This window comes from Podarcis raffonei, chromosome 8, assembly GCF_027172205.1.
Source record: "Podarcis raffonei isolate rPodRaf1 chromosome 8, rPodRaf1.pri, whole genome shotgun sequence".
NCBI lineage: Eukaryota > Metazoa > Chordata > Lepidosauria > Squamata > Lacertidae > Podarcis > Podarcis raffonei.
In genome coordinates this window covers 87,724,016-87,866,015 of record NC_070609.1, presented here as the reverse complement: position 1 = coordinate 87,866,015, position 142,000 = coordinate 87,724,016, and the positions used below count along the sequence as shown (strand labels likewise).

The following is a 142,000-nucleotide window of genomic DNA, read 5'->3' as shown; positions in this document are numbered from 1 at the left end:
TTCTCCATCTTTGGCTGCAGAGAATATAATCAATCTGATTTCGATACTGCCCATCTGGTGATGTCCATGTGTAGAGTCGTCTCTTGTGTTGTTGGAAAAGCGTGTTTGTGATGACCAGCTTGTTCTCTTGACAGAACTCTATTAGCCTTTGCCCTGCTTCGTTTTGATCTCCAAGGCCAAACTTGCCAGTTGTTCCTTTTATCTCTTGATTCCCTACTTTAGCATTCCAATCCCCTATAATGAGAAAAACATCCTTCTTTGGTGTCACTTCTATAAGGTCTTGTAAGTCTTCATAGAATTGGTCTATTTCAGTTTCTTCAGCACCAGTGGTTGGTGCATAAACTTGGATTACTGTGATGTTAAAAGGTCTGCCTTGGATTCGTATTGAGATCATTCTATCATTTTTGAGATTGCATCCCAGTACAGCTTTCGCCACTCTTTTGTTGACTATGAGGGCTACTCCATTTCTTTTACGGGTTTCTTGCCCACAGTAGTAGATGTGATGGTCATCCGAACTGAATTCGCCCATTCCCGTCCATTTTAGTTCACTGATGCCCAGGATGTCAATATTTATTCTTGCCATCTCATTTTTGACTACCTCCAACTTACCTAGGTTCATGGTTCTTACATTCCAGGTTCCTATGCAATATTTTTCTTTACAGCATTGGACTTTCCTTTCGCTTCCAGGCATATCCGCAACTGAGCGTCCTTTCGGCTTTGGCCCAGCCGCTTCATCAGCTCTGGATCTACTTGTACTTGCCCTCCGCTCTTCCCCAGTAGCATGTTGGACGCCTTCTGACCTGAGGGGCTCATCTTCCAGCGTCATAACTTTTATATGCCTGTTGTCTTTGTCCATGGAGTTTTCTTGGCAAGGATACTGGAGTGGCTTGCCGGTTCCTCCTCCAGGTGGATCACGTTTGGTCAAAACTCTCCACTATGACCTGTTCATCTTGTGTGCCCTGCTCGGCGTAGTTCATAGCTTCTCTGAGTTCTTCAAGCCCCTTCGCCACGGCAAGGCAGTGATCCATGAAGGGGGTTTATTACATAGTTATATATAAATATTTTGAAAGGGAAATAAACGATATGGGAAATATGGGGCATTCAGCAGTGCTTTTTAATTGAGAGAACATTCCTCCTGGATATAGCTGAAACGTTGATGCAAGAATCACATAATAATCAGAGTGAACTGTGGCCGTGGCCAAGCTAAATGGCCACCAGGGGGCAAGGGATTACAACAGTCAGAAAGCATTTCTTTCAGGACTTCCCAGGTCTTTCTTGGCCAAGATACATTTTGCCACTGGAAGCAAAGGACAAGATGGTGCCTCCCCATCTCCCCTTTCTGACTGGACTGGCAACCAATTCTCCCTTCAGAGCAGGCAGTGGAGCAGCCTCCTTCTCCTCCACCACTACACCTGAGGTCAGCAGGAGAGGCTGGGAGGCAAGCAGGGAGCAGGGTCAAGGACAGCACTTGGGACATTTCTAATCCAGGTTTTCCCTACTGCAGTCCAGGCCTGTGGTCAGTGGCAAATCTACATTTGGGGGGCCCTGAAGCTTGAACTGTTACGGGGGGACCTTCACAACTGGCAACCAGGACTGGGTAACCACCGCTATCAGTGGGATTCCTCTAGGACAGATCACCACAATTTTATTTTATTTTTAATTAACTACCTCAGATTTTGATTAAAATTGCTGTACAGTGGTACCTCAGGTTTCATACGCTTCAGGTTACAGACTCCGCTAACCCAGAAATAGTACCTTGGGTTAAGAATTTTGCTTCAGGATGAGAACAGAAATTGTGCTCCGGTGGCACAGCGGCAGCAGGAGGTCCCACTAGCTAAAGTGGTGCTTCAGGTTAAGAACAGTTTCAGGTTAAGAACAGACCTCCGGAACGAATTAAATAAATAATAATAATAATAATAATTTATTATTTATACCCCGCCCATCTGGCTGAGTTTCCCCAGCCACTCTGGGCGGCTCCCAATCAAGTGTTAAAAACAGTATAGCGTTAAATATTAAAAACTTCCCTGAACAGGGCTGCCTTAAGATGTCTTCTGAATGTCAGGTAGTTGTTTATCTCTTTGACATCTGATGGGAGGTACCACTGTCACAGGTGTGAATACAGATTCCCTACACCTTATCGTTTTTGAGTCGTGCGACTCAAATTGCTTCTGCTAGACCCAATTTTTTTTAGCAAAGTAGACTGAAGTCACTTCCGGGGACCCTCTGGGATTAGGTGCCCTGAAGTATAAGCTTCATTCGTTTCGTGGCAGATCCGTTACTGCCTGTGGTGAGTTGTTTTTCTTTCTTTTTTTAAGGAGTTGTTACAGTCATTTGGAGTTCACCAAATGGGATCAGAATCAGTTCTCCTTGCCACTTGGTTCTTTCATTGTTCGGGTTACAAAGCGAAGCCCACCCAATCTCGGCATGCAGCGTGAGCACATCTTACGCAGAGGAGGCGACTCAGTTCCAAGGTTTCAACACATACATGGAAATCACATCCACCCAAAACCTTTGGAGCTGCCCCATGGCTAGTGGGAGAAGTGGGTAGAGGGAGAGCGCACAGGATTCCCAGAGACCACATCCCAAGTGGGGCTGCCCAGCAAGCGAGGCAAGGGAGCCTAAAAGCTCTTTTATCCCCAGGTACTCCAAGCAAACTTGCTGCGAACAGAGCTGACTTATAGAACTGTCGATCTGGAAGGGGACACCAAGGATCATCCAGTCCAACCCGCAGCAATGAAGGAATCACAGCTAAATATAGATATTAGTTGATCTCTATATACAGTGGTACCTCGGGTTACATACGCTTCAGGTTACAGACGCTTCAGATTACAGACTCCGCTAACCCAGAAATAGTACCTCGGGTTAAGAACTTTGCTTCAAGATGGGAACAGAAATTGTGCTCCGGCGGCGCAGCAGCAGCAGGAGGCGCCATTAGCTAAAGGGGTGCTTCAAGTTAAGAACAGTTTCAGGTTAAGAACGGATCTCCGGAATGAATTAAGTACTTAACCCGAGGTAAAGGTAAAAGGACCCCTGACCATTAGGTCCAGTCGTGGCCGACTCTGGGGTTGCAATGCTCATCTCGCTTTATTGGCCGAGGGAGCCGGTGTACAGTTTCTGGGTCAAGTGGCCAGCATGACTAAGCCGCTTCTGGCGAACCAGAGCAGCGCACAGAAATGCCGTTTACCTTCCTGCCGGAGCAGTACCTATTTATCTACTGGCACTTTGACATGCTTTTGAACTGCTAGGTTGGCAGGAGCAGGGACCGAGCAACGGGAGCTCACCCCGTCACGGGGATTCAAACTGCCAACCTTCTGATTGGCAAGTCCTAGGCTCTGTGGTTTAACCCACAGCGCCACCTGCGTCCCAATTACCCGAGGTACCACTGTACTAATATTGATGCTGGTAGATTTAAAAACAACCACCGCACCTCACATCAATATATTCCCCCGGAGCTGCAAGTACAATTTTCTCCAACGGAAACATCGCTGACTGTCACGTTTGCTCTGGGAATGTTTGGAGGTGTTTGACACAAACACATTAGCGTGATGTCCCCGGGGGCACTACTTGGAGAGCCACTCCAGGGCTCTCTGCCACCAATGGGAGATAAGCCCGGACCTTGAGCACCAGAGGCTGCTGCTGGGCAGAGGGGGGAGGTTGTTCCATGTACTCACTGAGATAAGCTGCCGTCCACACCTCAAAGCGCACTTGCCTCTGCCAAGCGGGCTTGAGAAAAAGACCTCTCTGCACACTCACCCGCTCTGTGCAGAGTCTCAGAGACACTCAGAAAGTCAAGAAGCGTCTTGCTGCTTGGCATATCGCTCCAAGGATCCGTACCCTATTGAGGAGCATCCCTGGTACTCTGCAGACTGAGGAAGAGTGTGCTGGGCCAAGGGGTAACCTGTGAAACACGGTCCAGAACCAGTCCAGAATCCAAGGGTTCTGCTAGTAGTCAGTCCAACAGGCCAAGGCAGGAAAACAGGCAAGGACAGAGGCAGGATCTGGCATTCAGCACTGTTGCTCTCTCAACCTGGGGCAGGGTCTGACAGCCTTTTATCTTTGTCGGGGTAGCGGCCGGTCCTGATCCCCGGCAACTTACCTCCCTGTCTCGCCTGAAAGCGAGCACTCCTCCTGCGAGTACTCAAGTCTCTCCTTCTCTCAGACCTGAGTCTCTGCAGCTCGGGAGATGTCGGTGGGTTACTAGACCCAGGGGCCGCCTCAGCCTCCCCTGACCCGACCGGTAGTGGAGCAGCTGTAAGTGATGGCCCAGCTGAAGGCAACGAGGTAATCCCCACATCTGACTCGGCCCAGCTGGGGCTTGTTGCAGGGGAACCTGTGCAGACTGGGACTCTTCAGGATCAGGCCCCAGACTTGGTTCAGGTGATGCCTGAGGCAAAGGATCCGGTGCAGACTGAGACTCCTCTGAGCCCGAGTCCCAGGCCATCACAATGAGGACTGGAATTCTCCCTCATGCTACGTGAACCAGATTATAATACGTGCTCACCTGTGGCGAACAGCTGAGGGCGTTCTTACCTTCATTATTTTCCTGGTCCCAAAGGATACCGTTACCAGTGAGGCCCAGAATTTGGAAGCGGTACGTACTTAGAATTCAGATCCAAATCAAATCCAAACTCAGTTGCTGGAGATGGAAATTAATTCATTCAGAACTGAGGGAGCCAATATGCAGAGAGAGGTGGTCCCTGAAACTGGGGGTAGCACACAGCCGTTGTGGTTAGAGCAGTTATGGATAGCATTATCCTACACCGATTCATCTCATTCCCCTCTAAAGCCACCTAGGTTGGTGGGGGCCATGACATTTGGGGGTGTATGTGACAGAGCTTAACTAGGAGTTATGTAAAGAAGTCCTTCCTTTTGTCTATTCTGAATCTTCCAGCGTTCAGTTTCATTGGATGGCCCTCATTATTATGAAGAGAGAGACATTCCCCCTCCAACATTTCTCCGATGAAAATAGGGATGTCCCATTCCATAATGATAATTTCACTGTTTATACCCCACACATCTTATTGGGTTGCCCCAGCCACTCTGGGCATCTTCCAACATATATAAAAACATAATTAAACTTTCTTTTTTTAAAAAAAACCTTCCCTATACAGGATTGCCTTCAGACGTGATGGATAACTCCATATGCTCCAATATTTCTCCAATGAAAATAGGGACGTCCTAAGGAAAAGCGGGACATTCCAGGGTGAAATCAGAAACCGGGATGGCTTCGCTAAATCAGGGACATCCCTGGAAAACAGGGACACTAGGAGGGTCTGGAAAGAGAGAAATGCTTGTACAGCCATACCTCAGGTTACAGACGCTTCAGGTTGCGCGTTTTCGGTTACAGACGCGCCGAAACCCGTAAGTACCGGAATGGGTTACTTCTGGGTTTCGGCGCTCGCGCATGCACAGAACTACTAAATCACACTTTGTGCATGCGCAGAAGCGCCGAATTGCAACCCGTGTGTGCGCAGACGTGGCACTGCAGGCTGCGGACGCTGCGGGTTGCGAACATGTCTCCCGCACGGATCATGTTTGCAACCCGAGCGTCCACTGTATACACTTCCATTCTTCTCCTTCCCTTTCTCCCTTGGACAAAATAGCTCCAGATGCCATGACCTGTAGGGGAGTTGCTCCAGCCCCCCAGTCACTCAAGTTGCTTTGCTCTGCACCTTTAGAAAGGAACATATTGGGGTTGAGCTGCATGTTCTCTTGCATCCCTTCCAGCCCTGTGATGATATTATAACCATAAGATCAGACTCTGCAGGAGAGGAGCATTGCTAAATAAATGGCCAGGCCAGTTGCTTTGTTAAGTAAATCAGTTAGGTCTGCTAAGTATCTGCTTTGTTGTGCAAACTTGGGCCAAAGTGTTAGGAGCATCCTACTCTCGTGTAGGACTCTGGCAGAGACACTGGCATGTTCTCTCCCTCCTGGTCAATCATTCGGGAGCTTCAAAAGCTTTCTCCAACCCGAACATCACAGCGACTGATGCCTTGGAGACATTAGCACACTTAGGGATCCGCAGAGTATTCGCAGTTTGCGTAACACAACCAACAATACAGCATTTTGGCTAATCTACTTTATTTACATATAATACACCTGGAGCATTCTGACTTAGCTCCTGCCTCTTTCTCATCAGACAGCAGAGAGAAAGAAGAAAGTGTTGAATGGTTTCTTTAAATGTAAAGGTTCATCATTGTTCCACCCGATGTGTATGTCTTTAAGGGGCCAGAGCAAGGACCAGAGTAAGATAACGAGACCCAGCTTTACAGCTGTGAAACATAGCAGGTGCTGCTGAGTTGTATTGATTAAGGTGTGTCAGCATTTGGGTGTAGTATATAAGGAGCAGCACCTAGTTCTCCCATTACCCTGGGGGATGGGTTGGTGGTTGGGTCTGGTTTGGTTGTTGATGTATTTAGTGTAAAAGGAGTTTTTGTTTTTTTTATTAAAACCTTGTTTAAGTTATTTTTGAGTCCCTTTTTTAATGCATGGTCTCCCCAGCAAGCTCTCTGCAGCGCTACCATACTGCAAACAGCCAACAGAAAGGACAATAGTCCTACTTCACAGAACACAGTAATACCAAAACATCCTGTCTCCGTCACTTCCCACTCTGTGGAGTCAAAACATACACCGTCATGTGAAAGAAAACAATCCCATGACTGCAATCATGGAGCCGGAATTCTAACAGGGAGTAGGCCACCTGAAGCTCCTTGGAGGAAAAGTAGGATATAAATTCAATTAACAACTCTGTGAGCCTCCTTGGGATTTGGTGCAAACAGGTGAGTCCCAGGGATGCACCATGTGAAAACTGTGCTGTGGCTGCTCACTTATAAACAAATAAAAATAATGTCCATGCTTTGTGAAATTAATATAGTCTGATTCCACCTTTGCTTGTAACAATGTTTAACCCAGTAGTTCCCAAACTTCTGGGGGGGCACTCCCTCCTTGGTTGCATAAACTCATCCCGTGTCTCCTACCCTATAAAACACATTATTCAGAATAGCAATTTCCACAGCCCACTAAGGAAGAAAATAACACAATAAATAACACAATAAAATTCAGCAAAGGATATTGCATTAAAAATATTTTTGTGCATTCTTACTAAAGAAAGGGTGAAATAAATTTACACTTGAAATATTTATATACCACATCCACAAAAACCTTCACCTATCACAGATGTACAATAACACATTCATATAAGAAATTCAATAGCTATTGCCAATAATTGACTATCTTGTGTCAACTCAGCACTGTATCTACAAACAAAATAAATAAATTAATAATAATAATAATAATAATAATAATAATAATAATAATAATAATATATTTATACCCCGCCCATCTGGCTGAGTTACCCCAGCCACTCTGGGCGCCTCCTAATCGAGTGTTAAAAACAATACAGCACTAAATTTTAAAAGCTTCCCTAAAGAGGGTTGCCTTCAGATGTCTTCTAAAAGTCTGGTAGTTGTTCTTCTCTTTGACATCTGGTGGGAGGGCATTCCACAGGGCGGGCGCCACTACCGAGAAGGCCCTCTGCCTGGTTCCCTGTAACCTCACTTCTCACAGTGAGGGAACCGCCAGAAGGCCCTCGGCGCTGGGCCTCAGTGTCTGGGCTGAACGATGGGGGTGGAAATGCTGTTAAAGGCTGCAGAACTTTGAAATGTAAGGAAAATGAAGGTACATTCTTTCACCTTTGGTGGACGTGTCCCAGGATTAAGGCTTTCTGGGAAATGATATATAATATATTCAATAATGAATTGAAAAAGGTATTTAAATAAGAGGCCTTTAAATACCTTAAAGAGGTATTTAAATAAGAAACCAGAGGCCTTTCTCTTGGGTATGTCTGGCCAAGTGGTGCCAAAGAAGGACAGAACTTTCTTATGTATGCTACAACAGCAGCAAGAATACTTATCGCAAAGTATTGGAAGACGCAAGATCTACCCACGCTGGAAGAATGGCAGATGAAACTGATTGACTGTATGGGATTGGCAGAAATGACGAGCAGAATCCGTGACCAGGGAGAAGAGTCGGCTGAAGAAGATTGGAAAAAGTTTAAGGACTATTTACAGAAATATTGTAAAATTAAGGAAAGTTAAATGGTGTTGGATTGAAATTGAGTGGTTTCTAGCTGTAATGATATAAAGGAACATAGATGGGGGGGGAAAGGGTTTGAAAAATAAGGTAATGTTATAAGCTGTAATGCTTTAAACGAAGGATTTGCTGAACAAATAACTTTAATTGGGATACAAGGAGGAGAAGTATGAGGAGGTCTGAGAAATTTGTTATTTTAAAGTATGATTTATGAACTTCATGTCTGTTTTAATGTCTTTGTTTGTTCTGTTTTTGTTTGTTTGTTTAAAAAATTGGAAAATGTAATAAATATTCTTCAAAATAAATAAATAAAGGCTGCAAAACTTTAAATAGCAGCAAGGTATCCACATGCTCCCTGGGCCAACGCTGAAAGGACGGGGGTGGTGGTGGATGGCAATACAGCTTCTTGCCAAGGGCACAAGAGAGCCAAGCGACGCCTCTGCATATGAAGTAAGGAAGATGTTTCGCTCCAGGCTGCAGCCTGGTCTATTGAAAATAAGTTGGAAGGGTCCACTTCCAACTCCCCTTGCCTAGATCACCCCACCATCTCCCAGGGGGTGGTACCGCCCACTTTGGGAACCACTGATTTAACTTAAAGCAAAGATTCCATTTTTCTTGCAGACAGCCCTCTGCTCCTTAAATGTTGTTGGCACTGATAACCGGAGGGAGCTCATTTCAAAGCTAAAAAGAAACCTGCTCTTTTTGAGCTTTGAGCATCCAACGACAGAAAAGCAAACTCCATGGAGCAGAGCCTCCAGCCCCCTGAGCAGAGGGGGGGGGGAGCCCCACATGCTTTTCTACAAACACATTCAGAAATTGCTCCTGGGAATTTTGACTCTCGAGGGTTCAGAGTTTCCCAGTGGAATTCTCATTAAGGATAAGAATGCAGGTCTCGAAATAGCACCAAAGCAGAGCGAGGCAGGCAACATTGGAAATTTGCGGAAAGATTTTGGGCAGTCGTCTTGCTTTTGTCAATGTCATGGAAGACACTCTTTTCAGCTTATCTGACACCCAAACGAATACCAAACTTGCAACGAAATAAGGGGTTGACAAGGGAGAGAATTCAAAAAATGTCCAGCGAGAACTTTCCCCCTTCTGGAGGCAAGAGCCTCTTTGTTCAAGAGCCTTCCGTTGACTTGAGGATCTTGCAATAATCTCAAAGGGAAACGAAGCTCCGCTGGAGCCTTACATGAATTCAGTGGTGGGCGATTAAGCAGTTCATTCCATAGGGCATGCAACACAGAGTTACACCCATAGCGAAATCAGAGGATTCGATGCATTCATGGAGGATAAAGCTACTGATGGCTACTAGCCATGATGGCCATGTTCTGCCTTCATAGCTGGAGGTGGCAATATTTTTGAATACCACTTCCTGGAGACCATGGGAGGGGGAAATACTTGCAGGCTTCCTATTGATGCATCTGGTTGGCCACTGTGAGAAGAGGATGGTGGACTAGATGGGCCATTGGCCTGATCCAGCAGGCCCTTCTTATGGTAGGATAAAGATGTGGATTGTTGTTGTTTAGTCGTTTAGTCATGTCCGACTCTTCGTGACCCCATGGACCAGAGCACGCCAGGCACTCCTGTCCTCCACTGCCTCCCGCAGTTTGGTCAGACTCATGTTTGTAGCTTCAAGAACACTGTCCAACCATCTCGTTCTCTGTTGTCCCTTTCTCCTTGTGCCCTCCATCTTTCCCAACACCAGGTTCTTTTCCAGGGAGTCTTCTCTTCTCATGAGGTGGCCAAAGTATTGGAGCCTCAGCTTCAGGATCTGTCCTTCCAGTGAGCCCTCAGGGCTGATTTCCTTCAGAATGGATAGGTTTGTTCTTCTTACAGTCCATGGGACTCTCAAGAGTCTCCTCCAGCACCAGAATTCAAAAGCATCAATTCTTCAACGATCAGCCTTCTTGATGGTTCATCTCTCACTTCTCACATCTCACTAAGATGTGGATTAGTTTTTTGCAAATTCTTCTCCACTGCTATCTTTGTCTCTACCTGATTCTCATACGCACTCTGTGTGAAAACGGTAAGGTAGTTTAGGCCAAGAGGCAGTGACTGTCCCAAGGTCACCCCACAAGCTTCATGGGCACTTGTGGACTCAAACCGTGGTCTCACAGGTCTGTGGCCAGTACCAGAACCACTACACCACACGGAACTCCATCTCTTTAGCATACTCTCCTGTTGTGCTGGGCCCGGGGGTAACCTGAACAACGCAGTCCAGGTCCAGTCCCAAGGAGTCAGTCTAACAGGGCCAAGGCAGGAAACCAGGCAAGGTCAGGCACAGAGTCTCAGGCAGGTTCTGGCAAACAGCAATATTGCTCCTGCAACCTGGGGCGGGGTCCGACAGCCTTTTATCTTTGTCGGGGTAACGGCCAGTCCTGATCCCCCAGTGACTCACCTCCCTGTCTCGCCCGAAGGCGAGCACTCCTCCTGCGACTACTCAGGTCTCTCCTTCTCTCAGACCTGAGTCTCTGCAGCTCGGGAGACGTCGGTGAGTTACTATACTAGACCCAGTGGCCGCCTCAGCCTCCCCTGACCAAACTGTGGGATGTAAACACAGGAGCAGTCAATGACAACATTCCTAGAGTGTACATGTTAGAACATGGGGAGGGATGTCTGTCTAGCAAGCAGGTAAACTTCCTGGGGACGGACTTCCTCCGCATGTGACCAGAGGTGGGTGTGGCCTCACCTGTGCAGGTAATGACAAAAGCACAGGGCAGGCAGTCACTCTCTCTCTCTGTCATCTTCCTTCCATGAGGAAACATCTAAGGATGCTCTCTTGGCTCCCAGCCAAGAGAGGAGATAAGGACTATCTTGCTACAAGATAGATTCTAAATGTATTTTACCTTTTTAAGCCTGTCTGCCTTCTGGGATCATATTGTGAACAGAACGTGAGTAAACTCTTTTATACTTTTATAAAGACTGTATTGTGTCTTGTATTTTAAGAGGGAACAAAGGGGAAATTACCAGAGTAATTATTATAGAGGTTCTAGCAAACCTGTGCAAGCGTTACCGTTGCGAACTTAAAGGGGAATGTCTATAAACTCTGCTGATATTTTGGGAACTTGTTAGCACAAGTTGGATAAGGATATAATTAGTCAATATATCCTCTCCTGCGCCCCAGAACATTCCCACACAAACTGGTAGTGGAGCAGCTGTAAGTGATGGCCCAGCTGGAGGCAACGAGGTCATCCCTGCATCTGGAGCCAGGGCAGGCTCAGGCCCCTGACTCGGCCCAGCTGGTGCTTGTTGCAGGGGAACCTTCAGGATCAGGCCCCAGACTTGGTTCCGATGCCACCTGAGGCAAAGGGTCCAGTGCAGACTGAGACTCCTCTGACTCCGAGTCCGAGTTCGAGTCCCAGGCCATCACACCTGTGAGGGAGCCCGTTGTCCACAGTGACGACCACATCCCCACCCCAAAGAATATCAAGAATTTGGGAATGGCCTGTTTGTGGAAAGGAGATGAGAGAGCAGCCCTGAGGTGCAATGGAGAGGAAGCCGCTCTTGAGAAAGACAGAAAGGGAAATGTAATTATTCCAACACTTGCTCATCACACTTTTGAGATCACACTGCTTTATCTCTCCTCTCATGCCCAACAGTTACCTCACCCATTAGCCAGCTCCTGTGGAAGAGGAATGGGGAGAACGTCCTGCGTCTCATGCACATATTTTGGGATGCTCCATGCCATTTCTAGTTCAAGGAGCTAAGCAATGATGGCTCATCTTCCAGCATCTGAAACAGCCCATGTAAGGGAGTTATGTCCGCCAGAGAAATGCATGAATATGGACTCTTGCATCCTGCCAGTAGATGCAGAAAGGTCAGAATTCCCCACATTTTGGAAGAAGAACAACACTTGGTTTTTCAAATTAAAGGCATGAGATTTATTTATTTATCAAGGTGGCTTACAATAAAAATACATAAAACCAGACTGTAAAAACCATATTAAATGACTGAAATCAAACATCAATTAACCATTGTGGAAAGATATCTTCTTAATTGCCTGCATGGGCCTGGTGGGATACAATAAATAAAAATAAATAAAAAATCAGCAGGCATTTAAATGTTAAAACAGAAGGCGCCTGCTGAATCTCCAGTGGCAGAGCATTCCACATGACCAGGCCGATGTGATTGAAGGCTCAGTTTCTTGTTGTTGTCAAATGAGCCTTGCCAACCTGGGAGATGACCAACGACATTCCTGCAAATGATCTCAGTAACTGAGCTGAGACAGAAGGGTTCAGGTGATCCCTGAGACAGCTTGGGCCTCAGTTGTTCAGAGCTTCGTAAATTAATACAATGCACTTACTCCTCACTTCCCCAAAATGTTTATTATTTCTAGCCATCTCGAGAGCTTTGAGAGTTACTTTGCTGGGTGTGCCTCCTGACTGGAAGGTGAGTTCAGTGAAGGGACTCATGCAGTGACACAACAGGCTTCCTCCAAGGGAGGAATAGTTTCATCTTTTCACCGATAGTGGCTGAATTCGCCAATCACATGCAATATGGAGTTGGTGCAGAATTGTTAGACAGTCAATATGATGTTGCCATTACGTTCGGCACTCTGGTTTAAGAAGGACATTGACAAGCTGGAAGGTGTGCACAGGAGGGTGACCAAGATGATCAAGGGTCTGGAAACCAAGCCATATGAAGAATGGTTGAGGGATCTAGAAGAGGAGACTAAGAAGAGATATGATAGCCATCTTCCAGCAGGCTCTTCTCATGTCCATATGCTTCTTGTACATTGAAACAGTCTTCCAAACCATCATTTGCCCTAAGCTTTTACTTCCAACTCCTGAGCGTTTTTCAGTCTCCCCTCGGAGCAAACGTTTACTTGCCGCTTTTCAGAGGTCTACTCTGGATTGGCAGAAACTTGGTTATAGCATGGACCATGGATACTCCTATGCCATGCGCATGTTTAGCTGAAATCGCAACAAAGCAAAGAGACTTGGTTTCAAAATGGTCAGCTGGGTTCAAAGACGTTAGCAGTGGCAAGGGGCGGAGGGGGGAGTCAGGTCCCACGCAGAAAAAAAGCAAGGGGGAATTGCACTATTTCATAGCATCCCAATGTGGAATGTTTACAAAATGCTCATTAAGAGGAAGGAGGATTGTGAGATAGCAACCGAAATCTGGTGAACAAGCTTACATTGGAGGAGATAAGAGAGCGAAGGGCTTGTATAGGAGGCACCGCCAGCTCTATCCAATTACTGGGACCTGGATGGGCGTGTGGAAACAAGAGCCAGAGAGAGAAAGAGAGAGAGTTGGATCACAAGCTCCAACTTCCAAACTTGTCAACCGTCAGTGACACAAGACGTTGATACCCATTTGCAGGGGGATAAAATAGGCGGCACAAGAGCAACGCTTTTGTCGAGTCTTGTGGCCAGCTAGAACGAGGCCATGGAACCCGCAGGCTTTCAACTGTGGGCAGCCGTCTCCATTCTGGTGCACCTTGCAAACGGTAGTCCCATCATGAGCCTAGACATGCCTCTCCTGGAGGAAGACAGGCCGTTCTTTGACGAACAGGATGCCTTGCTTCAGACTTTGCAGAACGAGTTGCTGAAGGCGCTCAACATCTCCGACATCCCCCTGCAAGAGACGGCAGCCAAGGTGGACCCTCCGGAATACATGCTAGAGCTCTTTAACAGGTTTGCCACTGATAAGACCTCCATGCCATCAGCCAACATCATCAGAAGCTTCAAAAATGAAGGTAAGGTCTCTGAAACAAGCCTATTAGGTGTTGCAGTTAGGATGAAGAGGGGAAGTTTGATGGGTGATTTATTAGCAAAGTGATTCAGCTAAGCAAGTGTCAAGCTGGTTGACCACACACCTTATCTGCCCAGCTGTTTGACAAATGACTGCAAGCCATTTGAACCATTTGCTGGATTTTCAAGTGCATGGCACACCTGGTTTTTAAATGTCTATCAGGGATGCTTTTTGAAAAAGTGACTACTAATTTTGAGATCTAAATGGAGAATCTCCTCCCCCTGCCCAAGTCTTACTTAAAATGCTCCTTTGAAGATAGTCATGGTTGCCTTCTTTGGTAGCGCAGTGGTTTTTCAGTGTCAGGTCATCTTTTTCACATGCAGAAGGAGCTAGGTTTAATCCCTGGGACCTCTTGGGTAGGGCTGGGAATATTCCCTGCCTAAAACTTTGGATTGTTGACAATATTGAGCATGAAGGACCAACAGCTTCCTATGTTCCTAGAAGTAAGCACAACAGAAGTAATTTGCTTAGCATTTCCTCTGCATGAGCTGTTGCACAAACACACTACTGCGATCCCACTCAGCTCCCCCTGATTTCGGTGGATATTGTGTCAGAGAACTTTCAGGGGGGTTGTATATGTTGTTTGTATATTGCTTTTGATAACAAAATCTTTCATCAATTATTATGCTCATTTTATATATAAATATATATAACACAATGTATTAGTGGCACATGAGCTACATGCCATTGGTATTTACATGGGTAACTTGGTCATCAGGTGTGCCACATAGTGCACTCCAGATGTTGTTGGACAACTGGATCCCTGAACATTGACTGTGCTGATTGAAGCTTATGGAAGTGGCAGCCACCAACATCTGGAGGGCTGGATGAATAGGACTATCCATTCAAAGGGATACTCTGCTTCCTCCTAGATACTCAGCTTCCCACCCCAAAAACTGATGCAATAAAAATATTTCCTTCTACCTAGAAGGTTTTTCCAAAACTCTAAAGAAACAGTGAGATCAGAAGCAAATCCTATTGGATTTGATAGAGTTTACTCCCAAATAAATGGGCAGGGTTGCAGCCTTCGACCAACTAAAAATATGTGGGGCTTTTGCAAGTTTTCAGATTTTGTATGAATGCAAAAGATGTTCAATGTCCACATAGCTCTCAGCTATACTTTTTTGAGAGTGGCATGCTTTTTCCTTTCTGTTTTCATAATCAGCATCTTATAAACTGAGATTCGGGAAATGTAGACACAATGGCACTTACTGAGCTCCTTCAGTTTCCTTTGAATCGTGTTCTGGAATATTGTTTCCATGAATGTAGCTTAGACGCTGGCAGTCCTGTTGTCAGCTATGGGGAAGGGACTCAGGATGAACCAAAATTCTCCATTTAGAAATTCTGAAGTCAATGCAACCCAAACCCAGCAGTCTGCATTAATTGATATGTGGGGAAGGGTGAATGCAGATAGGGACATTATTTCCTTTTAAAACTTGGTGTTGGTGTGAAACATTCCCTATATAGATTGGTCTCATAGCCTGCCTGCAAAGTGCAACCTTTTCCTATACAAATCTCTAAGACTGAATGAATCAGCGTGGTGGACCTGATCACAAAAGCCATACCAAGAAATGCATTCTTAAAACGAGATGGGTGTGTCCCACTTTCATGATGTGCTTCTGATTTGGAGAAGCAGCATTTTTGCCAATAACGCTAACTAAGATCATTTTAACATTCCAATTCGAAAGTCACTTAAGCCAAAGGGCTAATTTAGTCACGGATCACGGCTGACTTGCTTTACGCTCTAACGCTCCATCTTAACTAACTTGCAAATTATGGCACTGCTAACTGTTCAGAGGCAGGAGCCGAGTAGAACTTTAAAAGTCTGCACCAGCTTTCATAGAGAAGAGTCCACTTCAGCAGCTGTGTCTAATGAGGCCATCATGAATCTGTGAGTCTTGAAAAGCTTTCTTGTTGTTGTTGTTTAGTCGTTTAGTCGTGTCCGACTCTTCGGGACCCCCTGGACCAGAGCACGCCAGGCACTTCTGTCTCCCACTGCCTCCCGCAGTTTGGCCAAACTCATGTTCGTAGCTTCGAGAACACTGTCCAACCATCTCGTCCTCTGTCGTCCCCTTCTCCTTGTGCCCTCCATCTTTCCCAGCATCAGGGTCTTTTCCAGGGAGTCTTCTCTTCTCATGAGGTGGCCAAAGTATTGGAGCCTCAGCTTCACGATCTGTCCTTCCAGTGAGCACTCAGGGCTGATTTCCTTCAGAATGGATCGGTTTGATCTTCTTGCAGTCCGTGGGACTCTCAAGAGTCTCCTCCAGCACCAGAATTCAAAAGCAGCAATTCTTTGGCGATCAGCCTTCTTTATGGTCCAGCTCTCACTTCCATACATCACTACTGAGAAAACCATAGCTTTTACTATACGGACCTTGAAAAGCTACAGGACTCTTTCTCATTTTCACTGCAGTAGACTAACACTACCACCCTCTCCAGACATCGATTAAAAGAGATTACTAATGCACTCTTGCACATATGAAAGCCCAGACCGTCTTCAAGTAAACTCCGTTAGATTTTAAACACACATTTCTCAACTTTAGAGCTGTCAAGATGAACTTCACCAGCAAGCAAACCCTCGCGGTGACTCTAGCAAATGCGAAGGAAGGCTCTGTCCTGTGGGCCTCATCAGGCCTGCCACATTTATCTTGCTTTCCTGAATTTCAAAATTTCACCAAGTGAATATTTCCTACCTCTTTCTTGTAAGAGCCTCCTGTAGAAGCTCTCCAAACAATTCTGGCTACATTTGACAATATGTGAGACAGAAATGTATAAAGATTTCCCCTTCCTCTAGTTTTGTGTTTGCCTTACTCACTTCTTCTTTGACCACCAAGTCAATCAGATTAAGCTCAGCATTAAATTTCCATGGGGGTCTTTTAGAAAAGATCCCCTGAACTCTCCCAAAACTACAATATTCAGGATTCTTGGGTCATAGTCAATCTGGAGTCAATCTGGTTGCGTAGAAGTCCCCTCTAGCCCTGTGGTTCACAAAATGGGTGGTACCACCTCCTGGGGGTGGGGCAGGCAGTGGGAGGGATACTAAGAGGCAGATGATCAGACTTGGAAAACCTAGAATCACCAGATCAAGTTCATCCATTTCGTTGAATTAATTAAACTAAATCATTTTAATTGGATTTTGAATAAATGTGCAATTAACTGTTATTGTTTTGAATTTTATTCTATTGTTATCTTCTGTAGGCCATGCACATTGCTATTCTGAATCATGCTTTTTATAGGGTGAGGCAGGGGTCACTGGGGAGGAGTTTATGGAACCAAGGAGACAAGGCCCTGAAAAGGTTTGGGACCCATTCCTAGGCATAGACGCCCTTTCGTTGGTGAGCATGGCCATATAGGGAAGAAGGGTAACATCTGATTGCTTTTAATTTTCAGAGCAGATTCCACAGCCCATCCACTTCAATGGAATACGGAGGTACCCTCTTCTCTTCAACGTCTCCATTCCACACCACGAGAAAATAACAATGGCGGAATTGAGGCTCTACACTCTGGTGCAGGAGGACAGGATGTTCTACAATGGTCTCAGCAGGAAAGTCACCATCCTGGAAGTTCTCGAGAATGACCGTGGAAGAGGGAAGGAGGAAGAGGAGAGGAGAATGAAAGTTCTGGCATCCCGGCACATTTACAGCACCGACAATGAATGGAAAACGTTTGAGGTCACGGAGGCCATCAGGAGGTGGCATCACTCAGACTCCACCACTCATCAGCTGGAGGTGCAGATTGAGAGCCGAGGGGGAGAGGAGGCCGTCGGAGGAGGGAAAGCAGATATCGACATCGATTCGGAGACCAAACATGAGCCTTTACTCATTGTGTTTTCCGACGACCGAAGCCATGCCAAGAAAGAGGAGAAGCACGAACTGAATGAGATAATAGAGCACGAGCAAGATTTGCAGGACCTGGACATGAATGATTTCCATACCAGCCCCAGAAAGGAGAAACTCCTGCAGATCAGATCCAACATCATCTACGACTCCACATCCCGGATAAGGAGGAACGCCAAGGGGAGCAGCTGCAAAAAGACTTCGCTCTATGTGGATTTCAAGGAGATTGGCTGGGATTCCTGGATCATTGCACCTCCAGGCTATGACGCCTCTCAGTGCAGGGGAGCTTGCTCCTTCCCTTTGGACGATCACCTCACGACCACTCATGCCAAGGCCCGGACTTTGATTCACTTGAATGATCCCCAGAAAGCTTCTCCAGCTTGTTGTGTACCTACCAAGCTGGATCCCATCTCCTTACTCTTCTTAGATAATGGGGTTGTCACCTACAAGCTCAACTACGAAGGCATGGCTGTCTCAGAGTGCGGGTGCAGATAGTAGAAGGGTGCTCCCCACCCACAGGGCTTTGGGTCCTCCTCAGATTATTTAATTGTTTCATCTGTATATTTGTACAGTTTTGATTTGTACAGACTTAATAAGCTTATTTAATGGGGCATGTACAGATAATTAGAGACAAAGGAAATGGGCAACAGATTAGAGGGGGGTGTATTTTTCGCTTTCACGGTTGGCTTGGGGAAAGCAGGATTGTGCATTTTCGCTTTACTCAAGAGTCAGTTTACACAATCAGCAGAATCCAGTGTTAATTCTCTCCCCTTATGCCAGATTATACCACTTCAAACTGCCCATGGTTCAATTCTCCCCCACAAAATAAAATGCCTCGCAGTCGTTTCTGCTGACTGTGTGAACTAACCCCCCCCCCCAAATCTGGCCACTGAGAACCATTTCAATTCCCCTTTTTGTGTCCAAATCAGGATTTGCAGTATACTGTACACACAAAGGATGTTATTTTTAAATATATTTCTGAGAACGAACTCAATCAATCGGATGGTTATATGATGCATTCAGAAGAAATTAAAATTGCTGGACACAGTATCGGTAATGTTGATGTGCACAGATCTAGCCCCCACCCCCATGTCACTAGAAATTGCCTCAGATACAAATTGTGCAGCACGCTCGGTCCCAGCTCCTGCCAACCTAGCAGTTCGAAAGCACATCAAAGTCCAAGTAGATAAATAGGTACCACTCCGGGGGGAAGGTAAACGGTGTTTCCGTGCACTGCTCTGGTTCGCCAGAAGCGGCCTAGTCATGCTGCCCATATGACCTGGAAGCTGTATGCCGGCTCCCTTGGCCAATAAAGCGAGATGAGTGCCGCAACTCCAGAGTCGGTCACGACTGGACCTAATGGTCAGGGGTCCCTTTACCTTCAGCTTTACTAAGGCTTTGGGCTTACTCCACCAGAGGGAAGGTTGTTCCAGAGCCATGACTCTTGGGTTGGGGGTTTGTGCATCTCCAGTAGTTACAGACAATGAGGTAATTCTGATATGATTGACATGTAGAGATGATGCACTGACCAAAGTCCCCTTTTCTGCACAACTTTGTTTAACCTAGTTTTTAATCATTTAAAAGCAGAACAGAACTTCAAGTAAGCATACATAAGAGAGTCCAGTTACAGACTCAGATTATAAAACACATGGTGCAACCCTACACAACTTTTGAAAGGTGCAATACTTCACTACCCTCTCCTTTGAAAGATCATTGTGCATAACCAGTTTGGTGGGGGCTTATCCTCAGACAGACATACCTGATTCCAATTGCATAAATGCTGGCAATTCAAAATTTGGTGCCTGTTGCACCTGCCAAGAACTATATTCTCCTCTTGCATTAATGACCTGCTCTATGACTGTCAACAGAAATAGACCAAGAAAATACTGGTGACTTGGAATTTGTCCCCCCCACCCCACCCGCAAGACCCAATGCTCTTTGCATGCTTGTTGAGATTCTACGGAGAGGGGAAATTATACTGTGCTTCGTGTCAGAATGGAATATGTCTGCGGACAAAGAGAGGGTCTTTGCCTTTATGAAGCTGTCAATTCACAAGACGGTGCTCTCTCAAGTCACATGTCATGTTTCCGCCACTCGCCCTCCAACAAATCATTGCGATAAGAAGGTGTTGGAGCTGAGAAACAATAGGCCTGGTGCTTTATTTATACTAAGCTGGGAATTTGTCAGATTCTTTGGAAAGTGTAATTGACGCTGAGTGCGCTGCCCTCGGCTGCAACCTACTGTACTGTCTCCAGCCTTTGTTTTACACTTTTAAGGCAAGGCTGTATTCCCTGGATGAGATAACAGGCCTTGCCTTTGAGAGAATGGACTCTTGACTCTTCACGGGAATCAACACCAAAGACAACGTCAAGGACTAACTCAAACCAGCTCAACCTACATCCATGCAGCCGTTATTTATTGATATATTTATTGACTGTTGTAATATAATGTAGAATACAAAATCTTCTATTTTTGTGCTTTATGTAAGACACACGTGGACAATCCTGTGCATTGAATCATACATGGATTTTGACGCTAATAACGGCAAAAAAAAGTGTTGCGGATTTTCTCGCTTGTTTTCTTTTGTAAATATATAATTTGTCTCTTTTTTTAATTTCTCGGTGTAATACAAAATATAGTGGCATATAGTATGCAGTCGCTTTTTTCCCCTTTCCCCTTTCTTTTTTGCGAGCCCAAAGTCCTTGAACACAAGGGACAGATATGAGATCTATGGAGAACACCTGGTACATATCACAAACTCTGAGAACCTGCTGTTATAAGAATTTTAAGGTCTTATATATATAAAATAGATGTTCATAAATGTACCAAGCGAACACATACATAAATATATGAACCACATGTCTGAAACCCACAGAAAAGTCCTGGAACCATTTTCTCTCTCCTCAAATGACCTCAAATATTTCTCTGCAAGGTCGAAGGAAAGGGGAAATCTCTCCATTGTCTCTGTGCTCACAAATCCTGCATTAAGGGCACATTTAAGATGTGAATAGGGTGAGCCTGTGACCTGTGATCTGGATTCAGGAATTGATGAGTTATCATAACAAAAGAGTGGCCAAAACCCAGGTAATGCAGTCAGGTAACCTGGCAGACAGGAAATAAACAACAAACTCAGGATTCTCTTTTAGACCGCCCCCTGTGATATATGTATGATGTTTCTGGGGGTGGTCTAGAGTTTGAGGGCAATTTAAAAAGTCTATATAAGGGTGGGCACACCTTTGTTCTGGGTCCCGTCCCACCCCTTGTGTGTGGGGGAGAGCACCCTGTTGCAACAGCTTTAATAAAGATCAGGCTTACTAGCTGCTTTGCTTTTCAATATTCTCTGGTTGGTCTCTGTTATTTTCTTCTACCGATAGAGAACCTACAAAAGGACTCTATATGGGCTCTTGGGTACCCCATAAGGGAAAAGGAGCAGTTTTTCTCTCTCATAACACCGCCACCATCGTATTCCGGCCCTGCCTGGAAGACCTGCCTATCAGTCTACAAACCATAATGTTTACTCCACAAATTCCCCCAGGCTATGCTGAGTTGGGTGTATCTGCAATGCCTCTTCCCTTTTCCTGGTAAAAATAGCTGGCCAGGAAAGAACTGATGGCAGCAGCCCAAGTTATAGCAGGCAAGGAAGCAAGGTAGCCATAAGCAGCCTCAGCAGACCTATATATCCAAAGAGAAGTGAACCATGGCAAGCTTTGGAGTGCCATGTCTTAATTTGCTAATAAAGGGTGTATTGTATCCAATGGCGAAGACTAAGAGTGCTCTTGTGCTCAAATCCTGCTTACTGGCTTCCATTGGGGCAACTGGTTGGCCACCATAAAAACAGAGTGCTGGACTAGATGTGGTCATTGGTCTGATCCAGCAGGTGCGTCTTATGTTCTTGCGTTCTCGTGTTCATCCATTGGCCACAACAAGCCTTTTCCTCCATACAGTCCTTGATGACCATGCCTTACAAGCTTAGCTTCAAAACCGCTGGCTGAACAGCTTCTACGGTATCTTTTACATCAACCAACCATCTTAGCCAATGACTGGAGAAAGCTAGAAACTCGACTACTACTTCTTTAGTTGAATATGGCAATAGTTTGACACCTGCCCCCTCCCCAGACTGCCTTCAGGTAGATCACCAACATATGCTTACAGTTGCCCAGAGTTCTGAAAAATATTAAAAGAGGAGCCAGATGTTGCTGCATAGAGCAATCTTATGGAACTTTGGGCTCTCCAGGTATTTTGAACTACAGTTCCCATCAGCCCCAGCCAGGATGGCAAATGGTATGGGGATGATGGGAACTGTAGTTCAGCAAACATCTGGAGGGCCATAGGTGAGCCATCCCTGCTTATAGGAGATAATTAAATGTATACATCCTCTTTAAAAAGCTCATTCTCTTACCCATTAGGCTACGGATAACTCTTCACTCTTTGCAATGGAGTTGGTCCAACTTTCCCAAGCAACTCTGTCTCCTACAATCATAGCCTTGCAGCTCTTATTGCCCTTTGATGCCAATTGGAAGCTGAAACTCTCTTTTGATAGGATAGAGTCTATGCCCTAAGTTACTGCGTTGGGTTATTCTTCTTGAAAAAGCCAGTTTTGTCCTTTACGACCAGCACAGCAGGGCTAGCTACTGAAACTTGTCTCTAGATAAGCAGTTAAGCACCTGAGACTTGGGCAAAACTAAGGGGCACCTGCATAACCATCGGGGGGGGGGGGGGGGAGACACACACAAAGGAGTGACAATAAAATGGTGGGAAAACTCCAGTGAAGTCTGGTGAGAGAAGGGAAAACTATACTTTCATTTAAACGTTCATTTGGGCACCTCAAATGTCGTGTGCCATTAAATGTGAGTTTATAGGGGTGTTGTAAAAAACCAGAAATGCTACCCTAGTGTGTCAAGGAAGAATCGGTGGTCTTTAAGTTGGCTGCTAGCTCAAAGGTAGCAGCAGATTGGCTGATGATATTTCACTGATGAGAACTTATTGTTATGAGATGCTATCTGAATGAGCAATTTTAGGAGGTACTGTTTGAGGACACTGTCCCTACGTTCAGATGAGATTCAGTTGCCTACCAGCAAACTCCAGGTTGTGCAATTTAGCTGTGATTCCTGCTAGATGGACTACTAGACGTCTCTTTGGGTACCTTCCAACTCTACAATTCTTTGTTTCCAATTCTAGTTGATCTGGAAATCCTGTATAACAAACCCACCTCCCTGAAACACTAGACTTGTTGTGACCAGTGGAAAGGATGGGTTGGCACTTGCTTTGATACAACATAGCCTAAAGGTAAAGGTATAGGGATCCCTGACCATTAGGTCCAGTCATGACCGACTCTAGGGCTGCAGCGCTCATCTCGCTTTACTGGCCAAGGGAGCTGGTGTTTGTCTGCAGACAGCTTCCGGGTAATGGGCCAGCATGACTAAGCCGCCTCTGGCGAACCAGAGCAGCGCACGGAAACACCGTTTACCTTCCCGCTGGAGTGGTACCTATTTATCTACTTGCACTTTGACGTGCTTTCGAACTGCTAGGTTGGCAGGAGCTGGGACAGAGCAATGGGAGCTCACCCCATAGTGTGGATTTGAACTGCTGACCTTCTGATCGGCAAGTCCTAGGCTTTGTGGTTTAACCCACAGCGCCACCCGCGTCCCTACAGCATAGCCTAGCCTCCTTGCAAATCAGAGTCATTAAATAACCAACTGAACACCCGCCAACATGTCCCAGAGTAAAACTCGGACACGTGTCTTTGGGGGCCACACCCCTGTACGAGTCACGTGAGAGCGCCTTCCCCCAAACACACATCTTTCGGGGCTGCAATCTCGTGGGAGCCAGGCGACTCGTGCAAGAGCATGGCTCTCAAAAACGGGATGTCCTGCTTAAATCGGGACAGTTGAGGTGTATGCAGCTGTCATGTAATCTCCATGCAAACAAATCAGGGTGAATGTTCATTACAAAGGCCATCTGGAAGCTTCCTGAGCCTAGTGGTCTCACTCTAGATAGCTATGTGGCAAAACAAAGAAAGCCCACTGGAAAGAGAACACTGATTTTTGTAGCCGGCCTTAAACTGGGATTTTTCCTGCTTGTTATGCTTGGGGGGGTGTCTCCATAGAATATTGTTTGTCTGGGGGGAGGTGATGCTGCTTAGCAGGCTGGTGCCAACTGTTCTCACAAACTCAGTGTGCAGATTACAAAGATATGATGAATCTCCAGGGATCTCTCCCATTGCAGGGGAACAGACTGATATAAGTAAAAATAACTGCTCCTTTCCCTTATGGGGTACCCAAGAGCCTATATAGAGTCCTTTTGTAGGTTCTCTATCAGTAGGAGAAAATAACAGAGGCCAACCAGAGAATTTTGAGAAGCAAAGCAGTTAGTAAGCCTGACCTTTATTAAAGCTGATGCAACGGGGTGCTCCACCCACACACAGGAGAGAGGGGGCGACCCAGAACAAAGGTGTGCCCACCCTTATATAGACATTTTAAATTGCCCACCCTGGAGTCCAAGACCACCCCCAGAAACATAATACATACATCACAGAAGGGGTGTAGCCCAAGTCCACCCCCAGATACATCATGCATACATCACCGAAAAGGCGATCTACAACAGAAATCTGAGTGCGTTGTTTTTACCCTGTCTGCCAGGTTACCTGTTAATGGTCACGTGACTGGATTATCTGGGGAGCCTGGCCATCCTGTTGTAACGATAATACTTAACTCCTGAGCCAGGTCACAGGCTCACCCTATTCACACCTTAAATGTCCCCTTAAGGCAGGATTTGTGAGGACAGAGACAATGGGGAGGTTTCTGCATTTCCTTTGACCTTGTAGAGAAATATTTGAGGTGACTGAGTCAAAATGGCTTTAGAAATTTTCCTATGGGTTTCAGACATGTGGTTTATATATTTATATATGTGTTTGCTTGGTACATTTATTATATATATATATATATATATATATATATATATATATATATATCCCCTAAAAATTCTTATAACAAGACCCTGAAATGAGGCCAACCCTTAAACCACTGGGGGGGGGTCTTTGTGAACCCCATACAGAGAAAATTTTAGCTACCCAATACCAAGGTGACAGCACCTTCAACACCAACGGGAGAAGGGAGAGTGCAAGGTTAAAGCAGAGGTTGTTGAAAACATATTCTGTGCATTTGTGTGATTTCAAATGTATTCACCTCAAGCACCAAAATGTCTTGGAGAGCACCTTGACCCAAAAACAGCCATACCTTTACAAATAATAATATTGTCAATATTTGCTCTTTGCAGCTTCCAGCACAGGCACCCTTGGCCCTCAATCTGATGAGGTTAAGCAAGGCGTGAGCCCCAGATGGTGTTGAAAAGCTCCGTGCTGAGTTAAATGAGGAGCTTTCAGAGCAGGGCCTCTGAAAGCCACAAGCCCAGGAGCTGAAGAACAACAGTCACCAAACATTCCCAGCATCCATCACTTTCGGGCTCATGTTGTCGTTTGCTGTAGCAACTCCTTATCTCTGCAGAGATTAGAGTCTTCTCAATCGCTACTTGCACAGATTTTATTGTGGGATCCATTTCCTGAGCTGTCACCACCACCACCACAGCTCAGGCAGAGTCAAAAAGGACAAAAGGAGCACGGCTGCAAGTTTGCGCTGACCAAAGTGCCAGAATCGCAGCCTAAACTTTAGACCCTGTGATACTCTAACCCAGGGCTACCTAACGCCCGGGGGCTGAATCCGGCCCACGGACGGTCCAGGAATCAGCGTGTTTTTACATGAGTAGAATGTGTTCATTTATTTAAAATGCATCTCTGGGTTATTTGTGGGGCATAGGAATTCGTTCATTTATTTATTTTTTTCAAAATATAGTCCAGCCCCCCACAAGGTCTGAGGGACAGTGGACCGGCCCCCTGCTGAAAAAGTTTGCTGACCCCTGCTCTAGTGCGTGCTATGTGGTGGGACCATCACCTGAAGCAACAGGAGGGCTGATCTGAAGAGAAGGGAAACAGGGAACTTCAGGGAAACCCTAAAAGGCGACTTAACTAGCCTTATAATTCATTATCGAACTAGAAGAACAAGGAGTCATAGGAACATCGGAAGCTGCCCTATCCAGCGTCAGACCCTTGGGTCCACTTAGCTCAGTATTGTGTACAACTGCCTGGCAGCAGGGTTTCAAGCAGAGTTCTCTCCCAGCTCCCTGCAGATGCCCTTGAACCTGGAAATGTCTTCATTAGGTATGGTGGATAATTCTGCTCTGATCAGTCCAGTCACAGAAGCAAAAATTGTCCCAGTTCATGTGTTCATTTGTCCTTGGAAATAGCATTCAGGCAAAGGAATATGAGCCAGTCTCTTTTTTCCACTCTCCTGTAATAAAAAATTTAAGGTCTTATATATATAAAATAAATGTTCATAAATGTACCAACCAAGCATGTACATAGATATGTGGACCACACATCTGGAACAACACAGGAAGACCGTCCTGAAACCATTTTGACTCCCAAACTGACCAAATGTTTTCTCTGCAAGGAGGGAGGGGGTGAGGGAACCTTTCCATTATCTCAGGAATTAGGTAATCACCATCTCAAAGGAATGGGCAAACTACCAGGAAAGGCAATCAGATAAAGCATTATCAGATAACCTGGCAGACAAGAAAAACAACAACATTCAAATTTCTGTTGTAGACAACCAGTCAAGCTTGCAAAAATCTACCATTTGCCCGATAATAAATGTTGGAAATGTAAAGAGACTGAAGGTACATTCTTTCACCTTTGGTGGACATGCCCAAGGATTAAGACTTTCTGGGAGATGATCTATAATGAAATGAAAAAGGTATTTAAATATACCTTTCTGAAGAAACCAGAGGCCTTTCTCCTGGGCATGGTCGGCCAATTGGTGCCAAAGAAGGATAGAACTTTCTTTATGTATGCTACAACAGCAGCAAGAATACTTATTGCAAAGTACTGGAAGACACAAGTTCTACCCACCTGGGAAGAATGGCAGATGAAGGTGATGGACTACATGGAACTGGTGGAAATGACTGGCAGAATCCGAGACCAGGGAGAAGAGTCGGTGGAGGAAGATTGGAAGAAATTTAAAGACTATTTACAGAAACATTGCAAAATTAATGAATGTTAGAAGGATGTTGGAATGATCTTACGTGGCTTTAGCAGAAATGTTATAAAGGATTTGGGGAAAACTGACTGTTAATTGGTGAAAGGAGGGAAAGTAAAGATACATTATATTAAGATAAATTACAGGACAAAAATTTGAAAAGATGGAAAGGATTTGCTGAAACAGATAATCGAACTAGAATACAAAAAAGGGAGGTGTGAGGAGGTCAAGGAAATAAGCTAATGAAAGATAAGTTATGGGAAGATGCGCCGTATTCTTCTTTTTTGCTTTTTAAATGGATTTTATTTTTTCTTGTTTTTTCTTGTTTTTTCTCATTCTTGTTTCTTCTTTATTGAGATGTGTTGTGTAGTTTCTGTTAAAAATGGTGTTTTTTGCTTTTTCTTTCTGTAACCTTTAAAACTTTAATAAATATTAATTTTTTTAAAAAAACAAATTTCTGTTGTAGACAGCCTTTTCTGTGATGTATGTATGATGTATGGAGGGTATGGAGGGGTGGTCGTGAGCTCCAGGGCAGGGAATTTAAAATGTCTATATAAGGGCAGGCACACCTTTGTTCTGGGTTCCCTCTTGCGTGTGAGGGGAGCACCCTGTTGCAACAGCTTTAATAAAGATCAGGCTTACTAGCTACTTTGCTTCTCAATATTCTTTGGTTGGCCTCTGTTATTTTCTCCTACCGATAGGGAACTCACATAAGGGAAGAAGGGCAGATTTTGTTTACAATACTCCAAATGATACATCATTCACAATGTTCATCCCACCCCCCTTTCCCCTGATATTTCCTTTGCTTTGAAATGAATGATGTGGAGGGACACAATAACATTGCCATTAATTAATCATATGTTAAATTTGGCCACTGTGGACAGCAAGGCTAGAGTAGTTTTAAATGGAAGCCAAACTGCAGCAGAAGGGAAACAGTGCTGCTTGCTACTAATAAGTGTCAGAACGGGCCTTGCTAACTTCTTGCGTCTATAGCCGTCATTCTCTGAATCGCTGCACTGGACTTAAGGCACCTGATATCTCCAGGTTTGGTGCATATTTGCTGTCATGTGAAGAGTGCAGTGAGGACTTGGACCCATTGTCAAGAAGCCCTTCCAGGTCTTGTTCTGAATATGCCTGCAAAAGAAAAGGCAAGCCATTTCACTCGGAGCAAATAAACTGGTCCCTGAGGTTAATGTTTTGAAAATAATTCAGCTGTGGCTGTGGAGGGGTTGTCCCCTATGATTCCAAGTCTTCACTGATAGTGACAGACCCAGAATATAGAAACTGCTAAAAAATCGTCCTCACATGCATTGCAGTGGGTGTTGAATGGTTTCTTCAAATTTTAGGTTTCATTATTGTTTCACAAGATGTGTATGTCTTTAAGGGCCAGAGCAAATAACATGACCTAGTTTTACAGCTGTGAAGCAGTATAGCAAGCTATGTTAATTAAGCTGTTGGGTATAGTATATAAAGAGCAGCATGCAGATCTCTCAGTACCCTGATGGATGGGTCACACTTATTGATATAATGTAATTTAGTGTAAAAGGAGTTTTTGTTTTTGTTATTAAACCAAGCAAAAGTTACTTTTGCGTCTCTTAATGTGTGGTCTCCCCAGCACACCTTCTGCAGCCCAACTAATCTGCAAAATAATCAACAGTGGGTTGGACTAGATGATTCTTTAGGTCCCCTCCAACTCCGCGATTCCACATTTTCAAAGATATAATGATTCTCTGAATCACTTTCCTTCCCTCTCTATTGCTACGACCAGGCATAGGCAAACTCGGCCCTCCAGATGTTTTGGGACTACAACTCCCATGATCCCTAGCTAACAGGACCATTGGTCAGGGATGATGGGAATTGTAGTCCCAAAACGTCGGGAGGGCCGAGTTTGCCTATGCCTGGCTATGACTCTCTAGCGAATGCTATTGCTCCCTAGCTAATAAAACGACTCACTGACTAATGCTGTAATGCTCCCTGATGAAGAACGGTCGCAGCATTGAGACTTGTAAGTTTAGAGAAAAGGTGAGTAAGAGGTGACATGATAGAAGTTTATAAAATGATGCATGGCATGGAGAACGTGCATTAAATTTTTCTCCTCTCATGGCACTAGAACTCATGGGCTGAAAAATGAGTTCTCTATGCAGTGCATGGTTAAACTATGGAACTTACTCCCACCAACGACTTTAGAAGATGATTAGACAAATTTGATGTATAGGTGGTATATTACCCTGGTGAAATTAGCTAAAATGTATAAAACAAGTAATAAATGTTGGAAATGTAAAGAAAAGGAAGGAACTTTTTATCACATGTGGTGGGAATGTAAAAAAGTGAAAAACGTCTGGGAAATGATATATAATGAGATAAAAAAGATGTTGAAATATACATTTATTAAGAAACCAGAAGCATTTTTATTTGGCATTGTGGGAGATGAGATTAATACACTGTTTATATGCAATTATGGCAGCAAGAATATTATTGGCACAAAAATGGAAGAAAAACTACCAACAAAAGAAGAATGGCGGATGAAACTGATGGACTATGCAGAATTGGATAAATTAACTGGAAGCATTCGAAACCTGCGGGACCAGAGATTCTTAGAAGACTGGAGTAAATATACGAACTATTTGAAAAGTAATAGTAATGAACAGTAGGACTGCAAGAAGTTTTGTAAGGAGAATTACATGAAATATTGCAAGAAAGGCTATGAGGAGAATTATTAGTTAATGATAATGAAGAGTAATAGATATATTAAGAAATGCAGAATAAGTGATAAAGAATGGAAAATCATCAAAGGTGTTGACGTAAGTCTAAAACATTGTATAAGATAAGAAGTTATGTTATGTGATGGTTGGAAATGATATGTTAAAAAAACTAATAAACATATATATGAAGATGATTAGACAAATTCATGGAGGATACTGATGGCAACAATGCTTTTGAATATCAGGTGCTGGACATCTCAGGAGGGGAGAATGCTCTGGTGCTCACGTCCTCCTTGCAGGTTTCCCACAGGCCTCTGGTTTTCCACTGTGAGAACAGGGTGCTGGACTAGATGGGCAATTGGCCTGATCCAGCAGGCTTTTCTGGTGTTCTTATGTGGCGCTGGAGTGCTGAGGTTGAGGAACTGACTGGCACACTTCCAAATGTGAGGTGGAGGTGCAAAATCACATTTGTGAATACAGTCCTACCTCGGGTCGAAGTTGCTTCAGGTTGAGCGCTTTCGGGTTGCGCTCCGTGGCGACCCGGAAGTAACGGAATGCGTTACTTCCGGGTTTCACCGCTCGCGGATGCACAGACGGTCAAAATGATGTCACGTGCATGCACAGAAGCGGCGAATCGCAACCCACGCAGACGCTGGTTGCGTTTACTTCAGGATGTGAATGGGGCTCCAGAACGGATCCCGTTCGTATCCAGAGGTACCACTGTGTTCCCTCTGGGCTGAAAAGCTCCCCATGGTTTTTTAAGAAAAGAACTAGCACAACAGGGAATTGGCTAGGCTTGGAACCCCTTTCTCCAAAATGCATTTTTCACTGCCAGGGAGTTCTTGTTGATATGAGAGCACATTCAGAATCAGTGCCCCTCCCTGACATTTGAAACGGAATAGTCCACTCAAGATGAATTTTAACAGGGAGAAATGTAAAGTATTGCACTTGGGCAAAAAAAAATGAGAGGCACAAAGACAAGATGGGTGACACCTGGCTTGAGAGCAGTACATGTGAAAAGGATCTAGGAGTCTTGGTTGACCACAAACTTGACATGAGCCAACAGTGTGACGCAGCAGCTAAAAAAGCCAATGCAATTCTGGGCTGCATCAATAGGAGTATAGCATCTAGATCAAGGGAAGTAATAGTGCCACTGTATTCTGCTCTGGTCAGACCTCACCTGGAGTACTGTGTCCAGTTCTGGGCACCACAGTTCAAGAAGGGCACTGACAAACTGGAACGTGTCCAGAGGAGGGCAACCCAAATGGTCAAAGGCCTGGAAACGATGCCCTATGAGGAACGGCTAAGGGAGCTGGGCATGTTTAGCCTGGAGAAGAGGAGGTTAAGGGGTGATATGATAGCCATGTTCAAATATATAAAAGAATGTCACATAGAGGAGGGAGAAAGGTTGTTTTCTGCTGCTCCAGAGAAGTGGACACGGAGCAATGGATCCAAACTACAAGAAAGAAGATTCCACCTAAACATTAGGAAGAACTTCCTGACAGTAAGAGCTGTTTGACAGTGGAATTTGCTGCCAAGGAGTGTGGTGGAGTCTCCTTCTTTGGAGGTCTTTAAGCAGAGGCTTGACAACCATATGTCAGGAGTGCTCTGATGGTGTTTCCTGCTTGGCAGGGGGTTGGACTCCATGGCCCTTGTGGTCTCTTCCAACTCTATGATTCTATGATTCTATTCCTCATGTGTGGTAGACCAGGTCTTCTGTTCAGCTCCTTATGAGGCCTTAGGCATGAGAGAGAGGAAGACGTGAGCAGCACTCGTGCGATAACATGGGAGCCTGCAACTTTTCCACAATGCTCTTGACTCCCTGCCAAGGTCCTGGTGACACTCGAGCTTCCTGTTTTGCGCTCCCCAAGTTTCCAAACCCTCACATACAAATGTACTGAAGGGTGTTGCTTACCTCAGTGCAACGACAGCACTGGGACAGCAGACGCAGCCAGAGCCACAGCCTTATCTCCTTCCCATGCGCAAGCTCGGTTCTGATGCTCTGATGTTCTGTGCAGAGGTCAGAAGTGAAGGCACGAGGCATGGGCTCCACCTGGGTGATGGTGTCGCCCACAATGCTGTGTCAACTGGGCTCAAAAGGCAAGGCGGGAGGGATAAAATGGAGGTGGAAGAGGAAAGAGTGAACCAGAAGCAACAAAAAAAATCATTTAATTTTTAAAAAAGGAATTTCCCAAGGTTGCCAGGGAAGAGGAAAATTAGCAACAACTCATGCTCAGGGCAGCGGATGCCAAATTCTCTCACGTGTGTCCTAGTTTCTTTAATAAGAAATGAACCCGATGCCCCCCCCCTCCGTTCCAGCTGTGGAAAATATCTCTCTGGGTGCAGCAACAAGCCAGCCAGCAGGGGCTTGCACAGCCAAATTCCCTCCTCCCCAGTTCCCGTCATCGGCACGTTGTGTCAAGAGGGCTGAAATATCGCACCGCGTTTTTACACGTGATAAGTCAAATTTTCACAAGCTTCACCAGCTGCTGCAGATGATAGCACCGCCTAGAAGACAGCCTACCCCCCCCAACCTACGCCCAAATTCTGAACGTCCAAATTCGGACGGGGCAGGTTCTGCAAGTTGGAAGACCTGGTGGCGCTTTTTATGGCCATCATTAGCAGCATCAGAAGAGCCTTCTGGATCAGGCCAGTGTCCCATCTAGTCCAGCATTCTATTCTCAAAATGGCCCCTGTAGCCATTACGTTATTGGTATGAGCTTTCTTGTGCATGGATACTTCTTCAGATACAGTGGTACCTCGGGTTAAGTACTTAATTCGTTCCGGAGGTCTGTTCTTAAGCTGAAACTGTTCTTAACCTGAAGCACCACTTTAGCTAACGGGGCTTCCTGCTGCCACTGCCACGCAATTTCTGTTCTCATCCTGAAGCAAAGTTCTTAACCCAAGGTACTACTTCTGGGTTAACGGAGTCTGTAACCTGAAGCGTCTCTAACCTGAAGCATATATAACCCGAGGTACCACTGTACACTGAAACAGAAGTCACCAGACCCTTAAATATAGTGAGAGGGTGGGGAGGGGTATTACTCAGAAGGGTGGTGGGAATGGGTGATTGGCTGATAGGTGTGGTAAACCTGTTGACGACTGTCAACGACTGCAATTGGTCTTACAGGAAAAAGCAAGGGGTGAGATGGCTAAAAATAGCTTTATCATGTATAATGAGATAAGAATCCAATGTCTCTATTCAGACCAGGTCTCTCCAAGGTTTTAAGTTTGGTAATAAGTTGCAACTCAGCAACTTCTCTTTCCAGTCTATTTCTGAAATTCTTTTATAATAAGACAGCTACTTGGAGATCTTGTATAGAATCTCCTGGGAGACTGAAGTGTTCTCCTACTGGTTTCTCTGTCTTGTGATTCCTGATATCAGAACAAACCAATAACAAACTTAGTTGGTCTCTAAGGTGCTACTGGAAGAATTTTTAAATTTTTTTTTTACTACGGCAGACCAACATGGCTGTTGCTGTTGTTTAGTCGTGTCCGACTCTTTGTGACCCCCTGGACCAGAGCACGCCAGGCACTCCTGTCTCCCACTGCCTCCCGCAGTTTGGTCAAACTCATGTTCGTAGCTTTGAGAACACTATCCAACCATCTCATCCTCTGTCGTCCCCTTCTCCTTGTGCCCTCCATCTTTCCCAACATCAGGGTCTTTTCCAGGGAGTCTTCTCTTCTCATGAGGGGGGCAAAGTATTGGAGCCTCAGCTTCAGGCTCTGTCCTTCCAGTGAGCACTCAGGGCTAATTTCCTTCAGAATGGATCGGTTTGATCTTCTTGCAGTCCATGGGACTCTCAAGAGTCTCCTCCAGCACCAGAATTCAAAAGCATCAATTCTTCGGCAATCGGCCTTCTTTATGGTCCAGCTCTCACTTCCATACATCACTACTGGGAAAACCATAGCTTTGTTGGCAAGGCTACCTTTTATCTGTCATGCATCTTCCAGCATTTGGCTTCCTTGGTTGTCCATGAGTTCTAGCGTTCTGAGAGAGGGAGAAAACCTCTCCAGCTCAAAACTTCAAAGTCCCAAATGCTGCAAGCTTTAATCGTAGGGGAGCTGCTCCGCCCCCTTGACCATTTTGGCTGCCCTTTTCCAACCCTGCAATATCTGCTTTGAGGTAAGGCAGCCAGAACTGTACAGAGTTTTCCAAGCATTGTTGCAGCATTGATTTGTATAACGGCATCATGACACTGACAGTTTTATTTTCACTTCTTTCTCACTTTGAGGCATATGGGGGCCAGGCCTGCAATGCACACAAAACACCAACTTACTACTGAGAGAAGATAAGGCAAAGGTTGAAGTCGCCAGGCTGCATGTGGACCATGAGGCAAGGATGGGAAGTCTCAGAATACTCGCTCTGCATTTGCAAGACCCGATCTTTAAGTGTGGAGGCATCTGCACTTTGGAACTCTCTGCCGATTGATATCAGGCAGGTGCCTGCTAAAAACATTTTTATTTAGACAAGCCTACCTAGCTACAGTCGCACCTTGGATCCCAAACACCTTGTGAGTCTAACGTTTTAGCTCCCGAACTCGGCAAACCCAGAAGTGAGTGTTCTGGTTTGCAAACGTTCTTTGGAACCCAAACGTCTGACACGGCTTCTGATTGGCTGCAGGAGCTTGCTGCAGTCAATCGGAAGCCACGCCTTGGTTTCCGAACATTTTGGAAGTCGAACGGACTTCCGGAACGGATTCCGTTCCACTTCCAAGGTACCACTGTATTTAGAAAGTTGTTGCGAGTTTTAATGTGCTTTAGTCCATTGTTATTTTAACTTTTGGAAAGTCTTAAATTGCTGCTGTTAATTTTTTTATAGATTGTTTTGTTGCTTTATCATTCTTGTAAACTGCTTTGTGTATGTGTGGTCCCCCCCCATACACACACACACACACACACACACACACAATCAAGCGGTATATACATTTCATGTAATTAATAAATAAAGTGAAACAACTTATCAGGTGGGGAGAGGCCTGGGGAATATGCTCTAAAGCACCCTTCCCAATGTGGCACCCTTCCAGACGTTTTCTACTACAGCTCCATGCATCAGCCAAAACATCTGGGGAGCACCAGGTTGAGGAACGCTGCAATCTAAAGATTTGCTCCATATACCAGCAGCTGTGACAATTCCCTGAGAAAACAGGCCCAGCGCATGCAAGATCCTCGGCGTTGGAGGGCATGTTTTCATCTACCAGATGTTGTAGTGCAAGTTTCAGGAAGGTCACTGGCCCCAAGGGATGACCTCTCTATAAATATAATAACCATTAGCAGTTCAAACTTCCCACTGCCTTGACCTTCTGGCTGCAAATAAACTCTCTGCATACGATTCTTATAAACCCTGTGGATTTTAAGCGGGGGACGCAGAAATAATTCAAAGAGGTTAGTGCCGCTCTTTAGAAACAGACACGTTTTCATACAGCCTATCTGCAGAGGAAGTGGTGAAATTTCTAAGCTTATGCTAAATGAACACCCACTTGGCCTGGTCTCATCTTTGCTGCACAGGCAAGCTCTCGTGCGTCAGAAAGAATAAATGTGCTGTTGGCCTGCTAAGGAAAATGTTTTGAAATGTGAGCAAAGCCCATTGTTAACTCTTCGTCACCAGAAGCCTTGATGTCTTCCTCTCACAGGCTTGCGGTTGGCGAACCTATTCACCTACACAAAGTGCATGGGGCACTAACCAGGTAGGGCATAGGACCACAGAACTGTAGCCTTGAAAGGGACCCAAGGCAAGGGGTCATCTGGTCCGACCCCCTGAAATTCAGGAATAACAGCTAGAGGACCCTTGAGTAGAACAGAGTAGAGCAGAGCTCATAGAACGTTTCAAAAACTGTTGGAACACAAACTGTCAGAGACTTTATACAGAGATGAAACCATCATTTTATGTCCCAGTATTTCTTCCAGCATAGGAGGAAACCACTTGGAGGTTAGATCTCTACATCACTTCAGCAGTTTTGTGTCTCCGCCAGACTCCCACAGGACTAGAACCTCGATCCACTCTTTGGGGCTGCTTAATATCTTAAAGCTATCCAGCCAGCCTTGAAGGCACATACCCAGTGTTTGCAACAACTGGACATTTCCACACACACATTTCTTCATTTAAAAAAAGATAACAGTTCAAGGGTTGGGTGTAAAGGTTCAATGCAATGTGTTCAGGTGTGTAATATTTGCTCATCTGACAACTGGGCAACATTTTGTTTCATTTCAGCTCTGAACCAAACACCAGAGTGTGAAAGTAGACAAAGTCTTCTCAGTGTCAAGTTTCTGCGGGACTCCTTCAGTCCAGGGCAGTCTTTCGCCAAGTGCCAGATGTTTTGGACCCCATTGGCCACAGCCAGTGAGTATAAAATAGAACGTACCATCAAACCAAAGAAGGCAACAGCTAACTGGGTTGACACTGCTCTCAGGCAAGGTTGTTGGTTGGGAGGGGACATGCAGCCGGGTGGCCAGCACCAAAATTAGAATGGGAAATAAATTGTTGGACTCACAAGGCCACCGTCACGGAGGATGCAGGGGGCGAAAGACTTTCAACTCTACAATTCTGTAATTCTACAAGGTTTCTAAATTGGGATGGGGGGGCACTTCGGAGAGTTAATAATAATTTATTATTTATATCCCGCCCATCAGGCTGGGTTTCCCAAGGCACTCTGGGCGGCTTCCAACAAAATATTAAAATACAATAGTCTGTTAAACATTAAAAGCTTCCCTAAACAGGACTGCCTTCAGATGTCTTCTTCTAAAAGTCTGGTAGTTGTTTTTCTCTTTGACATCTGGTGGGAGGGCGCTCCACAGGGTGGGTGCCACTACCGAGAAGGGTCTGGGAAGGCTCCCTCACAGAGAGAAGCATTCACCACCCCACGAAGCCCATTGCCCAGTCCTTCCCAGCTAGCTTTCATAAGCCAGGATGGGCAAGGATCAAGGAGACAGGTGGTCGGTTTCACTCGTCCAAGCAGCCTGTCCACATCCTCGGAGGTAACAGATTGGAATTGATCCCACACAACTTGACTAGACAGGACTCTAGCACTCTCCCGCCCTGGCCCTGCTCCCACAGTGGAGTCTACCTCTTCTCGAATCTGAGCGACCTTATCTGCAAAAAACTTTGCAAAATCATTGCAGGAGATCATGTGGCCCGTACTGGGCCCCAATGGAGCAGGTGGTTCCACTAAACTGCGGACCACCTGAAAGAGTCTCCTGCTGCTGTTTTCTGCAGATGCAATAGAGGCGGTGAAGAAATTCTTCTTCGCTGTCGCTATCGCCACTTGGTAGGCTCGACGTTGAGCTCTAACCTGTGTCCGGTCAGATTCGGAATGAGTTATCCGCCACCAGCGCTCTAGTCGTCTCAACGATTGTTTCATTGCCCTCAGATCCGTGGAAAACCACAGGGCTGAACGGGCTCCATGCAATCGGAGAGGGCGCTTCGGAGCCAAACAGTCAATAGCCCTGGTCAACAGCCTTCCTCCCTCAGCTCCCACTCCCCCCATGTAAATCCACCTGGGTGCCAAAGCAGAGCCTCTTGCCCTCTGCCTTGATCCAGCTCTTCCTCAGATGGCAAGTCTGCTCATGGCTTTTTCGTGCCGTGGCATTGCAGGATGGCAGAGGCTTCACTGGGGCCCCGGCGAGGGACCTGGACCTGCCCTTCCTGATAGTGGTGCCCTTCCTATCAGGAACTGGATCCTGGCCTGCACCAGGCTTTGGCTCATGGGGGTGCAGGCTGGGGACTTGGGCTGTGCCAGAGGCACAGGTAGGCTTCCCTTGGATCCGCCCCTTGCCCACCTAAGCAGCCCACACCTGGGGCACTACCTGTTTGTTCCTTTGCTGGGTTTTTCCCCTGCCCACCCACCCTCGGTTTAAGCTGATAGTCAATGACTTTGCTGTGGCTACGGTGGTCATCGTTCTTTAAGGGGCTGGGTAGGAATTTGCCCACTGGGCTAATTGGCACTGACCCGGTGGTTTTGTCTACCTCATAGCAATCATCACAACGGATTGGGCATTGGGGCAATCCTTTGTTTTGGATGGAGGGGAGCTTGTGGTCTCCGCCTGCCCCTCCAAACGCTGGGGTATCCTGTTAAAGAGATCCGGGGGGAGTGGCCATGTCCACATGCCCAGGGGGGCCAGGACTGAAGGCACTCCCCCAGACAGCGGTCCCTGCGAGGGCCACTGTGACGTTTGCCCGCCTATGTGTGTGACATCATACTGGGTTCATAGGGAAAGGGTTGACTAACTGTAAAATGACTAACCAATGGGAACCCAGGGGGCAGAGTTAACTGTGTATAAGGTTTAAGAACAGAGGGTTTTTTGTAGTGAGTTGTTGAGAAGACAGTCTGGAGTTAGAAGAGTCAGAGAAGATAAGTCTGTGGGTTGGGCTAGTCTGGTGTGAGAGAGGGAGAGAATTTGTTAAGAGGAGTCAGTCAAACAGCTGAGATAATCAGTCAGAAGGTATTAGGAAGGTACAGGCCGGTAAAGAAACTAAAGTTAAGATACTGACAGGAATATTATCTGAGAAACCATAAACTTGTTAATGTTTGTAAAATAAACTTGGTTTTTTTGGTTCACTTTTAACAACTGACTGGACTCAAGTGTTTTACCAGAGAGTAACTGGTTGGTGGCAGCGGGGAAGCGAGCACAGTGGTGGCACAGGGATCAATAGACCATTAAACATCCGGGGACCCTGTGTGATCGCCACAGGCACCCTACTTGATGTAAGTCTTAGGAACCCCCGTCTGAATTGCCATCCATCACTTCCGGCGGGTGGGTCGGAAGTATTTTGATTGCCCCATGCCTAAGCCAAACCTCTTTCATCTGTGTTCAATAAAGTTGTGGCCTGTTTTAACCCAAAAAACCAGCCTCATTGGTCTCTTATTTGCATGAGTTGGGTTATGGGAACCCCATGCATAGTCCTGCAATCAAGCAGGATTAAAAGGAGGGCTGAACTCTGTCCTGGCAAAATAAATATAACATGGAATGGAAACACACACAAAAAGCCAGCAAGTGAAAGAAGGCTGGGGTGGCAGCTCTTGCAGTTTGGCCACAAGAACGGGATGTTTAATCAATGGGGGTCAGGAAGGAAAATGGCCTGAAGCTGCTGTGCTGTTATTGCGAAGAGAGTTGGGCGTGGGAGGACGTTGCAGCCTGCAGCTCTCCACATCTCCTAAGAGCATCTATCAGCCGCTTGGGACCCCCCAGTCTCCACCAGGCCTGACCCGTGACCCAGCACATCAGGCCATTGGAAGAAAGGCAGGCACGGTGCTCAAAAGAGCCTCTGACCGCCCCCTGCTCTGCAAGGAGCATGGCTAGTTTCTGTTCAGAATGAGCGGCCCTTCCCCTTAGTCAGTTTTCGTTGCAGATTGGATCATGGACTTTATGGAGTTCTCCAGAAGTTTGTTCTTCTTTTCAACGTCAGCCTGGGAACGCTCGACGCTCTGAAGCTTACTTTCCAGCTCAGCAAACCTATTCTTTTCTTCCTCGATCTCTTTGTTCAGCCTTACCACTTTGGCCCAGACCTCATAGTTCTCCTTCTCGAGGCTGCAAAAAAAAAAAAAGGAAAGTGATGTCAACAGGCAGGGCAGGCCCTACCATTAGGAGAGTGAGGCAACTGCCTCAGGCGGCAGGGGATGGGAGGATTTCAGCGATGGGAGTAAGAAATGATATAGGGATGCGGGTGGCGCTGTGGGTTAAACCACAGAGCCTAGGACTTGCCGATCAGAAGGTCAGCAGTTCGAATCCCCGCGATGGGGTGAGCTCCCATTGCTCGGTCCCTGCTCCTGCCAACCTAGCCATTTGAAAGCACGTCAAAGTGCAAGTAGATAAATAGGTACCACTCCGGCGGGAAGGTAAACGGTGTTTCCGTGTGCTGCTCTGGTTCGCCAGAAGCAGCTTAGTCATGCTGGCCACATGACCCGGAAGCTGTACACCGGCTCCCTTGGCCAATAAAGCGAGATGAGCACCGCAACCCCAGAGTCGGCCACGACTGGACCTAATGGTCAGGGGTCCCTTTACCTTTACCTTAAGAAATGATATATAAATGACACTTGTCTTCCATAATTTTTTGGGGAAATTGCTGGGGTGGGGAGGAGAGAATGTGCATTCTTTTTGATGACTGCAGGGCATTGGAATTAGATGAAATAGAAAAAAAATACATACGATAATAACAAACAATAACACCCCCCCCCCGGATAATATTATTGTTGTGGTGATTAAAGGAGGAATGGGGGGAGAACCATGTGCCTTGAGCTCCATGGAGAAAAAGGTAGGATGGAAATGGAACAAATAAAGAATAAAATAAAACTATCAGCTTCAGAGGGAAACAGACTCAACCGAGATATTTTACATTACCTCCTAATTTGCTCTTCATAGTCCTTTTTCTGTGACTCCATCTCCTCCTTCAGCTCCACAATCATCTTCCTAAGCACCTCAGGGTCCTCTGAATGGCAGCCCCTGTTTTCAGGACTGGGGTTTGCAACCACTGCCCCGTTCTGCCCAGGATGAGGAATGTCATGTATTGGAGAACCCTGTCCTGAAATTTCACTAATCTGGTCCAATGGTCTCTCATTGTGGGCCTCCTTCCTCGTTTCCATCGCTGAACCACTGGGGGTGTGGGAGCTGGAAGCCTGTGGGAGATTGAACCACTTGGACAGTCCCCCTGAGAGTGTCCTTTTGTGGGCACCTGTAGAAGAAACAGGCTGCAGGCCAGCTGGGGAAGGTGAGGACCAAAATTCACTGTTGAAAATCTCATTTCCATCCGTGCTTTGGTTCCCTCTGTTGGAGGAAAGGAAGGAAAAGCATTTCCTGCTGGGTAGTGTCTGAGTCCTTTTCCTGGGCTCTTCTGTCCATGTCCCCAGAACGTCGCTGGGCTGCATCTCCCCGTTACCTTCTGCCGCCTCAGCTGACCTGGCAGCCGATTCGGAGATGGAGGCGTCAGGGTCGTCTTTCTGAAAGAGAAGAGAGAAACCTTCAAGCAAATGCCGAGGCCAAACTGGACACCAGAAGGGCAGGGCTGTTTTTTCAGGCAAATCAGTGCAACCGCACTTGGAATACTGCATCCAGTTCTGGTCGCCTCACTTCAGAAAGGATATTATAGAGCTGGAAAAAGTTCAGAAAAGGGCGACCCAAATGATCAAGGGGGTGGAGAGAGACCCCCTATGAAGAAGTTTTGAGAAAGGACGAGTAAGGTCCTGAAAGACCTACATTGGCTCCCGGTACATTTCCAAGCACAAATCAAAGTGTTGGTGATGACCTTTAAATCGATAAATGGCCTCAGCCCAGTATATCTAAAGGAGTGTCTCCATTGTGACGTCTTTATTCTTTTAAGAGGGATTCAAGGGAACCTGAGGGGACGCGGGTGGCGCCGTGGGTTAAACCACAGAGCCTAGGACTTGCTGATCAGAAGGTCAGCGACCACGATGAGGTGAGCTCCCGTTGCTCGGTCCCTGCTCCTGCCAACCTAGCAGTTCAAAAGCATGTCAAAGTGCAAGTAGATAAATAGGTGCCGCTCTGGCAGGAAGGTAAACGGCATTTCCGTGCACAGCTCTGGTTCGCCAGAAGCAGCTTTGTCATGCTGGCCACATGACCCGGAAGCTGTACGCCGGCTCCCTCGGCCAATAAAGCGAGATGAGCACCGCAACCCCAGAGTCAGCCATGACTAGACCTAGTGGTCAGGGTCCTTTACCAAGGGAACTTACCAGGAATGCACAATTCAGTCTGAGACTGACTGAATTGTATAATAGTGAGAGGCTTACACAAGCCTGCAACCAGCCATCTGCTGTGTGTGTAAAAAGGGGAATGTAAACTCTGCTAAGTAAAGGAACTTGATAGCGCAAGTTAGGAAGGATATTAATAAACAATATATCTTCACCTGCCACCCTGCACATTCCCACAGCTTGCTTGTTTCCCATAGGTTGCATCCGGTTGGCCCCTGTGAGAAAAGAATGCTGGACCACATGGGCCATTGGCCTCATCCAGCAAGCTCCTCTGAGATTCATGCCTTGGAAACCATTTCGGCTCTATTTGCCACTAGTGAAATCTTGTGGCTGTGGCTCATTTTGCGCTTGCATCTCGCTCTACCTGTCTGTATTTGTTTTCATATCCCTACTACATTGTGTTAGATTTCATGTTGCTTTTTCGTTATTTTGGAAGCCACTTCGTCGATTCTGCAAGCAACTAAATGAATGTAAATGAATGTGCATCACACACCCTGCGGCGCATGGGTAAGACGCAGAGGCCACAAAGAAAGACGGAGAGGCAGTGTGGTGCAGTGGTCAGAGTGTCGGACTGAGACCTGGGAGGCCAGGGTTCAAATCCCCACTCAGACAGGAAGCTCGCTGGGTGACCTCAGGCCGCTCACTCACTCTCAGCCGTGGTTCTTGGGCCCCAGGCCCAAGGTTGCAAGGATAAAATGGGGGGGGGAGAGAAATATGTACGCAGCCTTGAGCTCCTTGGAGGAAAAGTGGGGTACAAATTAATAAATAATAATAATAAAGGCTGCTCACGATTTGCCGCAGGAGAGTCCTGCTCCCCGCCCTGGCCATGAGCGGCCTCTGGGCAGCATCCCAGCCGACGGAGCTGCGAGGAACTGGAGATTTATTGGAGTCGCTCTTCTGCGGAGGCGGAGCAGGAGCCACGTCTTTCGATATGGGGAAAAGCTTTTCATGGTCGCTGATCAAGGTTGACATCACTTTCTGGATCTGAGGAGTGCCTGCGGGGGGGGGGGGAGGAACACACCAAAGGATCATGCTAGGTAGAAGCCTGGGGGAGGGGAAATGGTGCCATGGATCCCCTGGGTAGATTATGGAGACCCCCTGGGGCCCAACAACCACCAGTTGGGAGCCACTGATCTATACAATATCAGCTTCATTTAATAATATAGAAATGTAGGTTGCACTAACATACCGTATTTTTCGCTCTATAAGATCATAAGATGCACCTAGTTTTCAGAGGGGGAATGCAAGAAAAAAAATATTCTTTAAGGGGAGCGCTGAGCAGAGCTTGTATGCATCCCAGGCTCTGCTCAGCGCTCCCTTTCACGAGCCGCGTGGAGCGTGTGTGCGGCACTTACAGGCTTTTCCCTGAGGAAAAGGCCCTTCTCCCTCCTCGGGGAAAAGCGGCTCTTGGGGGCTTTTCCAGGAGGTGGGGGAAGGGACTGAGGGGCTAAGCCAGAAGCTAGAACAGCAAGAGGGAGCACTGCGCATCAATCCCTCTCACTGTTCTGGTTCTGGGATAGCTGCGCGAAGCCTCGGCAGGGCAGCGGGATGAAGGCTCCCCGCTTTGCGCGGCTAAGCCAGAAGCTAGAACAGCAAGAGGGAGTGCTGCACAACGATCCCTCTTGCTGTTCTGGCTTCTGGGATAGCTGCGTAGCCTGCATTTACTCCATAAGACGCACACACATTTCCCCTTACTTTTTAGGAGGGAAAAAGTGCGTCTTATAGATCGAAAAATACGGTATGTGAACATTTGCAAAATGGGGTGCACCTTGTTGGATAAATGGGGCACCTCATTTCATCCATACACCCCACCCTTCCACCCCATTGCACCTCTCATAATGGTGGCAGGGTCTTCTATCTTTGGTCTGATGAGATTCACTCCAAACACTGTCGCCAGATTCTCCACACTCATCTTGTTGGTGGCAGAACTCTGCTGGACTTCATGCAGGAACCTGCCAGAATCCGGAGGCCAGAAAATCGGAAAGTGAGAGTCCAGCAATAACAGGTCCATAGGTTTATTTTTTATTATGTTTACAGTCAACTCACAATTTGTATCGGGGTTATGCTTAGGGCGGTGGGGCAAGTTGCGTGCAAAGTCAAAATTGCATATAGTCCGTCTTGGCTATGAGTCCTGGAAGACCTGCTCCCTGCGCCTTGCAGGCCTTTTCCCCTTGGCCTGGGAAGGTGGGCTCGGACTGACTCCAACTACAAAAGCAGCTGAATCAACTCTTGGTCTGAAGTATTGTTTAGGGGGCTCTGTGTGGAGGGGGCGAGGGTTGCTGTTATTTATATGAATTTTTGTATCTTTGTTTTAGATCTTTAGATTTCATGTGGAAATTGTTCAATTTGGCTGTTTTTTTGAAGTTTTGTTTCTTGCTTATAACTGTAATTTTGTTATGTTGTGATTTTGGGGGGTTTTTTCATGTTGTAAGCTGCCTTGAACATGGTTTCAACTATCAAAAACAGCATACAAATAAAATTACGTATGTACGTAGGTACTCAAAACAACCACTTAGAAGCACAACTGTGCAAGCAATCTTACCTCCCAGACCCAGCATGACAAAAAGGTCTTGTCCCCCTCAAGCAAGTTTAATTTGTGCAATTTGAGTTTAATTTGTGCAATTTCAGCCGGCTTGCTGGCAGCACGTAAAGCTGAAATTACACATGCATGAGTTGCAAATTGACTGCATTTTACTTTATTTTATTTTTTTTAAAGCACTTTCTGAGTTTAGCCTGTGCAAATGCTTCATTGGTGTATTGAAAAAAGCATGCCTCCCGGCGCCAACTCTTTTTTTTTTTTAATGTCTTTTATTGCTTTTTTACATATAACAATTAATTCAACATAACTTATAAACAATACCTGTCATTTATATCTCCAGTGCCCACTTTGGGAACCTATTATTATTATTATTATTATTATTATTATTATTATTATTATTATTATTAAAATTTGTATACTGCCCTCCATGCAAAGATCACAGGATAGTTCACAACATAAAAATACAAAACAAGAACAAAACATACATATTAAAACAAAACCAGTGCTCTACACGTTCTTGCTACTTAGAGGGTTTGTCCCAGTCCTGAAGAATCTGTAAATTACCAAATGTTTCTGCTTACTTCTTTCTTGGACAAACAGAAGATTAATATTTCTACCTCTAACAATGTGAAGGTCCCAAAAGTTGGGACTGAAATTCACAGCCTGCTGTGGTCTGCAAATGAGTGCCCTGCCAGCGAGAGGGTTTGGATGTGGCAACTTGTACATCTCCTGGTATAAAATGGCGAGATACGAATGCATCAGTGAATGGGCACCTACCGGCAGATGTAACTGAGGAGGTTGTAATTGTCCCGAGGCAGAAGAGAGAGCTGCTTCACTAGCTGACGATGACCCTAGAAGAAGATAAGGCTGGGTTTTCAGTTGTCACAAGCATTTATCCCTAGCACAAAATAACATTGTCATTTCATAGAATTGTAGCCTTGGAAGGGGACACAAAGGCCCATCTAGTCCAGCCCCCTGGAATGCAGGAATCACAGCTAAAGGATCCCAAACAGACGACCACCAAACCTCCGTTTAAAAACCTTCTGAGGGAGTCTTTTTCAATATCAAAAGCTCTTATCCTTGCACTTGTCCCTACAAAGCATCGGTTCAAGTGGTTTTGCTTTTGCCCCAATGCTTTGTCCCAGAAAACCCGCTTCTTGGCAGTAAATTGGAGCAAACATTGATCCAGAGAAAACTCGAGATTCAGCAGTAAACAGCGGGTTTGGGGGTGGGGTGACGCAGAGCAAGCAGAAGTGTGGGTGAGCCTTAAGTCTTTGAATGCAATCAACATACATGGTTTTCCTTATGCCAATAGCAGCTGGGCAGGGAGAAGCCTGAGCAGCTTCAGGGGGGCCATGGTCAAAAGAGTAACTCTCTTTTTCTCCTTGCCAAGGCACTGGCAAGAATCTCATAAAGTGCTGTTTGCCTTTCAATGGAAGGCTTCATTGGCATCAATAGGAATTTCCTGTGAAATGCAAAGAGCAGCTTTGGAGGTGCAATTTTTGTGAGGAATGTGGGAGGGAGAGAAAGTGAAGACAGTCGTACCTTGGATCTCAAACGCCTTGCGAGTCGAACGTTTTGGCTCCTGAACGCCGCAAACCTGGAAGTGAGTATTCCGGTTTGTGAACATTCTTTGGAACCCAAACGCCCAGCAGGGCTTCTGCAGCTTCTGATTGGCTGTAGGAGCTTCCTGCAGCCAATCGGAAGCTGTGCCTTGGTTTCCGAACTTTTTGAAAGTCGAACAGACTTCCGGAACGGATTCCATTCGACTTCCAAGGTACCACTGTACTGCTCTTGGAGGTGCGTCCCAAGGCAGCTCAGGCTGTTTACATAACCCATACAAAAAGCGTGCATATTCACTGCATCCTGAAAGTAACATGAGATTACTGACAAGAGGTGCGTTATTCCGAACCTTTGCCTGATTGGCCGTCAGAAGCTGGCCGCACAAGAGGAAGTCCTCATACTGTGTCCAAGGTATGGCAGGCTCAGGGAGTTCCCTGAGGTAGAGTTTAAGCAGAGAAGCCACTGTGTGCACATCTGTGTCTCTGCAAAATAAGGAAAGGAGATAGAGAGGCATGCAAAAGACCTTGCTACTGTCAGGAGCAGACCCCACAAACAGTGCTGGAAAACTGGGGACATGTCATACCTATGTAACTCTAGGTTTCGCTTTAAGGAACTTCAAAGGTAAAGGTAAAGGGACCCCTGACCATTAGGTCCAGTCGTGGCCGACTCTGGGGTTGCGGCGCTCATCTCGCTTTATTGGCCGAGGGAGCCGGCGTACAGCTTCCAGGTCATGTGGCCAGTATGACTAAGCCGCTTCTGGCGAACCAGAGCAGCACATGGAAACGCCGTTTACCTTCCCGCCGGAGCGGTACCTATTTATCTACTTGCACTTTGACGTGCTTTCGAACTGCTAGGTTGGCAGGAGCTGGGACCGAGCAACGGGAGCTCACCCCGTGGTGGGGATTCGAACCACCGACCTTCTGATCGGCAAGTCCTAGGCTCTGTGGTTTAACCCACAGCACCACCCGCATCCCATGGGAACTTCAAAAATGGGGCATAATTCAGCACCCAAATAGAACACCATATAAAAATTCTTTTATTCCAGCATTTCTCTGAAGGCATGCATATGAGCCTAAAGCAGGGATAGGCAACCTAAGGCCCAGGGGCCAGATGCGGCCCTATCGCCTTCTCAATCTGGCCCGCGGATAGTCCAGGAATCAGCGTGTTTTTACATGAGTAGAATGTGCCCTTTTATTTAAAATGCATCTCTGGGTTATTTGTGGGGCATAGGAATTCGTTCATTCCCCCCCCCCCCAAAAAAATATAGTCTGGCCCACCACATGGTCTGAAGGACGGTGGACCGGCCCCCTGCTGAAAAAGGTTGCTGACCCCTGGCCTAAAGTGTGGGGAGAATGTGGGGTGTGAAATCTAAAGGTCAGTCCCATCCCAGAACTGGCAGCCTTGGATTCCCTTGAGAAATACGCCACCTACTGGTCAAAGGACGGCCTCTCTCCCGCGTCAAAGGCATCCCGCAGCTCTTTCACCAGGTTGTCCTGGCCAGGAAGTCGGAAGATGCCCTCTTCGTTCAGGCCGTGCTTCCTGATGAACTCAGCACATTTCTCAACCAAGATGGGGACCTGATGCTTCCCAAATTTCTGCTCATACACCATGGTCTCCACCAGCTGTTGGCCAAAAACCACTGGGGGCAGGGGGGGGGGAGAAGAAGACACAAAAGAAAGATAGGTTCTCACAAGGTCCTGTTCTGCAACCAGCCCACTTAATCTTCAGTTCTGTTTCTGCATCCCTGCCCAGATTTTAAAGACTACAACTCCCATCAGGCATATTCTGCTGGTCTGACGGGAGCAGGGATGGGTTGATGGGAGTTGTAACCCAAAATTGGGAACAGTGGGTCTCAACCTTTTTCAGACCACTGCCCCTTTGTTTCCATAAACTCACCCCAGTGGCCCCCAACCCCATCCTACCCTATAAAAAGCATCATTCAGAACAGTGGTTTACACAACCCACTAAGGCACCAGGTTGGGGCAAGTCTGACACAGATGATCCTTAACTGAAATTCTGTGGAATTCAAAATACAGAAGTGCAAATGATGAAACAACAAAGTACTTTTGCATTTTAAAAAATATGAGAGTACAAATGATGAAATAACACCAAAAAAAAACCCCCCTTACTACCTACTACAACAGCCCTGCAATTTGGGCTCCTCTCATCCCCCTGTGGTAGATGAGAGGGGGAAGAATAGTAGCTTTTCTAAGACCACCTAGAGACTTCATTGACTCACAGCTCAGCCATTCCTGCCAGTTTATTTCACCACTTTAGAGACAAAAGCTTTTCAGTGTCTCTTGGCATTTGGCAAGTCAAGTCCTGCTGTATAACACACAGAGAGCAGTGGCGGACTTTGGGCTTTAAAATTTCAGCAGCACTCTGTGCAACACCAACATTCAGGCCCCCACCCCCTGCCTTCCATTGATCGACATTGTTGCAGTGTCCCCTGCAACACCTTTTCAGCTCAGTGCCCAGGGTGGGCAAACTGGTTGCACTCTCCTAAATCCACCTCTTCAGAGAGCTCCTGGCGCATTTGTGGGCACTGCTGCTGCACCAGTCAAAACGAAGCCACTCTGTGGCAGCTTGCGCTCTGCATGAATTTCTAAGAGGCTGGCATTTAAAGAGGCAGCAGTACCTTTTCTGTGGGCCATGGGCTGCTGCTGCTGCTGCTTCTTCCTGTACTCCCAGCAAAAGAACATCTCCAGGTCGGGAAAGCAAAAGCCCAACTCCCAGCCCTTCATCGGGAGTCCAGGCAGGAAAAGGATGGCAGAGAAGTCCAAGTTCCAACCAGCAAAGGACTTCAGAACTTGCTTCTACGCCTTTAGGCAGGCTCCTGTTCTCATCCTTGTTTCCAGATTCTGAAGGAAATCCTGGAGTCTCTTCCCTTTCCAAATCAGCCCAGCATCCACACATCCTTCTTTCCAGGAACGTCGAGAGGGGCAAGGATCTGACAAAGAGCTCTTTGGCTTTTAGAGAACCATCATAAACCTGTCATTGTACATAGTAAACGGGTGCTTCCTTCCATTACTCCTGCATATGACTTCCTTCACTCAGGCTGAAGCTGCCCTCTCCACATCACGGCTCCCTTCTTTGCAGCAAAAGAAAGAGGCAGTCATTTCCCTCCAAAACGGCGCCACGATTCAGCGCTAGTCAGTCTGGGGCCTGGGATCGCATCTCGCCTGCTGCCTTGAAATTATGGCACAGCCTTCGAAAGGGAGGGCGCCCGCAGCCTGCCTCCCCTAGTTGTTACGAGGCCAAAGACTAAAGCACTTTGAAAAAATCAATATGCTCCGTGGATGATCAAGCAGGAGCCCAAAGTCTCTCCGACAGGAATACGGCTGTGTCAGTGATGACGCTGCCCATGTCAGAGTCAGGGCACTGAAGCCTGCAGCCGAGTCAAGGTCTACACTGACGAGTGGCTAACAGACAGGCTCTGAATGGGCTCTTCATGAGGGGGCCTGGGGAAGCCCAGCCATCTGCCAGTAACAGGCGCAAGCGTCTCTGGGTCCTCGTCACATCAAGGCCTCCTTGTCTTCTCCACTAAGGTGGCCTCTTGTTGCCAAGGCCAAACTAATTACAAAATTATGCATGCTTTATTTTGCATACCACCACAGAGGCAGTTTGTTGGAAATATGGAGTATAAATAATATGCATATTTGTTTTACTTATTTGCTGCGTTTCTGTCCTACTTTTTTCCTCCAAGGTTGTCCCCGTCTTTGTTCAATCCCAACAACCCTGTGAGGTAGGTTAGACTGAGAGGCAGTGACTGGTACCCAGGGTCACCCAGTGAGTGTCATTGCCGAGTGGGGATTTGAATGCTGGGACGCGAGTGGCGCTGTGGGTTAAACCACAGAGCCTAGGACTTGCCAATCAGAAGGTCGGCGGTTCGAATCCCCGTGATGGGGTGAGCTCCCATCACTTGGTCCCTGCTCTGCCAACCTAGCAGTTCGAAAGCACAAAGTGCAAGTAGATAAATAGGTACCGCTCCGGCGGGAACATAAACGCCATTTCCGTGTGCTGCTCTGGTTTGCCAGAAGCGACTTAGTCCTGCTGGCCACGTGACCTGGAAGCTCCCTCGGCCAATAAAACGAGATGAGCGCCGCAACCCCAGAGTCGGTCACGACTGGACCTAATGGTCAGGGGTCCCTTTACCCTTTACCTCCCAGCTCTTAGTCTGACACTAATCCCTACATGACTCATTTGCTTACACCCACCCCAGGAACATTCAACTGGCAATCAGGGGCTAAATACGGATCTTCCACACCCATTTTCCAGCACCCAAAGGTAAAGGACCCCTGGATGGTTAAGTCCAGTCAAAGGCGACTATGGGGTTGCAGCGCTCATCTCGCTTTCAGGCCGAGTGAGCCGGTGTTTGTCCACAGACAGCTTTCCAGGTCATGTGGCCAGCAGGACTAAACCGCTTTTGGCACAACGGAATACTATGACAGAAGGCAGAGCGCAAGGAAACACCCTTTACCTTCCCCACTGCAGCAGTACCTATTTATCTACTTGCACTGGTGTGCTTTCGAACTGCTAGGTTGGCAGGAGCTGGGACCGAGCAATGGGAGTTCACCCCGTTGCGGGGATTCGAACCGCTGACCTTCCGATCGGCAAGCCCAAGAGGCTCAGTGGTTTAGACCTCAGCACCAACCACATCCTTAGCGCCAAAAGCACCTTGCTCACACCTGGCTCTTCAGCATGCGTGTATGCTTTTAGGACTCATCTGATTTTTAAGATTGCAAATTGTTTTTAATTGTTTTTAATACAGTCATACCTCAGGTTACAGATGCTTCAGGTTGCATTTTTTCGAGTTACAGACTGCTGAAACCCGGAAGTACCACAACAGGTTACTTCCACGTTTTGGTGGTCTCGCATGCGCAGAAGCGCTAAATCGCAACCCACGTGTGTGCAGACGTGCCGCTGTGGGTTGCAAATGCTGTGGGTTGTGAATGTGCCTCCCGCACAGATCACGTTCTCAACCCGATTGTCCACTGTATTGTGTTTTAATGATGCCACCTGCCCTGGGATCTTGGGGTGAGGGGCAGGTAATGAATAGCAGAACAACAACTCGTGCATTGCTGAGGCTGGCTACCACACAGCTCTCACAATACTGCAACCCCACAGCTTTCTCACATCCTTAGAGTTTCAGAAACCTCCATCACAGGAAATTTTATCCTGCGACTTCCCTCAGTGATGAAGATGAAAAGCTAAAAGGTGGGGATGTCTCTTGCCCTACTGAAATGGATAGAAAGTGCATTAAACCAACAGCATGTTGATACAAAAGAGCTTTGCGTCCCCCTTTACCTCCTAAGGGAGACCCCACCGTGCGGCGGAGAGATTTCACCCAGTCCTCCATGTCAGACTGAGAACTGGCCATCAGCACGTAGGAGTCTTGTCCCGCACGATTCTGGTCTCCCGAGACGCCTGCGTGGGGGTGGAAAAAAGCAAGTTACTCATCCTGGAAAGTGGAGAAACTGCTGCAGATGGATTTCTCTCCCTACTAATGTCTTTCCCCAACGGGCTTTTGCCTGTAAAATATGGCAGCAACTCAGAGGAGCAGTGCTTCCCCAGGGCTGAATCCAAAAAGGGCACTTAAAATCAACATTTATTCAGAGCTAGCTTTTTTAAAAAAATGAGGAAACAGCAGTTCTGGCCACTCCCTGCTTTGTTCCAAAAAACTCCTCCCCAGTGTGTGCTAAAGGTAAAGGGTAAAAGGACCCCTGACCATTAGGTCCAGTCATGGCTGACTCTGGGGTTGCGGCACTCATCTCGTTTTATTGGCCAAGGGAGCCGGTGTACAGCTTCTGGGTCATGTGGCCAGCATGACTAAGCCGCTTCTGGCGAACCAGAGCAGCGCATGGAAACGCCGTTTACCTTCCCGCCTGGAGCGGTACCTGTTTATCTACTTGCACTTTGATGTGCTTTTGAACTGCTAGGTTGGCAGGAGCAGGGACTGAGCAACGGGAGCTCACCCCGTCGTGGGGATTCAAACCGCTGACCTTCTGATCAGCAAGTCCTAGGCTCTGTTGTTTGACCCACAGAGCCACCTGCGTCCCTTTACCTTTACCTTACTGATTCAGACCAACACGGCTACCTACCTGAATCTGAAATTGCCATGCCATTGAGGGCTACTCACCTTGGATGATTTCAAAGATAAATCTCCCCACTTCGTCAGAGCCTGTGGCTGCCACCTCCCTGATGGAACTTCCATGAAGGCGTATCGATCCCTGAAACCACAAACAGCAGCAAGTGTGAAACATAAAGCAATATTTTATGATTTGTAAATTAAGTGAGTATATAGAATTGGCAAAATTAACTTCAATGATAAGATATCAATCAAATCAAAAGTTAAGAATGGAGTGGAAGTATTTCGAAGATTATAAGTCAAAATATTGTTCTAAAAATGACATGTTAATAAGCTTAGAATAAAAAATGTAAGCAATAACAAAACAAACAAAGAAAGAAAAATCAGAATTTAACAAAAATAATTCATTTTGGAATGCAAGGGGGAAAAGGTAGAAATATACAGAAGTCGAATTGCTGTGGAGGGAAGTAGAGGGTGGGTGATGGGTTTTATAATTAAGTGTATAATTATGCACTTACAATCATTGGGAATTTTAGTTATTATGTATATATGTTAAGTTTCAATAAAGATCTTTGAAAACAAACCAAAAAAAGCAATATTTTATTATTGACAGTTGAATGAATTCCCTTGGAAGCTGCTGGACTCTTCTTTGCTGAAAGTTTCTAAAACAGAGTTTGGGTGGCCAGGCCTGTCGCTGATTCTTCAGCTGTGATTCCAGCATTGCAGAGGGTTGGACTAGATGGCCCTTAAGGTCCCTTCCAAATCTACGATGCTATGATTCTATTACTCCCCACTCCCCACTCCAGAATGGAACAGAAAATCAGTCCCTGTTTTTTGCAAGGGGAAAATATTTTTGGGAAACTGGGTGGCGGGGGGCGGGCAGGCAGGGTGGAATTTCAACCCTGCCCCAATGAAGGGAGATACAGCCTTTTCTTCATGCCGAAGGAAGAGCTCAGATGACAACGTCATGAGTCGGGGCAGTCACGAGGAAAAGGCAGATGACTTGAGCCAAACTGGTAGCAAGGGCTGCCTTGGGTGTTTTCATGGTTACTCAACTGTATTGCACTTAATTTTTTTTTTTAAAGGTGCAAAGTATTTTTATCGTGAAGATTGCACATCATCGCCAGATAACTCGTGGGTGTGACAGATTAAGTGTGTGGGGTTGCAGGGTCTTTTCCTGCCACAGGAAGCATTGTGGAAGAAGTCAAAGGCAGCAGGAGGTTGAAGCAGACGTGTGAGTGGAGCGAGACAGAGGACGGACCTGTGCAAATGGGAAGTGAAATCAGAAGAGAGGAACTATATTGGTGGGGGCAGAGCAGCCGAGCAGCTTCAAGCAGATGAGACTGCTGTTAAGGGAGAAAACCGAGGGCTCCCTTGGACAAAAAACATGGACACCAGCCAGAAATACCAGAGCAAAACAGAAGCCGGTAGGCTTGGTCTTTATTGAAGACTGTGGCAACAGGACTCCCACCTGCCACAAGGTGGAACAAGATGGAAGCCCTGAACAAAAGAGCCCCCAGACTTTTATTAGCTGCTAATCCCCATGTTACACCCCCCAAAACTACATCACTAATACATCATGGTTACATCATGAAAGGGGAGGTCTGGTGGCAGTAATCTGAGCATCCTGGGCCCTGCCCCATGGTTCTCCTTGCCCTCCACCAAACACCCATCAAGTGTAACAAAAGAGATATCTACATTTCCCTGTTTCCCAGCCAAGTTAATCACACCCTTTTGTCTTCATCTGGGTTTGTTATTTCTGGAATGGCTACCTGTCTGGCCCTCAGGTATCAGGATGCCAGGAATTATCACTCAGGCAGAGAGGCTGCTGAGTAGCTGAGCACACGTGTCATATGAATTTCTGAAGTTTTCCCAGTGAGCCAGTACATAGATGCATTGATCAGTGAATTCTTACATTTGGTATTGTGCAGCAGTGGCCCTTTGAATAGATAGGAAGAAACTGTGATGAAGTGTTTTGTGAGGATAAATCACAAAAGTCACAAAAGCAATTGTGCTGATTTTGGTAGTGGGCTGCATGTGCATGATATCTGCTGGAGGGGCAACCCCCTCCCCAACCTATACATAAATTCCCGCAACATTGCCAACTGTTTAACCAGCCCCTGCTCCGGCGCCTTTGATGGCAGTTCATCTCCACCACACCATGAATGCTTCTTCCTGCATGGCAAGGGGCTGGACTAGATTACTCTTAAGGGTCCCTTCCAGCTCTACAATTCTGTGATTCCAGGTGACTCTACCTACTGATCTCTGCGGATTTTGACCTGCTGCTCAAAGCACAGGATCCGGGCCCATGTTCCTCTATTTTAGCGGGTCTTGATTTGTTTGGGGCACATTGTTTATTATAAGTCAGTCGGCACCCCTAGTGAAGAGTTTCTTGAGCAGGGGCTGACAAGATCACTGCCAATGAGTGAGGGTCTTTAGAGGTAATTTGGTTTGGGGTGGAAGCAGGGATGTGCAAAGTCCGTTTTGGGGGCTTAATCCAGCCCGCCAGTCAATTTAATCCAGCCCCAGAGGCAGTTTAAAACCTCAACAACTTCAATCTTTAAAAAAGCTCAAAAACATCAATCCTAAAAAAAGGTCAACAACTTTGATTGGCCCTTTGGTTGGCCCCCATGGCCCTCCGCTTCATCAAATCTGGCCCCCTTTGAAAAAAGTTTGGACACCACTGGAAAGGCCTTATCCCCACCCCCAGCAGTGTGCAGAAAAGTAAGAATAAAAGAACTGTCTTGGTGAGCCAGTGCAAAGTGCATCATTCTAGCCCCACATTTTGTGGTCAGCCTACTGCTCCTGAGAAGCAGCGGCAGAGGCATAAAGGCAACAGTGACCTTCTCCCGCTCTATGTGCCCAGCATCTAAAACTCAGAGATAGACTTCTCTTGAAGATGGAGGTTCTATTCAGGAGCCCCTTGAAAAAACTTGTCCTTGGTGAATTTCATTCACGCCGTTAAACATTTGCCCAAGGCTAAAGCTTGTGAGAGCAAGCTCCCAATGGTAGAATCCACTTAAGGGGGCAGCTTATTATTTTGCAAACATTCTACAAACGTTTTCTAGCAAACTTTCTGGTGACAGCGTCACAAAATCTGGTTTCGTGAATCTTCATCTACATCATGAAAGAAGGAGAATTTATAGTCCACCAGTGTAATACCAGCTGCTCTGTGAAATGGGGAAGGAAGCTGGGTATATATTTAGCTTATGACGCCGGCAACTTCTTCAGCGCTTAAAACATGAAAATGCCACCAAGGCTGTGCACACATTGCCAGCTAGAAATGCAGCTGTGTCATCGTTCTTCTCAATTCAGACTGAAGCTGGTTTGGGGGAGGGGGGAATGTATCAAAATGCAGTTTTCCATAAGCAACAACAGGATAGATATGGGTTGTGGCCAACTACCAACGTCAGCAGTGGGAGGCCATTAGATGCAGAGGAAACCAAAAAGGCCTTATATTGGATAACATTACCAAAGAAGTTGAAAGCTCAGGATCTGGTTCACACTTTATGCAAGCTGCAGGATAGTGAGAGCTACATAAGCAAGGAGGAGCCTCCACAAGCCCTGCCCCAGCCCCTCCCCACAGCCAGGAGAAGGACCACCAGCTCCCCCCACCCTTTTGCCCACTTTCCCTGAATCTTAGTTTGTCATATTGTCCAGAGCAGGAATCATGGTTTTTAGGAAACACTGGTTGGTTTCAAAAGAAGGCTACATCAAACCATGGTTTCTGAAAGTGGCTTGCCCATCTCCCCTGCCCTCCCCACATCTGCACTGCAGGGGCAAAAAAAGAACCCTTTGGATTTTGCCCCTGCAAGATTCCTCCCCATACAAGCTAGCAAAGAGAAGCAGCTCCACTAGCTTGCAGGTGGGGAAGAGAACTTGCAGGAGTCAAGCCAGAATCACTTCTCCGGCTCGGATTTCAATCTGAGCCAGGGAAGAATTCGGGGGCTGCTCCATCTTACCTCTCTCTTCTGAGGTGTGACAATATAATCAGCCCTTTCCCCCCCAAGCTCACCTCACAAGAACTTCACTGACTTTGCTTCCGCAGCCTCTCCTGCCACCAGGGCCGGCCCACTCATGGGGCTCTGCGAGACAACTGCCTCAGGCGGCAGGCTCGGGACAGTAGTTAGGGGCAGTAGATCTGAGGGCTCCAAGGTCAATCCCTTCACCACCTCCTGTGCTTGTCGCCCACTGGCCCACCACCTGCTCCTCTCTAGCTTCCTTTTTTCTCCACCTTCAGAGCACCGGGGATTCCCCTGGTCATTTTCAGTCACCTCAGGTGGCTGTTGGGCCTCAGGTGGCAGAACATCCTGGGCCAGTTCTGCCTGAGACAGAGCTCTTTCCCCCTGGCCCATGGAGAGCCCAGACCACCAGGGCGATCCCTCTGGACCCTCTACCTGAACAGTACCTGGGGCTTGAGGTCCTCTTCATCCTTGTAGTAATACAGGTGCTGCCCTTTCAGGACAAAGTACCTCTGCTGCCAGTTCTTGACGATGGAGCGCTGCTTCTTCAGCCAGCCGGCCTTCAGGGGCCGCTCCAGAAGGTTGGGAGGATGGGACCAGCTCCCCGAGCCCTTCGGGTCGACGGCCATCATGCTCTGGGAGCGGACTGGGGAGAAGTGAGAGGCAGTGAGCTGGAGCAGGGAGAACACACACACACACACAAAGCAAAACCAGGGGGCGTTTCTGGCCCAGAAGTGGCTCAGGCCCGTCAGGGAGGAAAATCCACCATTGCACCGACGGAGCAAAGAGCAGAGGAGTGAGTCCAAGGAGCTATTGCTGGCGGATGGCGGTGCTCGCGGCAGCCCGTAGCTTTGAGAAAGGAAGCCACCGCAGCTATTTGTTCAAATGGACTTCCTTTTTCCTGCGTGGGCGTTCGTCTTCACAAATGCAGGCAAGCAACCGAAAGAAGCTGCCAACCAGGACATCAGATTTTCTTATTAAATGCGGCTGTTCAGGAATGAGGGGGACCTGCCGGGGGCCTTCCTTGGCAGCCACCGAGAAAAATCAGGATAGGACATTTGTGTCCCGTGCCAGGAACGCCACACTGGACAAAAGATTCTTGCATTGTAAGGGTTGGACCAGATGACTCTCCAACTGCATGATTCTAAACCTAATCAGATGTTCAGAAAGTTGATGGGAGTTTTAACCTGTTTTTAGTCTGCTGTTATTTTAACTTTTGAATGTTTAAAATTATTGTTGTTGATTCTTCTTATTGATAATTTGATTCTTTTATCTTTGGGGGTGTTAGAGGAGGAGGAATGTTCCCTCTGGGGGAGTTTGCACACTTTTGACCCCCAGCTCTCACCTGTGACTCCTAAAAGCTGTCAGCGTGGGACAGTGGCCACACCCCAGGAAACAGCTCTCACTGGCCCACTAAACCAGGTGAGGGTAGCCAGTCGGCCTCAAACCCTCAGTGAGTTTGGGACGTCCCCCTCCTGTGCAGCAGATTGAGGGGATGAGACCAAGAGTGGGTCCAATGGTCAGAAAGGTGGTTTCTGCATGCTCTGTAGGAGGGAAATGAGGGACAGATGGGGCTCGTCCCCTGGGAAGGAAGCCCTTTAGGAGAAGGAAAACTCTGGTCCTAAACCTCCACTGCTTTGCAGGATATCTTCAAGAGAAGAAAAGGCCAAGGAGTAAACCCTATACAAATCTGGAGTGGAGTCCTGAAATATACTTGGATTCGAGAGTGGATTTCATGCTCTTTATTCAGCTCATAGTGGTGAGGAGGAATGGAAGTTCCCCCAGAATGTCTGCTTTATATACATTATTTACACAATGGGCCCCACGTGATTGGCTAATTCCGGGATTCTCCTGTAGGCCAATCAGGTTGCGGATTCACTTCAACCTGGAGCTGGATTGGGTGGCTCCTGCGGACCAATCAGACTGCTGCATTTTGGATCCTCTTGTTCTAGGACCAATCAGACTGCTGCATTCTGGATCCTATTGTTCTAGGACCAATCAGACTGCTGCATTCTGAATCCTATTGTTCTAGGACCAATCAGACTGCTGCATTTTGGATCCTCTTGTTCTAGGACCAATCAGACTGCTGCATTTTGGATCCTCTTGTTCTAGGACCAATCAGACTGCTGCATTTTGGATCCTCTTGTTCTAGGACCAATCAGACTGCTGCATTTTGGATCCTATTCAACTCAGTACATAACGAGTCCCTAAGGCGATCGGATGGTGCCTTGTACGCCTCCTTCCAGCAACTCCTGTTGGTGCTAAATGTATTGCTCTGCTTTCCTTTGGACCACATCAGTGAGGCTGAGAGTGGGGTCTTGGCATCTGGGCAGACCAGGATGGCTTGTGCCCCAGGGAGGTCACTTGGGTGCTGCTAACACAGCAGTTTGGTTTCATCCCTGGAGGTGCACTCCATTGTCTCTCAAGACAGACAGATGCTGACAACACACAACCTGAGCATAAGACTGAAGGGCTCACAGCATTCACACCCCAGATCTTTCTTCTCCATTAGTTGCAGCTTTGGATTCAGCACAGAACTAGCAGGTCTCTGTTTCTCTAGCTGCCAGCCATCTTCCAGCTCAGCTCATCCACCGTCTCGCTGGCTGTTGTTCTCCTTCCTAGCAGCTACGGGTGCTTGTGGAGGGAAGATCCATTCATTTGTCTGCAGGGCCCAATCACTTGGTTGTTGTTGTTTAGTCGTTTAGTCGTGTCCGACTCTTCGTGACCCCATGGACCAGAGCACACCAGGCACTCCTGTCCTCCACTACCTCCCACAGTTCGGTCAAACTCAGGCTGGTAACCTCGAAAAACACTATCCAACCATCTTTTCCTCTGTCGTCCCCTTCTCCTTGTGCCCTCCATCTTTCCCAGCATCAGTGTCTTCTCCAGGGAGTCTTCTCTTCTCATGAGGTGGCCAAAGTACTGGAGCCTCAGCTTCAGGATCTGTCCTTCCAGTGAGCACTCAGGGCTGATTTCCTTAAGAATGGATGCGTTTGATCTTCTTGCAGTCCATGGGACTCTCAAGAGTCTTCTCCAGCACCATAATTCAAAAGCATCAATTCTTCGGCGATCAGCCTTCTTTATGGTCCAGCTCTCACTTCCATACATCACTACTGGGAAAACCATAGCTTTAACTATACGGACCTTTGTTGTCAAGGTGACGTCTCTACTTCTCAAGATGCTATCTAGGCCTGTCATTGCCCTTCTCCCAAGAAGCAGGCGTCTTTTAATTTTGTGGCTGCTGTCACCATCTGCAGTGATCATGGAGCCCAAGAAAGTAAAATCTCTCACTGCCTCCATTTCTTCCCCTTCTATTTGCCAGAAGGTGATGGGACCAGTGGCCATGATCTTCGTTTTTTTGATGTTGAGCTTCAGACCATATTTTGCGCTCTCCTCTTTCACCCTCATTAAAAGGTTCTTTAATTCCTCCTCACTTTCTGCCATCAAGGTTGTAGCGTCACTTGGTTGTAGCGTCCAACAAAGCAGTTTAACTTAATCCCCGGAGGTGCACTCCATTGTCTCTTGAGACAGACGGATGCCAACAACTTTTTAAAGCCATCTTGGCTGGTGGCCATGACAGCCTCCTATGGGAAATGGGGTGGAGTGGGGACCTTTCTCTATCCACTTTCTCCATGCCATACAGTTTTTTATATTTCTGTTGTGTTATCTGGATCTCCACCCAGGCAGTGCCAGATTTACATAGAAGCTAAACAAGCTATAGCTTAGCGCCCCACTCTCTTGGGGGGGCCCCAAAAAAATTAAAGGGAAAAAAACACAATGTACATTTCCAAAATATAAGATAAAAAACAAATAAAATTGCTTTAGGTACCTATTAGGTCCATAAATTACATAATAATAATAATAATAATAATAATAATAATAATAAATTTTATTTATACCCTGCCCTCCCCAGCCAAGACCTGGCTCAGGGTGGCTAACACCAGGTATAAAAACAATTACTGTATTTTTTGCTCTATAAGACGCACTTAGTTTTTGGAGGAGGAAAACAAGGAAAAAAATATTCTGAATCTCAGAAGCCAGAACAGCAAGAGGGATTGCTGCGCAGCCTGCATTCGCTCCATAAGAAGCACACACATTTCCCCTTACTTTTTAGGAGGGAAAAAGTGAGTCTTATAGAGCAAAAAATACAGTAAATAGAATACAACTTAAAAACAAGAATAAAATACAACATTAAGACGCAGCCTCATTTCAGAAGAAACTCAAATCAAAAACTTTTGGGGGATGAAAATGTCAAACAGCATATATTCAACACAAACAACAGTGACAATTTGTTGTTGACAAAGGACAGCTGGACATATAAAGGGCCTCATTACCTTCAGGAGCTTAGGGCCTCATCAGACCTAAATCTGGCCCCGCATTCAGGCCATTCATTCCTCAAGTTTGCTGCCCCAAATCCCTTAGCAGGAGATGCTGTTGAAGCCAAGGCAACAACAGCAACAGCCCTATCAGGCTAAGGCTCCTCCCCAAAGTGTCAAGGGCTAAATTAGGCCATTCAAATATTTGCTTCAGCAGAAACACAGCAGCCATGCAATAAGGTGCAAAGTGGAAATGAAACTGATTTGAGTGTGACTCTGAAGCTCCTGAGAGGTGAGCCAGAAACTAGGCAGACTCAACTGCCCAGGTCATGTGGGCTCTTGCTCACGTTCAGTACTTGCAATACGGGGCCTGACCTGCTCTACAGGGCTGTTGTCACCAGGTAATGCATAAAACTCTCTCCAGCTCTGTAAAGGTTAAGTATCATTATTAGCTAATGAGCTCCCTCTGCTGGAGGCTTGTGGATCAGGTTGTGGGTAAGATGTGAATTCAACGCAGTGCAAACGCATCTTTACACAGGTGTTCTGTTCCAACAAGGGTTCTGTGTATACATGGAAAGTGTGTACAGTGGTACTTCGGGTTACAGATGCTTCAGGTTACAGACTCCGCTAACCCAGAAATAGTAGAATCATAGAATCATAGAAACATAGAGTTGGAAGAGACCACAAGGGCCATCGAGTCCAACCCCCTGCCAAGCAGGAAACACCATCAGAGCACTCCTGACATATGGTTGTCAAGCCTCTGCTTCAAGACTCCACCACACTCCTTGGCAGCAAATTCCACTGTCGAACAGCTCTTACTGTCAGGAAGTTCTTCCTAATGTTTAGGTGGAATCTTCTTTCTTGTAGTTTGGATCCATTGCTCCTCAATACCTCAGGTTAAGAACTTTGCTTCAGGGTGAGAACAGAAATCGCGTGGCGGCAGCAGGAGGCCCTATTAGCTAAAGTGGTGCTTCAGGTTAAGAACAGTTTCAGGTTAAGAATGGGCCTCCGGAACAAATTAAGTTCTTAACCCGAGGTACCACTGTATACCTAAACCCTTGGAGCTGCCCCTGTGGTGAGGCGGGTGCAAGAATGAGAGAGAATCTCCTTGCCTTCTAAAGTCCGAGTGTTGAACAGGCCTTGCCCAGCAAGCAAGGCAGAGAATTCAAAAGCTCCTTTCTTGTTAAGTCGTGGGTGAACATATCAGACGACACAGCGATTCTTCAAACAGCTCTTGTTTATTCACAGGCCAGAACAGAACTGAACTGAACTGAAGGGTTCAGTCAGCCTGCTTATATAGAGCTCCAGTACAACGTAACTGTAACAACTTTCTAAAACTATCCAATCACTGAACATCACTTTCGATCCCTTATTTGCATAACTATCTACAGTATCCCCCTGCTGGCCCAGGGTAAGAACTTCAGTACCTAACATTTCTCACCAGAAAACCCAAGCAAATTCATGGAGGAGAGGGCTATCAAGGGCTCCAAGCCACAAAGGCCATGTTCTTCCTTCACAGTTCAAGGCAGCCAAGCTTCTGAATACCAGTTGCTGGAAACAGTGGCAGAGGAAGCCTCTTGGGCACCTGGGGTGGCGCGCCCAGGGGTGGGGAGAACCACCCATAGGGGCAGGGTACACAGCACCCATAGGAACAGGATGCACGGCGCCCTTAGGGAGGGGTGGGATGGGGTGCGCGGTGCCCATAGGGACAGGACAGGGCGTGGGGCGTGGCATGGTGCCCTTAGGGATGAGGCATGCCCCGGGGGTCAGGGCCTCAGCCGCACTATAGCTGGGGGAGGGGGGAAGCAGCAGGCGGACATCATGGAGCCTGTGGGCTCCCGATACATGTGGCTCCGGCACGCTGCAGGCCCCACGGTGAGTGCCGCCCACCATTTTGTCACCCCCTCAGTGGGGACACCCAGCGCAGACCGTCCCCATCGCACCCCTTGCTACGCCCCTGAGTGTAAACCACAGGAGGGGAGAAGGCTGTTGTGCTCAAATTCTGCTTGCGGGTTTCCCCATTTGGGGCATCTGGTTGCGCACCATGAGAACCGGATGTTGGACTAGATGGGCCATTGGCCTGATGCTTCAGGCAATAAATAATAATAATAATAATAATAATAATAATAATAATAATAATAATAATAATAATTTATTATTTATACCCCGCCCATCTGGCTGAGTTTCCCCAGCCACTCTGGGCGGCTCCCAATCGAGTGTTAAAAACAATACAGCATTAAATATTAAAAACTTCCCTAAAGAGGGCTGCCTTCAGATGTCTTTTAAAGATAAGATAGCTGCTTATTTCCTTCACATCTGAAGGGAGGGCGCCACTACCAAGAAGGCCCTCTGCCTGGTTCCCTGTAAGCTCACTGATGTTCTTGGGGATGTTGTTGACTCTTTTCTTTTCTTAAAAAAAAAACATTTTTCTGTGCTGGGAGCTGCCCAGAGTGCCTGGGGAAACCCAGCCAGATGGGCGGGGTATAGATGATGAAATGATGGTGATGTTGATTTGAACTACAACTCCCATCAGCCCCAGCCAGCTCAACTTTAGGATGCTGGATCTGAAGAGAGTCGTAGTCCCAAGCTTTTTGAAGAGTATGCAGTTGGGGGAGGCTGCCTGGAAGCGCCACGGATCAGACTTCATATGGGGCAGCTTCCGATGTCCAGAAATGGCATCTGAGCTGCAAGTGAAGTTTCCAAACAGTCCAAATGCTTGTTGAGTCATTGATCAACCACACACACAACTGTGATAACGGAGGCAGGAGAGGGAAAGTGAGACGCAGGCACCTTTGGCCTGCTTTGACTCATTTGCACTCTGTGTTTCTTTTACAGATAGGTAGCCGTGTTGGTCTGCCATAGTCAAAACAAAACAAATTTTTTTTTCCTTCCAGTAGCACTTTAAAGACCAACTAAGTTAGTTCTTGGTATGAGCTTTCGTGTGCATGCACACTTCTTCAGATACACTGAAACAGAAGTTGCCAGATCCTTCTATATAGTGAGAAGGTGGGGAGGGGTATTACTCAGAAGGGTGGTGGGAATGGCTGATTGGCAGATAGCTGTGATGAGCCTGTTGACGACTCTTAACGACTGCAATAGGTCTTACAGGAAAAAGCAAGGGGTGAGAAGGTGAAGAATGGCTTTGTCATGTATAATGAGATAAGAATCCAATGTCTTTGTTCAGACCAGGTCTCTCCATGGTTTTAAGTTTGGTAATGAGTTGCAATTCAGCAGCTTCTCTTTCCAGTCTATTTCTGAAATTCCTTTGTAGTAAAACAGCTACTTTGAGATCTTGTATAGAATGTCCTGGGAGATTGAAGTGTTCTCAAGGAAGGAACTAACTTAGTTGGTCTTTAAGGTGCTACTGGAAGGAAAAAATTTTTTTTTGTGTGTTTCTTTTGTAAGCTCATTTTTTGTCTTATCAAGTAAGATGGAATTAACGTATTGTCTCCTTCCTCTGATCCTCGGCATTTGAAGTTCATTGCCTTTGTCATGATCAGCCTTTTGGCTGAAAAAGCTGCAGGAAGAACAGACGACGAGAGGATGAGCCGCCCAGCTTTTGTGAAGCTTCGTTGCTCTGTCTCACAAAGCCCCAATCGAGGCAAGACATCAGAGATCCATAATCGGGTCTCCCACTATTTCCTTTCAAGAAAAGAAACCTTCCGGAGAAGAACCATTTTCTGATCTAAACCTCCCAGAGGTTTGAAGCTGTTTCCTCTGCTGGAGAAAACACTCTTTATTTCCCAGAAGCACAAACGACTGCAAGGGGGTGTGTGGAAAATATTGCAGCAAAAAGGGCTGTTGTTGTTTTCAAGAACGTAAGGAAAGCCTGCTGGATCAGGCCAACGGCCCATTTAATCCAGCATCTTGTTTTCACAGTGGCCTGTTGCAAACCCAAAAGCAGGATTCAAGCGCAAGGGCAACTCTCCTCTCCTGTGAGGTTCAGAGCAACTGGTATTCAAAAGCCTCTGACTGTAAAGGCAGAGCAGAGCCATCAATAGACTTCCCCTCCAGGAATTCATCTTTTAAAGCCATTTAGGTTGGTCCTATGGGAGCAAGTTCTATAGTTGAGCTATCAAGGGCTTTCTTGAATCTTCCAGCATTCCAAGTAATTTCTATGGTGGTGCAGATTGCAGCTATAACAAAGGCGGCATTTTTTCCTCTCCGCCAAGCTAAGCAGTTGGCTCCTTACCTCTCTCACCCTGACCTAGCCACTGTGATCCATGCGACGGTCACCTCCAGACTGGATTATTGTAACTCGCTCTAGGTGGAGCTGCCCTTGAGACTGACCCAGAAACTCCAGCGGGTGCAGAATGCGGCGGCGAAACTCCTTACAGGGTCCTCACCATGTGATCATATTCACCCAGTGCTATACCAGTTGCACTGGCTCCCGGTGGAGTACAGGATCAGGTTCAAGGTGCTGGTTTTAACCTTTAAAGTCCTATATGGCCTAGGACCCTTGTACCTATGGGACCGCCTCTCCTGGTATGTCCCATGGAGGACCTTACGGTCTTCAAATATAAAACATCTTGGAGGTCCCAGGCCACAGGGAGGTTAGGCTGGCTTCAACCAGAGCCAGGGCTTTTTCGGCTGTGGCCCCGATCTGGTGGAACGCTCTGTCACAAGAGACTAGGGCCCTGTGGGACTTGACATCTTTCTGCAGGGCCTGCAAGACAGAGCTGCTCCACCAGGCCTTTGGCCAAGGCACAGTCTGACCCCCTCCTTTGGCAATCCTCATAGAACTCTAGCCCAATGGTCGCCATTAATTTGATTCTGAATTGATTTTAGAATGCATTTCAATTAATTGACTGTGATTTTATGTAAACTGTGCTATTTTTACTGTTGTTAGCCGCTCTGAGCCCGGCTTTGGCTGGGGAGGGCGGGATATAAATAAAATATTATTATTATTATTATTATTATTATTATTATTATTATTATTATTATTTTATAAGTCAGAGCTTTCAAAATATAAAATAAAAACAAAGTATCCGAAATTTATAGGATATAACAAAAACTAATCTGTATAAAACTGTGCCACTCAAATGTCAGTAACTGTGCCTCTCTGAAGTCTGCACTCTAGCACAGGGGTAGGCAATGTGTGGCCCTTGGGCCGATGTGGCCCACGAAGACCATTTTACCATTTTTACCATCCTTTTTTTCTTCTTTTTTCAAATTCAAAATCCATATTTGTTTTCCAACATAAGTCTATTACATAGATTACCTAAATTAAAATATACACCATTACTCTAGGCTTCCCTTTGCTATATGTAAATACATCGCAGTTAAGAAATTTATTTTATAAATAATATTATAGATTCCCACATGCCCCCCACTCCCCTTCACCCATGTGTGATCTCAATATTTTATTTCTTCTATCTTATTGTGTTGTTATAATTTAATAATTATTCAGTTATTTCTATTGTTATTTTCTTGCTTACCCCTGCACGTTTTATACATTATCTATTAATATTTCAATTCTGGAACAATATTTTTTCATGTATTCCTTCACTCCATCCCACTTTTTGATTATTCTCTGATTTGAGCGACCTCTAATAATTGCTGTCAATTTTGCCATTTCTACAAATTTGCAGAGTTTGTTTTGCCATCCTAATACAGTGGTTCTTTGTGCAGCAGGAAATCTCAACCTGTGGGCTGCCTTCTAGACTGCTTTGATACCCCCCCAGCCCCCCAAGAACTGATAGTGAAAACAATGGAGGAATGAATGCAAATAGGCTTGCAACAGATGCTTAGATACAAGCCGGATAACTTGCAGATATAAGAGCAAGTTCATAGAGTTGCAAAATGTGCACCTCATATTTCAGCTTGAGAGGAAACTGCAGGTAACCTGCACATGTCTTGATGGCATTTTCTGCACACTGAAAATAACGGCTCAGGCACGAAATGTCGGCTGCATGCCATTTCCGGGTGCTTCCTGTCGCAGGCTCTCAAAACACAAGCAGGAAGAAGCAGCGCTTCATGTTTTCAAGGTGCCCAGCAAAAAACCTTAGTGCTGGAAACATCTGCTATTTTGTGAAACCTTTTCTCAGTTTATTTCGTGATGACCTTCTCCGCGTCAAGAGAAGCAGAGAGAACGTGCTAAATGGCACGACGGTTGGTGCCATTACTCAGAATAAAGTGCCCCTGGATTTAGCACAGCTGACGTGGGTTTATTGATTGCAGCGTTAGGAGGAGGAGCCGGACTTACTCGTTTTGCACACCCTGCTCCTATAGCATCACCCTTCGTGCATCTCCTGTGCTTTGGGGGACACACTTCAAGTAACAAAGGGTTTGGTCACATTTAGAAACTTATACAGAATGGCAGAAAAAGGTTTGGCAGCACTAATGCAGAAGAATGTTTTGCTCCACAGTGTGCCCACCCCCAAAAAGAAACAGTTTGTGCAAAGCAGGTAGGAAAGGTAAGACTCACTCTCAGGGTGCCAACTTGAATAAAATATTGGGGGCAGGTAAGCCCCACCCCGGAAGTGAGAGCTGGACCATAAAGAAGGCTGATCGCCAAAGAATTGATGCTTTTGAATTATGGTGCTGGAGGAGACTCTTGAGAGGCCCATGGACTGCAAGAAGATCAAACCTCTCCATTCTGAAGGAAATCAGCCCTGAGTGCCCACTGGAAAGACAGATCGTGAAGCTGAGGCTCCAATACTTTGGCCACCTCATGAGAAGAGAAGACTCCCTGGAAAAGACCCTGATACTGGGAAAGATGGAGGGCACAAGGAGAAGGGGACGACAGAGGACGAGATGGTTGGATAGTGTCCTCAAAGCTACCAGCATGAGTTTGACCAAACTGCGGGAGGCAGTGGAAGACAGGAGGGCTTGGCGTGCTCTGGTCCATGGGGTCACGAAGAGTCGGACACAACTAAACGACTAAACAACAACAACAACAACAAAGCCCCACCCCACATAATCAATCACATGACATGGTGCACACACACCATTTTAATGGCAATGCCCATCAACTTGTGTGGACAGCCCCCTAAAATATTTTATTGGGGGGACAAAAGCTCCCTTGGCCCCGAGGAGTTGGCACCTTCTTCCACCTTGGAAAGAGCACAGGACACAGGTAGACCAGCCCCAAATATGGCCTGCCGCCGCCATGGCTACAGGCAGTTGCAGCAGGTCTTGCTTTTCAACTCACAGAAGCAGCAGATCTGAGAGTGTCAGGCGCTGAGGACAGATGGGACATGGGGCGGCTGCTTTCACAGGATTATGAGGACCTAGAGCCCCACCTGTGTGAGAGAGAGACCAGGGAGAAGCAAGAGAGAAAAGTATGTCCTTTAGGACGTTTCTGCTGCAAGATCTTCTCCCTTCCCTCAGGGGATACCAGCAGACATGCAAATATTTTTCTCTTGCAGAACTGCTGTGGTTAATCCTTCTGCCCGGGGTCCCTATATTCACAGAGGCCCTGGGGACAAACATTTGCTCCCTCTGTTCAGAAGCTGTGAGGTGGCCAGAAAGACAGGTGCAACTGAGGAATAATGACATGATGTAGTTGAGCATGGAGTGGCAAAGTTTGGGGGGAAGACCTCAAAGAGGAGGACAGAACTTCAGAGCACAGAAACTTCATCCCCTCAAGTGATCACCGCCTGCTCATTTGCAGAATCAAAAGGGTGAAAAATCCAGCTTCCTCCTTTTTATATATAAAAAAAGAACTAAAATCTGAAACGCTGACACTGCATCAGATCATAAGATGCGTAGAGAAGAAAAGCAACATGTCTGAGATAAGGAGGTAAGCTAATCTGGAAATCTTTTTGTAGACGTGGCCCCTGGGCCCAAAATGGCCTGGGGGAAATGCTGTGCAGAGGTTTGTAGACAGCAGGAAGCCTGCCTCTGGCTAAAAGGGGGAGCTTCACTTCCAAGTTCTCACGAAACCCAAGCAGCCCTTGATACACGCAAGAGATTAAGGAAACAAGAGCAGTAAGAGCGTTGGGCAAGGGCCAGAGAAATCTGGGTTCAAATCCCCATTCAGCCAGGAAGCTCATTGGGTGACCTTGGGCCAGTCATTCTGTCTCAGCCTGGCCTCCCTCGCAAGGTCGTTGAGAGGACAAAATGAGGGAGGACCATCTAGAAATGTAGTCAAGAAAAAACAGCCCTACCTATTTTAGACATGTCCATCTTCAGGTTGAGATCCCAATTCCGTGGCAGCTTCAGAGACATCCCAATTCCAGCGGCGGGAAGGTTTGCCCAACTGTGTCTGAACTGCGGGTCTGAATTTCCTCCACAGATTGTGTGTGCGTGCTATATATATATTTAATTTCCTTCTGGGCTTACTTGAAAGAAGAAAAAGTCTCGGTTGACGCTGGTTTGCCAACAACTTCCTGTGATCTTCTGTGAGAAACCCAAAGGACTTCTCTTTTTTTATTTTCCAGTTCAGTCTCTTCAATTTCCAGGTGCAATGCAAATATCAGTTTATTTCCAACCTGCACCCCCCCATCCCTCCAAGGACTTTGGAGAGCACCTGAGCTCCATTTAGCTCCCTACTAACGTGCAAACGTGGAGTAAGACCGGCACATGCACACACCCTGAAACAGTTTGCAGGCTTGGTTCATGGAGCTGCATGGGCGCTGCTGTGTTAGTGCATTTGAGGAAGTGGGGGCTGCAGCTTGTACATCACTCATGCGCTGGGGGGTGGGAAGTGTCAGATTTACGTATAAGCTAAACAAGCTATAGCTTAGGGCCCCCTCTCTCTTGAGGGCCCCCAAAAAATTTAAAGGAAAAAAAACCTGGATGTACAGTTCCAATATATAAGATAAAAAACAAATAAAACCTACATACAGCGTTTTGTGTTGTGTAGGCTCCTATGAGGGGACGCGGGTGGCGCTGTGGTCTAAACCACAGAGCCTAGGGCTTGCTGATCAGAAGGTTGGCGGTTTGAATCCCTGCGATGGGGTGAGCTCCCATTGCTCAGTCCCAGCTCCTGCCAACCTAGCAATTCAAAAGCACGCCAAAAAGTACAAGTAGATAAATAGGTACCGCTCCGGCAGGAAGGTAAACAGCATTTCCATGCGCTGCTCTGGTTTCGCCAGAAGCGGCTTAGTTATGCTGGCCACATGACCCGGAAAAACTGTCTGCGGACAAACGCCAGCTCCCTCTGCCTATAAACAAATGAGTGCCACAACCCCAGAGTTGTCCGCGACTGGACTTAACTGTCAGGGGTCCTTTACCTTTAGGCTCCTATGATGTAAGTAATGGGCCCCGCCTGCTAGCGTGCTCCCTAAAATATCACTGGTTTGCTCATTTCTATATATAGGGTACCTACATTCTGCATGTACAAATGGCTTTAGATACCTATTAGGTCCATAAATTACTATATAGCATATATTCAACACAAAAAACAGTGGCAATTTGTTGTTGACAAAGGACAGCGAGACATATAAAGGACCCCATTACCTTCAGTAACTTAGGGCCTCATCAAACCTATATTTGGCCCTGGGGGGGGGGAGATTACAACCAGAAAGTATTAAGGGTTTTGTGCGTGCAACTCAGCTCATGATTGTGGGAAACATCTGGCAACATGCCGCGTGCGTGGCGTCACCTTTAGACCAGATTGTGAACAATGCTACAAATTTGTATTATCAAAAACGTACAAATTGCTTTTGGAAGGGTATAAAAAGGATGAAGAAATTAAGGCAGTGATGATACACTGGGCTAGAGATTTTGGTTATAATATACAACTTTCATCTTGGGAAAAGTTATGGAAAGAGGACATAAAGTTTACTGCGTGCTGTTCGTTGAAGGAAAATGATATGAAAATGATGTGTCATTGGTATCCAACACCAACTGAAACTGCGAAAATGTATAAAACTAGTTCCAATTTGTGTTGGAAATGTAAAGGGAAGGAGGGTACTCTTTACCATATGTGGTGGACATGTACATTGGTAAAGGCTGTCTGGGAAATGGTATTTAATGAACTAAAGAAAATGTTTAAAAATACATTTGTTAAAAAACCAGAAGCCTTTCTACTAGGTATAATAGGTAAAGAGCTACCAAGAGAAGATAAAGTACTTTTTATGTATGGAACGATGGCAGCGAGAAGGCTTCTAGCCCAGAGATGAAGAAGTACCAACAAAAGAATGGAAAACTAAACTGATGGAGTATGCAGGGATGGCGAAACTGAGGGGGAAGGTCAGAAACCAGGAAGATCAAGTATTCCTAAAAGACTGGAGTAAATTTTCCATATATTTAAAAGACCACTTTAAATGGTTAAACCTTTGGCAGGGATGTAATGACACTTGTAATGTGGAATCAAGTATGGTAACTGTGGATATATAACAGATGGATAAGGGTAAAAGATAAAGAATACTTTATTTTAAACACGGAACCCATAGAGGTCCAAAGGTTTGAATGAACCTTTTAGTTTAATGTCTGAAATGGCTAAAGTTAAAATGTGTAAAATTATGTAAAACCAATAAAAAATTTTATATACCGTATCTTTCCGTGTATAAGACTAGTTTCCCCCCCTAAAAAATAATGTCAAAAATTTGTTGCTGTTTAGTCGTGTATGCCTCCTCGTGACCCCATGGACCAGAGCACGCCAGGCACTCCTGTCTTCCACTGCCTCCCGCAGTTTGGTCAAACTCATGCTGGTAACCTCGAAAACACTGTCCCACCATCTCGTCCTCTGTCGCCCCCTTCTCCTTGTGCCTTCAATCTTTCCCAACATCAGGGTCTTCTCCAGGGAGTCTTCTCTTCTCATGAGGTGGCCAAAGTACTGGAGCCTCAGCTTCAGGATCTGTCCTTCCAGTGAGCACTCAGGGCTGATTTCCTTCAGAATGCATAGGTTTGATCTTCTTGCAGTCCATGGGACTCTCACAGACAGTGTTCCATGAGGTCAGCCTCCCCAGACATTTTGGACTCCCCAACTGCGCCCCCGACCAGCACAACCACCTGCTGTTGTACAGTACAATTGCATCTTAACAGGCATTTAATATAGTGACAGTCAGTCATATAGTATATGTATAGTGACAGGCAATCATATAGTATATATGAATTGATTTTAGAATGAATTGATTTTAGAATGTATTTCAACTAATTGATTGTGATTTTATAGAAACTGTGTTATTTTTACTGTTGTTAGCCTCTCTGAGCCTGGCTTTGGCTGGGGAGGGCAGGATATAAAATTATTATTATTATTATTATTATTATTATTATTATTATTATTATTATTATTGCTGTATTTGGTACAAAGTTGTAAGTGGGATGGGGGAGGGGAGGGGGTTAAATATGCTCTCTGTTCCTGTTTTTGAAAACGCAAAATAAAATAAAAACAAAAAATAGGATAGAATAAAAGGAACCCTTCTGCTTGGCGTAAATAACTGCACGCACACGCACACAAACCGTTTAGATACATTTTTATTTAACAATATTACCGTATATAAATAGGATAAAATACCTTTATATAATATTTCACATTCTGACAGTCAAATGAACCAAAAAGTAACAGAGGCAAGCCTACAAGTGTCTGCAAGAAAACGAAACCCAAAAAGAAACCGACCACCAACATTCCCCCTGTAAAAGACAAAAGCACAGAGAAATAAAGCAGAAGATTTGTGGAAGGGATAAGCACATCCGCATCAGAAGAAGAAAAACAGGAGGGGGGAGTCTGTGAGTGGAGAAAGATGTCACAGAGGCATCAAAGGGGTTCACAAGTTCTCGTTGACACAGACATGCCGATGAGCACAATGGTTGTATTGCCAGCTTTAGATATTGTGAATGCGGGACTTTTCTGTCAACCTAAGCTACCCCTCCAAACATACAGAGCTGTTAGCAGAAAGAATTGGGGAGGGAGGGACTGAGAAAGGTTGGAAAGGGTTGGCTAAGAGTCTGATGCTTGGGAAGTCTGTTGTCTAGAGGCAGTTAAGGATTCCTTCTGGGAGCCCTTGCTAGCAAGCGGGGCAAGGCGCAGATACAAGTGGCAGAGCACCCCAAAATATATGCCCCGGTACCCCATCTTTGATATAACAAAGGGGAGTTATGAGGACGTCAGCCTTCGAGCTCCTGAAACGTTAAATCTCATACTTCTGCTAAGCAACCAGAACCAGTTGAGCAAAGGGTCTTTTAATTGGGGGGAGAGGGAGTTGACCAGTGTTCCCCAGTTCTTCTGTCCCCAACTCCACTCAGCCGGCCTTCCAGATCCCCACTCAAAGCATCACAACCGCCTCGCAAGTGAGGGCCCAGCTCCCACTCCAGAGACACTGCTTTGTGTCGGTGTCTCTCTCCTGACTGAGTTCAGCCCCAAAGAATGCAGAATCTGGACTTGGGCCAGCTCCAACCCCTGTGAAATCCAGCCTCCTCACACAACCCCTCTGGATCCACCTTCCCCACCCCGTGAGAGTTGTGCAGGGCCTAGCTACCACCAGGATTGTGGGGAGGTGGGCCAAGGTCACCTGGCTCAGGTGTGACGCACAACACACCTCCAGCTCCACCTGGGTGTGTGCGTGCGCCATGTGTCAGGTAATAAGGCCAGCCTACCAGGGAAAAGGACACACTTTGGCCTGACTAGGCCTAGAATCTGGAGCACACACTCCTCTGAGTAATAGCTATGGCGCCCCAATTTAATCCTGCTCAACTCCAGGCCAACTCAGGGTTTTTTCACCAGCAAATACACCCACACCACTAACGACCTCTTAAGCAACTCCACTGCATACCAAACTGCCTTTTGTGACCTGCTGCTCCCCTTACCAGGTGCCAGGCCTTTGCTACCTGTGTGCAACTGAAGTAAGACCCACAGCCTTCCCTTTGGGCAGGAGAGACTCTCTCCCACTTACACTTCAGCCCCTCGGAGGAACTGGCTGTTTCTGTGTTAATGTTCTGCATCCCTGAGCAGCCCTTTTCTAATATGGCTGGGTTACAGACCTCTTTGAACTCCCCGAAAGAGAAAACTTTAAAAACAAAACAAAAAAGGTATCGAACAGAAAACCGTCCATAATGTTGTCATCTGATGACTAAAACCAGTATGTGAATCCTCCCTGTTCTGGGTAACTTTAAATGAGTGCCAGTTCTCAGGGGTGCTCCTTTGGTGCCTTTGCAACAGAAATGCCAGCACTTTGTTTGACTTATACCCAAGACTGGCTCTTGCAAGGATCTGTAGACTGCAGGGGTGTCCAGCATGTCACTCATGCGCTGGGACACTGAACCCACCCAGTACCTGAAATGAACTGAAATGAGAAGCAATCCATATAGGTCTAGGATACACTGTTCTTTTCCAGTTCCCTTTCGGAGGCAGGATGCAAGGGATTGTGGCCACCAGACAAGTAGCTGAATTTAGCTGGAATCAGGAAATGTCAATGACATTTCAATGAAACAGAGATCTCCCTTGAACCCCCTTCCCCAATTTTATTAATTAATTATTGTTGTGTGGCCAGTCGTTGCCCCACATACCCATTCTGCTTCTGTCCTGCTTTCCCCAAGGTCAAAACACTGAGTAAGTTCACACAAACAAACACACACACACACACACTTGCCCTTTTTTAGGTATCAAAACCCAAAACTTCCCATCAAAATGGCAGGCATGTCCAATTTAGGGGTCAGCTGTGGTTAAAAGGCCATTGTTAGATCAGCAATAAAGACTGTTTCCTTTGGGGAGGGGGTGCGTATTGACAGCAGAGGAAAAGGAAGAATGGGGCAAAAATCTTTCCCTGCAACGCCCCCTCAACTCAATAAGCTTCTCCCACCGTGTGGTTTCAGATGCCTGGACTCCGAACCCGAGAGCGTTTGGGGCAGATGGGATGAGGGAATATACCAGAAGAGGCAGCAAAACAGTATAAGTGAGCAGCTCTCAAAAATACACCTTAAAAAAAGAAGAAAAAGCTAATCAGCCTACTACAAAGTGCTCCTCACACACTCTCTTTTGTCACAGAGGAAGTGACAGCACAGACGGTCAAGGCTGACCTTGAAGTGGAACCACGTCAAGAGACACTTGCGTGGTATTACACCAAAGCTAGCAGCTGCTCAGTGACTCAGGCCCAGATCTCAAAGCATGCGTAAATCTGAATTAAGGCTGGACCACTTCAGGCTGTGATGGGGGCTCAACGTGGTTGAAATTTCCTCCAACAAAACCCAAAACAAATAAACCCTCAAATAAACTCCAACACACACACACACACACACGCCTTCATATGGAAAACGAACAGAATCTTTAGCCTCACCCTCTCACCTTCTGTGTCCTGATAATGCCTTTTTTATGCATGAGCTTTCAGTCATGAGAGTCCCTTTCTGCAACTGAAAGTGGGACCAGTGACTTGGGAATGAGGACTCCAGGGGGAGCGTTTGAGGGGGCAGAAGACAAACAGGAGCCTCACAACAGCAGGGACTAAAACAGCTGCATGAGCTGGACAATGCAATGGCACGGCACCCAGGCCAGACTCTGCTCCTTTACAACCCCTTAAAGTTCCCAGGAGGCCAGGTGTCCTGCCTCAATATCCATCTATTCAGGTACTTCTCCTCCAAAATGAAGGAAGGCTTAAAAAAAGAAGCAGAAAAAAAACAAAAAAATGTTCAGTAGGATTTGTGAAAATAAAACCTAAAAAAATGCATTTGCCTTCATGGTCTTCCAATTTTTTTTGTTGCAAATGGTTGGCTCTGCTTCAGGAACATAAAGATAAATGCCCCCCTGCTTATCAAGAACAGCTCAGCAGCAAGTGAACTTTGCATCCTTTTCCACCAGCAATGCAAGAAATATGGCGACGCCACAAGGACAGGGAGCAACATGCATCCATTTCTGCGCAGGAAACTGGGTTAGAAGAGGAAGCGCCTTCTCCTGCTGGCAGGGATTTTCCCTGCACGGAAACGAGACAAGGGCAGCTGTTTCCAGGGCAGGGTGGCAGGCCTTGCCCCCCCCCCGCTTGCAGAAGCGCCACTTAGGACATTTGGCATCACTGTCCTTGCGTCTTCCTGACTCTCAAGCTGCTTCTGTGAGCAAAGGGCCCCTGGATCCCAATTTTCTTGGCTGGCCTGGGGGTGGGCAGGATCTCCAACCCATCTCTGTGAAAACCCACTCAACATTTATACACATGGCACTAAGGATGGCTCTCTGCGCCACCAAATTGTTGGATGTTTGTGTGGTGAACGGGGGCGCAGATTGGGGAAAACTGCTCACTTCACTGGACTTAGGAACCTGGGCGTTTGCCAAATGCAATACGCAGCACCGGATCCATCTCACGGATAAGGAAGCCAGGATGGTGGAACAGGAGTGCATAATCCAGGTAATTTTGATTCAACACGCCTGCCTTCTTTCTTTTTTTAACCCACACTATTTGGCACTCTTCCCTGTCTCTTCCCTCTCCCCGCTACAAAAGCACCGCTGCTCTGAGAGTAGAACGAGCCTTGCACAACTTTCTATACACATCTGGGAATAAGAAAAACCACCGGGCAGATCTGAGGGGTAAAACCACCTTCCAAAACCATCAGCCGAGCGCCTCCTTCCGGGCCACCGTTCCTTCCCAGCTAAAAGCTCCCCTCTGTTTGCTCCAAACCACCGCCACAGAGATATAGATACATTTCTTTTTAAAAATGCACAAATGCAAACCTTTTATATGGAAAAGGAAGTGAGAGACATGAGGCTTGGTTATTGTCCTAAATCAGGCAAGCTGGGAGAGGGTTTCCTCTGGGGGGTGAGGGGCTTGCCCATGCTCAGTCCCATCCTGACGACACAGGCGCCTACGCATCCTCAGAGCCAGCCAGCATGCCCTTGTCCACCAGGTGGGCCTTTAGCGTGTTGAAGATGTTCAGCTGCTGATCTGGTCGCAGAGTTAGCAGCTGCTGGATCAGCTTGCTCGGATTAGGACCCCTGGAGTGAGAAGAAGAAGAAGAGTTTGGATTTGATATGCCGCTTTATCACTACCCGAAGGAGTCTCAAAGCGGCTAACATTCTCCTTTCCCTTCCTCCCCCACAACAAACACTCTGTGAGGTGAGTGGGGCTGAGAGACTTCAGAGAAGTGTGACTGGCCCAAGGTCACCCAGCAGCTGCATGTGGAGGAGCAGAGACGCGAACCCGGTTCACCAGATCACGAGACTACCGCTCTTAACCACTACACCACACTGGCTCTCTAGTGAAGAAGAATAAGGCAATCACGTCACCTCACCAGGCTGAGAACGTTTGGAAGGGGAGGTTTCCCACAGACCAAGGTTTCCCAAAATTGGGTGGCCAGCTGGACTACAGTTCCCATCATCCCTGACCACTGGTACTGCTGGCTAGGGATGATGGGAGTTGTAGTCCAAAAACAGCTGGATACCCAGGATTGGAAAACCCTGCTGAAGACCCATGCCTTGTTTTATGTTGCTACTGGGATTAATGGCTAAGGCGAGTCTTCCTTTCAATTCCACCGTCAGGCTCTCCTTTGACACTGAGCGAGGAATCCCTTTGATCCCAGCCTCACATTCTCTCCACCCTCCTATCCTCTGAACTGAGAACACAAGGATTATTAGAGATGATGTGGGGAAATTGCACCATCAGAATATTTGATTCACCGTCCCAGAGTCAACTGAGGTTTGGCTAAACCAGACCCATTCGTGATAGTCATTTGTAACTTTTATAAGCAATAAAAGCGTATTATACAAACCTCCAATGACTCATGCATAGCTCTGGAGGGGTATTTGCCTTCCTCCTGATGGAGATTTCTTTTGCCTAGCCTAGACCTGTTTCTGACTGCTCCCTTCCCCAACCAATTACAGTGGTGCCCCGTAAGACGAACGCCTCGGAAGACGAAAAACTCGCTAGACAAAAGAGTTTTTCGTTTTCTTAGCCACTTCGCAAGACGCATTTCCCTATGGGCTTGCTTCGCAAGATGAAGCTTGCCCCACAAGCTCTGGGGATAGCGGGGAAGCGCAGCGCGCCTTCCCCTCTGTCCCTGGACCTGTTCTGAAGGCTGGCGGTGGGGAGAAGAGCCCTTCTCCCCACCGCCAGCCCCGCAATCTCCGGGGACAGCGGGGAGGCACAGCGCGTCTTCCCCGCTGTCCCCGGACCTGGTCTGAAGGCGGTCTCCATAGGAACGCATTAATTGATTTTCAATGCATTCCTATGGGAAACCGTGCTTCGCAAGACGAGAAACTCGCAAGAAGAAAAAACTCGCGGAACAAATTAATTTCGTCTTGCGAGGCACCACTGTAATTCTCTTACTAATGGCTTCTGTTCTGATTTTACTCTGACCCATCACTCCATGTTTATTTCTTAATATCGATGATGTTGTAAAAAACCTCTGTACTCCGTTCAGTCACAGTTGTGGTTCTTTGTTCTCCTTTTAATGATCTGTACATCTCTTTGCCTTTTTACAGCTGCATTTTCAAAAGCCAATAAAGATATACTTTAAGAAAAAGAGAACCCAAGGATTGATGGTGCGACCCGCAACCAAACCAAACCAAACCATCATCTCACCTGATAAAGCTTGCAATGTATACATTCACAAAGGTGGCCATCAAGTACTGGCAGTCGAACCGATCCATGATGCCTCCGTGCCCTGGGATGGTGTTGGCAAAGTCCTGCGCAATCGAGGGAGAAAAGTAGAGAGTGTGTATGCCCTGGCAGGTGGAGGGGATTCCTGATCCAAACCCACCTGCCCTCTTGACACCAGGAAACAGGGAGGAGGAAAAGATCATCACTAATTTCCGCCCCCATCAGCCCCTACCAAACAAAGAGTCCTCAGTCTGTTCACACCCCACTGGAAGTAATGGAATCTAAATTGTTCCACTTCTTGTTTACTAACCCAGACTTTCAGGAGAAGGATTTCTGTTTTTGAAATCGAGCTCCTATATTTTATATAAACATTTGATTTTAAAAAAAATAAAAAATCCCCTGTAAATTTACATATACAGTAAGAACTGTTTTAAGTTTTGTAAATTGTACATTTTTATCACTGCAAGACATTTTGATGTGTAGATAATAAAAGTGGGGTATAATATCTAGAAAACTATTCCATTAGAGTTTTAATTACTTAAAATATTTTACATGTTTTTAGCTTTGTTGGTTCTTTATCTGTGTTGTTTTAATCTGTGTAAGCTGCCTTGAGTCTGGGGAAAAGGCAGGATACAGAGAAATATAATGATAACAAATATATTCCAGGAAACGTTTTATTAGAACGGAAGTGGGTTCGATAGAAATGCCATCCTGACCGGGCTCTTTCAAGGCCGCCTCTCTTTCCTGCTGTGCCATACCTTGATCTTGAAAGCTCTTTTAAATCCGCTGGCAAAAAACCCTCCGAAGGGACCAATGAGAGAGGCGAAAGTCGAGAGTGCAATGCTGTGGATCTGGAAGGGGTACATCCGAACTGTTTTCTGGAGAAAGGAGAAGGGGGTGGGGGTCACTGTCAGTTGAAGAAGCTCTGCCATGCCAGAACCTCACACCGGCGGGTATGTGAGCTGGAAAACAGCGCTGCAAATCCTGCTTTTTTATACTTGCAGTCTTACGACTGACTTTAAATTGAAATACTTTATTGTCACTTGTACAACTTGTACACAGTGAGATTACATGAGCACCCCCCACTCAGCTCTCTTCGTCTTAATTCCCCTCGTTTACTGACACACACACACCAAACCCAAAAGTCAGTTGCCCTGTTATCTTTTCATTCAGCAGCCTAACAGCCCACGGATAGAAGCTGTTCTTTACCCTGTTGGTGCGACTAGTCCTGCTTCTATATCTTCTGCCCGAGGGCAGGAGATCAAGAAAGTGCCGGCCAGGGTGTGAATCATCCCTGAAAATTTTCCTCACTCTCCTGAGGCAACTTTCTTCTGCTATTTCATCCAGCGGATTCATGGGACAGCCCATAATATCTTGTCCTGTATTCACCACCCTCTGTTGGCACTTCCTATCAGTTGATGTCAAACCAGTGTAAGAACGTAAGGATAGCCTGCTGAATCGGGCCAATGGCCTATCTAGTCCGGCATCCTGTTCTCATCAGCAGGATTCAAGCACAACAGCACTCTCCCCCTCCTGCGATATCCAGCAACAGGAATTCAGAAGCATGAGCGGAGCCCTCTCCTCCATGAATCTGCCCAGTCCTCTTTGAAAGCTACCCAAGTTCATTGGCATCAGTGCCTCCTGCGGAAGGGAGTTCCCTAGTTTAACGATGCGTGCAGAAACATTTTCCTTCATCTATCCTGAATCACCCCAAATTCAGCTTCCTTGGGTGTCCACAAGTTCAGCAGAATTGTTCTTTTTTCTGGACTGTACCATTTTTGGACTGCAATTGTGTAGGGGGAGGAAGCACCCCCCCCCCACAACATCAGCACATAGCAAAACGAAGAGGCAGAACATTTCCCTCAAACGTCCTCGTTTTCTCAACGAAGGAACTCGCTTTTGTAGGGTAGATTCAGACCGTCCCTCACTTGCCCTGGTACAGTCCAGAGAAAGCTGTGCTTGATTCTGCTGAACGTATAAGCTGGTAGCCGTCAATCATCGCACACACCCGCTTTAGTAAAACAGTGTGGCACAATGGTTAGGTTGTTGAACTAAGACCTTGTAGACCAGGGTTCAAATCCTCACTTGGCCATAAAGCTGAGGGGCCCCAGTCACTGCCTCTCAGCCTATCCTACCTCAGAGGTGTGGGATGTGAAACTCAAGAGCAGTCAAGCACAACATTCCTAGAGTGAACATGTTTACACATGGGGAGGAATGTTTGTCCAGCCAGCAGGTAAACTTCCTGTTTCCTTCTGGGCTGGGGCAGACTTCCTCTGCATGTGACTAGAGGTGGGCGTGGCCTCACCTGTGCAGGTAACGACAAAAGCACAGGGCAGGGCAGCCATCTCTCTCCCTTTGACTACATGCATCGAAGAAGCAACATCTGCTTAGCCAAAGATGCTCTCTAGGCTTCAGCCAGGAGAGGACAAAGGGACTGTCTCCTTATGAGATAGTTTCCAGGTATGTGTTACTTTTCTCAGCTAAGTCTGCCTCCTGGGATCCGATTGTGAACAGAATGTGAGTAAACTCTTTTTATACTTTTATAGAAGACTGTGTCGTGTCTTATCTTTTATGAGGGAATAAGGGGGAAATACCAGAACAGTTATTATAGAGGCTTTAGCGAGCCTGTGCAAACGCATCCGCTGCCAGTTTAAAAAAGGGGAATGTTACTTGGCTAAATTGTGGAAATTGTTAACACAAGTTGGAAAAGGATATAATCAAACAATATATCCTCTCCTGCATCCCTGAACATTCCCACAAGAGGGTTGTTGTGCAGAGAGGGAGAACCACCTTGAGCTCCCTGGAGAAAAAGGTGGAATATAAATGAACTAATGATAATAGTAAAAGAAATCATGCACATAGTTATCAACTATGGAACTCTCTCCCACAAATGGCAGTGATGGCTACTAACCTAGATGGCTTTAAAAGAGATTCATAAAAGATTCATGGGCGAGAGGGCTATCAATGACTATTAGGCTAGGATGCTGGAATCAACAATGCTTCTGAATACCAGTTGCTGGAAAATGCAGGAGGGGGGAGTGCCCTTGTGCTTGGTGGTCCTGGCTTATAGGTATCTGGCTGGCCACCATGGGAACAAGATGCTGGACAGGCTGGACGTTTGGCCTGATCCAGCAAGCTCTCCTTATGTTCTCAGAAGTTTTCCAAACCTGAACGCTTCGACCTGAATGCCTACCCAGCCGATGACAGACTGAAGCACCAAGGGGATGTTGTATTCTTGCAGCTGGAAGAGCTCGGGGGGCTCACAGTCCACGGTGAAGCTGTTGGTGTCATTGTTAAACTCCACGGGGCACACGAAGCATCTGTATCCAGACATCACATACGACAGCTGGGTTGAGGGTGGGGCGGAGAGGGAAACGGAAGAGGCAAAAGGTAAATCACTGCCAAGGAACTCTGATATGAATCACAGCGGAGTTGGAAGGGCCATTTAGTCCAAGCCCCTGCAAGCAGGAATGAGAGCTAGTGAATCCCTGACAGGTGACCTGTGAGGTGTCCCAGAGCTTACAGGGTTAATAGCTCAAGGGAAATGACATCACGTACGAATGTGAACTTACTTTTACTTTCTGTTTTGGCTGCAAAGGAGAGGCAACATGTCACTGCTCTCTCCTGGATGACTTACTGTTTTGCTAAGGTAAAGGTAAATGGACCCCTGACCATTAGGTCCAGTTGTGGCCGACTCTGGGGTTGCGGCGCTCATCTTGCTTTATTGGCCGAGGGAGCCGGCGTACAGCTTCCGGGTCATGTGGCTAGCATGACTAAGCCGCTTCAGGCGAACCAGAGCAGCACATGGAAACACCGTTTACCTTCGCGCTGGAGTGGTACCTATTTATCTACTTGCACTTTGATGTGCTTTTGAACTGCTAGGTTGGCAGGAGCGGGGACCGAGCAACGGGAGCTCACCCCGTCACGGGGATTCGAACCGCCGACCTTCTGATCAGCAAGCCCTAGGCTCTGTGGTTTAACCCACAGCGACACCCGCATCCCGTTACTGTTTAGCTGCTGTACATTAAAGCTTCGTAGAATAGAAGAAGCTGTGTAAGAGTTTTACTGCTGTGATGCTAAATCCTTAAAAAGGCACACTGCTACCGAAGAAACTCTGCCGTAGCCGGGAGAAGCGGAATGACTCAGCACCGCGCAACAAAAGCGTGCTGGGCGCCATTGCATTTCCTGAAGAAGATGGGTCCGACAGTCAAAACAGACAAGTCGGTTCCCGGTTTCAGTGAACATGGTTATCCAACCTTTTTGAAAACTTCCAGTGAAGGAGAGTCCACCAGCAACCAATGAAGTCTGTTCCATTGTCAAATCACTCTTCCAAGCAGAATACAGTGGTACCTCGGGTTAAGCACTTAATTCATTCCGGAGGTCTGTTCTTAACCTGAAACAGTTCTTAACCCGAAGCACCACTTTAGCTAATGGGGCCTCCCGCTGCCACCACACGATTTCTGTTCTCATCCTGAAGCAAAGTTCTTAACCCGAGGTACTATTTCTGGCTTAGCGGAGTCTGTAACCTGAAGCATCTGTAACCTGAAGTGTCTGTAACCCGAGGTACTACTGTATTCTTAAAGGTTATTTGAAATTTCCTTTCTTGTCATTTGAATCCACTGGTTCAGGACCTACGCTCTGGAGCAGCAGAAAACAAGCTTGCTCTGTCTTCCATGGGACAGCCCTTCAGATATTTATTTTAAGTGGACCAGCTGGATGGCTAGGAGCAGGGGTAGGCAAACTAAGGCCCGGGGGCCAGATCCGGCCCAATCGCCTTCTAAAGCCAGCCTGCGGACAGCCCAGGAATCAGTATGCTTTTACATGAGTAGAATGTGTCCTTTTATTTAAAATGCATCTCTGGGTTATTTGTGGGGCATAGGAATTTGTTCATCTTTTTTCCCCTTCAAAATATAGTCCGGCCCCCCACAAGGTCTGAGGGACAGTGGACTGGCCCCCTGCTGAAAAAGTTTGCTGACCCCTGGCTAGGAGCCTTGGGAACCAGGTTTGACAGAAATGTGTAAATTATTCTCATGCTTTGCCTAGATTTCTTTCAGGCTCTGAGCCCAAATATTACTGCTGTATTGGATAGCTACTTGGGTGTTTTAGTTCTAGATTCCTGAACTGAATTATTATTATTATTATCAAAATTGTCGCTCTTTTTTATTTTTTTTAGCCACAGCAACTCCAAGTGACCTACAATATCTGAAGCAAAACAAGCACCACTTACATTAAAACATCCCACCCAGGGAAAAAGGCAATAGATAGTTAAAAGGCAAAGGCCAAATCGAAGAGGAAAGTTATTGCTTGGCACCAGTAGCCCCCAATGGGGAGAACATTCCAGAAATGAGGAGCCACCACTATAAAGGCCCGTTCTCATGTTGCCACCCTCCGGGAGCACAAGGAGAAGGGCCTCAGGTGATGATTGTAAATTCACAAAAGCAGGCTACCAGTCAGAGAACTTCCTGGTGGGTTGACGGTGCTCTGTGGGGCAGGCCCGTCGCCCTCAACAGGCCCCAGACTTCCACCATCTCCATGAGGCTGCTTTATGGGTAACACTGCCTCTTGCTCCAAGGCCCAACACAACTTTTGTTCTTAACCAATAGGGAAAGAAGCAACTTACTAGCAGGCCGAACACCACGGTGGCAAAGAAACCTCCGATAAAGCCTTCCCAGGTCTTCTTTGGGGAGAGCTGGAGATACAGGAACAGGCAAGAACGTTAAAAGGGAGGAGCTGCAGAAGCCGCCAGAGTCTCCATGAACACATCGGACGGGAGAGAAGTCCCCAAACTAAGTTTTGTTTCCGAGCACAATTCAAAGTGTTGGTGCTGACCTTGAAAGCCCTAAACGGCCTCGGCCCAGTATCCCTGAAGGAGCATCTCCACCCCCATTGTTCTACCCAGACACTGAGGTCCAGCGTCGAGGGCCTTCTGGAGGTTCCCTCACTGCGAGATGCCAAGTTGCAGGGAACCAGGCAGAGGGCCTTCTCGGTAGTGGCACCCGCCCTGTGGAAGGCCCTCCCACCAGATGTCAAAGAGAACAGCAACTACCAGACTTTTAGAAGACATCTGAAGGCAGCCCTGTTTGGGAAGCTTTTAATGTTTGATGTATTACGGTAGTTTAATATTTTTTTGGAAGCCGCCCAGAGTGGCTGGGGAAGCCCAGCCAGATGCACAGGGTATAAATAATAAATTATTATTAATATTATTAGTGTTGGGGAAGGGCCATAGGTCAGTGGCACATCTGCCTTGCAGACAGAAGGACCCAGGCTCCATCCACAGCATACCCAGGTAGGACTGGGAGAGTCTCCTGCCTGAAAGCCTGGAGAGCTGCTGCCAGCCAGTGCAGACAATACTGAACTAGATGGACCAATGGTCTGATGCAGTATAACACAGCTCTCTACATTCCTGTGCTCCAGTGCACCTGCCAAACACACTCCACACTCTCACACAGCACAATCAGGCCAGATGCCCTGGCGGGCATTCAAACCCAATGCCGAAAACAGCTTTTCCTTAGAGTTGTTCATCCATCTCGGGACCAGAACCAACCTTAATCAGCGGGGTGCGTCCAAAGAAGAAGCCGAACATGTAGGCCATGATGTCGTTGCAGATGACGCAGGAAATTGGGACGATAAACCTAGATAGCGGGGAAGGAAAAAAGACCTAGATAAGCCACTCAAAGGACCTGTCTGGATTGGAGAGAAACACACTTGACGACAGCAAGGGGCAGCAGCCCACAGCTGTGGCTCAGATCTAGAGATCTCCTTGCCAGCAGGGAGTTCTAACTGCTAATTTAGAAATAGCACTCTGGAAGCCCGTCTCCTGATGGGTGGATGAATGCGTTCATTTGAACCAGCAGACGCCATTTCAATCAGCAAAACTCCCGCTCCTAATAGTGCTTTCATAATTTCATTTTATAGAAAGAACTCCTGACGCAAGTTAAGGGCCCAGAGCTTCTCTCGAACCTCAGTTTAAATAAGAATTTATATGCTGGTAAGCAGATCTTTCAGCTTTCAGAAACCACAAGTATCTTTCAAGTGCATGGATTTTCATACCCCTCCCCTCGGTTATTTTCAAAGATATTAGCTGCCAAAGCTAGATTTTGCTTTTCTGTGCTAAACACGTCTCTGCATTCTGTGATAAAATTTACATGATGGTTCCAAGAAGTATTTGGATAGTTATCATCATCATTCAGGGACTAACTATACATGATGCTAAAAGCTACAGCCGGAAGCTTCTATTTGCCCTGAAAGGAAATTTTCCGCTAGTGTCCAGAGGGATTCTCCCCAACCCCTGCAAATACTAGTTTTGTGGGAAGAGTTTTCTCCAGGACTACTGCAGGGAGGATATTGTTAAATTCTCTCTCCATGTTTGCTGCAATCCCAACGTTTATTAGCTTGCCTTCCCAACCCGCTTGCTGATGCATTTTTTTAAGGTTGGCATTTCTGAATGTCATGCCTAGTTTGGCCTTTAGTTGCTATGTTTTCACTTAAAGGGTGTGAATATTGGTTTGATCTGCAAAAAATAAAAATAAAAACAGATAATCCTGCAAGTGGCTGCATTTGCTATGCTGATTGACAAGCTACGCTAAATGTATTTTGATAGCCATGTTACTTAAAAAGGTAAAGGTACCCCTGCCCGTACGGGCCAGTCGTGTCCGACTCTAGGGTTGCATGCTCATCTCGCTCTAGAGGCCATGAGCCGGCGCCGTCCGAAGACACTTCCGGGTCACGTGGCCAGCGTGACGAAGCTGCACTGGCGAGCCAGCACCAGCGCCGCACACGGAAACGCCGTTTACCTTCCCGCTATAAAGCGGTCCCTATTTATCTACTTGCACTTAAGAGTGCTTTTGAACTGCTAGGTGGGCAGGAGCTGGGACCGAACGACGGGAGCACACCCCGCCGCGGGGATTCGAACCGCCGACCATACGATTGGCAAGTCCTAGGCACTGCGGTTTTACCCACAGCACCACCCGCGTCCGTGTTACTTGCTAAGTGCCAAAAACCATCCTTATCCTCTGGACAAATGAAATTACAATTTATGCAAAAGTGAGAGCCGGCTGAAAAGACACTGGTTGTGGGAACCTTGATGTGTTACCATTTCATACTGGCATGGTTTGAATGGTTATTTATTGTTCTGGCACCTGGCAAAATGAGAGTGATCTCCCTCCAACTGTGTTTCACTCTGAGATAGCCGTTAGGAGAGGTTGGCCAATGGATTTATTTGGGGTGGGGATTCCTGCTACGCTGCATTATCCCAGAAGATAATCTGGAGAAGATGGGACACATGGACCAGGTCTCACATTAGGTGACGGCACTCATTGCCATTTGGGCCTCTCCTAGCTGGACTGAGTTGGAGTAGTAGACTATGGGCCCCAAGGGGGTCTTGCAGTTTTTCAAACTGCTGGTTGCTTCATTCGGGCCACCAAGCTTGCAATTTGTTAGGGAACGGAGTAGGCAGCCTGTCCTGGATGGCGTTAAAGGTAAAGGGACCCCTGACAGTTAAGTCCAGTCGCGGATGACTCTGGGGCTGCAGTGCTCATCTTGCTTTAATGGCTGAGGCAGCCGGCGTACAGCTTCCGGTCATGTGGCCAGCTTCTGGCGAACCAGAGCAGCGCACGGAAACGCCGTTTACCTTCCCGCCAGGACGGTACCTATTTATCTACTTGCACTTTGACGCGCTTTCGAACTGCTAGGTTGGCAGGAGCAGGGACCGAGCAACGGGAACTCACCCCGTCGCGGGGATTTGAACCGCCAACCTTCTGATCGGCAAACCCTAGGCTCTGTGGTTTAACCCACAGCGCCACCCGCGTCCCTGTCCTGGATGGGGCTGCACTCCCCTAAAAGAGCAGGTGTGCAGCCTGAGGAGAGAAATGATGGAGACCACACAATTCAGGTTGCAAGGGCATTTTCAGACAAGAAGCTTAAGTCGCCTCTGGGCCTCTCGTGCGCTACTAATTCAGAACCGGTCTTATGCTGGCCTTACAAATCAGATTGAAGGAAGAGCTGAACTTTAAGCCTCATGCAGGAAAATGCCCGAAGCGTACCTGCTTTTTTGCTGAGCAGAGAGCAGTTCCTGTGCAAGGCCCACTGAGTGGCTGCCTCATATTTAGAAAGAGCACATGCATGCACAGCAAAGCGAACTAAGATTCCTCCTTTTTGCCTGGTTAATGCCAGGAAAACTCCCTCCCAGATCTCATCATGCCAACCCAAACAGTTGCCCCAAGGAATGAGCCAGCGGCCCACTGATTCCTGCTCCTCCTAGTGACGCCCCATGCAAGAGGCCTGTCCCCATGCTATGTTCTTTGTCCTTCAAGGCAGCCCGGCGGCCTGCGCTACACAGCAGAAAGTCAGTAAGCAGCACCAACTCACCAGATCATTCCTTCAAACAGGTTGTGAATGATGAGGTGGGACTGGGTAACAACTATTAGCAAAGTCACATGGGTCCAGCCAAACTGGAAAGAAAGAACAGCATGCAATCCAGTTTGCAGGGGGCAAAAAACAACGTTTCTCAAAAACACACACCAAAATGCTGATTAGAGAGAGAGAGAGAACACCAGGGAATTTGCCACCCCACGTTCCACAATGATAGGCACAGCGTTAGCAAAAAGACCACACACACACACGGCTGCTTGACTCTAGTCTGGAATCGAGGGAGCCCACTTCCAAAACTGCTCATCCCAGGAGGTCCACTGTCCATGCCTTTCTTGCAAACAAAACAAAAAACCAAAGGTCCACCCACCATTCGTTCTCCCATGCAGACCAGATCCAAATATTTCTGCATCCTCAGGGTTCTGATCAACAATTCAGCTGTTGAGAGAGGCCTTGTTTTGAACTGCGCAAATGTGAGGTCCAGAGATCTTGTTGGACCGCTCTCCCCATCACCCCCAGCCAGCATGGCCAGTGATCAGGGATGATGGGAGGTGGAGTCCAGCAACATCTGGGCGGTCACCCCCGGAGCAACGTTGGCTCTGCCCACTGAATCCTCCCACACAACCTGAGACACGGGCAAAGCACTCCATAGCCCCTTCCTCTCCAGCAGAGGCCCAGGGAGGGTCTTCCCTTTAGCTTCTCACAGCCATGGCCTGAGCCTTTGGTTGTGCTCGGGGGTCGGCAGCTGGTGGTGCTGAAGGGTTGGCCTGGCCAAAGCCACAGTAATAGAAGTGGGAACATTTGCTGCCCCTTCACAACCTTGTACGTTGTGTATTATTAATCTAGTTATGTGCCTCTGTGGCATTAAAAAAAACAACATAGTTTACAGTGGTACCTCGGTTTACGAACTTAATCCATTCTGGAAGCCCGTTCTTAAACCAAACCCGTTCTTAAACCGAGGCGCGCTTTCCCTAATGAGGCCTCCCGCTGCCGGTGCCCTTCCACCATTCGGATTCTGTCCTTAGACTGAGGTAAAGTTCTCAAACCAAGACACGATTTCCAGTTTTGCGGAGTTTGTAAACCAAATCGTTCTTAAACCGGACTGTTCTTAAACCGAGGTACCACTGTACGGCAATAAAAACACAAAACTGTTTAATAAAAATAATTTAAAAATTTAAAACAGACACCAATAAACCCATTGCAGGATGATTTATTATTAATTGCCTACAAAGGCCTGGCAGAATAGAAAAGTTTTCTGCAGGCGTTCAAAAGTTGGCACAGGAGGCGCCTGCTGTATCTCTAGTGGCAGAGAGTTCCACAGGACTAGGCCGGTGACACTAAAGGCTCAGTTCCTTGCTGTTGTCAAATGAGCCTCACCAACTCGGAGAATGACCAGCGATGATCTGGGTGATCAAGCTGGGATATGAGGGTTCAGAGGGCTCCTGAGGTACTCTGGGCCTAAGTTGTTACAGGCTTTGTAGATTAATACAAGGACTGTGAACCTGGCTCAGTAGTAGATGGGCAGCGAGCACAGGTGCTTCAACCAGGGTCCCACATCTTATTGGCCAGAAGCTGCGATCAGCAGCGTAGCCACTGCATTCTGCATCACCTGGAGCTTTCAAACAAGACCCAAGGGAAGCCCCACATAGAGCACGTTGCAGTAGTCCAGCCCCAAAATTACAGAGGCATGGACTACATTCATAATTTGGGCACTGGGATGGTCATCTTCAAGCCTGAGTTCACCTGGACACTCATGTTTAATTAATTCATGCTTAATCCATTTGTGTATTATCATACATTTTCAGGTGTTTAAGAAGATTTAAGGATAAAGGGACCCCTGATGACTCTGGGGTTGCGGCGCTCATCTCGCTTTACTGGCTGAGGGAGGCAGCGTACAGCTTCCGGGTCATGCGGCCAGCATGACTAAGCCGCTTCTGGCAAACCAGAGCAACACATGGAAATGCCGTTTACCTTTCCACTGGAGCGGTACCTATTTATCTACTTGCACTTTGACGTGTTTTCGAACTGCTAGGTTGGCAGGAGCAGGGACTGAGCAACAGGAGCTCACCCCGTCACGGGGATTTGAACCCCCGACCTTCTGATCAGCAAGTCCTAGGCTCTGTGGTTTAACCCACAGCGCCACCCATGCCCCTCTTAAGATGATTTAGGCTATTGCAAAATAAACTTTTAAGACTGGCAGGAGCTGTGGGCCTCCCCGTTCTTCAATTCATTGTTCACACACAAAGGAAATACGTAAAGTGTTTTAAGGAATACAAAAAAAGAAAAAAGCTTTCTTCAAGCTGGTACCCTCCAACGGCCACGCTGGTAAGGGCTGATGGGAATTGTAGTCAAAACATCTGGAGGGCATCTGGTTGGGGAAGGCCAGTCAAAGGCAAGATAAGAACAGCCTGCTCTTTTTCATCTCTCTCTCTCTCTCTGTCTCTCTCTCTCCCTTCACAAGCTATTATCTCTGAAAAGAGAAAATCTCTCTTACCATGTAGAATTGGAGTCGATAGTGCTTTTTGACGAGGCTCAAAACAAACATGCAGAAGCCTAGCAGAAATAGAGAAAATAATTAAATGAGAACCTGGTGTTCCTCCCCATCAGTATATCCTGGCCAATCACAGGGCTGGCCTCAGACCAAGTGGGCGATTGGGCTAGACTGTGCTTCTATCAAAACACGGTGCCCCATGAGAAAAGGACACCATGTCTCCATATTGCCGCCTGGCCCCAGGAATCCTTGAAGAACCCACTTCAAGTGCCATTAAGTCCCGAATGGGAGACCAGAGTCCTGCTTACCTGTTAAGTAGAGGGCAAAGGAAATGAAGCGGTGATATTTGCTAAGGATCCTCAAGGGCTCCTCCCTCTGGACCAAAGTGAAGAAATAATCCGTCACAGTCTCTCCATAAAAGAAGTAGTTCACACAGAGCAGGAAGTACCTGAAAGAATATACGTCATCTTTTTCAGAGAGGCTCCGAAGGCTTCTTTCATGAGAAATACTTCAACTAAATTTGGAAAGTCTTCTTCAACCAGTTGAATGAGCTGATCAAGCTATAAATCGAATCCTGGTGTTGGAAAACACAGGAGCCTTGATTTATATTGGTTCCTTTTTCTTATTGTTTACTGTTTGCTTTCTATATGGTATGATGCACTACCGCGCACTGTTGAGTAACAGTCATAAAGGAAAACGTTAACATCAACAGCTACCTAGAGCTGTTTAGAAGAATAGAGCTGCGTAGAGATATCCTCATGGAAAACAAGGAAACCAGACTTCTTCTAGAGCTTAACTCAGATAGCACAAACTCTGATTCCACTTACCAACTTAGGGTTCTGAACCAGGGCAGCTCGTAGGAGTGATAAACGTTGTAACCGATGCTGATGATCTCCTGGAAGCACTTGATCTGCACACACATCACCTGAGAGACAGAGAGACAGACAGACAGTAGCAGAGGACTTTGGGGTCTCAAATTTCCTAAGTGCCCTGTACGACACCAAAATTTGGCACTCACTTACAACTTCTATTCTACATCATAGTTGTGGTGCCCCTGAGACTCTGCGCCCAGTGCGAGCAAACCAGTCGTGCTCCCCTAAATATGCTTTTGCAGACAGACAGACAGACAGACAGACAGCAGGGGGGCACGAGTTTTGATAAATTTCCAGGCCACTTCAAGAGAACAATAAGCATTCTTGCATTTATTTTTTTGTATTTATATATTACATTTATATCCCACGTTCTTCTCCAAAGAGCTCAATGGATGGCTGGTGGAATTATCTCCCCAGGGAGGCTTGTCTGGAACCTTCAGTACATAGAATAGAATTTTATTATTACGGTCACAGACCAGTTCCAGCTCACTTACAATATCAGGAAAATCATAAAACACAACAGGAATACACTGAATTGCAATTGGGAGACAATTCAGATATATCGGCAGTTTAAAAAATATATTAAATCTTGATCACTAAAATATAACCTAAAATTATCATTTAAAACCTTAATCATTTTGGTAGTACAGCTTGTTCCCTAAGTTTTATGGCAGTCGCACAGAATTTGGCCACCCTTAGCGTGATGTCTAGATACTTGTCCTCCAGGAGTTTTAGAAATTGAAGTTCGGACCCATTTGGAGATTTTGTATAACAGGAGTGATAAATACCGAGCGTATATCCCCGTAGAAACGGCAGCATAACAAGACATGAGAGACAGTTTCTACCTCCATCAAGCCGCAGGGGCAGACTCATTCCACATATGGTTTACCCTCGAATCTGCCCTGCAATAAGGCAGATGGCAGCACGTTGAATCTAGTGAGGGTAAATGATCGTCTGTATTTGGGTATTTGTAATTTTGACAAATAATTTGCTGGGGTAAATCCTCTCCCATTATCTTTTATTGCTGGGTGTTTATTCATCTCGCTCACGTGGCATTGCAGTTCCACATCCCAAATTTGTTGACGGATTCCTTTAGTACATAGTTTTAGGCTCCAGACAAAAGCATTCCTCTTTCCCCATGGCCTTTTAAACTCGTGAGGAGGTGGAATCCAGCCCTGCCTTCCGGCAAGAGGAGACCATTCCCGAACCCCCAGGCCTCCATCGGGAAAAGATCAGCTTCCAGAAAGACCGCAAAGACTTACGATCATCATCAAGACCATGGGTCCCAGGTAGATGATGATGAAGAAAAAGACGATCATCGCCAGAGTCAGGATGCCTCTCACCCACCAGTTCTTCCATCTGCAGAGAAAGGAAAGCATCAAAAGAGATCAGGGATTCCTTCGCTGTGACTCCTACATTGTAGGGGGTTGGACTAGATTGGTATCTCTCCAACTTAACAACCGTTTGAGTCCCGGGTGGATAAAAAACAATGATTAAAAAAAACAACAGGTTTTTTTAAAAATTTAAATCGGATTTTTAAAATGAAATGTTTTTGGAGGAAAAATCTTTCTAAAGATAATTTTCTATTTAAGTTACATTATAGTCCAATGGCTACTCATCAGGAAATAAGGATTTGTTTAAAGTTTTTCATGTGTGCTAAATTTTATTTTAAAAAATCATTTAACTACATCGGTTAACAAACATGGATACATATGCTATAACGTTATTGTTTTAGTTAAATAAATTGTTTAAATTATTATTAAGGAAATGATTATTTTTCTCCTTCCAACAAACTACAGCAGAAAAGTTGTCCAAATATAAACAATAATTTCATAATTATCTATGTATTTCTGATAGTATAACAAAGCAGTAATTTTTGATAATAGATGTAAAAACTACTCTGAAAATTTTTTATTCCAAAAATGAAACTTTCATCTGGTTGTAAATATTAAGAGAATGCCTGCAAGGTTGAACCTTTCTGTAAAACAAAAATGATTTAAATCAAGTCTTACTGACTACTGATTTAAATTGATTTGATTTGAATCAAATCCACCCTGTTTGAGTCTAAGTGGGAGCTTGCAGGGGAAGAAACATAAACCCCGCTGTGGAAATTTACTCTTCGCAGAATTGGAAGATCCGCTCCCTGATGGCTTTCAAAGTTTTGGCACATTCTTAGCAAGGGCGAAAGGCAACTGCTATTTCTGGCACCAGGCTGCTTCCTGAGAGAACACGGCCCCCGTCCGTTCTCCCTCGGGGGTCTCTTGGCAGAAGGTCACGCTCCAGACACTGCCAGAGAAACGGAGGCTTGCAGAAGCATAGCTGTCAACTTTTCCCTTTTCTTGCACGGAATCCTATTCGGAATAGGGGAATTTCCCTTAAGAAAAGGGAAACGTTGACAGCTATGTGCAGAAGACGCCGTTGTGAAACACACACACACACAGTAACAGATGCAAGACTGAAACACAACCCAAGGCAGCGCAACGTAAGAATGCACCGTATTTTTCGCTCCATAAGATGCAATTTTTCCCTCCTAAAAAGTAAGGGGAGATGTGTGTGCACAAGAAGGGAGAAGGGACTGACGAAGCAGGCAGTCCCTTCTCCCTCCTCGTAGAAAAGCCTTCATCCCGCTGCCCTGCGGAGGCTTCGCGGGCTATCCCAGGAGCCAGATCTCTCTTGCTGTTCTGGCTTCTGGGATTCAGAACTTTTTCTCTCTTGTTTTCCTCCTCCAAAAACTAGGTGGGTCTTATTGTCAGGCGCGTCTTATAGAGCGAAAAATATGGTAAGTAGAGTCTCCTGGATCAGGCCAGTGGTCCACCTTGCTTAGCATCCTGTCCTCACAGATGCCCCAGACCCACAAGCAGGAATCCAGGCACAAAAGCAGCCCTCTCCCGTCCTGCGGTTTCCAGTAACTGGTATTCAGAAGCCTTGCTGCCTGATTGTGGAGACAGAGCACAGCCATTGTGGCTAGTGGCCAACAATAGCAGATAGAGAATAAACAGTACCACTGACAGACACCTCCCACCCAAAAAATTCTTCTTTTTTTAAGGTGTCCTTTTTTGTGTGTGTTTGTGTTTTTCTTGATATAGGTCTATACATTTTTCATTCCTTTGGTGACTTTCCATATACAGTGCAGTGGTACCTCAGGTTAAGAACTTAATTCGTTCCAGAGGTCCGTTCTTAACCTGAAACTGTTCTTAACCTGAAGCACCACTTTAGCTAGTGGGGCCTCCCAGTGCCGCCGCCACTGCATGGTTTCTGTTCTCATCCTGAAACAAAGTTCTTAACCCGAGGTACTATTTCTGGGTTAGCGGAGTCTGTAACCTGAAGCGTCTATAACCCAAGGTACCATCTGTATGTGAGAAGCAACTTCGTAATTTTTGTGTGGCATTCCTTTGGAATGAGATGATGAAAATGTAGCATTATTCTTCGTTGCATTTTTGGCTCACTATACCCCTTCCTGGGACGTGGGTGGCGCTGTGGGTTAAACCACAGAGCCTAGGACTTGCCGATTAGAAGGTTGGCGGTTCAAATCCCTGCCACGGGGTGAGCTCCCATTCCTCGGTCCCTGCTCCTGCCAAACTAGCAGTTCAAAAGCACCTCAAGTGCAAGTAGATAAATAGGTACCACTAAGGCGGGAAGGTAAACGGCGTTTCCGTGCGCTGCTCTGGTTCGCCAGAAGCAGCTTAGTCATGCGGGCCACATGACCCGGAAGCTGTACGCCGGGTCCCTCGGCCAATAAATCAAGATGAGCGCCGCAACCCCAGAGTTGTTCGCAACTAGACCTAACGGTCAGGGGTACCTTTACCTTTTTATACCCCTTCCTATGTATTATTTCTTTATTTCATTTTTACCCCGCCTCTCCTCCAAGGAGCTCGAGGTGGCGTACGTCGTTTTCCTCCTCTCCATTTAATCGCCACAACAACCCTGCGAGGTAGGTTAGACTGAGAGGCAGTGAGAGGCCCAAGATCACCCAGTAACCTTCAGGGCTCAGTGGGGATTTGAACCCTGGTCTCTCAGGCCCTAGGCAGACACTCTAACCACTACATCACCCTCTGGTGTCCCTGAGAAAGCATCCCCCTCCAAATGTATCATGCCTGCAACAATTCATATTTCTGACACCTGGAGTCCGTCCGTCCGTCCGTCCGTCCCCCAACAGCCTCCCCCAAAGCAGGCTGACATCACTGGAAAGCTGAGATGGACCACCTATGGACATTGCCAGTGCTCTTTCCAGGCTGGTCAAGGCAGTCAGAGCTGGACAGTCCTGGGGGGAATTGGAAAATGCCTCTTCATGGGAGGGTCTAACAGATGGGTAGGCAAACTAAGGCCCGGGGGCCGGATCTGGACCAATCGCCTTTTAAATCCGGTCCGCAAATGGTCTGGGAATCAGCATGTTTTTACATGAGTAGAATGTGTCCTTCTATTTAAAATGCATTTCTGAGTTATTTGTGGGGCAAAGGAATTCGTTCATTTATTTATTTTTCAAAATATAGTCTGGCCCCCCCACAAGGTCTGAGGGACGGTGGACCGGCCTCCTGCAGAAAAAGTTGGCTGACCCCTGGCTTAGGGCATGGGTAGGCAAACTAAGGCCCGGGGGCTGGATCCGGCCCAATCACCTTCTAAATCTGGCCCGCCACAAACTAAGGCCCAGGGGCCGGATCTGGCCCAATTGCCTTCTCAATCCGGCCCACGGATGGTCCAGGAATCAGCGTGTTTTTACATGAGTAGAATGTGTCCTTTTATTTAAAATGCATCTCTGAGTTATTTGTGAGGCATAGGAATTCATTCTTTTCCCCCCTCCAAAATATAGTCCGGCCCCCCACAAGGTCTGAGGGACAGTGGACCGGCCCCCTGCTGAAAAGGTTTGCTGACCCCTGGTCTAACAATCCTGAATATAATGAACCCAAGGGTTTGTGTGTGTATCAGTTGACGTATACAAAATGTACAGATTGTAAAACTGCAGGAGGGGAGTGAGGGCTCACGTGCTCAAATCCTGTTTGCAGGTTTCCCAGAAGAGACGCCCGGTTGGCCTCCTCTGTGAGAACAGGGTGCTGGACTAGATGGGCCACTGGCTTTTTGATTGATTCTTTATTACGGCCATTGGCCCATCACACGACAGTTTCCCATACCAACATAATGTACTTAAACCTCCAAATTTAAAACCGCCTAGACTTACAAGGCTCTGCTTAGGTTCTTGTGTTCTTAAATGCTCATCTCCATATGCAAAGTTCTCATCCCAGACACAGGAGAGCCGGCCTGATACCCAGAAACAGGATACCCTGTTGGTCTGCTTGGGTGGTGAACAAGGAGGTGTCACAACAAAATTCTCACTTGTGCAACCATTTTCTTCTGCTGCCTCTAGCTTTTTCTACAGCCGCTTCTGATCCTCTCTATCTTAAACTATCTAACTGACGTACAGGAACACAATAATAACACTTTCGCATTTTAATTTCCTTGCAATGCTAGCTTCAAAGTGCACCTTTTAAGTGGCTTTTATCTGCTGCCTCATTTCAAACTGTACTGGCTGCTTTTAGTGTTTCTTAATGTTACAGCTGGGTGTGTGTGTTTTTGCTGCTGTTGTGGTTTTTGCTGTGAGCTGCCTTGCAACGTTTTGAAAGGTGGAAGAAAAATCCTCTTAAGTACGTCGTAAATAAAACTTTATAAAAAGTACTGCAGGCTTGTAACAAAACTGCACCAGGTTCCTGGTCTCCAGGAAAGTCAAGTATGATTTGGGGCTTCTGGGGCACCAATCCAAAGCCCCAAGCGGCTCAACCAGGAGGGTGGAGTGGAGTGGGAAGGGGAAGGCAGCAGAGCTGGGCCCCCAATAAGGTCAGAATAATGGGAGTGAAGCAGAAAGACCACCTCCCTTCCTTGCAGACCCCTCTTGGGTGCTGAGATCAGCAGATAAGACCCTCCTGATAATTCCTTCACCCTGAGGTTTGGGGATGGTGGCAGCCCAGGAAAAGGCCTTCACTGTGGCAGCCCCTAAGCCAGGGGTCAGCAAACTTTTTCAGCAGGGGGCCGGTCCACTGTCCCTCAGACCATGTGGGGGGCTGGACTATATTTTGGGGGGGGGAGAGAAAGATGAATGAATTCCTATGACCCACAAATAACCCAGAGATGCATTTTAAATAAAAGGACACATTCTACTCATGTAAAAAAACGCTGATTCCCGGATCGTCCATGGGCCAGATTTAGAAGGTGATTGGGCCGGATCCGGCCCCGGGCCTTAGGTTGCCTACCTATGCCCTAGCCAGGGGGCAGCCAACTTTTTCAGCAGGGGGCCAGTCCACTGTCCCTCAGACCTTGTGGGGGGCTGGACTGTATTTTGGAGGGGGGGAAAAGATGAACGAATTCCTATGACCCACAAATAACCTAGAGTTGCATTTTAAATAAAAGGACACATTCTACTCGTGTAGAAAACGCTGATTCCCAGACCATCCATGGGCCGGATTTAGAAGGCGACTGGGCCGGATCCGGCCCCCAGGCCTTAGTTTGCCTACCCATGCCCTAAGCTATGCCACTCCCTGCCCAGAGAGGTGTTCCTGGCACCTTCACTGTACAGCTTTTGGAGAATGTTGAAGATGCACCTCTCCCCCCTGGCTTTTGGCAGCTGAGGTGCATCTTTTTATTTTTCTGACTGTAAGTTGCTTTAGATTGCTTTTTGTATTGTTTTTTAATGCTGTAACCCAGTGTTTCCCAACCTTGGGCCTCCAGCTGTTTTTGAACTACAATTCCCATCATCCCTGACCACTGGTCTTGCTAGCTAGGGATGATGGGAGTTGTAGTCCAAAAACAGCTGGAGGCCCAAGGTTGGGGAACACTGCTGTAACCCACACTGGGACCTTAGGGTGAAGGCCGAGTAGTAAATGCAGTGGTACCTCAGGTTACATACGCTTCAGGTTACAGACTCCGCTAACCCAGAAATAGTCCTTCAGGTTAAGAACTTTGCTTCAGGATGAGAACAGAAATCGTGCTCTGGCAGCGCAGCGGCAGCGAGAGGCCCCATTAGCGGTGCTTCAGGTTAAGAACAGTTTCAGGTTTAGAAGGGACCTACGGAATGAATTAAGTACTTAACCCGAGGTACCACTGTAAATAACAACAAGTGAGCTCTGGGGAGAAGGACCCCAGCTCAATGACAGCCTCCATCTAGCAAGTATTGGCCGGGGGGAAACCCCTGCAATGCGGGAGCATCACTTGTGCAACCGAGGACCAACATGCTCCAAATCATTTAAAGTCATTACTAATTATTACTGTTTGGCCATTGTTCCATAACTCGGCCCTCTGGGCAGTGTACAAAAAAAAGTTTAGCACAAATTAGGAATGACAAAGAAATAAACTTATCAAAACGGAGCACATCCGAGCTAGTTATTTGACAAAGCCCCCACTTGCCGTACTAAGAATCGCTTTCACAGAATTACGATTCCAATCGATGCCCTCGGCGGTGGTGGATGGTTGGTACGGCAAAGTACAGTACAAGGAGAGACTTTGTGTGGGCAACCTTGCGTAGAGGACCCGCACCACTATTTATTGCAATGCCCGCTATATATAGAACCAAGAGACCGATTTATAAAACCCCTGCTCACGAATGGAACACACTCGAACAGGGCGGAAAGAGTGAAATGGCTGCTGAGTGATACTGATGACTTCGTAACTTATAAAGTAGTACTATATGCGTTGGCAGCTAAGAGTATCAGGAGAAAAGAACTAGATAAAATAGCGGCCAATTGCAAAGGTGATTTGGACATTTAACCTGGCACATTCTGCCTGAGAACCCCTTGCTATTCTATCGTATGCAACAAATAATTTTTGGGAGAAGTGATTGTGGTTCTTTGTATCTGCAGTGCCTGATGTTCTTACGGTTTTAATGGTTATTGTTGCTTCTCTCTTTGTTCCCTTTGTGAATGATGCCACGGCCTTTGGCTAGTGCAATAAAGTTTATGATGATGATGACAAAGAAATAATACAATGGAAATGCTACAAAGTAAACTCCAAATCAGGGAAAACAAAACATGACTTCTCTCAAATTCACCCAGCTAAGTATTCCTGTATCGATTCTGTAAGTTTGCAAAGCTGAAAATGAAAACAATAAGGAATAATAATAATTGACAAGAAACATCCTGCATACGGATGCTATTATGCCTTACATTGCTTTGATTTTTAGTTTTGTAAACGTATACAATGCAATAAAAATATTACGGGGGGGGGGGGAGGAAATGCACCTAATTATATGGAGAACTAAATTCATCACATAATCCCGCTCAACGTAATAAAACTCTCTTAAAGGGTTTTCATTAAAAGGATATGAGCCACTGCAGAAGCCGTGCCAAATGTCAAGATCAGTCTTGCATGAGGCTAATGAGAGCAGGCCTAAGAGAAGAACAACAAAAAAGAGGTTTTCTTGGCAGAGAGGGGCCATCACAGAAGGCGCCAGGCAAACCACTCCAGGCCCTCTCCATCGCAGCCACCCTCTGCACTCCAGAGTGAAGTGGCCGATGGAGAACAGCATCTGTTGACACCCCGGGGGCACAGGCAGGCTCATGCAGGAAGAGGCCCATCCCCCTGGATAATAATAATGATATAAATAATATAGAATCATAGAATCATAGAGTTGGAAGAGACCACAAGGGCCATCGAGTCCAACCCCCTGCCAAGCAGGAAACACCATCAGAGCACTCCTGACATATGGTTGTCAAGCCTCTGCTTAAAGACCTCCAAAGAAGGAGACTCCACCACACTCCTTGGCAGCAAATTCCACTGTCGAACAGCTCTTACTGTCAGGAAGTTCTTCCTAATGTTTAGGTGGAATCTTCTTTCTTGTAGTTTGGATCCATTGCTCCGTGCCCGCTTCTCTGGAGCAGCAGAAAACAACCTTTCTCCCTCCTCTATGTGACATCCTTTTATATATTTGAACATGGCTATCATATCACCCCTTAACCTCCTCTTCTCCAGGCTAAACATGCCCAGCTCCCTTAGCCGTTCCTCATAAGGCATCGTTTCCAGGCCTTTGACCATTTTGGTTGCCCTCCTCTGGACACGTTCCAGTTTGTCAGTGTCCTTCTTGAACTGTGGTGCCCAGAACTGGACACAGTACTCCAGGTGAGGTCTGACCAGAGCAGAATACAGTGGCACTATTACTTCCCTTGATCTAGATCATAATTTTATTTATATCCCGCCCTCCCCAGCCAAAGCCGGGCTCAGAGCGGCTAACAACAATAAAAGTAACACAGCATTCTAAAATCCATTCATTCTAAAATCAATTCAAAATCAAATTAATGGCAACCATTGGGCTAGAGTTCTGTGAGGATTACCAAAGGAAGGGGTCAGGCTGTGCCTTGGCCAAAGGTCTGGTGGAACAGCTCTGTCTTGCAGGCCCTGCGGAAAGATGTCAAGTCCCGCAGGGACCTAGTCTCTTGTGACAGAGCGTTCCACCAGATCTGAGCCACAGCCGAAAAAGCCCTGGCTCTGGTTGAGGCCAGCCTAACTTCCCTATGGCCCAGGATCTCCAAGGTGTCATTATTTGTAGACCGTAAGGGCATGCCAGGAGAGGGGGTCCCGTGGGTACGAAGGTCCTAGACCGTATAGCGCTTTAAAGGTTAAAACCAGCACCTGATCCTGCACTCCACCGGGAGTCGGTGCAGCTGGTATAGCACCGGGTGAATGTGATCCTGGGGCGAGGACCCCGTAAGGAGTCTCGCCGCGGCATTTTGCGCCCGGTGGAGTTTCTGGGTCAGTCTCAAGGGCAGCCCCACGTAGAGTGAGTTACAATAATCATACTGCATCATGGTGTGGTATGCTGGTTTGACATCATCTGATAGGAAGTGCCTACAGAGGGTGGTGAATACAGCACAAGATATTATGGGCTGTCCTGTGAATCTGCTGGATGAAATAGCGGAAGAACGTTGCCTCAAGAGAGTGAGGAAAATTCTCAGGGATGATTCACACCCTGGCCGGCACTTTCTTGATCTCCTGCCCTCAGGCAGAAGATATAGAAGCATGATTAGTCGCACCAACAGGGTAAAGAACAGCTTCTATCCGTGGGCTGCTAGGCTGCTGAATGAAAAGATAACAACAGGGCAACTGACTTTCGGGTTTGGTGGGTGTGCGTCAGTAAACGAGGGGAAATTAAGACTAAGAGAGCTGAGTGGGGGGTGCTCGTGTAATCTCACTGTATACAAGTTGTACAAGGGACAATAAAGTATTTCAATGATCAAGCCTGGAGGTGACCGTCGCATGGATACACCTCTTCTGTAGACATAAGCCATGAGCAAAGGAGAGCCCAGGCAGATTACGCCCCCTGCTCATTAGTAGATGGGGCAGGGGGTGGGCCGAGAGGTGCCACGTCAATTTCTTGCCTCCGGCACCACCAAAGCATCTTGGGTCAGCCTTGATGGGACTTGGCACCAAGCAGTATTTGTTGAGGGAGGGCCAGAGCCCAGTGACACAGCTTCTGCCTTGCAAACATAAGGCCCCTGGCCAAACCCCAGTTGCACCTCCAGGCAGGGTTGGGAGAGATGGCTGCTGGAAACCCTGGAGAGCAGCTGCCAGTCAGTGTTGGCAATACTCAGCAAGATGGACCAATGGTCTGACTCTGTATTAGGCAGCTTCCTATATGCCTGTGCTGTTTGTGGGGGGCCCAGCCTCTCATAACACGTCTGTAGGATTTCTGAAATAAAATATGGGGATGTTGGTGGGGTGGGGAGTCCTGGTTGCATACAGGCCACAGCCATTTTGGCACCCGCTCCTTGGCTGAGCTATGATACCACAACTATTAGATAAAGCACCCTTTCAGGCCCCCCTTTGGGAGGGAGAAATGCTTGTGAGGTCACTCTACTCCAGTCTACAGAACTGGCAGTCCCACAGGTGCCCCATGAGGCCTGTTCCACATTTGTAAGAACTTTAATCTTTTAATGTGGCAGCACCTACACTTTGGAACTCCCTGCCTATTGATATCAGGCAGGCGCCTTCGCTGTACTCTTTCTGGTGGCTGCTAAATACTTTTTTGTTCCGACAAACCTACCCAGATGTAAAGGAAGATGGTGTGAGTTTGAATCTGTTTTCAGCCCATTGCGATTTTAAGTTTTTGAATGTCCTAAATCATTACTGATTCTTCTTATTGATCCTTTTATTATTTTGCCTTTCTTTGTAAACCATGCTGAGATTTGGTTTTCCCCCCAATATTAAGCAGTGTATAAATAAATAAAAAGTGGGCTTTGCTGCAAAACGTCCAAGTGTGTTTTGACATCAGCATTTACCTGGAGGACAGGTTGGAGAGAGCCCTGTTAAGGACCTCTGGGGTGTCATCCACCGGCGCTGCTTGGGCAATCTCCGATTTGCTCTCACTGTCTGACGCGGTTTCTCCATCCAGCTTGCTTTCAAACTCTGATTCCTGCAGGACAAGAGAGGCAAAGGTTTAATGCAAAGAAGCAAGGGGGGTCAGGGTGAAGGGCTTCCATCTGCACACATGCGATGGCTGTTATTGAAATTGAAATACTTTATTGTACAACTTGTACACAGTGAGATTACACAAGCACCTCCCACTCAGCTCTCTTAAGTCTTAATTCCCCTCGTTTACTGACGCACACCCACCAAACCCAAAAGTCAGTTGCCCTGTTGTTATCTTTTCATTCAGCAGCCTAGCAGCCCACGGATAGAAGCTCTTCTTTACCCTGTTGGTGCAACTAATCATGCTTCTATATCTTCTGACCGAGGGCAGGAGATCAAGAAAGTGCTGGCCACCATGTGAATCATCCCTGAGAATTTTCCTCACTCTCCTGAGGCAACGTTCTTCCACGATGTTATCCAGCGGATTCATGGGACAGCCCATAATATCTTGTGCTGTATTCACCACCCTCTGTGGGCACTTCCTATCAGTTGATGTCAAACCAGCGTACCACACCGTGTTGCAGTATGAAAGGACATTTTCTATTGTTGAGTCTGTAACCTGAAGCGTATGTAACCCGAGGTACCACTGTAAACGGTGTTTTTTTTTGTTCACTTTTAATAACTGACTAGACTCAGTGTTTTACCAGAGAGTAACTGGTTGGTGGCAGCAGGGAAGCGAGCACAGTGGTGGCACAGGGATCAATAGACTGTTAAACATCTGGTGACCCTGTGTGATCACCACAATGACCCTCTTCAAACTCTGTTTAGGTTAAAAAGTCATAGGAAGGAGGAAGAAAAGGGGCCCGTCCCAGAGCAAGATGGGTGCATGCAAATGTACAAGACCTCAGCACCAACTCAAATGCTGAGGGAGATCAGGACCAGAGGGAGGAAGGAATCAGCCCCTCTTCCTTCCAGCAAGGTTTAAACTGCATTATTACGTGCATGCATTTACCTCAAGAGGCCCTCGCCAGGTAGGAAATTGATAACATCAACAGAAAATGAGATATATATGCTGGCATTGGCACTGTATATTATGTACTCATTTAAAAGCCACAGTACTCCTTCGTATCAGCAACGGAAAGAGTCATTGTACCAGCTTCCCAAAGTGCAAAGATGGCCTCAAGCCATCAGGGAATTGCAACAGCAGCCATAATCCTATCTCCTGGCATGCCCCGCGGAGGACCTTAAGGTCCACAAATGACAACATTTTGGAGGTCTCAGGTCGCAAGGTGATTAGATTGGCCTCAACTAGGGCCAGGGCCTTTTCAGTACTGGCCCCGACTTGGTGGAACGCTCTGTCACAAGAGACTAGGGCCCTGCGGGGCTTGACATCTTTCCGCAGGGCCTGCAAGACAGAGCTGTTCCGCCTGGCCTTTGGTTTGGACTCAGTCTGACCCTTATGTTTCCCTCCCCTTATGGTTTTGATTTATGGGCTACTATTAAAATGAGGCTGCATTTTAAATTGCAGTTTAACCTGTATTTTAAATTGGTTTTTCCACCCCCTGTTATGATTTTACTGTAATTTTACTGGTGTTAGCCGCCCTGAGTCCAGCTTTGGCTGGGGAGGGCAAGGTATAAGTTGTTATTATTATTATTATTATTAATATTATTATTAATATTATTAGATAAGTAAAATTGGAAGGGACCCCCAAGTGCCATCTCATCCAATCCCTGACAATGCAGGCAGCCCAGCTAAAGAATCCCTTGTGGCCACCCAAACCTCTGCTTAAAAACCTTCAAGAAAGGTGAGGTCACTATCTTCTGAGGTATTCTATCTAGAATGGACAAGGACAGCCAAGTTCCCACTATCCAATGTCTTGGCTGCAAAAAGAAGTCGTTTCCGAACCGACCGCAGTGACGTAGCGTGGGGGGTGCAGGGGGGGCTGGCCGCACCGGGCGCAACATCTGGGGGAGGCACGCTCGCACTCGCAGCTCTCTGCCCCTACCTGGCTCACTCACTCTAAAATCCACAGGTTAGGGGGCGCAAATTACTTGCCTTGCCCCGGGTGCTGACAACCCACGCTACGCCACTGACCGACCGCGCAAAGATCAATCTGCTGCACCCCACACAGGCACAAAAGCACCCTACGCCCGCCATCTCCACCATGGTCCCTTTAGCACCCAGACACCCCAAACCAGGAATTGTATTCCATCCAACCCGCATGTCAGAAAGCTATTGCTTTCTGCTTAAAAGTATCCAAAGGAACATTCCACCCTCAAAATATAAATTTATGCTGACATAAAAAGAATCAATCAATAAAAACTTTGCAGCTAAAAGCAAAGGACAAACACTGGTCCAGTTTGCGTGTCACGTAAACCACAGTTAAAGCCAGCGGTTCGGGGGGGACGGACCTCTTTGGTTTCATGGGCTCATCCCCACTGCCCCCTCCTCTCTAAAAAGGATTATTCAGAATTGCAGTATGCATGGCATCTGTATTGATTTAATTTGTGTACATCACCTTGGGGGGAAGGTGGGAGATATAAGATATAGATACATAAAATCAACAGTGGGTGGGGAAAATGGAACTGAATAAAGAAGAATCACAAACCCAAACAAGAGATGTCAGGACTGATTTCTTGACTTAGAAAGCTGTTGCTAATTACACAGAGCTGTGCTTAATATAGGACTGGGAGAGGTGGCTGGGAGGAGTAAAAATTCGGAAGTGGAGGGGCTTGCTAATTGCCAACCTTTCCATCACCATGAAAATCACAGCTGTCCCTCTGCAAATCACTGGCTTCAGCAGCTGATCAGGGAACCAAGCTGGCTGCTTTCTGATGTGCTGTGCTCTGGTCCATCCCAGAAGTTTCTATGGCAACCACCTCCTGCTCTCACGCGCCGGGATGAAAATGGCTCCGTTGCTCCTGGCAATTCTTACACAACTGGGTCAATGCACAAACACGAAGCATTATAATCCCACACACGCACAAAAAAGCCCCTCTGATTGGGCCCATGAGGAATGTCAATATTATCAATCCCGAGAATTTGAATTATGGTGATTTGTTATTAAAATCATGCGCGCGCGCAGTTGTGCTTTCACCAGCAGCCTACTGGGAGAGAAAGAGAAGCAGCTTGGTGGAAGATCAGCTGCTTTGCAAAAGGTGCCCGATTCCATTCTCATCACCTGGAGGGAGGGAAAGATGGAGAGAATTTGCAGAGATGGATAGACCAATGGTCTGGAACAGCGCTGTTTCTAGATTCCAACATTCCATGAGAAACTACAAACAGGTGACTCAAGCCTGATTCACCACAGTAACCCTCATGAAATCCAAAATTTTGAAGTGAGTTCAGAGCTGAGCAGAGCTTACCTGAGAATTATTACTATGCTAGTAGACCAGGGGTGGAGGGACGCAGGTGGCGCTGTGGGTTAAACCACAGAGCCTAGGGCTTGCAGATCAGAAGGTCAGCGGTTCGAATCCCCACGACGGGGTGAGCTCCCATTGCTCGGTCCCTGCTCTTGCCAACCTAGCAGTTCGAAAGCAGGCCAGTGCAAGTAGATAAATAGGTACTGCTCCGGCGGGAAGGTAAACAGCATTTCCGTGCGCTGCTCTGGTTCACGAGAAGCGGCTTAGTCATGCTGGCCACATGACCCGGAAGCTGTCTGCGGACAAACGCCGGCTCCCTCAGCCTATAGAGCGAGATGAGCGCGCAACCCCAGAGTCGGCCATGAATGGACCTAATGGTCAGGGTTCCCTTTACCTTTAGACCAGGGGTGGCTAATCTTTGGCCCTCCAAATGATGCAGGACTGCATAAGAACTTAAGAGGCGGCGGCTGGATCAGGCCAATGGCCCATCTAGTCCAGCATTCTGTTCTCACTGTGGCCAACAGATGCCTCTTATATGAAGCCAGCAAGCAGGTACCAAACACAAGAGCAACTCTTCCCTCCTGCGGTTTCCAGCAGCTGGTATTCAGAAGCATTGCTGCCTCTGACCATGAAGGCAGAGCATCGCTATTGTGGCTAGTAGCCATCGATAGCCTGCTCCTCCTCCTTGAATTGGGCCAATCCTCTAGTAAAGCCATCCAAGTGTTGGGATACTGCCAGGGAGACGGGGGCATCAGGCAGGCCCACAGCTGGCTCCAGCCACTAGCCGGCAGCCAGATGATCACCAGTCTCCCTTGGAAAACATCAATCAGCGACACGAGCCTCAGATACGTTTAGAGACTCGTGCACGCTCTGTCAGTAGAGTGTGTAAATCTTCTCACAGCAGAAGAGGCAGACAGAGAAATGTGTAAGCATAATGTACAGCATTTTATTCAGCATAGTTCAGGAACAGAGGAAAACATGTCTGCTTTCCTTCGTCTCCAGCAAAACAGCAGCAACGCAAAAGCTATATACAAATGGAAGTTCACAGCAGATCTGTGCTGGAAGTAAACAGGCATGTGACACACAATAGTCATGCCTGTAGCCTTTTAAGGTAGAACGGAACTATCTCCTAACACCAAATTGGTGGCCATTGCTGCCAGTAAGGCAAAGCTAAAGGGACATGGGTGGTGCTGTGGGTTAAACTACAGAGCCTAGGACTTGCTGATCAGAAGGTCGGCGGTTCGAATCCCCGCGATGGGGTAAGCTCCCGTTGCTCGGTCCCTGCTCCTGCCAACCTAGCAGTTCGAAAGCACATCAAAGTGCAAGTAGATAAATGAGTACCACTCTGGCGGGAAGGTAAATGGTGTTTTCATGCGCTGCTCTGGTTCGCCAGAAGCGGCTTAGTCATGCTGGCCACATGACCCGGAAGCTGTATGCTGGTTCCCTCGGCCAGTAAAGCGAGATGAGTGCCGCAACCCCAGAGTCAGTCACGACTGGACCTAATGGTCAGGGGTCCCTTTACCCTTAAGGCAACGCTAAAACCTACAGCCCAAGTTCGGAGGTGGATACAGATGTTTGCTACAGGAGGAGCCTCTAAATGGCAGCAAAGCCAAAGAGAAAAAGGCAGGACGGTACTCATCACCCTGGCCAGATCATTTATGTATTATTTATTTTTTTAAAAAATATTTTTTTACCACCATGTCATAAAACCTACATCAATGTGGTTTACAACAATAAAACAAAACCGTACAATAAAACCCATAAAAAGTTTAAAACAGACATCAATTAACCCCTGTGGAAAGATTCGCTCTTGGATTGCCAGCATGTTTAGTCATGTCCGACTCTTTGTAACCCCATGAACCAGAGCACGCATAGGCCTGATTAAATAGGAAGATTTGCAGCAGGCACTTAGAAGTTGGCAGAAAAGGCGCCTGCTGAATCTCTAGTTGCAGAGTGTTCCACAGGACAGGGACGGTAACACTGGCTTAAGGCTCCCTTCTCTTGCTGTGAAAGGAGCCTCACCAACTCTGGGAACAACGAACGATGCTCCTGCAGATGATCTCAGTGATTGAGCTGTGATATGAGGGTTCGGGAGATTCCTCAGGTGCCCTGAACTCAAGTTGTTCAGGGCTTTGTAAATTAATGCAAGGACCATGAACCTGGCTCAACAGAAAATGAGCAGCCAGTGCAGACACTTCAACAAGAGTGCCACATGTTCTCAGCCAGAAGCTCCGATCAGCAACCTGGCCACCACATTCTGCACCACCTGGAGCTTTCAAACAAGAACCAAGGGCAGCCCCACTTGGAGCACACTGCAGCAATCCATCCTCGAAGTTATCAACACATGGACCGCAATGATCAGGCTATCCTTGTCCAGGAACGGCCATAGTTGCCAAACCAGGAAAAGCTGGTAGAAAGCACTTGCCATGGTGAGGTTGGTGAACAGAGCTGAGCATCCACCTGTAGACCTACTCAGAGCAGCAGGTGACACAAGCCAAGTTCTCTCCAAGGCAGCCCACCTGGGCTGTGCCTCATCAGGACTCACAGCAAGGATTGTTGCACAACACAAGAAGCACTCCCTGCTTGCAGAAAAGGAACACATCAGGGAACAGGCTAGCCAAGGGCCCTGAAAAGCTAGCTCTTCGTGTGCAAGGGATTGCTTTATTTACTGAGCTATGGAGCAACATTTAAGTCATGCAAGGCAGCCTCACACTCCAGTGCAGTCTCAAGCGATAGCGTTGAACTAGGAAACCATAGCTACCCTAAAACCATTGCCTCTAGCCATTTCACAATTGCTAAAAAAGAGAGCTCGAAAGCTCAAATGCTTCTGCAGTCTTCAGCAAAATTCCAGGGGAGCTGCATGAACTCAGCACCTCGTAAAGAATGGACCCCTCTTTTCTCCTGCCTGCCATGCTTTTGAAAAACAATGCCTGTGCAAAGCATTAGGAACTTGTGTACACCTCTGTAAAGGCTACTTTGTTGAGGTGCACCTTGCCTCAACAGCAAAAAGCCCAGCAGGATAAGGATGATAAAAATAATAATAATAATAATAATAATAATAATAATAATAATAATAATACTCCGCCCTCCCCGGTCAGAGCCGGGCTCAGGGCGGCTAACACCTATAAAATTTCAGTAAAAACATAAAAAGAAAAAAAACAGCAATTTAAAATACAGGTTAAAATGCAATTTAAAATGCAGCCTCAGTTTAAAAGTCAAAACCATAAGGGAAGGGAAAAAATAAGGGTCAGACTGAGTCTAAACCAAAGGCCAGGCGGAACAGCTCTGTCTTGCAGGCCCTGCGGAAAGATGTCAAGTCCTGCAGGGCCCTAGTCTCTTGTGACAGAGCGTTCTACCAAGTCGGGGCCAGTCCTGAAAAGGCCCTGGCCCTAGTTGAAACCAATCTAACCACCTTGTGACCTCCAAAATGTTGTCATTTGTGGACTTTAAGGTCCTCCGCAGGGCATACCAGGAGAGGCGGTCTCGTAGGTATGTGGGTCCTAGGCCGCATAGGGCTTTAAAGGTCAAAACCAGCACCTTAAACCTGACCCTGTACTCCACCGGGAGCTGGGGGCCTGGCAGGGCCAGGATCGACACTTGCCACTGGTGGGGATATTTATGGGACCATTTACAACTGGGAGAGCGAGTGTGGTGCTCTCCAGACACTGCAGTTCCCATCCAGCATGGCCAGTGGTCAGGGAGGACGGGGCAGGAGTATGGAGAGTATCATGCTGGGCACCTTGAGTCTAGCAGCTTCAAGATGGATATACTGAGGCTGCTTTCATTGCTATACTAAGGAAGAATATACTGAAGATTTGCCTCTCCTGATATGCACCCTGGAGGACCTTAAGGTCCATAAACAGCAACACCCTAGAGGTCCCAGGCCCTAAGGAAGTCAGATTAGCCTCAACCAGAGCCAGGGCCTTTTCAACTCTGGCTCCGGCCTGGTGGAACGCTCTGCCTCATGAGACCAGGGCCCTGCAGGATCTGATTTCTTTCCGCAGGGCCTGTAAGACAGAGTTGTTCCGCCTGGCCTTTGGCGTAGAATCAGTTTGATTCCCTCCCCTCTTTCTTTTTCCTTTCTCCTCCTGTGAAGAGGCTGCATCCTAATGTTTTAATGTTGTATCTTAATCTTTTAAATTGTATTTTAATCAACTTGTTTTTATTATTGGTTGTTAGCAGCCCTGAGCCCGGTCTTGGCTGGGGAGGGTGGAGTATAAAAAAATTATTATTATTATTATTATTATTATTATTATTATTATTATTATTATTATCCCAGCAGCTTGTTTTTTATTGCACTGCAAGCTCTCACACTCCTTTTAACAGCTCAGAGACGTACACAGGCCAGGCTTTGCCACCCTGGGTGCCCGGGTCAACCAAACCTTTTGGACGGCAGTTCCCATCAGCTAAAACAAAAAAAAAAAAAGATAACCCGGTGACTTGCTTATCTCACCAGAGGCACGGGTATAGCGACTCAAAAGCCAATCCTGTAGACCTTTGAAAGCTGTTACTCAATTCTGGACACGCTGGAAGCTTTGATTATGAACTGCCACACAGGCACATCGCCACCACGTACGTTTGCCTTACGACAGAATGGTTAATTCCTTGTTTATTGGACTGCCTTATATTATTCCATGTTTTTTTAAATATATTGTTGATTTCTGTTTATTTTTATTACTTTGCCACTGAAAATACTCAACGACAAGCAGGTGATAAATATAGCAAAAAATAAATAAATCACCACCATCTAAAGCAGCCTTCCCCAATAGAGAGAGCCTTTCTGGAAAGCTTGCTTCAAACAAGCCAGGACCACGGAAAAGCCAAGTGCTGCATGGATGCCCAGGCTGGACACATCTGCTTTCTGACTACCGCCTGCCCCCTTGTCTAACAAGTGGAGGTGGGGGGGGGCGACATACAGAGACAGATAATCATTTCCATTTTTGCTGCACCACGCCTGACGCGCATCCTTTCATTGTGTGCAGAAACTCACGACATTTGTAGCCTATAAGGACAGTGGAAGGAAGACTCGAGCTCCTGGCTTTATTTTCACAAACACAACATCAGGAGCAAAAGCACAAGCCCTTAAAAGGAAACGTGTTCCTTACCAATTCTGACTGCAGAAGCTAAACAGAAAGTCTGAGCTAGAAGGGCAGATGCAGACTGCTGCAAAGAGAGAAAAGATCAGGAGAAACGACCAGCTTACAAGGCCTTTTATCAGCAGCTAACATGGTGATTACATACATAAAGGTAAAGTTAAAGGTAAAGGGACCCCTGACCATTAGGTCCAGTTGTGGCCGACTCCAGGGTTGCAGTGCTCATTTCACTTTACTGGCCGAGGGAGCCGGCGTACAGCTTCCGGGTCATGTGGCCAGCATGACGAACCAGAGCAGTGTATGGAAACGCCGTTTACCTTCCCGCGAGAGCGGTACCTATTTATCTACTTGCACTCTGACGTGCTTTCGAACTACTAGGTGGGCAGGAGCAGGGACCGAGCAACGGGAGCTCACCCCATTGCGGGGATTCGAACTGCTGACCTTCCGATCAGGAAGCCCTAGGCTCTGTGGTTTAACCCAGAGCGCCACCCGCATCCCTTGTAATTACATACATAGAACATGTCTAAAGAGCAAAGCGGTTTACAGCAACCTTGCAAAGAAGTATGAAGATTTGAAAGCCCGCTGAGAGCCTGTCCCTGCATCCTCAGATTAAAATAAGTCTGTAGACAAGTAACTGTGTTTGCAGCCCTCATTAACCTTGTCTCTTCCTTCCCTCCTCTTCTAAGCTCCCTGTCAGGGTTTGGCAAGGAGGGAGGGGGGCTTGTGGCCAGAAGACATGCCTTGAATGTGGAGGGTGCTGTTACTACAGAGATCCACCCCACCAGTGATTCCGTGCACAGAGTTGTAAAGGGAGCAAGAGGAATCGCTCCCACCCCCAAAGGGTCTCCTGCCTCAGGGTCCTTGAAGCCCAAGTTTGCTGAGCTGCTGTTCCCCTGGAGAAATCTACTCTGTGCCATTTCCATAGGGAGACTCCAAAGCCTGTCTGGGGTGTGAATGCACTGTCCTGTTTGCCTTTACTTGCAAGGACAAGGAGACACCAGCGTGAAGCAGAGCCAACAAATTTCCAAAGGGGGAGATGTTAATGGGCTGCAAGCACTCCACCAATGGATGGAAACGTTTTCTGATGCCCCACAGGGAAGAAGTGCAAGCTCAAGAGGTCTTTGGTGCGGGAAACAGTCTTCCGGGCCTTGAAGCCAACCATCTCGCGTATTTCAAAATCTTAGGATTTGCAGCCTGGACTAATGGCCAATCTGTAGCCACCTGGGCTGATTCTGCTCTTGGCTGCCTTCGCAGAGTGCGTCTTTCAGGAAAAACAGGACAAGCTATTCTAATCTGTACCCAAGAAGATAAGCTCCTGCAATTACTGGAGCTGCCCTTCTTGGCACTCACACCAGCCGGAGTACAGGCTCCTTGGAAGGAGGTAGTCAGTGGGGCATCTCAAAGCCTCAGCAGGGCTTGGTGGAACCCACACTTTCGCCCCCAAGCCCTGCTCATAATGCCTCATAAAGCCTGTGGTCTTGAGAGGGCAATTTGCACAATCCTTAAGGCACTGTGCTGGTTTGAACCCTTTTGGAGCAAATATGAACAGCCGCAGAGCACTCCATATATCGCCTCTGAAATGTCCCATCCGACCCCAAACATCCTGTGCACACCAGCCCATAAACAGAGGCACAAAAGCTCACCGCATGGGCACTTCTTTTCGCAAGTTGTCATCCTTATTTCAGTTTAAACCTGGCTAATTTTAGTTGGCTGCAAAGCAGATTAGAATGGCAGAACCCGAGTAAGCCAATCTTAGAGCAAAACAAGATTTGTTAAACCCTGAGCAAGAAGCGTGCCCAAGACTCTGTTGTCCCTCAAGGCAGGTGGATTCCAAGAGAGGATGATTAGTAATAATAATAATAACAATAATAATAACAATAATAATTTATTTATACCCCGCCCATCTGGCTGGGCTTCCCCAGCCACTCTGGACGGCTTCCAACAAAATATTAAAATACAGTAATGCATCAAACATTAAAAGCTTCCCTAAACAGGGCTGCCTTCAGATATCTTCTAAAAGTCTGGTAGTTGTTGTTCTCTTTGACATCTGGTGGGAGGGCGTTCCGCAGGGCAGGTGCCACCACCGAGAAGGCCCTCTGCCTGGTTCCCTGTAACTTGGCTTCTCACAATGAGTGAACCGCCAGAAGGCCCTCGGTGCTGGACCTCAGCGTCTAGGCAGAACGATGGGGGTGGAGACGCTCCTTCAGGTATACAGGACCGAGGCCATTTAGGGCTTTAAAGGTCAGCATCAACACTTTGAATTGTGCTCGGCAACATACTGGGAGCCAATGTAGGTCTTTTAAGACCAGTCTTATGTTAGTCCTCCCCCTGCCCCAGTTGGAGCCAGTGAATTGCCTGTGAAGTTGTGGGCCTGAGCCTGTGGGTCACGTGGGGCTGGCTACTTCACGATCTCTGGCTCCAAGACATGCCAAGAATTGCAGAAAATGATATTCAAATCCCTTTATGCCTCTGTCCTACACATGTTTACTTGGGCATAAGTTCTAGCAAGCGCAGAGGGGTTTTGTTTCCCAGTTTAGGTGCGCATATGCAGCTTATAAAATCACACAGTCTGGCAATTAACAATGTTACTGTGACATCTTCTCGTGACGGCATTGCTAAGACCAGCTTTGGCACTTGGTAGCTTGTGCAAAGTTAAATGATGACTCAACGTTTGCTGACTTGAGCTCATCATTGCTATTCTTTAAAGGAAAGGGAGAGAGAGAGAGACTAAAAGGGGGGCGGTCAATGCAAGTCCTACTCAGAGTAAGCTCATTTAAGTTAACAGACACAGCTAAATTCAGTGGGTCTGCTCTGAGTATAATTCATTTGGATACAACCCAGAGGTCTGTTTTTTATTCTTATTAAAAAGCAGTTTCCCAACTGATGGAATTAAAACAACCGCTTTACTGATGCCCTATGATTTAAGTTATAATGCTTTGGCAAAAATTTACTGCTGCTGAGCCTGACTTAACTGGAAGGATCTCTGGTGCAGATCCTGCACCTACTTGGGCTTTAGTAACCTGCAGTATGTTTGTGGACAAACTGCTATGCTTTTTTAAAGAGAGAGAGAGAAGGGAAAATATTTAGCTTGCCAGCTATAGGCAGTTGATTTTATTCAAGATGGACTGCTGTGAACTTTGAGTAATGTAGCATCTGACCTCCTGTTAGAAAAAGCTGGCCTTTATAGGGCATAGCTTCCCCCAAAATAACTTAAGACTAACAATGCATAAGCCATGTGTTTGCTTAGCTTGTTTTTGAACTACTCTAAATAGTCCCCTCTGGTGCTATTCTGTCCTGAGCTACCACAGATTTCAGATTTTCCACTTTCAATGGATCCTTTCTGTATCCACTGATATGCCAAGGAAGTTGGATCAGGACAACGACCAGGCCAGGCCAGCATCCTATTCTCACAGTGGCCAATCAGATGCCTCAATGGGGAACCCAAAAACAGGTTCTAAGCACAAGAGCAACTCTTCCCTCCTGTGGTCTCCAGCAACTGCTGTCTCTGACTGTGGAGAAAGACCATAGCGATCATGGTTAAAGGTAAAGGGACCCCTGACCATTAGGCCCAGTCGCGGACGACTCTGGGATTGAAGCGCTCATCTCGCTTTACTAGCCAAGGGAGCCGGCATACAGCTTCCGGGTCATGTGGCCAGCATGACTAAGCCGCTTCTGGCGAACCAGAGCAGCGCACGGAAGCGCCGTTTACCTTCCCGCCGGAGTGGTACCTATTTATCTACTTGCACTTTGAGGTGCTTTTGAACTGCTAGGTTGGCAGGAGCAGGGACCGAGGAACGGGAGCTCACCCCGTCGCGGGGATTTGATCATGGTTAGTAGTCATCAATAGCCCTCTCCTCATGAATTTGTGCAATCCTCTTTTAAAACCATCTTGGGTTGGTGGCCATCACTGCCTCCCATTGGGGAGACTTCTATATCTTAACTCTGCGCTGCATGAAGGCTGGAATATAACTTCCAACTGTTGCTCAGCCTTCGATCAGGCCGGCAGGGAGGAGACGCAGAGTTGCGTTCCAAAAGCAGCACCTCTCAGATCACCCGGCACTGAGCTCGCTCCCCTGAACAGAGGAGAGCCCAGTGCAAACAGACAGCTTGCCCTCAAACCAGCCCTGGTTGAATCCTGTGGTTGCTCTAGCTGTAGCCTCACTGCTCTGGGCAGACACCAGCATACATCTGTGTTCTGGACACCACATTGTACCAGAGCAGCAGCAGCAGAGTCTCTTCCACCAAACCAGACCTTAAATTGCACCAGAAACACTTTTCTTAAAGATAAGCAAGTTGATGTTCAGCTTCTGCTCGCTCTTATAAGATTCACAGCTGAGTTTGGGAAAGATGAGGCACCTCAAAATGTTTGCAGAAATTCATTGTTAACCAACATTTCACACGGTCTCCCTTTCATTCCCAGAGGCGCAAGGCGCCAGGATTCTTGTTCACCTGAACAGCACTAGGTGAGAAAAAAAGCCAGAAGGTGGTGAATGAGCTATCCAAGGCCTTCCTGCAAGCTGTGTGGCGCTTTTGAGGTCCCAGCACACCCCCTTTTGTGGGTTAAATGGTGCATGTGTGTGTCTCCCAATCATGGCATTGTTAATTAGATGCTGAATGGCAGTATGGTGCGGTGGTTAGAGTATCAGGCTAGGATCTGGGAGACCTGGGTGACCTTGGGCCAGTCACTGCCTCTCAGCCCAACCTACCTCACAGGGTTGTTGTGGTGATTAACTGACAAGGGGAAGAACTACATATGCCACCTTGAGCACCTTGGATGGAAAAGGAGGGATATAAAGGCAATAAATAGTCATAAATAATACCACTGCTTTTCCTATGCCCATCACTGCTTCCTCGGGATCACACACTTCTTGGCTGCACTGGTGCAGTTGGGTTACTTGCAACACTGCAGGTAAGACCGGCCCTGAGCAAAGAGCATCCCCAGCCAGGGGAGGAATCATGACACAGGCTTGTATCCAACGCTAGTCCTACTCAGAGTAGGCAGCTCAAAACCACTGAACATAAACTCAGTCACATCCATTAGCTTCAACAGGTCTACCTTGAGTAGGACTAGCACTGGATACAACACATTATGTCCAGTCCTACACATGTTTACTCTGAATACAGTGGTACCTCGGGTTAAGTACTTAATTCATTCCGGAGGTCTGTTCTTAACCTGAAACTGTCCTTAACCTGAAGCACCACTTTAGCTAATGGGGCCTCCCGCTGCCGCCGCACTGCCAGAGCACGGTTTCTGTTCTCATCCTGAAGCAAAGCTCTTAACCTGAGTGTATGTAAATAAAGTGTATGTAATAAAGTGTATGTAACCTGAAGCATATGTAACCCGAGGTAACACTGTAAACCACGGCAATCAGTATAGATTACTCTTCATAGAACTGCAGGGAAGGGAGGCCTCTGGCTCAGGCTGAAATCACACAATAACTTTTACATCACATTCTTTCCCTTGGTGAATTGTGAGCAGAGCTACTGTTCCCAGCAACCCTTAGCAAACTACAGTGCCCAGAATTCCTTGCGGCTGCAGTGTGTGTGTGTGTGTGTGTGTGTGTGTGCGCGCACACACACACACACACACACACACACACGCTTTAAAGGTATGCAGGCTCAGTAGTAAAAAACGCAAGAGTCCCAACTTATTCTGTTCCGGAAGTCCGTTCTTAAACCAAAACCGTTCTTAAACCGAGGCGTGTTTTCCCAAATGAGGCCTCCTGCCACCAGTGCCCTTCCACCGTTCGGATTCTGTTCTTAGACCGAGGTAAAGTTTGTAAACCGGGACACTACTTCTGGTTTTGTGGAGTTTGTAAACCAAATCATTCTTAAACCGGACTGTTCTTAAACCGAGGTACCACTGTTCACTAGAGCATCTCCAGGCAAGCCTCTCAAACCTAGACGAGCAAGGCCAGTCCTTGGAGTCAAACTTTTCAGACCAGACCTTTAGCCCTTGGACTCACTTCTTACACCACAAGTCAAGCTGTGACCTAGTGGAGGGGTGTAACCTATCTTTAGAAAGCTGAGGTGTTCTTAAACAGGTTTCTTAAACAGGCCCAGGGTTTCCATTTAGGCCACGAAAAAGTTGTGGGTCTGTCAGGAACATCTCTACTTGGCCCTACAGTTGATGTGTTTTCCTGACGACTGACACAAAAGCCATCTTCACCAGACCAGATTACTAAATACACTAAACATCTCCCAGTTTGGGGCCATAATTTTCATAGTATGGCACTGGTGATGTCCCCCCCCCCCCAAGGCCGACCATTTAAAAGGGGCTCTTCCTAGCAACCAGCTCTAGAGTGACTCTCCTAAAATGGCACTTTTAGGCCATGATGCCAGCAGTGAAGGGAAAAAATGTTCAGTGAGTGGTTTCTGAAACCGGGGAGTTTGAGAATTGGCGGTGTAGATGATAATGCGCTGAAAGTCTGACTCAATATAAAACCAGTAGTGTTTGTAGATGTGTGCATGTTCTTGTTTTTTTTTCCTTTTTGTGTTTTGTTTTTCTTTCTTGTTTGTATAGTTTTATTTTGGATTCAATGTTTGTAATTTTTGTTGTAATTTTGCATTGGGGGGAAAAACAACAACCAGTAGTGCTTAAGAGTGCTGGACTAGCCCCTGGGACCATGGGTTCAAATCCCCACTCACCAATGAAGCTCACTGGGTGACCTTGAGCCAGTAGCTGCCTCTCAACCTGGTGTTTATATATCACCTTGCCCTCAAAAACCATTTAAACCATGAACAGGTTAGCAATGGGAACTGAAAGCATGGCAAATGTTGAGCAAAACACACAGATGACCACACGCTGCTCAGACATTTAAATTTCCCAATATATTGCATTGGTTCATGGCATGTGGCATGAAAACTTCATCTCAAAATGGAACAATGTGCATTTGAGCTCTCCATGTTTCTAGCCCTCATGAACTGTAAACAGAAGCTCCTGGGGTGGCGAAAACGTGGAAAAATTCAGACCACTTTTGCATGCACATACACACACACGCAGTATATATACACACATATGTACAATCATCAAGTTTTCCTCGAGGCCTTGACACAAGTTTGGCGAGAGCAGCAGCTTCCAAGGGGCTTGGCGTTTGTCACATTGCACAGCAGCTCCGCCAAACCGAAGGCACGCCTGTTTGCACGGCCCTCGCCCATCCCCGGGGACACCGATCTCGGAAGCTGCTGAACGCACGATGAAGGCTAAAGCATCCGTTATCCTACGCACGTTATTTTTAAACTTATAAGCATTCCCGAGGGGAGAAGCGGGCAAGAAGGAAGGACCCCCCGGCCCTCCTCGTTACAAAACAACTCCTCAGCATTGCAACAATAGGAAGCAGGAGCAGCGCCCCCTCCGCGAGGAGGCAGCTCTCCCCTCCGCACGAGACACGCGTCAGCGCTGCACCCCCGGAGGCTACTCGTGCAAGCTTAGTAAGCGGCGCCGTGCGCGGCCGGGATCCTATGCCGAAGCGCGTCCCACCCACTGCCGCCGTGCCGCCAGCCCGCTCACCTTCCCCTCCGAGTCCTGCTGCTGCCCGTCGGCATCCCGGCCCAGCCTCTGCCGGAGCTCGCTCATCTTGCACTCCCCTTGCGGCTCCTCCACCCTCGCCTTCCGCTCCGCTTTGCACCGCGCAGTGAAGCAGCAGCAACAGCAGCAGCAGCAGCGAGCGCAGCGCGAGCCGCCCAGCGAGATGGCCGGGCCCGGGGATTGAGGCGGGGCCAAGGCGGCCGGGCCAATAGGAAGCTCCCGTTCGCTCTTCTACGCATAGATCTTTCAATTAAAAAAAAAATCTAAAAGGGTAGAGGGACGACTCCATTATAGGGAGGTGCAACTTCCTGGTTTCTTCAGGCGCTATTTCGTTTCTGTCTCCCAGAGACGAGCGCACCTTTGGGAATGAAGTCAACCCGCTGGGAAGTTACAGCGCCTGCTGTGGTTGTAGAGACCGATAGGGAGAGACATGTTTGGTTGCAGCTGGGGCAGATAAAGGCATCAGGCTGTGCTGCTCAGATGTTTGCTTCAGTCTCCTCCCAACAGTCATTCATTCACCGGTCCCTGCTGTGGAGTGGATACACGACCCATCTATCTCCAGGCACTGCGGTCATCTGCAAGGGATTCCCACATGGTGGGGTTGATGTCACCAGCCTTCACGTTATGTTTGCAGATATCTCTGTAACACAGAGTTTGCCAACTGGCCTGGTACCTGAAGGAAGCTCCCTGTAGAAGAAGAAGAGAAGAGTTTGGATTTGATATCCTGCTTTATCACTACCCAAAGGAGCCTTAAAGCGGCTAACATTCTCCTTTCCCTTCCTCCCCCACAACAAACACTCTGTGAGGTGAGTGGGGCTGAGAGACTTCAGAGAAGTGTGACTAGCCCAAGGTCACCCAGCAGCTGCATGTGGAGGAGCGGGGAAGTGAACCCGGCTCACCAGATTACGAGTCTACCGCTCTTAACCACTACACCACACCAGCATGCTGGCAATGTGGGCTTGGGAGAGCATATCTTTCTTTGAGACATGTGATGCCCCAAACCTTCCTGAAACAGCGTGCACTGAGGTGTTGCTTCTGACGGGTGTCAGTTGCCCATGACTCACTTCCATAAAGCAGTGCGCTCAACACACAAGCCTGGTAGACCATCTTGGTATTGGTCATTAGCATCACATTCTCCCAGACATTGCTGGACTACACCTCCCATCATCCCTGATCACTGGCTATGCTATCTGGGGCTGATGGGAGTTATAGTCCAGAAACATCTGGAGGGCCACAGGTTGTGCACCCCTGGGTTAGAGTGTTGGACTGTGACCTGGGAGAAACCAAGGTTGGAATCCTCATGGCCATAAAGCTCACTGGGTGACCTTGCGCCAGTTACTGTCTCTTAGTCTAGCCTACCTCACAAGGTTGTTGTGAGGATAAGGTAAGAAGGAGAACTATTTATGCTCTCCAGAGCTCCTGGGAGGAAAGGAGGGGTATAAATGCAACAAAAGACAGTGGTGCCTCAGGTTAAGTACTTAATTCGTTCCGGAGGTCTGTTCTTAACCTGAAACTGTTCTGAACCTGAAGCACCACTTTAGCTAATGGGGCCTCCTGCTGCCGCCACGCCGCCGGAGCACGATTTCTGTTCTCATCCTGAAACAAAGTTCTTAACCTGAAGCACTATTTCTGGGTTAGCAGAGTCTGTAACCTGAAGTGTATGTAACCTGAGGTACCACTGTAATAACTAAACCTCAGCTGCGCTGTAATCCTGAATGTCTATGGACATTCTATGGAACGCTGCAGGAGAAGACGCACAAAGCTAACTCGGAAGCTGCCGCGCGCCGTGCGACTCTTCCTCTTCTGAATGCATGCTCTTGCTGCCACTTTCCTAAGCCTCCTCTAACCCCGCCCCGCTGATACCCGGATGTGGGTGCTTCTCCGCTGCCTGCCTGCGCTGGGCTGATTGCCTTTGCAAAGGCTGCCACCAGCAGTGCACCTTCCTCCTCTCACCTGCCTTGGCAACTGGCCTCTTCGGCTGCAGCAGCCTCCCTTAACATAGACTGTGCCTGCTCAAGCGTTCTGACTAAGTGATGATTGGTGAAACATGCATCGCACGGTAAAGAGCCAGGAGATTGCCAATGGTGGACAATAACTAACCTGGCGGCCGCTAGTAACATTAAAATTATTGTGTATTGGAGGGATTGGCATCGCTCTCCAATGAGAGAACAGCTAAGAGGGGTCAGGAAGCATGTTTTGCTGAGTAGTATTTGATATTTTAAAAAAGCAAAATTAGTTAACCACCTTGCATTCCCGCCACATATGCAGAAACGAGCCTCACTCCCCACATTTTCTTCAGCAGTAAAGGGGCATGGACTCCATCGCTTGGTAAAGTCTCTCGAGAGTCCAGTGCAATCTCAAAACAATTTTGAGAGTGGGCTCCTGGATCCTGGTTGACACAGGCTTTAAGGAAAGCTTCGTCCAGAGACCATTCCAGAGTGTTTCATCAATGGTTCTTTGTAGGTCGGCTTTACAAATCGTTGTGAAAAACAATTTAATGCGATGGGGGAAACCAGTTTTTTCCTACCAGTTTTACCCAGGCTTTCACATCTCTATGCAGAAATATATATATTATTTTATTTATTTATTCATATTTTATTTATTTCATAATATTTATACGCTGCTTGATGGTTTCCTTTTTTCCTTAAACCCCTCAAAGTGGTTTCCAATATGTGAATAAAATCGCAGCAAGTCAACACGAGCGCACGCCCCTCCGCCGGCCAGGCATCCTGCGCCGAGGCACGGACAAGCCGGGGCAAAGCGCACAGGGAAACTGGAGCTCCCGCCCCCTTCTCCTCCTCCTCCCTCTAATTGGCCGATTAAGGGAGGACGGACCACCTCCTGTGAAATGCGATTGGCTCATCCGCTTAACGACGTCACCGCGGATCTCCCGCTCAAAAGCACTTGTTCGCGGGCGAACTCGTGGGGGCGTTGCACAGGCGGCGCGTGCGCGCCGGAGCTCCTTTCGCGCCCGCCTTCCGTTTGCAGGGATGCTCGGGATTGGCCTACGGCGGAAGAGCGGCTGGTTAGAGGGCGGGGCCAAGCTCGGGTGGGCGGAGCATAGCGCGTGTGGGCGGGGGAGGTATAAAAGCGGCCGTCCGGGACCCGCCGGCGCCAAACTGCGTTCGCCTTCCTTTGCGCTCGCTGCTTTTGCTGGGAGGGCGCGCGCGCTTCTTTGCCTCTCCGTCTTCTTCCGCCGCCGGCGAGATGTTCGAGGCTCGGCTCATCCAGGGCTCCGTCCTGAAGAAGGTGCTGGAGGCCCTCAAGGACCTCATCACCGAGGCCTGCTGGGACCTGGGCTCGGGCGGCATCAGCCTGCAGAGCATGGACTCCTCGCACGTCTCCCTGGTGCAGCTCACGCTCCGCTCCGAGGGCTTCGACACCTACCGCTGCGACCGGAACATCGCCATGGGGGTCAACCTCACCAGGTGAAGCGGGGCGGCCGGGGAAGAGAAGCGCCGCGCCTGTCTGACGGACGGCCGTCCCTCCCTTCCTTCACGAGGAGGATGGCGGCGGCGAAAAAGGCGGGAGTTTCCCTCACACAGGGGCGCTGTTAGGCTTAGGCCGCTGCGCTCCAGCCCCGCGCGCCAAATCCTCTCAGGCGGCGGCGTCGCCGGTCGCGTGACGTGTAATAGAAGCGTCCCGCCATTCTTGACATTGGCGGGAAAAGCGCGCGGGAAGGGGAGGGGTCTGCCTCTGTTAAAAAAAGGGGGGGAAGCCGTTTGGCGCGCGCTGGAATCTCGGAGCGGATTGGCTGGTTCCGTCCTCAAACCTTTTTAGCTTTTCCCTGATTGGTTGATGCGGCCTGTCGTGGGGCGTGGCTTGTTCCCCCTCTAGTTAATACAGGCGGGCGTATCCTGCTGCTGCTGCTCCTTGAAAAGGGATTTGGCGGGACCTCGTGGTCCTTTAATGGTCGCGAATGAGGCCACCTTCTCCAGAAGGCCGCAGGCCTCTTCGTTGCCGGCAATGAGGCTCGTGGCCCGTTAAAATTTGACTGGCGCGCTTGCCATACTTTTTTTCTCCTGCCCCTGAGTGGCACCCCCCCCCCCATTGGCAGCACCTAAGTGGGCAAATACAGTGGTACCTCAGGTTACATACGCTTCAGGTTACAGACTGTGCTAACCCAGAAATAGTGCTTCAGGTTAAGAACTTTGCTTCAGGATGAGAACAGAAATTGTGTTCCGGCGGCAGCAGGAGGCCCCATTAGCTAAAGTGGTGCTTCAGGTTAAGAATAGTTTCAGGTTAAGAACGGACCTCTGGAACGAATTAAGTACTTAACCCGAGGTACCACTGTATTCAAGTAGGTTTGCATCTGGCTTGTTGGTGTTCCCTGTTTTACAATGTGGATGAAACAAAAATCTGGCACAAAAGGCGATTGCTATTGATTCAGATACATATAAAGTAACGTATACATATACATGCTCTTGACTGGGACGTCCTTGCCTGATATTCACACAAATCTGAAAACAACCATCTCATAGTGGTGTGATGCTTCTTGCTGGTGTTTTGGCGTGAGCAGTCATTCCCTTCATTCCCCTTTGTAAGTTCTTAATATGCTTCCACTGGAAATGCTTTCTTAAGATGATAAGAATATGTCCTTTTTTTTCTTTCTTTCCTAGTATGTCCAAAATACTGAAGTGCGCAGGTAATGATGATATCATCACCCTGAGAGCAGAAGACAGTGCAGATACACTGGTTTTGGTGTTTGAGACACCAAGTAAGTAACTGAAACTTCACGGATGCCAAGTAGCTAAGTTATGATCTGGAGGTTATATTTATTTAGGGCACTTGCCCAAATCAGACGGCTCTTGAGTTGACTTATTGCTCAGGCTAATGGGAAATTGTGATGTTTCTCTTTGCTTCTGAACACTTGCAGAGAGTGCCTCTGTGTCAGTTTGCAGCCATGCAAAGAGAGAGAGAGATGAGAGACATTAACAAAGCTGACTTGCAGGATTGCTTCCTTTCTTCCTGAGACAATGTAAGCTGCTAAGTGCCCCACAAAAAAATGAAGCAGGCTCTTCACAGCCATCCCTGTCCCAGTGTCCATGCATGCAGAATGATCCCACAGAAACTTGTGCAAGTGTCTGCTGCAAATATGTTTTGTTTTAAACTTCTAATTCTGGAGCTGGCCAAGAAGATGTAACTTCAGCTTCCTAGAAGCTCGTTAACTAACAAGGATGGCTACTTGATGATTATCTGAGCAAATTAGTTGCCTCTGCCATAAAATTCTTGCTTACCTGAACTACCTAAGCTAGTTTAGCATCACAGATGAAGTGATCGTAATTTCTTGAAAAAGTAGATTCCTGGCATGTACGCGTGCACACAAAACTTGTTAGAATTGTCACCACTGAAAAACTATAGAAGCACCAGAAGCAAAATCGACATGAATTCTGCTAGTAACACTATAGAAGGAGCCTTGTGGTCTTGTCACTGGGTTTTACATCTGTCTCTCCTTGGAAAGAAGGTTTTAAAATATTATGGGAAAGGTTGGCCAGTAAGCACTTCCTGCTATTTCAGCTGAGGAGCTTTCTTAAGTTAAGCGTCATAATTATATACTTGACTAATACTCCCATTTTCTCCTTAGATCAAGAGAAGGTGTCTGACTATGAAATGAAATTAATGGACTTGGACGTAGAACAGCTTGGAATTCCAGTAAGTGCACTTTTGATTCAAATTTATTGTAATTAACTGAGCTTAAATATAAGCTTGTGCTGTAAAAATAGTTAACAAAACTATTCCCAGCTACAGAACTACATTGTTTAAGCAAGCATTTGTTGGAATATATTATTTCCATCTTCATGAATAATTTCCATCTGATTGCATAAGAAATTGTTAAACTGAATTGAAGGAGACTTGCAAGGAGGATTGAAGTGAGTGGTTATTATTTTTTTCATAGGAAGGCACATTTTTATTGCTCGTCTGATCTTAATGAATAACAGAACTATTTATTTATGTTTTGCTTTAGTGAATATTTTGGTTTGAATTGCTCCTGCAAACATTGTGAAAATGCTGCTCAAAGTAAGATGCTGTGTTTCTCTTTCAGGAACAAGAGTACAGCTGTGTGGTGAAAATGCCTTCTGGTGAATTTGCTCGCATCTGCAGAGATCTTAGCCACATTGGAGATGCTGTTGTAATCTCTTGTGCAAAAGACGGTGTTAAATTTTCTGCTACTGGAGAGCTAGGAAGCGGAAATATAAAACTGTCACAAACCAGTGATGTGGATAAAGAGGAAGAATCTGTAAGTTGGTGAAGTTTTAACTGCAGGTTGTAGAGATGTTAATTGTCCTTTACTATCTCTTCTCTCTCCTCCATAAACTTGCAGAACAGTTTGCCTACCTTGCTTGTGATAAAGCTGTTTCTAATGCAGTTGTTAAGCTTGTTGGACTTCTAAAACAGTGCGCTATAGAATATTTAATTCAAATTTAATTTGTTGCAGGTTACAATAGAGATGAATGAGGCAGTCCAGCTGACTTTTGCTTTGAGATACTTGAACTTCTTCACCAAAGCCACACCATTGTCTTCTACAGTTACCCTCAGTATGTCTGCAGGTGTCCCACTAGGTAAGTTTCATTAGGAAGCTGTCTCTGCAAACTAATTTGCTTTGAACTTTGGTTTCAATTTAAATCAAACTAACTTTTGTTTCTTGGTCTCTTGCAGTTGTTGAATATAAGATAGCAGACATGGGACATTTGAAATATTATTTGGCTCCAAAGATTGAAGATCAAGAAGAATCTTAAGAATTTGGTGGAAAGAAATCAGGGTTTTGTGAAATAAGAACCTCTGCTGGAAGCCTGTTCACCATTCCGTCTTGGTGCATGGAATTATCATATATGCACTTAGGTCCAATTGTAGATATCTCTGTGTAAATACTTTTTTCACTTGTTTTGAAAATTCCTCCCTCTCCCTCCCCATATCTTTTATACCTTGTTTTTATAGCTAACCCTTTACTCCAGGAAAGGGAGTACAGTATTTAAAAAGACAAGGAGGTTCTGTGGCAATCTCTTCAAAGTGAGGCTGCTGTTCGATTTCTAAAAGTAGTAATGATAGAAGAAATTGGATTTTAATTATTTGTCTTGAAGCAGGAGACCTTGGAGCTGAAAACTTGTCAATAAAGAATATTCAGTTTGTTAACTTGCGTCTGCCTGGCTTTCAACAGAGAGAGGGAGGGAGTTTAAGGAGGCTTAAAGCTGTGTCTGGTTCCATGTTTTGGTGGAGTGGGGCAGGGGGGTGGGTTACCCAAGATCTGGTCCTGGGAAGCAGTGCCATTTTAATTTGTTACATGTCCAGAGGTGCTGTGCTGTATATGCCAGGTCATTATGGGATGAGCAGTTTTCACCAGTGCAGGCAGTGATGACAGCCCATTCCTATCTAGCCGGTGAAGTCTTACCTGCATACTTAGAGGTTTTGAGGTCAATGTATGAATCTTGGGTGCCTGTGTTGTGTTTTGTTTTGTTTAATGATTCTAATGTTTGAAGGCCAAGTGTGGTAGCTGGATCACTGATTTTGTCCCCATTTCCAAGTTTAGAAAGCAAGTTAACGCAACAATCACTCAGCCACAGTGCTGAAACATAGCCTACTTTGTCCTGGATTTACAGTATGGCAATATTTTATCCAAAAAAATCTAGCATGCTGCCACTTTGCTATAGCCTGCCAGTGGCATTTCCACAAATTCCAAATGTATGTGTGAGCCATGCTCCAGAATGGTTTCAAGACAACTTATTGCTTGTCTTTCTGAACTTTTGAATGTGCCTTGTTAATTGATACCTGTAGCTTAAACATTCCCTGAATGCTTTTTTAAAAAAACAACAAAACCGTTCTATCACTTTTCCTTCGAAGAGCTCATGGTGGTGTTCATGGCTCTTTTCCCCCCTCTCCATTTTATTCTTAAACCCTCTTAAGAGGCAGCGACTGGCCCAAGATCAACCCAGTGAGTTTTGTGCTGAGTGGGGATTTGAACCTAAGTCTCGCAGTTCCTAGTCCAGCACTGCCCACATCTCTTATCTGTCCTTCACCATAATGTTGCAGGGTGGGTGACAGCAGCAAAAACTACTGCTTGAAATAAAACCAACTATATTCAACAATCCTCAGGTTTAACTTATGGTGCTGAAAATAATTGGCTTTAATTGGACCGCAACCTTATACTCAAAGCTGTGGGATAGCCAACACCAGAGGGCTAGATGTGTTGCTGTGCAGTGGATGTTAAGTGGACGTTGTGAACTTAACCACAGGCCTCAACAAGTTGAAGTATCTCAAAATTCATCAGCCATGGCAGCTACAGGGAATATGGGAACTCTCTGCTAGCTGTGCAGTGTCTTTAAAAGCCTTGGGAAAGGATCTCCCTCCATCTCCTGAAGCAATTTGTTTCACTTGAAAGAACTGTCTGGAAGCTTTCCTAACATGTAAGAAAAAAGATTCGATTGAATGCATTGGTCCAGGTCTTGCACCCCTGCCCCCGAATAATAATAGAATTGTTCATTGTACTTGTGGCAGTCCTTTAGTTTTTCCAAGCTAAATACGCCCAATTCTTCTTAGACATCTTATGGCTGTCTCCTATCTGCCTCCCTCTGGACGCGTCAATTTTAGATCTGGTCTGCAGAACTAGACACAGGGCTCCCACTCTGGCCTGGTGCAACTCAAGAGTGACTTCAATACTTTCCATGACCTGTGAAGAGTATCACAATGTAAAATTGCATTGGGTTCTGCCTTAAAAACACTGAATCTTAGGCATGCCTACCTGGAAGTCTCACTGAGTTAAATGACACACCTAAAATGCAGGCATAAGGTTGTAATGTTTGTATTTGAAGAACATAAGAAGACCTGGCTAGATCAGGCCAGTGGTTCATCTGGTCCAGTATCCTGTTCTCACAGTGGCCAGCCCACAAGCAGGATGTGAAGATGAGCCCCTCTCTTGTGGCTTCTGGCAACTACCACTCTGAAACTATTCCTTCAAACGGTAGAGCAATAGCCATCATGACTACTAGTACTCCATGCATTTGTCTTTTAAAGCCCTTCAAGTTGGTGGCTATTGCTCCCTTCTGGAGGACAGAATTTCATAGTTTAAAGGTAAAGGTACCCCTGCCCGTAAGGACCAGTCTAGACAGACTCTAGGGTTGCGCGCTCATCTCACTCTAGAGGCCGGGAGCCAGCGCTGTCCGGAGACACTTCCGGGTCACGTGGCCAGCGTGACAAAGCTGCTCCGGCGAACCGGCACCAGAGCAGCACACGGAAACGCCGTTTACCTTCCCGCTATAAGGCGGTACCTATTTACTTGCACTTAAGGGTGCTTTCGAACTGCTAGGTGGGCAGGAGCTGGGACCGAACGACGGGAGCTTACCCCGCCGCGGGGATTCGAACCACCGACCATGCGATCGGCAAGTCCTAGGCACTGAGGTTTTACCCACAGCGCCACCCGCCTCCCTTTTCATAGTTTAACTGCTGCATAAATCAGTCCTATCTGTCATGTAGGGGATTATTTATTGGTCTTTTAAAAATAACCTTATGATGTGGCAGTGTGCTGAGCTGCAGAGACTTCTGGTAAATTACAGAATCAGAATTGTGGAGTTGGATGAGAATTTCATGGGGGAATTTGCAAAAAGCCTTAGTGAAATCAAGATATACTCTACGTCTGGATCCCCCAAGCTCTTACCAAAGAAAAAAATGAAGAGCCCTTGTTTTTTGAATTGGGTTCAGCGGCTGAATTTTAAACAAAAAAATTGAATCATTTACTTATTGCCAACCCTTCACCTTTGAGCCCTCAAGAGTGGCTGGGGAAACCTAGCCAGATAGGCGGGGTATTAATAATAAATTATTATTACAGCACAGTATGGTATCAAAAGCATCTGTAAATACGGAATAATAATAATAATATATTTTTTTTAAAAAATACAGTTACATCATTACAGGTTATTGTATTTTAGTGTTCTGTTGGAAGCCGCCCAGAGTGGCTGGGGAATATTATTATTATTATTATTATTATTATTATTATTATTACAGCGCAATACGGTATCAAAAGCATCCATAAATACGGTATAATAATAATTAAAAATACAGTTACTTCATTACAGGTTATTGTATTTTAGTGTTCTGTTGGAAGCCGCCCAGAGTGGCTGGGGAATAATATTATTATTATTACAGCGCAATACGGTATCAAAAGCATCCATAAATACGGTAGTTCCAAACAGCAGCGCAAACGAGGCGAGGCAAATCCCTGGGCGTGGAGCGCCCCCTTGTGGCGGCCCCCGGCTCAACAGCGCCTGCCGCCCGAGGGCGGGGCCAGCTTCGGCACCGTCCAATCAGACGGAGGCGCCTTGACCCGGAAGCGGCTCTGGCGCGAGGACCGTAAACTTCCGGCCGGGGTGTCGGGGGACAGTCAGCAGAATCGGCGCGACAGAAGCGGGTCTGGCTGCCTCAGGGAGCGGAGAGATGGCGCTGGCCTGCAGGTAGGGAGGGAGGGAGGGCGGGCGGGGAAGGCGCCGGGGAGGGAGGCTGGCCTCGGGGGCCGGCAGTCCTTGGGCCCATGGAGCTCAGGGGGGCGGGCGGGCGGCTTCCTGGCTGAATCCCCACAACAGCCCTGCGAGGTGGGCCAGGCCGAGGGGGTGATTTGAACCCTGTTCCGAAGAGGCGGGGTGAAAGCAAAATGCCCGCCCAGTAGGGGGAGGGAGGAATAATGGGAGGGAAATAAGGATGATAGGTTTCTGGATGTTTTGTTTTAATTTTGTATAAAAAGTTATTTTATTTATATATATATATATATATATATATATATATATGTATATGTATGTATGTATGTATGTATATGTATATGTATTCTTGGGGGGTGTTTTGAATAAACATTCACAAACTTTTTATTAATAGTAATCAGCTAAATAGTTTGAGGATTTATACAACTGTGTAACATGCAGAAAACAGCATTTTTAGAGAAATCAAAGACTGGAACTGAGGGAAGTCGGGGGTGGGGGGGTTCTGTCGGGGGAGGGAGGAAAAATGGGAGGGAAATAAGGATGATAGGTTTCTGGATAATATGTTTTGTTTTAATTTTAAATAAAAAGTTATTACACACACACACACACATACATATATATATATATTTTCTTGGGGGGGTGTTGCTTATTTCTTGGGGAAAAGCTGCTCTTCTTTCATAAGCCATTGTCTGTGCCTGTTTGCATTCTGCATCTGGTTTGCTGATTAAAAACACCCGGATTTGCTAATTAAAAACAGCACCCACAACAAAAATAAATAAATAAATAAAAATCAAAATTCATTTGCTTACTACATTTATACCCGTCCCCCCGTCCCCCCCGGAGCTCAAGGTGACCTACATAGTTCTCCTCATCTTCATTTTATCCCCAAAACAACCTTGTGAGAGTGTGGCCCTGCGTCACCCAGAGAGCTCCGTGGCCGAGGGGGTGATTTGAACCCTGGTCCCAAAGAGGCGGGGTGAAAGCAAAATGCCTGCCCAAGTGGTGCAGAAGCTGTGGGGTTTTTCCTTATTTTCTTGTATCCTGATATTTTAAAACATTGCATCCTAATGTTTTAATGTTGTATCTTAATCTTTTAAATTGCATTTTAATCCACTTGTTTTTATTATTGGTTGTTAGCCACCCTGAGCCCGGTCTTGGCTGGGGAGGGCGGGGTATAAATAAAAAATTATTATTATTATTATTATTATTATTATTAGGGGGGGTGTTGCTTATTTATTGGGGGGAAAGCTGCTCTTCTCCCAGAAGCCACTGTCTGCTCCTGTTTGCATTCTGCATCTGGCGCCAGGATCCTTGATTTGCTGCTTAAAAACAGCATCCACGACATAAATAAATAAAATAAATCAAAACTCACTTGCTTACTACATTTATACCCCCGCCTCCCCCCTACTTAAAAACAGCACCCACAACCAAAATAAATAAATAAAATAAATCAGAATTCACTTGCTTTACTACATTTATACACCCATCTGCCCCCTACTTAAAAACAGCACCCACAACAAAAATAAATAAAATAAATCAAAATTCACTTGCTTACTACATTTATACCCCCGCCTCCCCCTACTTAAAAACAGCACCCACAACCAAAATAACTAAATAAAATAAATCAAAATTCACTTGCTTGCTACATTTATAGCCCCGCCTTCCCCCCAAGGAGCTCAAGGTGACCTACGTAGTTCTCCTCATCTCCATTTTATCCCCAAAACAACCCTGTGAGAGTGTGTGACTGGCCCTGCGTCACCAGAGAGCTTCGGGGCCAAGTGGTGATTTGACCCCTTAGTTTATGCAGATCCTAGTTTGGCACTCTACCCCGATCCTCTCTAGATGTCATTCAAAGCATCTGGGGGCACCAGATTGCAGGAGTGCGTTTTAAAACAATTTAAGGTGCTGAACATCTCAGTAGTGGCGCCTGCCCTGTGGAACGCCCTCCCACCAGATGTCAAAGAGAAAAACAACCACCAGACTTTTAGAAGACATCTGAAGGCAGCCCTGTTTAGGGAAGCTTTTAATGTTTGACAGACTATTGTATTTTAATATTTTGTTGGAAGTGCCCAGAGTGGTTGGGGAAACCCAGCCAGGTGCGTGGGGTATAAATAAATTATTATTATTATTATTATTATTATTATTATTATGTATTATAAATTATTAATTATCATTGGGGGACTTGAGCAGTAGCTCCAAAAGGGCTACTGCTACTGTTGCTGCTGGTGCGTTTGTTTACTATTAAGTTGATGCTTAAAATTGTACATAAAATTATCTAGGTGGCTTGCAGAATAAAAATAATGATTTTAAAAAGGGATAAGAGCAGCTTAAAGCTCCACAAGGGTGAGAACATTTTTGTACATGGAATCCATTTGCTGCCTGGTGTTGCTTAAGTTCTAGGCATCTTTCATTTGTTTCGGCTCGTTGTTTGGAAGCGTGTTTTGCTCCAGTTTTTCTTTCTAAAGTTCCATGCGGTCTTCAGCCATTGACAAAACGATGTAGCTTTGGATGATAATGGTATCTTGATTTCTGTTACTGTTTTTAAAATTGGGTGTAGGCTTATAATTGCAGAAAGAAGTTTAAAAGAACCCCAGTGCATATAGTTTTAGAAGGGGGGCATTTTGGAGCAAGATTTTCCCCAACTGGGGAGAGTGCTCTTGTGCTCGAATCCTGCTTGTGCATTTCCCACAGATATTTGTTTGACCATATGAGAACAGGATGCTGGACTAGATGGACCCCTGTAGGACTGTCTTATGCTCTTAACTTGGCCAGAATAGAAATAACCGAGTTGTTGTGCACTGGAGCAGCAGTGAAAACAGGGGCTGCCTTTTTAAACTGCACTAGGGTGGGGCTGAAGGACCAGAATCACTGGCTTCACCACCCACAAATGACTCTTTGAACTTCTCCTTCCTAGTGTGAACAATAGCAGAAGCTCTGGCAAAGCTTTCCCCTATATTTTGCTGTCTTGAGTCACATAGAGGTGAGGTGCGTAGGCGCATAGTGTTGTGGTTTGGGTCAGACTAGGATCGGCTGCATGCAGATTCTGCATTCCTCTGCCCTGGGAGGTACTTCCAAGGTGCGTTTGGGTGCTAAACTGCTGGTGTGGTGCTCTAAAGGGATTTTGAAAGTGGGCACACTTTTCCAGGAACACCTTTCTGACTCCAAAATGGGACTGAATGGATCAAGCCCTCCAGCTTTCTTAAAGCGTAATTCCAAAAGCAAAGCTCTGTTCACTCCTTAGTGTGACACGGATGACTAGGATAAGTTGATCCAGAGAGAGGGGGAGAGGTGCGGTGGATAGAGTATTAGGACGGGGTCCCCCTCCCAAATTCATCTATGGAAATTGTCAGTTGGTTTGGGGTCACTCACCACCTTCTCTCACGTGACTGTTGAGAGAATAAAAGCACTGCCCTTGGAAGAAAGGCAAAGCCCTTCTATATTTTCATCTTTTTCTTATGTGGATCTGTGTGTGAAATCTGATCTCAAATTAATATTGCAGTGGGTTGGGGGTCACCTTCTCAAGAGACAATGGCCTTTAATACATTGTTCCTAAAGTGAATGTGGACAGTTGTGTTCCATAAATGCACAGTATGAGGAATTAGAATCCAGTGATTAGTAATACTAGTTTGTTTCATGTAGTAATGTCATTTCTGTAGTGCCTTTCAATATACAGTGGTACCTCAGGTTACATACGCTTCAGGTTACAGACTCTGCTAACCCAGAAATGGTGCTTCAGGTTAAGAACTTTGCTTCAGGATGAGAACAGAAATTGTGCTCCGGCAGTGCAGCGGCAGCAGGAGGCCCCATTAGCTAATGTGGTACTTCAGGTTAAGAACAGTTTCAGGTTAAGAACAGACCTCCAGAACGAATTATGTTCTTAACCCAAGGTACCACTGTATGTTTCTGCAGCTGTTAGCCTCCCTGATATAAATTGTGGTTTTCAGAAATAGAACCTATAAAAAGAGAATTAGCCACTTCAGTGCCTTCTAAGAAGCTTAGTTGGTCTCTAAGGTGCTACTTGGAAGGAATTATTTTATTTTGTTTTGACTACGGCAGACCAACACGGCTACCTACCTGTTTCTAGGAAGCTGTCATCTTAGTAGTTTTTTCCGAGTTTTTTTTTAAGCAGGGAGAAATTCGAGCTTTTCCTTAAGCTAGCAGAGTGGAAGCTGGATACCTGACACCACTTGAGATGTTGCTGGCTGCAGAAAAAGGTCCGCTCTGGGTCTGAAATGGCTGGAGTCTCATGGAATCTGTGTGTGTGTGTGTGTGGCAGGGAGTGGTGAGGAGAGGGGACAATGCTGCTTCTCACATTGGAGCAGAATTACTCTTGTGTCTGTAGAGATATAGGACCGTTGTGTAAGTAACTAAAAAATGAAACTGTGTGTGATTGCTTTGAATGATCAAACTGATTTTAAGGTCATATTTGTTACCTCCGTGATCATTGCGGCTGAAGTGGGATTTAAACTGATCTGAGGGCTTCTTGCGCAGTGAGAAAGGGAAATGCTTCGGTTAATGTTGGCTGCCTTAAAGCTACCAGGCTCCATTCACATTGGGGCAAAAGTACTTGAACAAACACCTTCCCTGTGCCTTCCAGATCTTGATTTATTTTTCTTGCTAATTTTGGATGCATTTTAATTATTGCTTTTATGACTTACGTTTAACTACAGTTGTTAGCTTGCATGGATAGCTATCAAGAGGAAGAGTGAGCTAGAAGTAACAAAACAATATATTCTTGATGAGCGTGTTAGCCTAGCCCTGGCCAGAATACCTGATGTATTTTCCCTGTTTATTCAAATGTAATTCTCCTGTTCGCAGGGATTGGGGTGGTGTCAGCTTGTGTTCTGTTAATACAGTGTTTCTTACACTACAATTTCCATTACCCTGACCACTGATCCTGCTAGCTAGGAATGATGGGAGTTATTGTCCAACAACAGCTAGGGACCTAAGTTTGAGAAACTCTGTTTGACACATCAGGAAGAACCTCCTATACACACACACACACAGAGAGAGAGAGAGAGCGCACTGAGGCTGTACTGGCATCAGACGAATGCACTGGGCCAGATGTTTTCACTCCTTGGATGTTTTTGCTCCTTGGAAGCCTTGCCCCGCACCCCGAAAACAAAAGCTGCTGATTCAAGCTCTGTGGATATAGCTTGCAATGTAACTTGCTAATGGCATAAAAACTGCACGGCTTCGATCCCCAGCAGGAAGAAATTACAGGGCTTTATAAAGTCCAGGGTCAAAGTGGTTTGCAGTGTTAAAATAGCACAGCAGGTGGAGGGCTAGGACTTATTCACCCCCAAACCTCCTTGGCCATTTCCCCAGGCGACTGGCTCAGCCATCAGGGCCATTCTGGCTTCTAGTGGCATATCTATGCCAGGAGCAACTCTGGTTTTTAAACAGGATTGTCTGCCCTGCATTCTCCATGCATGCTTTAAAACAACCGCATTTCTACACCTTGTAAGTCCCCATCTATGGCTGAAAGTAGTCCAGACCTTTATGGTCTGAATTTTCTTTGGTTTCCTTTCATTTGAAACCTCTGTGTGACTTAAATTGTGGGCCAATGCAGACGGGGACTTCTCTGTCTGAGGGCTTAAGCTCAAATCCTGCATATGGGTTTCCTGCAGGCATCTGGTTGGCCACTGTGAGAACAGGAGGGTGGACTAGATGGGCCACTGGCCTGATCCAGCACGCTGTTCTTACGGATTAACAATTAAACTAATGCTCAAATGTAAACAAGCCCTTAGTAACATAGGCTGCTTTTCTTTGTTGTCTCAGTTCCTCTCCTGCATTAAAATCCGCTGTTCCTACTCTCTTCCTGTCCCCTCAAGAGCTTTTTCTCTCTCTCCCAGGCTGTAGGTGCTGATGCTTCTTACTGGTAAAGATGCCATCCCGAACTAACCTGGCAGCTTCGATCCCCAGCAGCAAAGTGAAATATTCCAAGCTTGCAAGCACAGATGAAGGCTACATTGACCTTCAGGTAAAATTGGGGGGGGTGGGGGGAGAACCAGGACAGAATGAATACCTTGCATTTCAGAAGCACCACTTGTGTCGTGATCCTCACTTGAGTTCAGATATTCCTTACAAGGTGGCAGTATCCTCCTGCTATTACACGTAGCCATTTACTGGGACTGGAGCATTCTGTATAACCCAAAAGGGTTTTGTACTTTGGGAACTTTAGTGTTAACCCAGTCAACATCTTGGGGTTGCTATTGAAAGGTTAAAGCCCCTATCAATTAAGCAATTCCTGTATGCTTAAGCCTGGCCTCCTTGCTCATTTCCTTCCTTTGCTTTGCTTCTGTGGAGCTGAGAGCTCAGACACGCCTGCCTCTTCCTCCATCCTAAAAGGTTGCATTTCCACGGCAGCTTAGAGGGTGAAAGCGTTAGCAGAGCCTCTTCTGCTGCACCTTCTCTTCTCAAAACTTCAGCGTAAAAGAGACAGCCCACCTGCCTCTCCTGATTCCTCTGCACAGGAGGCTCAGGAGAGTAGAGGGGTAGATGACCCCACCATTGCAAGCCAAGCCAAGATTTGTGGGCACTGGTTCAAATGCACAAAACTGTTCGCGCTGTTCCTTAAGAGTCTAATAATAATAATAATAATAATAATAATAATAAATTTTATTTATACCCCGGCCGGAGCAGGGCTCAGGGTGGCTAACACCAGTAAAATTACAGTAAAATCATAACAGGGGGTGGAAAAACCAATTTAAAATACAGGTTAAAATGCAATTTAAAATGCAGCCTCATTTTAAAAGTAGCCCATAGATCAAAACCATAAGGGGAGGGAAACATAAGGGTCAGACTGAGTCCAAACCAAAGGCCAGACGGAACAGCTCTGTCTTGCAGGCCCTGCGGAAAGATGTCAAGTCCCACACGGCCCTAGTCTCTTGTGACAGAGCATTCCACCAAGTTGGGGCCAGTACTGAAAAGGCCCTGGCCCTAGTTGAGACCAATTTAACCACCTTGCGACCTGGGACCTCCAAAATGTTGTCATTTGTGGACCTTAAGGTCCTCCGCGGGGCATACCAGGAGAGGCAGTCCTGTAGGTAAGATGGGCGAAGGTGGGTTTCTTTCTTTCTTTCTTTCTCTCTCTCTCTCTCTCTTTCTTTCTTTCTTTCTTTCTTTCTTTCTTTCTTTCTTGGGGGTGGGGTGTTGGCTCCAGAGGAAGAAGCTTTCCCAGTAACTCTGCATTTACTATAGATGGGCAACTTCCTCCCTCAAGCATCCTTGTTTGCCAAGACCAGAGGAGGAGATTCAGGTCTAAATGGGGACCTGATCTTTGCAGGTGATAATTTCAGAAAAGGGATGAAAAGCAAGCCAGTCCAAAAGGGAGATATTACATGACCCCAGTCAAGCTGGCAAAAATTTATCACTTGCCCGATAACAAATGTTGGAAATGTAAAGAAACAGAAGGTACATTCTTTTACCTTTGGTGGACGTGCCCAAGGATTAAGGTTTTCTGGGAGATGATATATAATGAATTGAAAAAGGTATTTAAATATACCTTCTCGAAGAAACCAGAGGCCTTTCTTCTGGGCATTGTCGGCCAACAGGTGCTAAAGAAGGACAGAACTTTTTTTATGTATGCCACAACAGCAGCAAGAATACTTATCGCAAAGTATTGGAAGACACAAGACCTACCCACCCTGGAAGAATGGCAGCTGAAGGTGATATGGAATTGGCAGAAATGACCGGCAGAATCCGAGACCAGGGAGAAGAGTCGGTGGAAGAAGATTGGAAGAAATTTAAAGATTATTTACAGAAATATTGCAAAATTAATGAATGTTAGAATGATGTTGGATTGAAAGCTATGTGGTTTTTAGTTATAATACTATAAGGAGTATGAAAAAATGGACTATTAATAAGTAAAAATCTAATGTTACATTATTTTAAGATTAAAGATTAGGACAAGTAAAGAGGGGAAGGATTTGCTGAACTGATAAATTAAACTGGAATACAAAAAGGGAGGTTAGAGGAGGTCCAGAAAATTAAGTAAATGAAAGAATGTAATGGAAAGATGGAACTGTTTTTTTTCTTTTTTCTTTTTCTTTTTTCATTTTGTAAAACTTTAATAAATATTTTATTAAAAAAAACAAAAAAACAAAAACAAAAGGGAGATATGACCATCAGAGTGGAGGTTGGGTTTGGGGGTGAGAGGGCGGCAAACACACCCAGATCGTTTCATGTCTGTTCCAGGGTCGGTTGGGGTTTTCGCTCTTCCTGAGTTTTGTGTGTTTATGAAGATGCATTAAAAGTGGGCCACTTGGAGGCAGCATTGTCACGCTGGCTGGTCGTAACATTAAATCAGACCTGGAATTGCCTGCTATATTGGCTGAACATGCAAAGTAGCTTTGTACTGAAGGCAGGCCGCTGGGCTATCCAGCCCAGGCTGGCAGCATTTATCCCAGGTTTCATACAGAGGAGTTTTCTGTAACATTTGCTCCCTAGGAGGCTTTTCCTTGGAGACCTGGCAATTACCTGTGTCCTTAGGTTATGCTCTTTACCTGTTCTTCTGCCATCACCACCCTCTTGGCAGTGACACTTTCAGCCAGTACAGCAGAGCCCTCCTGGATGGTCGCACTTGTGTTGGGAGAACTCCAGGATAATCGACTCTGAATGCACTCCTTCTGCCAGTGGAAGAAGTTGCTCCCTTTCCCATGCAAGGAGGGTTTTTTATTTTGGGGGGTATTTTTTGCTGGGCAGTGCTAAAAACAGAGTTGATTTGGGCTGCTTAGATGAAGCCTGAAAGCCACCCACCCAATGGCTCCATTGCCTGGTTACATCACTGGCTCTGGAGCACTATTCAACATTTATCTGAAGGAGTTGAGTTCCAACTTGTATCCTCAGGAAAGATTTCCTTCCTCTTCAGCCTCTCCATTGTTTACCTGCAGCTAATGCACATAGCATTTGGGGGGGGGAGCTGTAATTGCCCCTCTCAGTAACCTTGTTTGGGTCTGGCCCAGAGTATGTCTAGCCCACTGTTCTGAAACTCAGTAGAGTTTGATGCTGATGGACTAACCCCGTCCTTGAGGATCATCCAGTGTGTGAACATGCAGGTTCCTCTCATCTGCCGCTGATCAGCCTGACTTCTACACGTTTGTCGTCTACTCCTGCCAAAGCCATCCATGCTGGCAGCTCTAGTGGTTCCATGGAAGTGTGATGATGCTTTCATAACCGGGTTGAAAGTGGCCAGTGATGCTTTTGATGCTGACCTGTCTCTTCTTCCTCCTTTAGTTCAAGAGGAGCCCCCCCAAGATCCCCTACAAGGCCATTGCTCTGGCCACTGTGCTGTTCCTGATTGGCACCCTTCTCATTATCATTGGGGCTCTGCTCCTGGCAGGATACATCAGCAAAGGAGTAAGTGGCTCGGCTCTTCTGCCAGGGCTGACTTGGCCTTGGAACGATCATAAACTGAGATACAAGACATCAAAATTGCATTCTTGTGGAGCTGTACATAGGAGTCATTTATTTTGGATGCAGGATTTGGAAGGGACTTTGGGGGCATGGTAACGGAGGGGCTGCCATTTTGTCTCAGTTTTGACCAGTAGGGTATCTATGTGTGCTTTGAAAAAGTTAGAGTTGGTGACCTGTTACAGCTCTTGCAAATAGTGGCTTCCTCACCCACCAAGAGGTCTCCCATCCTGGGACTAGACTTAGGTATTTATTTCACAAAATTTGTGCATCGCTTAATTGTAAAAAGCAAAAAGACCTCAAAGCAGTTTACAGAAAAGATAAAACCATAAAATTATCAATAGGAAAAATTAACAACAATAAAGTAACAGCACATTGCGTAAATTTCTAAACATCTGGCTAGGCTTGCCTAAACAGGAATGTTCTTAGCAAGCACTGAACAGGGTACAGCGAAGGCAGTTGCCTGGTGTCAATAGGCAGGGGGTTCCGGAGTGTAGGTACTGCCACACTAAAAGATTGAATTTTTACAAATACAAGTAAGGCATTGTGTGGCACTTATAGCAATGCCAGTTCCGCTGATCGAAGCAGCCCAATGGGCACATACAGGGGGAAGGTGATCTTGTAGTTAAACAGGTGTCAAGTTGTTAACTTGCTAGCCTTTAGAAGTTGGTGTGTGTCCTGTTCCTTCAGGCTGTTCCATGGGCCTGACAACAGTTTGGATGTTATGAACTTAAGGTGAAGCAGAGGGGGAATCCAAGTGAGTTTTGCTTCCTTTTCTCACACTTTTTTGAAAGCCCAGAGCTGAGGATGGGCACATTCCACATGTGGAGACATTGCGCCATCCACATTTCCTCATGGAGGAAGGAATTCAGCGGTCTGCTTCAGGCAGTTGAGCACATGAGGAGAGTCCTCTTTCCTGCAACTGACACAGCACTTTGTTCTCACAGTGGCAAACCAGATGCCTCAGTTGAAAGCCAGAAAGCAGCACGTAAGTGCCATGGCATTGACCACACACTGGTGCTGCCCCACCCTCCTTTAGAAGGTCATTGGCTGGTCTTGGGGGTTCTCCCCCTTGCATTTCTCTCATGACATCGGGATCAAGAGCTGGGCTACTTAGTGGCATGGATTTCCAGACAATAAGTCATTTTTTATTTGGGGATGGAGTGAGTGGCTTTTGTCTTTAATAATAATAATAATAATAATAATAATATTTTATTTATATCCCACCCTCCCCAGCTGAAGCCGGACTCAGAGCGGCTAACAACAGTGAAATAATACAGCATTCTAAAATCAATTCATTATAAAATCAGTTCAAATCAAATAGATGGCAACCATTGGGCTAGAGTTCTGTGAAGAATTACCAAAGGAGGGGGTCAGGCTGTGCCTTGGCCAAAGGCCTGGCGGAACAGCTCTGTCTTGCAGGCCCTGCGGAAAGATGTCAAGTCCCTCAGGGCCCTAGTCTCTTGTGACAGAGCGTTCCACCAGATTGGAGCCACAGCCGAAAAAGCCCTGGCTCTGCTTGAGGCCAGCCTAACCTCTCTGTGGCCTGGAATCTCCAAGATGTTTTTGTCTGAAGACCAGTGGGACATACCAGGAAAGGTGGTCCCGTAGGTACGAGGGTCCTAGGCAGTATAGAGTCTGTCCTGAGTCTTTAACTGATCTCTGCATATTGGAATACCCTCACCCCCAAATTCGATTTGGTAGTGACCTTGGATAAAGTTTGTGTTCCTTTCCTTATGTTCCTTATGTGTGTGTTGTTGGAAACTGAAGTAAAGGACACGAGTCAGATGTTGTTCATCAGGTGAGCTATGCATAAGCAAGCTGGCAAGGGAGCAAGCTGCCATCTAGCTCTGTAGAAGCTCCTTTTATTAGCACAATATGCAAAACCAGTCAGATACATTTTGGACTGTGACCTTTAAACATCTTCCAATCCCAAGATTGAGGGGTGGTACAAAATTATTTTGGCACCTGTTTCCACCGCTTCATTTTCCCCTTGAACAATGTGTGACGAAGGAGACAAAAGTCACAGACAGGGCACGGCAGACCACTAAGAGAACAAAGGTTACATAGAGGGCATGATGTTCAGACAGCTGTGGCTTGTCTGTGGGTGGGAGCGTGCTCCGCATCTGAAGGTCATGCGGTCAAACAGCTAAGGCCTGTCTGCGGGTGGAAGTGTGCTCCACACCCGGCGATCATTCCTTCAGGAAACATCCAGGATTACTGAACTCTAGAGTTTGAAATGACCCCAAGGGTCATCTAGTCCAACCCCTTGCAATGCTTTAAGTACTGTACCTGTACCCACTTAAAGTACATTGTGGTTGGGGTGATGTGGGAGGAAGCAAGAAAGGGGGCTGGTGTGAACGGTCCCAGTTTGGACTGGGTAGCCTTCTGCCCCCTCTGGCTTTCACCGACTTAGCACTGGTTTTCCTGTGCAATATTTTGTCAGATGATGGCTGAAACTTTGAACGGGTGAACGGGCCATGGCAGGCAGAACTTTCACATCTCCTCACCTCCGTCTGCACATCTAGCTGCATGTTGCCTGGTATAGAGAAGGCTAGCTGTTCCAGGCCAAGGTATGAAAAAGCCCTTATTCTCTTTTGTTTTCCAGGGAACCGATCGAGCGATCCCTGTCCTGATCATCGGAATCCTAGTCTTCCTTCCTGGCTTCTATCATTTGCGTATTGCGTATTTTGCTTCCAAAGGCTACAGGGGCTATTCCTATGACGACATTCCTGATTTTGATGACTAGAAGATGGCAGAACACAGATTTTTCTTAGGAAGAGAAGTTTTTGCAAGTTTTGCAAAAAAGCAAACCACAAAATGAAAATGGGGGTTTCTGCAGAATTTCCTTTTGATTTAGGGGAGAATGTTGCCACATCATGCAAAACAAATCATGTGAGCAGCTGTCACGGGAAACATGTTTTCTTTGAGATGGGAAGTTATTTCTGGGCAGCAAATGCAGCTGTGCCTCTTAGCCCAGTTCCATATGGAGACACGTGAGCTTAAGGGGGAGGAAGAAACTCGGGTGTTTTTGTTTCGGTTTTTTCTAAGTCTGTTGGTATTTCTTCTGAGTTGACTTTTTATCTAGAGCTGAACATCTGCAAAGCAAGAACTGGAATTAGTTGCTAATGATTGAGTGACCAAGAAATCCGTTCAGGCAGGCAGTCTAGCAATTTGACCTTTTGAGGAGCCGGTCAGAATTTAAGGAAAATAGACGGTGGCTTTTAACACCACCTAGAACACGACATTTTCCAAGAAGCCCAATTACTAGTCCTTGCTGATACTTTGCTAAACTCTTTTGTGAAAACTGTTGTAGAATCCCGAGAGCACAAATCTGGAAGTGGTGTGTAGCTGTCGTGACTCAGGCTGCAAGATACTGCCATTCACTCCTGGGAACTGCCCCCGGGCTGGTTCAACATAAAACTAAGCGATACATAAAAATAGAGAAAAGACTGAAAACCCAGAAAATAAAATCTCCGGCTTGGGGGGGGGGAGAGAAGCATGTCCTCCATGGCATACACACACTGTTTCCTCCGACAAAATATTTCATTTTTGTGGGTGATCCAAAGTACACCAAAGTGGACACACCTCTGTCTGGCTGACCCAGATTAGATCAGTTCCAACCCCTACTAAAGTCTCTTTCCCAGGTACCATGCCAAAAGGTTTCCTATTACATCTCCCCCCCCCCCAGGCAGAATTCAAAAACTGTTGTCAAGTGGGACACAACTATTCAAAGATGCTGTAGTTGTCTGTTCCGTCCACTGTCTAAATCAGCTTTTCTCAAACTGGTGCCCTCTGGACGTTTTGTCTACAGTGTCCATCAGCCCCAGCCAGTCCATGCAAGATTGATGAGAGCTGTAGGACAAAGTACCTGGAGGGCTTCATCTTTTAGCGGAGGCTGGTCTAAATGCTATGCAGTGTTCCTGAACTGTATACATAGAAAAATCCTAGTCTGCGTAACAAGAGTTCCTTTTGTTTTGTCTAAACCTCTGCTTAAGTCTGGATTCCACGCTAGGTTTACACAGCTTTTAGAATGCAAAAGAGGATGTATGCAATGAGATTTTAATTTGTGCTTGCAGAATATGTAATTAATATAAATAAAGAACATACAATATTCTACCTTGATTTAATGTCATCTTCTAAGCAATATGAAGGGTTCTTGATTTTTGTTGATAACACGGCAAGGGGAAATGGAAGAATCGGGGCCACAAAGGAGGGACAGGCCGTTCTGAAGAAATCCCTTCCCCTGACCACTTGACCTACTTTCCAGAGCCTTTATCAGAAACTAGCAAACTTCGCTTCAGGGCTTGACTTTTGAGGAGTTTGAGACACTGGAATCCCTGCGGACAGCCAACACCTGTGACCACAAAACCCTTTTTGGAGATGCTGCCACAGAGAAAAAGTCTAGCTCTATAATAGACCCCCTGCTTTGCATTTCTAGGTAGATCTGGGAAAGATTTTGTAGGTGATAACAGCTTCCTGTGTTCACATCAGCATTCCTCGTGTGTTTCACAATGTGCAATCCTAGCCCTGAGGAACTTACAATCTAAACATTGGCGTAGGAGACGACAGCAGAAAGTAAGGGAGATGCAAGCCAGGGTGGTGGGGAAGAATATTGTTACACGCCACCCCAGTCTCTGAGCAGTGCAACATTCCAGGGGTACTAGGAACACATACCAAGGTCTGTATTTCTTTTTGGAAATGAGGCACAGCGGAGACGGTGGTGTCTTTATGATGTATGGTTTAGTTACACATGTTGTTGTCGTTTAGTCGTGTCCGACTCTTCGTGACCCCATGGACCAGAGCACACCAGGCACCCCTGTCCTCCACTGCTTCCCGCAGCCTGGTCAGACCCATGTTTGTCGCCTCAAGAACACTGTCCAACCATCTCGTCCTCTGTCGTCCCCTTCTCCTTGTGCCCTCCATCTTTCCCAACACCAGGTTCTTTTCCAGGGAGTCTTCTCTTCTCATGAGGTGGCCAAAGTATTGGAGCCTCAGCTTCACGATCTGTCCTTCCAGTGAGCACCCAGGGCTAATGTCCTTAAGA

At 46.7% G+C, this 142,000-nt stretch overlaps 5 protein-coding genes across 6 annotated transcripts; 3 read left to right on the top strand and 2 right to left on the bottom strand.

Moving 5' to 3' along the window:
- Window positions 1-13,148: 13,148 nt before the first annotated feature.
- BMP10 (bone morphogenetic protein 10) lies at window positions 13,149-18,572 on the top strand. The gene is made up of 2 exons (XM_053401358.1): window positions 13,149-13,789; window positions 17,236-18,572. Exons 1-2 carry the CDS (start codon window positions 13,480-13,482, stop codon window positions 18,174-18,176), a joined length of 1,251 nt encoding a protein of 416 aa, XP_053257333.1. The 5' UTR covers window positions 13,149-13,479; the 3' UTR covers window positions 18,177-18,572.
- A 19,599-nt stretch (window positions 18,573-38,171) lies between these two features.
- Window positions 38,172-68,235, bottom strand: ARHGAP25 (Rho GTPase activating protein 25). 2 transcript variants are annotated; one of them, XM_053401356.1, is made up of 11 exons: window positions 67,751-68,235; window positions 55,770-55,969; window positions 51,413-51,503; window positions 50,581-50,700; window positions 46,705-46,912; window positions 45,623-45,755; window positions 44,488-44,561; window positions 43,002-43,123; window positions 41,961-42,166; window positions 39,808-40,403; window positions 38,172-38,997 (listed from the first exon to the last, which is right to left on the bottom strand). In XM_053401356.1, exons 1-11 carry the CDS (start codon window positions 67,809-67,811, stop codon window positions 38,799-38,801), a joined length of 2,010 nt encoding a protein of 669 aa, XP_053257331.1. In that variant the 5' UTR covers window positions 67,812-68,235; the 3' UTR covers window positions 38,172-38,798. The 2 variants fall into 2 exon arrangements, with proteins under 2 accessions (XP_053257331.1, XP_053257332.1); XM_053401357.1 differs by lacking the exons at window positions 50,581-50,700; window positions 51,413-51,503; window positions 55,770-55,969; window positions 67,751-68,235 and adding an exon at window positions 47,912-48,688.
- Window positions 68,236-74,905: 6,670 nt separating this feature from the next.
- CDS2 (CDP-diacylglycerol synthase 2) lies at window positions 74,906-117,269 on the bottom strand. Its single transcript, XM_053401353.1, has 13 exons — window positions 117,062-117,269; window positions 101,026-101,159; window positions 91,036-91,132; window positions 89,729-89,826; window positions 89,210-89,349; window positions 88,905-88,963; window positions 86,411-86,493; window positions 83,589-83,676; window positions 82,665-82,733; window positions 80,238-80,390; window positions 77,803-77,922; window positions 77,027-77,130; window positions 74,906-75,441 (listed from the first exon to the last, which is right to left on the bottom strand). Exons 1-13 carry the CDS (start codon window positions 117,125-117,127, stop codon window positions 75,312-75,314), a joined length of 1,341 nt encoding a protein of 446 aa, XP_053257328.1. The 5' UTR covers window positions 117,128-117,269; the 3' UTR covers window positions 74,906-75,311.
- A 2,918-nt stretch (window positions 117,270-120,187) lies between these two features.
- Window positions 120,188-124,210, top strand: PCNA (proliferating cell nuclear antigen). Its single transcript, XM_053401354.1, has 6 exons — window positions 120,188-120,507; window positions 121,699-121,796; window positions 122,664-122,731; window positions 123,123-123,317; window positions 123,516-123,639; window positions 123,737-124,210. The coding sequence occupies exons 1-6, from the start codon at window positions 120,287-120,289 to the stop codon at window positions 123,814-123,816; spliced, it is 786 nt and encodes a 261-aa protein (XP_053257329.1). The 5' UTR covers window positions 120,188-120,286; the 3' UTR covers window positions 123,817-124,210.
- Window positions 124,211-127,394: 3,184 nt separating this feature from the next.
- On the top strand, window positions 127,395-141,072 carry TMEM230 (transmembrane protein 230). The gene is made up of 4 exons (XM_053401355.1): window positions 127,395-127,518; window positions 133,395-133,522; window positions 136,777-136,899; window positions 139,562-141,072. The coding sequence occupies exons 2-4, from the start codon at window positions 133,427-133,429 to the stop codon at window positions 139,700-139,702; spliced, it is 360 nt and encodes a 119-aa protein (XP_053257330.1). The 5' UTR covers window positions 127,395-127,518; window positions 133,395-133,426; the 3' UTR covers window positions 139,703-141,072.
- The last annotated feature ends 928 nt before the right edge of the window (window positions 141,073-142,000 follow it).

Bases quoted from the DNA above. Each gene is read 5' to 3' on its own strand.
- BMP10 (XM_053401358.1), top strand. From the start codon at position 13,480: ATGGAACCCGCAGGCTTTCAACTGTGGGCAGCCGTCTCCATTCTGGTG. The intron at 13,790-17,235 runs GTAAGGTCTCTG...TTTAATTTTCAG, and splicing joins CAGAAGCTTCAAAAATGAAG to AGCAGATTCCACAGCCCATC.
- ARHGAP25 (XM_053401356.1), bottom strand. From the start codon at position 67,811: ATGTCTCTGAAGCTGCCACGGAATTGGGATCTCAACCTGAAGATGGAC. The intron at 42,167-43,001 runs GTGCAATGGGGT...CCCCCCCCGCAG, and splicing joins CCCTGCCACCATTATGAGAG to GCACTCCTCAGATCCAGAAA. The intron at 38,998-39,807 runs GTAATGTAAAAT...TTTTTTTTGCAG, and splicing joins TATGAAGAGCAAATTAGGAG to CCTCGAGAAGGAGAACTATG.
- CDS2 (XM_053401353.1), bottom strand. From the start codon at position 117,127: ATGAGCGAGCTCCGGCAGAGGCTGGGCCGGGATGCCGACGGGCAGCAG. The intron at 83,677-86,410 runs GTGAGTTGGTGC...CCCGCTATCTAG, and splicing joins CTGTTTGAAGGAATGATCTG to GTTTATCGTCCCAATTTCCT. The intron at 75,442-77,026 runs GTGAGATGATGG...TTCTCACTCCAG, and splicing joins TACATTGCAAGCTTTATCAG to GGGTCCTAATCCGAGCAAGC.
- PCNA (XM_053401354.1), top strand. From the start codon at position 120,287: ATGTTCGAGGCTCGGCTCATCCAGGGCTCCGTCCTGAAGAAGGTGCTG. The intron at 120,508-121,698 runs GTGAAGCGGGGC...TTTCTTTCCTAG, and splicing joins ATGGGGGTCAACCTCACCAG to TATGTCCAAAATACTGAAGT. The intron at 123,640-123,736 runs GTAAGTTTCATT...GGTCTCTTGCAG, and splicing joins GTCTGCAGGTGTCCCACTAG to TTGTTGAATATAAGATAGCA.
- TMEM230 (XM_053401355.1), top strand. From the start codon at position 133,427: ATGCCATCCCGAACTAACCTGGCAGCTTCGATCCCCAGCAGCAAAGTG. The intron at 133,523-136,776 runs GTAAAATTGGGG...TTCCTCCTTTAG, and splicing joins AAGGCTACATTGACCTTCAG to TTCAAGAGGAGCCCCCCCAA. The intron at 136,900-139,561 runs GTAAGTGGCTCG...TTTGTTTTCCAG, and splicing joins CAGGATACATCAGCAAAGGA to GGAACCGATCGAGCGATCCC.